This window comes from Gavia stellata, chromosome 6, assembly GCF_030936135.1.
Source record: "Gavia stellata isolate bGavSte3 chromosome 6, bGavSte3.hap2, whole genome shotgun sequence".
NCBI lineage: Eukaryota > Metazoa > Chordata > Aves > Gaviiformes > Gaviidae > Gavia > Gavia stellata.
In genome coordinates, this window is record NC_082599.1 from 30,975,093 (window position 1) to 31,119,271 (window position 144,179).

Consider the following 144,179-nt stretch of genomic DNA (forward strand, 5'->3'; position numbering starts at 1 on the left):
AACTGGGGAGGAGTGAAAGAGGAAATGCTACTTGATGCAAATAATACCCAGGGGTTGTAATGTAACGTGAAGTACTGTCCGGACACACTGACCTATTTCATTTGGTCACATACTGGATGTGACAGTCCTGTTGGACAACTGGAAAATAGCCCTTAGCTTTGTGGTTGTTGGAAGGACCTTCAAGCCTGCCCATCTGGTGAACTTGTCAGTCAAGTTCACCGTTGGAAGTGCAGGGACTGAAGGACAGGGCAGCATTGCCAGGATCTCAGTCTCCATTCACTTTCAGGTGCGCACAGCACCCATAAGGCGTGTGTTAAGATGCATCTTGCACTACTTTGTGCCTTCTCCCTGAGCGCCCGTGGCTTTTCGCACACTTCTGCCTTTCCCCAGCAGGTGCTCTGAATGTGCCTGCAGATGCTCCACGGACACGGGGTGGCAGGAGGGACACCTTGTGCACATCCCGCAGCAAAGTCCTTTGAGCCTTTCCCCGGGAGACTGCTATACACAATGTGACAAACCCCACTTGTCAGGCCCCGTCAGTTTGGGGATTTGATGTCCACAGACAGAAGTTATTTGTTTATTTAATTTTAATTCTATGCCTGCATTCAAGGCAGTGACTTTGTGCATGTGTTTACTCACTCTTATATGCACGCTCACATCCTTGTACCCTTGGGTCATTGCACATTTAGCTGGAAAAATACATGTATGTGTAATACGCTGTTAACATTTAATCAAACTCCCTAGTAAGATTTCCACCAAGCTAATGTTCAGCAAACTGAATAGATTTAAAAAAAAAGAAAAAAAAACAACTTTCATAAATGCGGTTATTTTGTAAAGCCCCAAGTGAATTAGGCTTCTGCACTATTAGATATGGTGGAGAAAATACTGTAGAGAACATATTCTTTGCCATGTATCTGCGTTTTCGTAAATGTCAAATGATAAAGTTGTGGGGGCTCATACTGCAGATGCAGTCCCACTCTGTTTTATATTGTTAAGGAACATATGCTTGGTTGAGTTAGTGTCCCATCATAAATTCAAGCCTTCAGGCAAATTCTGACAAATTGTAAATGTAATTCAATTACATGAGGGGGAGAAACAAAGACATTTCTTAGGCTAAGATTTTGCAGAGAGACATAGGTTCCACCCCCGATGGGGCTAGCTTTATGCAGTGCGCTGACTGCAGCCAGCTTACCTGAACCAAGTCTTAGAGCTGTTTGTGTACACACATGTCAATGGGCTTTTTTCCCAGTCTCTTGCTGGAAAAGTCGCTTTTCTTGCTGTTATGTTTTCAACACTATGATTGAATTGAGAATTCACATTGCAAAAGACTGTCTACAGTCTCTGGTTCCTGACTGTACAGTACTGTTTGCAGAAAGCCTCCTCTGAACTGTTGAACTGTGGAAAAGCATGTTAAATCTATCCAGCGTTCAGACAAAAAAAAAATGCTATTTTTAATTTTGTGTGAACAAACATTTTAAAGCACTTTAGTGCAGCTGACAGATGGTGAAAACAAAAGGTGAAGATTTTCTCTTGTGAACAATTTTATGTGTCATGAGAGTAACAACATTGACAGAACTTAAGATGTCCTCTTTCTTAGCTCCACCTTCAGTCTCTCAAGCCACAGATTTCTTCAGACCATCAAGCCTTAGCCATGGAGTTGAGCTCAGCATGCAAGTCAGTCTGCCACCCTTGTCAACGCTCTCCGGAGGGAGATGAGTTTGTTCTGTCTCCAGCTTCCTGGGTGTTGTGGTGGTTTCTGTACGAGTCGCACCACTGATCCTGCTTGAAGCCTGCTGCTTGGCTCGTGGGCTCAGAACGAAGCACCTTTTCTTTGCAAAAGGTCTAACAGAGAGATCAGCCCCTCCCTGGGGCCTCCCTGCGGGACCGTGCTCCTGCTCGGAGGGCTGTACCCAGCTCCTGAGTTCCTCCTCATGGGAAACCGTCTAGACAATGATGTTTATCCTTTCACAGAAAGACATTTACCTTGCAGTTCCTCCACACCCTAATGACCGTACTTCCTTCATCTTCCTCACTGCTGTGCCCCAGAATACTATACGCTCTAATGGCTAAAACAGATCATTGCAATGCTGGTCTTGGTGTTTGTACTTCAGATTAAAGGATGTGGTTTTGACAAGACATCTGCTGAGCAAACCACTTTTCTTTTTCCTTAATCAGCACGCTGTGCCCCTATCCTCTTAATTTCTTCTAACTGTCATGGCAATAATAATTGAGCCTGCAATCTCAGAAGCATAGGCTCTTATGGGATTATTTATGGCACTGACTAATTTTGGATTTATTTCTTAGAAGGATGCTGGTTTTGGAAATCTAGGCACCCCTAATTTTCCTTCCCTTAAAACTTTTATAATGCTGTCAGGAACTTTCATTTTTCCATATTTTTTTTAAGCAGTAATTACTCTGCCAGAAAAATGAGCAAATCCTTTAGATTAGATATTTAGCAATGGGACCATTTCTATGTGGATTCTTCAGTGTCCCATAAAAGTTGTATCCTTCCTACAATGGGGTATTTTTGAGATCTCTCTTTTGCAGAACCATCAATTTTTGCAGCACTTGTAAGAACCTGATATCTCAACTGACTTCATTTCTATGGTTGGTTGGTGGTGTTTAATGGGTTCAAAGGCAAGAGACAGGTTGGGGTCAGACAGACAGAGTGAGTGTATGCTTAAGCTTTGTCTCTAAAACCAAGCTGAAAGCCAAGAGCCCCTGTTTTATTAAGACTGTATTTATTAGCTGCTTCACCCACAGATTTGATTCACATGATTTTGATTTGGAGAAGCCTTGTAAAGTTCCTTTGTAAATGAGGCTCTGCATAATGCAGGAGTCAAATAAATGAGTGCCATGTGAATGTGTGAAACCTGACAATCTCTGCACCGTATTCTGCAGATGCAGGTCATGGTAATGAAGGCAGCATGAATGAACAAAGCTTATTCATGAGATACAGAGGCATCTTTCATTAGAGTTTGTGCGACTTTGATAAACTGGATTTGGATCTGGTTTCTGAAACTGGCTTCACTGTTGAGTCACTGTGTGTTGGTGGCAGAGGATGGCATAAATAAGCCCTAGCACCAAGGACCTGTGTTCTGCTCCACCAGTGACTCAAGACTAACCTCAGCAAAGTCATTTGCTCTCTCTCTATACTGTAGTCTTCCCACGCCTGAAAAAGGGAGGGGTGAAGATGAATCCGTCTTTTCTGGTGCCTGGAGGGAAGAGCCTTATGTAAATACAACATATGACTAATCTTCCTTCTCCAACGTCCTGATCAACTTGTCTCTTATGGGAACTGCTGAAACTTCTGTTCTCTAGGTGACTTTTTGGAGCTACAGAGCCCAGGTGTTAATGACATCATGTAGGCAAGCAGTCACACAAATTAGCAAAATGAAAGTTAACATCATCTGGGTTTGCCACTGCAGTGTGCAAGTATCCACGCGCTACCAATTTTAGCTCTTAGATGAGGAGGAGGCAGCTGGTGTTTTGCCAGTCTCAGGGAGGAAGGTGGAAGGCAGAGGGTCAACAACTGGCAGGAACTTACATCTGTGCCTTTGTGATGTGTTGTCAGCAGCAGAGAGGAGGGAGAAACTGCAATGGTTCCAGAAGTGTCGTTGCTGTCCTTAACAACATATTTCTCTGGGGACTGTTGCGCTCCTGGTTGGTTTCAGAAAAGCGGAGTTCCCCGACCTGCTGCGCACACCCCGCTGAGGCAGGGCGGCTGCCAGGGCACAGCACCCAGCTCGCTGGCTCACAGCGCCAGGTCTCTCAGCAGACCCTCACTGTGATGCCCTCTGCTTTTCCTCTCTTTTTCCTAGCTCAGCTTCCATTAAACATATGTCACTGCTGGCCAGTGCTGCAGCGGTTGAAGCCTCCTCTTCCATGTCGATCATCACATGAAGTGGAAGTTATACTGGTCCTGATATTGGTCATCTCTTCTGGCCTTTGTGGCAGAAATGCCAGCAGCCTGTCACCCCCCGACCCAAAGGGGAATATGTCATGGAAAAACGACTGCTTTCTCCTCCCCTGTTAGACTGCTCAGTTTACGGTATAACTCTGTAAAGGTGAATCGGAGCTGCGGGCATCACGTCAGCGTTTGGCTTCACCCGTCTTCCCGGCTCTGTGCCTATTGCCTTCCCAAGGGTGGGAAGGAAAAGGCTGTACTTACCTGGCCACTTTTCCATATTCTACAAAAGAATTAGACCTTGTGAGAGGGAGAAAATGAATGGCCCTCAACTTCTGAAGTGCTCTTACTTCTTAGAAATACTCAGATGAAATGCTCTAAATGAAAAGCTTTTGTCTACATTTCTTATCGTTTAGCCATATGTGCAACTGTTGCTGAGAGGCTTCATTTATTACTTCGCTTAAGCGTGGCGTCCTAATTCCTGGTTTCATCTGAAGACCATTTCAAACTTGGGCTCTTTGGGAAAAGGAAATGAAAGTGGGTTCAAGAGCCCTTTGTTTCCTGAAGCCCTTGTTCCGACTCAGGAAAGCGTATTCGTGCCACAAATGGATAAAAACTACAAGGGTTTATTCAGGAATGTAACATCCATTTAATTGATCTATTCACAATCACAAAATCAAAGACAGGATTTATTAGGCTTTGACATATGGATTGAGTATGCTCCTTTTGTTTCTAGATGACATTTTCCTCCTCTTAACCTTAGCTAAAAATGTAATAGCCCCTCAGTTCAACACAGATTCACAAACCTCCTTTGTCCCTTCTCGGTCAACCATTGACTCTTTGTGAAGCCCAACAAGGGATCACAGTCTCAATGGATAGTCCCACTATGCTGTGGAGTAAGAAAAAAAAAAAAGAATATCATGAATTACTTATAAAGTTCACTGAGATACAGCCACTGACAAGAAGAGTAATGACTAGCTTCTAGGCTTAACCCTTCTAGGCTTTTTTTTTTTTTAATACACACAGACTTTTATTATGAAGCCACGAAGGTGTAAATAGGTTGAAAGTGTTTCCTGTGTTCATAGAGTGATGGAAAAGCTATCAAGTAATGTGGGACACGCACATTTTTCATGGCGTCATGTTTTATTTTTAAGTTCAGGAATACCAGCTGCTTCAGAAGAACAAACCTACAGTCTCCCTTAAACATGAAAGATACTGCCTGCTTCTTTCTCACTGTGCAAGCCACAGCTGCTGGACCTGTTTTGAATCATTGAAATGAGGGATAATATCCACCAGGAGCAGGTTAATCAGGTCTTATCCTAATTTTAGTATTTAGAGGAGAAGCACTAGCTAGATTCCTTGGGACTTGTGGGTGAGATTCAAGGAAAAGTGGGCTACAGTGGCCTTAAGTCATAGCTGTGCTTTTCCAAATCTGTACTGTGCTAGGGGCTGAAGCAGTCAGCGGTCCCAACTGGAGCATAACCAGGATTCTAAAATATGCTCCGCTTGCTGTCATCCGCTGTCACTTGGACACTGCTATAGCATTACAAGGACTGTTTCTGCAGTGTCAGGATGTGCTGGTAGCCATAAACTACATCAGCCAAACCACACAACACAAACAAAAAGATTATTCATTTATTTATTTAAAATTCAACCAGACACACAAAATCCCACTGTTTCACTAATTTACATGTGTATAATTTTCTTGTACATCTTATAAGATAGCTGAGTCCCCTCAGGCTAAGACAGCTGCTTTGTGGGTTAGGTTAAGGTACAGACCTATGGGCTATAACGCTGATGAACCCTCTGCAAAACATCCTCCCACTCTGCCAGAGAGCTCTTGGAAAGGGCTCGGGGTGTTTCTCACCAGTTCTGTTCTCACCTCACAGCAGCCTCATCTGCCCCAGTGCGTTTCCCTTGCCTCCTGATAAGAGCATCACATGTAACCATGTCAAAGCCTTATCAAAGCCACAGGGGCGGTGAGTTAAAATGTTAGTGGCAGGCAATATAAATCCTGTTCTTTTGCAGTTAACTCTGGGAAACTCATTTCCCAATCTTGCTTTCATGTTTGCATGGCTCTTCCATTATGTCATACCCAAAGAGTATTAATAAGGATGAGATGTGCATTGCGGTCTGCACTGACTTGCCGATTGCATCGTATTATGTGTTGGGATACAAGAGCCCTCCCCTGCACAGGCAAGGAGCTGTAGCCATTTCACAAACACTGTCGATGTTCAGGGTTAACATCCAATTTTTGCTGGCCTCCTAGACAGCAGAGAAGTATTTTACTCATCAGTCAGGAGGCAGCTCTCAGACTCCTTCCTATTACCCTTCCATATTACCATTGGTACTGTGCACCAAAATGGTGCATTCTCCTGACTGAAACTTCACTGTATTGAAGGCTGTTCATAACAGAGCTGTGCCAGGGAGTTTCTAGTTCTTGCATATTTCGTGCCCAGCCTGAAACCTTTTGCTTAATTAACAGCATCTCTTTTAGAAACAGGAGCAATCCTTGCAGCCAGATGCCCTGACTTTAAAGGCTGCGTGTATACCACCTGTATAACTAAGTAGGGGCTTTGCCTAGGACTAGTTTCTAGGCCTATATCAACATAAATTCAGATTTTGTTCAGCTTTATTTTAGCTGCAAAAAGGACTCCAAAAGAATCTTCTCACGAGAAGATATTTAAGACCCCCAAAAATCACAGTAAAGGTAAGTTGCAAAGTTTTACCCATGATGTTAATTAATAGCAGAAATAATTTGCCAAGAGAAAAGCAGATTTTTCCATTCCTTGCAGCATTATAGAGGGGAACTTTTTAGGAAATGGGAAAACTTACCATCGTAGCTTTAAAATGATTTACCGTCTGATCCTCTTCATTTATTATGGCTTGTAATTACCTTCTCCAGCCTTCAGTTAGAGGTGTTTGTTCAGATGCACTTACCAACAACTATTCCCTTGGTACCATTACATGGAAATGATCGAAGCTCTGGGCTAAGTGGGGCCAAACCACCCACTGGACCAAAATCAGGAGAGTAAATTTTGTTCTATAGCGTGTACTTGTCACATGTGTCAAAAGTGAAGCTAAGTTTTGCTGCATTTGCTTCAGAGGAGTTACATGGCCTTATCCTGGAAAGAGTAAGGTAAGTACTGTTGATGCGAGGTTTCCTGTTGATGATGGTTGTTTTACACCGTGTCAGAGGTGACACCAGGATTTCTGTCTTTATGCTTAGCAGGACTGAACTCAAACTGAGGTCTACAACACTTTGTCTTCAGATTTTGTTGGGACAAATAAGAAAACACTTTAAAATATATCCATTTTGTTTACAGTCTACATTAAATTACAGGCTCCTAGGTAAAAGTATTAGCCTGTCATTGTTTTCTGTGAGAGTCATGCTGAGGTTTTCTGAGTTGCTAAGCAATAGAAAGTACAGTTAGAGCTTTACATTGACTTCTGTGTGAATTGGATATATTGTGTGCATCCCTCAGATGCACGCAATTTAGAGGGACATTTACTGCCTCCAGAATGTATTCAAATTGCTTTTCCCATCTATCTTGGTTATAAACAGTTGTCACAACGTTTGGTTTTGTTTTCTCATTTTTGTGCTTTTTAGCAATGCTGAACCTGCTGGAGAGACAGATTTGTTTTCTTTTTTTTAACAATTATTGTCTACACTGATGACTTCCCCCAATAAAATGCAGGACAATTGATTAATGTTGTGAGCAGTAATTTGTGTTCTTTTGTAAAGGGTGCAACTATATCTGTGTTGCTTATAAGTTAGGCTGCAGACTGTAAACTTCATTGTAGGAGCAAAGCATAAGTGGAATATGTGTTACTGTGAGGATAGACTGGAAATTAAAAAGCTGTGATAGACAGCGGTGCTTTCCTCCTGCCTCTATTCTAGCTGGTAAATCACAGGTCCCTTATTCTTCCACTAGCTTTCTTGTGGATGCCTTCTTTTTCCCAAATCACGTCAAACCATGGAGTCCCTCTCAAAGGTGTCATAGTAATAAAGAAAATGTACTTTGAATGTTTTTCTTACAATCTAGTCTGAAATAGACAGACCAGGCAGAAGTAGAATATTTTTAGCTAAAAAGGTATGAGAGGACAATACTGCCTGCAATGGTATTAAAGCAAATATCCATATGGATGCTACGCTTAATACAAATTATTCTAGACAGTTCTCTATTAATCTGTTTATCACACTTTCTCTCACACTTCTCATCATATTAACCTTTTAACTTTAATATTGTGTAAAATACTTTGCCATCTGAATGCTGAACAATTCTTCCTTGACAACATAATGTGGAGTTAGTACTTTACACATCTAACCCAATAACGTGCCTGTGTATTTAGGATAGAAATACAGTAGTATTTGACATATAATTGACATTCCACTGAATTAAAAGGCTCTTTTAGTCAGAAATGGATCACAATTGGGAATTTCCTCTGTTCCAAATCCTAATATGGTGACATACTGGATAACAGTGAATCTGCTTGGCACAGGTCATAGGGCAGATACCCCTATGGTGCATTAGGGGATGCTAGGGCTGTAGAGCTACATCTAGATTAGGATACTAAAAGTATCCAGGTCTGTTTGCTGGTAAAGAGACCAACAGGCATGATGTAGCCTGCCCATGTACACTGTCTTACCCTACAAAATGACGTGGTTGGGCACAAACTGCCTGCTGGGAACGGTCCTCGAGGAGTTCAAACTCTGTAAGTGTCCTTAGGGGTAGCCTGGGAGGGTGCTGGCTGGTGTGGCCAAGTGTCAAGGTCCATTCAGATCTCTCAAATTTACGGGACAATGTACTCTGCGATTTAAACTTTCTTTCATGAGCTCACTGAGAAATATAATAAACAAATATGACAAACAGGGGCCCAATCCCCTTTCGCCCAGACTAGTCTATCACGTTAATTCACTTACTCACCACTCAAGTCATAAGATTTCAGAACTTATAACCCATGACTCTTAATATCATGCACCTATGAGCAAAATAAAAGAATTAGTTACCTAGCCAACAGTGAGAGTGCTCACCCTTCGTCCTCTGTCATGGTGCAGGCATCCCCAGTATCACACCAGGAAGCATGAAAGCCGCAGCTGTCCAGCTGCTGTTGGATCCGCTTTGAAAGCTTTTTGGGTAAGCTGATGTTTTATACTTTCCAGCTTGGAGGTTTGGTCTATATAATTTCCATAAGTTAGTGGATTCTGATGAAACTGCCAGACAAAAGATAATGACTGCTGGAGACAGCAATTTGCAGGTGATCACGGCTGCATAGTGGCCCTTCAGCTCTTCCTGGCCACCTGTCCTGCCTACCTGGTCCTCTCGCTTTGGCCTAATGGCGCTGCTCCCAGCATACACCAGGCCTTAGCATGAGCTGGATTAGCCAAAATCCAAGCAGGAGCTGAGTGAACAGTCACACCAAGAGCAAGGCAGATCATATGAACAGCTTACCAACACAGAATTTACCAATTTCCCAGTAATAGTCCCTGGCACTGTTAAATGCAGAACTACATGTTTAGCATGATTTTCACGCTGGTTTCATATCAGTTCTTGCTGTTTAGCTGTAGACTTGGTTCACCACATTCCAAATTCATCTCATCCAACCCATTTGTGATTTGAATGATTAAAGGTGTCACTTTCCCAAGTGGAGTATGGAGGGGAAGGCTGGCTGGTCAGGGGAAATTGAGGCTGAACACCAGAGAGGTCTGGCCGTACTTTGTTGCTTGAACAGACCAGGAAATGCTAGGATACTAAACTCCCACCTATAATATATACAGGTAGCAAAAAGTGTCAGAGCATCCTCTAACTGCACAGTTTGGAAAGACAGTGTACACAAAACGGTAGAGGGAATAATGAAGTAGGCTAGATCACGGGATTGTATAGGATACACACTCTCCTGTTGCCTCCATGCTTTGATTGCCTTCTATTCTGACTTCAGCTTTTTTTCTGATTGTTTATTATTTTTCATTCCTTGCTAGAGGTTTACAATCTCCCACCAGCAGTTCATCAGCAAACTCCAGGTTAGCAATCTGTGATGCCCAGAAATGCACAAGAGACTTTTTCAGTAACCAGTATTTGATGGAGGTTGAGTAAACAAACCTACAAAATTGTGATTTTCTTCTGGCAAATGGAAATAACACAGAGAGGGGTGGGTTTCAGTGGGCTTTAGTTTTGACTGATTCCAAGCAGTTTAAATTAAACATTCATTCTTCTTCACAAAACCAAATTTAAAAACCCTGCCAACACTGTTTGCATCATTACTGTGCATATGCTAAGATGAAATTGTATTTCAGAATTAAAGACTGTAATCTAAGATGATCACCAAAATAAAAAAAATAATAATCATAAGTCCCAAGGCATTTTTCTAGGTTGTATTTTTTGTCCATGTTGGATAATATATGCTGCTTGGATCTGGTACTTTGAAAATACCTCTTGATTATACTCTAGAAATTTAATTGTGGCTAAGTAATTCTAGTACTTGTATTGCTGGATGTGAACAGAACGTAAAGAAACTGAGGAATGTACTGACAATGAAGAATAATTGTGCTTCTGGCCAGTAAATAATTTAGTACATTTGCAGGGGAAAAAACCTCAGGGGAGAAAAGGCAGCTAGTTGCCATTAGCAAATAAATGGCAGGAAGTCATACTTCACATGGAACTAGAATAACACAAATGACACAGTGAAGCACACGCTAATAACTGCAGCCATTCTGCTGGGGGCAAGTAATTGAGAGACACAGGAAGCAGTTTTAGGAATGCCAAAAAATACATCATTATTGGCTATTTGACGGGACATGTCAAAAAGCCACAGTCAGCTAAAAATTAAGACATATTTGAACAGATGTATCTGTAGCAACTTGGACAATATTCTACAGATGGAGAGCTAATGCTCAGGAATGACATACACAAGGAAGACATTAAGGTATTTACACTCCTTTTTAGCTCTGTTGTATACATAAACGGTGAACAGCTTAGATGTGAAAACTCACCAAGTCCCAGTGAGACAATGTGATGTACTATAGTGGCTGTGCAGATTGCTGGGTCATCTCCTCCTATTGCAGATCCATAATGGCCAATACTGAATGCAAGGATTGCAAAGGAGACACAAATTCTTACAGTCTCATAATAACTCCATTCACTGCACTAGACTGTATTGTGTATTGACTTCCATGTCGGCTTACAGATAGTAGTGGTAGAGGAAAAACAGCTATGAATATGGTGTTATTCCACCTAGGTGTTCTTAGCACTGAAAATAGGAAATAAAACTTTATTTTTCCAGACCACTATTAGATTATTTTTATTCTTATTATGGAACAGAAATATAACCCAATATAACCCAAGCTTCTACAATTGTAATTTTTGCAACTTCCCTTGTTTGGTACTACTTTAAAATCAGTCTTGCTTGGCTTTGACTATATACCACTTATTTTACTTCTGTGATTAGCCTCATTGCCTTTGCAGCAATGAAAGTAACTCAAAAAAATAATATCCACAAGTATACCCAGGAACAGTAGCACTGGCCTGCTATTGGCCAGTACCTAGGCAACAACATTGGTTTTGCACTGGGTAGACTCCAGTGGGATGGGTTTTGTGTAGGCAAAACGATTGCTACCTGGCTTTGACTGTGCTGCTGAAGAGGAACTTATGTCCTCCTTTTCTTCTCACAGACTGGGCTGGCCGGGAGCCACTGGTGGGATATTTTTTTATGATGGGGTATGTTTCCTCTTCGGGTTATTTGGCTTATCTAAGTTTTCACTAGGAAAATCTCATGCAGGTTTAAACAAATAAAGCTTTGGCAATGTCTTTCATATCTTTTGCTTTCTTTCTGAGGCATAACACACTTTTCTAAAGAGGCTGATGCTACGCATTAGGAGTTCTAGTTTGTGCAGGGTGTTGGTGCTGGATGGCTCAGGGCGCTAAGGAGGGGTGCAGGGACCAGATGTCCTTGCAGCCATTGGGGTGGTGCAGATTCCTATCAATCAGCCTCGTTTTCCTTCAGCAGTGTAACAATAATAACACTTTTAACGGTGAGTCAAACATTACTGATGTTTCATATTGATCACTGAGTGTAAAGGTCAGTATGAATCGCACCTGGAACGCTTGAATTCCACCCCTGAGCCAGCTAAGGAGGGAAGCGGTGGCTCTGCATTTGTGATCTTCATCTGCTCCTCTGAGTGCCATTAAAAAGGAAGTGAAATGGAGGATGTAAGATTTATAGAAAAGAGCATGACTGTTTTGTCACCTTCTTCCTTGCACATACATATTGATTTGCATTTGCAGGGCAGGCTTATTTTAAGGTGTCAGGGCAGTAGGATAGCAAGTTTATTAAGGCAAGCACCCAACTTTAGAAATTCTAGTAGACAGCAGAAACAAAAAGTTTTGTCATTTTCTTCATAAGCCATGTAGTTTGTTTTAGCCCATAAACCAATACAGTATAAAGCATGAAAAATATCATGCAAAAAAATTAAGTCAATCAACTTCTAACAATGATTTGTCTTAAAGCAGGGTCCTGCAACCTACACTAACTCTGCAATCCATGTTAACAAAGCCTTATAATAACTTTGCAGAGCAACATTTGACATCCTCTACCGAAGTTTTTTTGTTAACTTCTGTAGTCAACTAGTATAGGGTCTTAAAACAGAATCACATGCTCCAAACATGAGCAAATATATATGATAGAGGAACGTTGCACAATTGTTTATGCAGATATGACATCTTTTGAAACATTTTGCTATTAAATATTATCAGGGCTGTGTTTGTTACTAGCTGTCACTGTGGTGAAATACAATTCTTGATTAGAAATTATTTTTAGAAATTGAAACTGCTGCCACTGGGCATAGCTCTAAAGAGGGGATGGAGATACTATAATCTGAGAGTATTCATTAAATCATATTTATGCTGTTTCATTCCATCTTGCCTTAGAAAAATTGCTAAGCCACTGAATGAAGGTTTGGAACAAAAAAGATGTTAAAAAGGGGAAGGTCTATTCTGGCATTATCTAGTCGTCTTGTTTAAGGCAAAGGAGAGGATAAATAATGCAGGACTGGACTTTTTCATCACTGAAATCAGTAAAAATGAATGAATTCAACATTAATGTTAACCATTGCAGAGAGGAAGAGGCTGTCTTACAAGCTGTTTGCAGTATCGAGGCTGGTTTTCAGATTTTTTTTTTTTAAATTTTGTTATTCTTTTCTCCTAAAATATGACATAGTGCATATGTGCAGTCTACCTATAAATCTCCAACCAGCAACATTAAATTTGGAAGCAAAATCATCTTGCGCATAAGTAGTGTGAGCTGGAACTCTAAAGTGCTAAGCAGCTGGGCTTTTATTACACTCATATTCATCAAGTATACTCAGTCAAATTTATACAGTCAATGTTTTGTTTTCAGTTGTCTGAAACACTTTTGCTGAGGTTATTTCTACCACGTTTCAAGCCAGTGATGTTTGCAGCAGCTCTGTACTCCTCTGTTCAGCGTCTAAGTCCTATATATGCAGTACTACAACCATTATACAGCTATAGGTAGGATCAGCATATACGAGGTGATGTGATCATTTTGTGCCTGTGGGACACACTTTACCCAAGGACCTCCAAGTTTTAAGTCTCTCAATGGTTGACAAATAGGTGCAGAAAGGTATCTTGCTTATTTCATTTAATTGCCTGCTGTGGTGGTCAGGACACTGAAAATTCGATAACTGCCAGCTTTGTCAGTGCTGGATTTAAACCAGCTCAGAATAATTAGGTGATAAAATGAGAAAGTGTGAATGTCCTCTATCCACACTTGAGATTAAAATATAACTTGTAATTGTTGTTTTGTAACAAGGAGAAGGAAGCTTTCCAGAAGAGCCACAGCCTAAGAAATTGGATTAAAAAAATGTCAAATGTCAAAATCACCTAAGGTAATGCAAGGGATTGTGTTAGTAACACTTGCAGATGTAACGTTTAAATTAACAAATCATAGAATCATAGAATCGTTTAGGTTGGAAAAGACCTTTAAAATCATCAAGTCCAACCATTAACCTAACTCCGCCAAGTCCACCACTAAACCATGGCCTTAAGCACCTCATCCACACAGCTTTTAAATACCCCCAGGGACGGTGACTCCACCACCTCCCTGGGCAGCCTGTTCCAGTGTCTGACAACCCTTTCAGTGAAGAAGTTTTTCCTAATATCCAATCTAAACCTCCCCTGGTGCAACTTGAGGCCATTTCCTCTTGTCCTGTCACTCATCACTTGGGAGAAGAGACCAACACCCACCTCTCTGCAACCTCCTTTCAGGTAGTTGTAGAGAGCGATGAGGTCTCCTCTCAGCCTCCTCTTCTCCAGACTGAACAACCCCAGTTCCCTCAGCCGCTCCTCATAAGAATTGTGCTCCAGACCCCTCACCAGCTTCGTCGCCCTTCTCTGGACACGCTCCAGCACCTCAATGTCCTTCTTGTAGTGAGGGGCCCAAAACTGAACACAGGATTGGAGGTGCGGCCTCACCAGAGCCGAGTACAGGGGCACGATCACCTCCCTGCTCCTGCTGGCCACACTGTTTCTGATACAGGCCAGGATGCCGTTGGCCTTCTTGGCCACCTGGGCACACTGCTGGCTCATACTCAGCCGGCTGTCAATCAACACCCCCAGGTCCTTTTCTGCGGGGGAGCTTTCCAGCCACTTGTCCCCAAGCCTGTAGCATTGCATGGGGTTGTTGTGACCCACGCGTAGGACTCGGCACTTGGCCTTGTTGAACCACAAATGGAGAATCTTTTGTCTTGGATGTCTGATTTTCAGGATTTTCGGACTGGGACTGTACTAGAATGTCAAGCCACCTCAGGCTCTGTTTTCATGAACATGTGTTTAGAGGTGTGCATGTATGTACAAAGTTGCCATTTCACATTTATAAAAAGTGAAATTAAGGACAGTACTGCCAACACTAGGAACTCAAAAGACAGACACAAAAAAATACTAGTTTAAAAAAAATACTGTTTTTAAGAAGTTGGGAGAAGTTAAGAAGTTTATCTGCTTGAGTTTTCTAGGATCATAGTGTTAGCTCTTTTTCACAGCTTTTAAAATTAAGACTGAGTATTAAAACTACTCATAGGATTCCAGAATCTGAAGATCTAGGGGAGGAGAAAAAAAAAAAACACTGACTGTGAAAACCCTTCACAATTGGCAATACTGACAATACACAAATACGACAGTTACTACTAAATACAACATGAGAAGTCTTCACAGTCAGCGCAGATGAAAGCATCCATCAGAGTTAGAGTCCATCAAGGGGTTGAGCTTAAATGGGAGTAAAGCTCATAAACGGCAGAGAGAGCTGAGCTGATCCACTGGAGATTGCCTATTTAATTGGATGTTTAAAGAGAGACAGAAAACAATGAAAAGAGGCTGTTTTTTTCTACAAATGTTAAAATCTCCTGAGTATAGTAATTTCCTCCACATGTTGCCCACACATACATGAGTCAGAGGTAGATTTGAGATTTTCATTGACGCTAATGATCATTTTCACTTTTTTGGTTTGTTGGCTAACATGAATTTTAATTTGGTGTCAACCTGTTTGCTCTGTTGTCGTTAAGGATTTAAGTTAGCAACTCTTAAGTTTTTTGGACCCAAATTCCAGCTCTTTTCAATTTAGAGGTGGGATCCCTCTACATGATCATAACTATGCAATTTGGAAAGATGATGTCTACTGGTGGTTTTCAGATGAATGACAGTGTTCTTTAGAAATAAACTATTACCTGTCTTCCTTCTTTATTCATATTCATTTCCTGGCCAGACTTGGACAGATCACATGAAAACACATTTGTATTAGACATGCCATCATGATTTGAAACATGGACCGAACAAATAATACCATGTATACTCCAGCTTTGCTATTAGTTCTAAATGTGAGTTGCTTAACAACTTTCTGTTGCCTCACCATTTGTAAAGTAGTTCTGCTATTTAATTTTCCCTCAGGAGTGCTGTGAAAATTAGCACAAGCAGGCACCATTTATAATGAACTTTAAACTTTTAAAGTGCTGCTAAACTTCTAAGTACTATTTACTATTTACTTGAGCTACCACTTTCTTTGTTCAGCAGTAGATTTGAGGTAATATAACTTAACAAACATAACAATGACATGAAAAATATAGAAACATATATTAAACAAATTTTTTTAACCATCAGCTGCCAAACTAAAGTCTTCGCTGTTGGTGGACAGTAAAGAACGGATTGTACTTTTTTTTGGTTTTGATAAGGGAGCATTCAGAGTGCTGATGCTTTGAATGAATTCCAGCATGAGTAATTACATCCTACCATATCTAAATATCAATTAGATGTGGTCTTTTTTTATTCATTTCCTGTTCCACATTGCTGGGTTTTGTTGCTGTGCCCTGTTGAACAGTAGCCACATTCACCCTAAAGTTGGCAACATTTTTGTGGCAGACAAAGTGATATCTTTATGTCTCAAGGATGATTCTCTGGATGCTTCCACAGACACTGGTTTTGCTCTGGGGCAGCCTGAGTAGTGTTGTTTTGGCTTACAGCAGCATAACTGTGTGTAGGGATTATGGTAAAATAATAACTATCACATAATTAATAAAATTTGATACGGTGGGCAGTTGATGGATATAAAGCTGAATCCCGTGAGGCAGAGATTTAACTACTGAAACAATATAAAATTCACTACTTAATACTAAAAACCCCCTATCTTAGAATTAGTATTTACCCTCTTGGGTTTTTTCCTTGAGTTCATTGAGATGAATTGTGAATATGGACTTTCCACTTCAATTAATTTACAGAACATTAGGTCCCTGGTATTTATACTGTGTGCAGTGGTGTGGTATCTGAGTTATAGTCAATAGTTATAGCATGTACTATTCAATTATTCTTTTCATTGGATATTCTGCCAAATTTCTTTGAGGGCAAAATATAAGATTCAGAGACCAAAAAAAAAATCGTTTATTTATGAGGGACATGGTTGAGAGCCCACGAGTAGTGAGGAAATCAAATTCTTTTCATTTACTTGCAAGCCCACTTCAGCAACTCAGCAGAGTACAGTGCAGAAAGAAAGAGGATGGGAAGCGGACTATTTCAGTTTGACTTTGACAGCTTTGTGAGCTACTGAGCCCTTTAAACTCCAGGCCAAATAAAAATTCAAGGTAGCTGGCTCCTTGCAACATCATGCCCTTTATTTGCTAGGATGTAGGGCCTGATATCACAGTGCTGAAGAAAATAAGGAGGTTTCTAGATGGCTCTAAAGGAAGCTGGATGTGACACTTAACTGTGTCTGACAGTCTTGTTTTTTCTGGACTTTCGTCCTTAGGGGTCATTTTTGTACATGAATCACAGATTTGGTTTCCGCTGATGGGTATCTGCTCAGCATCTTTCAGATGGTGTATGTATAGAATGATGGGGCTGATCTTAAGACCTACAGCATGAGCAGAAAATTCCTTAGTTATAGTGAGACTGGCCTCAGCTTTCAAAATTAAATTGGGCAATATTTGTGTGAACATTTGGTCCCTCCTCATTGCAGCAACTAACCAAGGTGATCTGCAGTGGAAGATTAGGGCCTTGTTTTATAAAATTGCAACTTTGAAGTAATGCTTCATGTTTGTGAAATCAGATGATGAAAGGGTCACTGGCCTATCCACTTTGCAGGAATGGAAGATTTCTTAGCTTACACATCACCAAACGTTCCCGAAAGATAAAATCAGATCCAACAAGGAATTAAGGCTACAGCTGAAAGCTGAGCTGTTTGCCAGGGAATAAGACAAACCTTGATCTTTTTGCTCAGTAATCTTTTAATGGGCAAAAGAAACAGGTAATTTACATCCAGGATTCAAAAGCAGGAGTAGTGACTGGGTGACCTTGTCTTGCATAAAACAGAGCTTCAAACAGAGCTAAACTTTCTAGTGAACAAGGCTGGTCTTTTGACAATACTCCTGTATTGCTTTGGGATACTCAGAGTCCCCAGGCACAGATTTATTCTGCACTCTAACTGGAAATGCTTAGGAAAGGTGACAGTACAAGAGATTTATAACTAATTGCAATGATTAGAGTGTTAATTCTGTAATATCTCACTAACATATACCATTTCCGTGTTTCTATCTAGTAAGCAAGCTAAATCTGTGAACAAGGTCTTCAGTGCACATCAGTCTTCTTGACATCACACGTTGAGAGTTTGCCATTATGTGAAGAAAATTACTTATTAGAATAATGGTTTTGAAAGTTGCATACAAGGCTGGCATCCTTCAGATTAATATATTTGTTTCAGATAAAATAAAATAGGGCTTCATGTTATGAAATCAGGGCTAGGTGCACTAATGGTGACAATCTGTATATGCAATCCATAGAAGCCCTTAATTCTGGACACCAACAAGAGATGTGCATCGCAGTTGTGGACAAATGTTTGTACACAGCCTATACATATATAATATTTCTGCTCACCTAAGTCACACATGGGCATGTTTGAAAATAAACCCATATATCATTTTCCTTCTTCTAGCAGAATTATAGTGACTTTCATACATATTTTTCAAATGCCACCACAGCCCAATTGCACTGGAAGACAGATCAGTATTCAAACTGTCAACAAAAAAGACTGATGTTGGTCATAAGTCCCTATTATCTGAAAGATATGACGTGGACTTGAGTTGGGATACAGCTTTGATCAATGCTACTTAATTGTATCATCACCTGATGACTCATCTATACGTGATAGAATGGAGATCAAATTATGCTGAAAAGTACGTATAAATGTGCATGCTAATTGTGATGTTACATTGATAAACAAAGCGTCAGCTTTGGATGACACATTATTAGATGTAATTAAGTACAGCACCGAGTCCAGCTGTAACAGTGCAGCTATGACTGCCAGGGCTTTGAACCGCACATTACTGCACAGTGCTGGGAAAGAGGTTAGCTGTATAATACACCTCCTAACGTTACCTCCCACCCCAGCAAATCTACTTGATTAATAAGCTACTGACACTTTATTAGATTATTGTGTATCACTATTGCACAAGCACCCTCTAAAATTTCATATCCTGATTTCTAGTAGTATCATTTTCTTACAAGTCAGTACTTTTGAGAGCAGGTTGTCCTGTATTACGTCTGGCTGACCATAAAATCCCATGGCACATGAAGATCTGAGCTTATACTTGTGAGTATTTTTCACACTGTGATAAAATAAAAGTCTTTGAAAGAAGCAAAAGACACACGCGCACACTCTCATATAGCCAGAAGTGGGGTATTCCCATGGAGTTGTGGGAAAGCCCAGTCCTTGTACCCGCTCTGCATTACAACGAGCAGAATCCCAAACTCCAGGTGAGCATCCTTATTCCCACAATATATTGCCGAGTACCTTAGCTCAGATTATAATGCAGGTTTCACTTCCCAGAATCACAGAATTACAGAATCACTAAGGTCGGAAAAGACCTGTAAGATCATCAGGTCCAACCATCAACTAACACCACCATGCCCACTAAAACATGTCCCGAAGCACCATGTCCACATGTTCCTTCCTGTCCACACTTCTTCCCTGTCTTCTCAGGACTGGACAGCAGTGCCCCTCAAGAGGCTATTACATATTTGCTGTCTATGATACAGGTAGCCAGTATAGCAGCAGGATGTTGACACTCCTTCCTCCACTGTTTAAATAAGTAAAAAAATGAGCCTGTGAATGTCCTAGTCCTAAAACTGCTTTATTTTGGTTTTAGTTTGAAACTAAGTATCAAATATAACCATTAGGACATGAATGAATGAATGTGAATTCTCTTTGTCTAACTCTTTATTTAGCAACTCCATTAACTGCTGTCTTTTTTTATCAGATTGTGCTTCTAAGGCTAAAGCATGTCGGACGCCTGGAAGCATTTCTGTTTTCAGTGAGAACCTCTGTTAACATGACACAATCCCTTTAAAATGCAGACATGCACTCAGCAAATTTGATAAGCCCTGAGATGAATTTAGATGCACAAAGATGGTGAAGCAGTCTAATCCTTCCTACAGAAGATAATGTTTAAACAAATTTCTTTCATTCAGTGAAACACCTGGGCAAGATTATTTAATATAGTTTTTGCATTTAATTATCTCCGCTGAAGGGGCACTTGCCATATTTCAAAATATGATTATTTTCTTTCGTATTAATGATTTTAAGATCCTCAAAGAAAACCTGGAAAGAAATTTAAAAAAAGGGCTCTTTATTAACCTGAGCCACCAGAAGTCATCTTTTGGAATAGGGTAGCTGGGATATGGGACTGAAAATAAATAGTACTTTAAAAAACAGGCTCTCTACATGAATAATGAAGAATAGCTGTTAAAACCTGAAAAGAATTCTGTATGAATGATTTTTTGCTAGGCGTTAATATCAGAAAGGCACACTTATACAGTAAACTTGAGAAAAGACAAAAATAGCAAAATAATTCTGTGAAGAACACAATATGGTCAAAATTATTGGCAGAAGTCAAGAAAGTGTAAAGTTAAGATATACCCAGAGAACAATACAGGCCAGAGTCAGCATCTCAGTTCTTCTCTCCTTTTGCTCTTGTGGGGTTGGCATAAACAAGGCTATTCCTTTTGAGAAGAATTTATTCCCCAATATATTTCTGGCAAGCAATTTTTCCAAGAGCGCTCTCACTGCATAATCCAATTACCCTCATACTTGCGAGAGGGAATACTGTATACGAAAATAAGAGACGCTGTTCTCCCCACCACAACTGGAACTGCAATACAAACAGGGTTTGGACGGGGTTTTTCTAGATAGCAAACATAGACTACGGCAACTAATGCATGAGTGATTAGATCACTGCTTTTTTTTGCAGCATCAGTACTACATGAAAGGATATGTGCAACATGGGTTTGCACAGGATGAATGTAATTGTATGTATCACCTAAAAGTTGCTTCGGTTGCCTATATACAAGCAAGAGGATTTGTGTCCATTTTTGGCAATTATTTAGTATTGCACTTCTAGGTTTCTCTTGTTTAATCATTTAAGATGGTACTTTGCGCCTTGAAAGGCTAAATACAGTCTCGCAAAGATCACATTATATGCCTTAATCTTTGCAAGAAGCCAGGCAGTACCTCATACTATCAGTAACAGATTTGCCTTGTATTTTACTCCCTCTGGGAACTGTATGTTCCACACTCTGTAAGCGTGAAAAGGGATCAAAGCCAGTTTTCCAACAGAAGTACTTTTGCCTTTCCAAGCCAGTTTTCCAACAGAAGTACTTTTGCCTTTTATGCTATCAAGCAATTACACAAGTTTTAATTTCCAGTCAAAGTGAATTCCATTACCAGATTATATTACTGCGTCACCTAGATAACAAATTAAACTGTTTTATGCCACTCGCAAAACTAATTCAAAGTCAAATCTCACTGCTGAAGACAGACTTGTTTTTCCCTCAGTTTTTCAAAAGGCATGAGGTTTATTTCACTTTTCTGTAGATGCTTTGTGTAGGTGTTTATACTATCCTTTTATCATTATTGGTCAATCAAACTCATCTGAAAAAATTCCCTTGGGCTCAGTCTTGGCATTGAAAGTGTGTGCTTTCTCTGGGAAACATTTTACATGATAGGAAATGCTTGTGAAAGATGGGAAATAATGAGGGGAAAAAGTTTTCTGATCATCTATGTTTGTGATCTTGCAGCTGAAGATATTATCACAATTGAACTGAAATATATTGCAGTGGCTGGAAAGCTCCCCCACAGAAAAGGACCTGGGGGTCCTGGTCGACAGCCGGCTGAATATGAGCCAGCAGTGTGCCCAGGTGGCCAAGAAGGCCAACGGCATCCTGGCCTGTATCAGAAACAGTGTGGCCAGCAGGATTCAGGAAGTGGTTGTCCCCCTGTACTCAGCACTGGTGAGGCCGCACCTCCAATCCTGTGTTCAGTTTTGGGCCCCTCACTACAAGAAGGACATTGAGGTGCTGGAGAGTGTCCAGAGAAGGGCGACGAAGCTGGTGAGGGGTCTGGAGCACAAGTCTTATGAGAGTGGCTGAGGGAGCTGGGGTTGTTCAGTCTGGAGAAGAGGAGGCTGAGGGGAGACCTTATCGCTCTCTACAACTACCTGAAAGGGGGTTGCAGAGAGGTGGGTGTTGGTCTCTTCTCCCAAGTGATGAGTGACAGGACAAGAGGAAATGGCCTCAAGTTGCACCAGGGGAGGTTTAGATTGGGTATTAGGAAAAATTTCTTTACTGAGAGAGTGGTATCACAATGGAACAGGCTGCCCAGAGAGGTAGTGGAGTCACCCTCCCTGGAGGTATTCAAGGAGCGTGTGGACGTGGCATTGTGGGACGTGGCTTGATGGGCATGGTGCTGTGTGGTGTGGGTGGTTTTTTGTGTGGTTTTGTTGGTTTTTGTTGGTGGGTTGGTTTGGGTTTTTTTTTTGTAATGGTTGGACTTGATGATCTTACTCGTCTTTTCCAACCTTAGCGATTCTGTGATTCTGTGATTCTGCTATTTTACTTGTCACAGAATTATATTCAAGCCATAAGTTCCAAGAGACTGCACACTGGATGAGGCAGCAGCATGGCACTCTTTATTTCCCCAGTTTTCCCATCTGCAAAGTGGCAGTGAGTTCAGTACGTCAGTCATCCCTCTCAAATCACCCTCAAATATTGTGTCACAATATTGACATTGCATGGCGACATTTAAGATGAAAGTGAATAGAAACTGGAGTCTGGAAGGTCGCAAAGAAGGCAGGAGGTCCGTTACCTGGCAAGAGCAGCGCCATCCGGGAAATGGGTGGAAGGGCCGACAGACAGCATGGCCCCACTGCTGGCCTTCCTGCTAAGGCGGACTCCTTGACCTGCGTACAGTTTAGCCCTGATAAATTACTACCTAGTGCCTGGTCGTCTGCCTGCGGAGGGCCCTGGGCCGGGCCGCGGCCCGCAGAACCCCCGGGACCGGTTTCTTTCAGCCGCCCCAGCCGAGGCCCGTGGGCACCCCCGGCCGCCTGACAGGAGGCCGGTGCCGGCCGCCCTGGCCCTGCCCGCACACGGGTAACCCGCTGGCTCTCACGGTCACCCGGGGGGGCTTCCACCCTTCGTGACACGGCGCGGGGGGCGGTGAGGCGAGGCGGGGGGGGGGCAGGCCGGCGCTGCAGGGGGGGTGAGGAGGAGGAGTGGTAAAGAACGGAGAGGGGAAAAGCGAGGGGGGCGTGAAGGAGCGGGGGTGAAAGGGGAGTGAGCGGAGAGGAGGCGGCCGCGGGGAGCGGAGCGGGACGGCGGCGAGCTGCTCGAGCCAGCGGCTGCCGGCGGGCGAGGCACCCGGGCCATGGCGCGGCGGGACGGCGGCGGCGGCGGGACGGTGCCCCGCGCGCTGATCTGGCTGGCGCTGTGGGGGCTGTGGCGCGGTGGCGGCGAGGCTGCCGCCCTGCCCGGCCGGGGGGCAGCCCTGCCCTTCGCCGCGGGCCCGCCGGCGGCCTGCAGCCCGCGCTGCCAGCACGGCGGGCTCTGCCTCGGCAACGGCACCTGCCTCTGCTCCAAGGGCTACGAGGGCGAGCTCTGCCAGCACGGTAAAGGCCCGGCCTCGCACCGCGGGAGGGGCACTCGGGGGTGCCGTGGGGGGTGAAAGGCGGCGGGTCGCGGAGGGGTCCCTCGGCAGGGAGCCGCCGTGGGGTGGGCGCCGCTGTGGGGCGGCCGCGGGGCGATGGCGGGAGGGGAGAGGCCACTCCGCGCTTCGCGTCGCCGCGGGGAAAGGTGAGAAGCGTCGCGGGCAGGACCGCGCACGTCGCCCGGCCCCAGACCGCCCCGAAGGCCCGGCGGCGGGGCGCCCCGCCGTGCGTCGTCTGCCCGCGGCTGTGGGGACCTCGTGGTCCCTGGGGACGCATCTCAGCCTGAACAGGGCCAGGTGTGCGCGAGCTCTCGGAGCTGTCGGCCTTCCTGCAGGTAATCCCTCCGGGAAGGTCTGACGAGCTGAGGTGTGAATCGGGTACGAGACAGTGGTGGTTAGATGCCAGGGAGGGCGCAGATAAGGTGGGGTGGAAGAAGAGGGGTAGAGACACCTCTATGGCAATGATAGCAAGCTGGTAGAGCACAACCAAGAGCTGGCTCCTTTATGAAGACACTGACGTTAGGTGAGTAGACCCAGACATCAGAAATGGCCGTATTGTCAGTAGGTAGCGTTTTACCATTTGAACGTTGCGGAAATGTCCACTTACTGGGTAGGCTTCTGCATTGGCTTCCTTTTATCATTTTCTCTGTGCATGTTTAAATACTTGCCTGAGTAAGGAATGCTACTTTTGGAGGCTTGACAGCATTCTGAGCCTGACCCACAGAATCATTCATACATCCCATTTCCATGGTGGGAGGCATAAAGCTAGGGCGAGCTGAAGTCTGTTCCTGTTGGTTTCCCAGGGGAGACCAAGTGGTTTTGAAAATGTCGCCCAGTATGCAGAGGTAAGCACTGGCGAGAAGAGTTTCGGTTTAAACCCTGTTTAATGTAACGTGCCCAATTTCTAATTCCTTTCTGCAAAAGTTTAACTACAAGGCATTGTGGCTAATAATTGCTAAAAGCCACTCCATATCAGGGGAAGTTCTTTTGCCTTACATCTTGTCCTTTGTGAAGAGGTAATGTAATTTGTTCAGTATTTGTTTTAGTTCTCAATGCCCTTCATCTAAAACATGATTTTTTTTAAACTCTGAAGTAGGATGCTGAAAATTTCATTCAGCACCGTCATCATTCATGGGGTGTTGTTTTATTTAGAAGCTAAGGCTAGCAGGTGGTGACAAATGTTTTATAGCTAGTGCGCTGCGTAGTGACGATGAATAGCTATGCAGTATGTACTGTTCCAAACAACTGTTGGGTCTTAGACATTTTTGGTTTTAGAGGAGTTGAGAAAGATCATCGGAGATGCAGATCCAATTTTGAACTAGAGAGGTGAACTGTCTGGCATTGTTAAGGGAACCACTGAATGCTTGCTCTGATAAGGTCACTAATGCAGAAAAAAAATTGGATAAATGAAATTGCATCCCTTATTCTGTCAAGAAAACTCACTGAGATGAGTTAACTTTTTTCCTCCTCCCTCTCACCAAAAACATACAAATGAAGGGTGGGACATATCTGTCTGACTGGGGGGTGCGGCAGGGGTGTGTGTGTTTTTCACTTTTGCACCCTGCTTTTTACTTGAAGTGTCATGCTCTTAAAATAGTGGAGTAAAAGAAGTATTTGTGATGCATCTAGCCTTTTCTGGCTATTGAGGTGGTTCAGAGGGGAAGGAGAAAAATTGTTCTGTAATTAACAAAAGGTGAAGTGAATTTCATTCCAGTTGAAGGCAGTTTGGAAAAAGTTATATTTGCTCTTGTTTTAAGTAGGTGATCTTCAAACTTATTTGAATTTGTGGTTAGAAGCTAAATGGATCTAATTATATACACAGATGCTATGTTTATTATAGGTTTTGGAATACCCTAACCTGTGGGATTGCAAAACATGGATATAACACGGAGGGAAAAAGTCAGGCAAGACTTTTTCTAGGACTGGTTCTCTCTAGTTGAGTGGATTGCTTAGAAAAACAGTTTTTCCTGCTTAGCCTTCTTGTTCAAAGTGGGATAGCAATAACACACGAGTCAAGCATAGAGTAGTTGTGGTGGACTCAACTCTAATACCTGTGAGCAATCCTAAGAGGTCTCTGAACACAGGTGTATTGTAAAATACTTCAGGGTGATGTCAGCATAACCTTTATTCTGCCGAGACCCCAGGTAGCATGTTGTGATGTGAAGCTGCAGGTCAGATCCCTCCTATTCACTGGAGATAACAGTCTTGCTGCTTATTAGAAGTCTGAGAGGAGTTGCAGATGTTTTGGCAAAGGGTAAAACACACATAAAGAAAAGAACTACAGTTCGGAGGCTGTTGATTTCAGGACAATATTTAATTCTTTCACACAGCCCCTGCCCTTTATTGAAATCCTTGCTTTATAAAAGGTGTGTGCCTGATGGAGAGTCTTTCTTCAGCTTATGTTTTGCATGGGAAAGTATCCAGCAGTCCAAATGATAGAAGTTAGCAGATGAGAACAGTGGAATAGATCACAGTACCGCGTAACTCATGCAGCTAATCTTTTTGGGATCTCATTGCTATTCTCTTGTTTTGATTTGGGTTTTTTTCCTGTTTCATGCCAGTGCTTCCCATTTGCGATGCTTTCTTCATGCAAGTGGTATCAAATTTAAGTATTAGATCTTCATGGCAGGGCTGCTGTCTTACTCTGAGTATGGGACTTCTCAGTGACATTCAGATAACGCTGCCATATTAATATCGTTTAGCATAAAGTAAACTTTCTAAAACTATGTGAAATAACACAGAAATAGAGTTTTTCTTAAATTGAGAGCTCTTGTATGGCATTTCCAATGAACTGAAGGCATCTGGTAAAACAGTTATGCAGAGCTGAGTGCTGAATGGTTCTTTCATACATGTCTGTGTCCTTTATTTGGATGCAAATACTCATTCTGCAGAATACTTACGTGAAAAATCCTCTATTCTTCAGTTGCATTGCTTGAGAGTGCAGTAAGTATACAAGGGAAAAATCAGTGTGTTGTTGTTCACTGCTCATCTTTACACTTTTCTTCCCTCTGTTTCAGACTTCTCACACATCCAGTCAAAGGATAAATCAATGTGATATAGAGAACTCATCTCACACCTGCGGTTAATTCAGATGAGACTCTCGGAAACACATGGGTTCTAAAATCTGTGTGTGAATAAACAAATGTTTTCTCAGACACCAGGCTGATTCAGGAATGATTTATGGGTAGCGAGGAGGGCTATGTGATAGGTAATTCATTTTCAATCTGACTGGGTTTACCCAGAATTTTGCAAAATGAAGATTTTTATTTGCATCTTATCCAATTTGTCTAAGCTGTCAGCAATGAAAAAGTTGCAGAGTCTGTGATGATCATCAGAGATGCTTTTCTCCCAACAGATAATTACAGTTATGACAAAAGTTACATTTATCTCAGATGATTTCTAAACAAACACTGAACATTTCAGAAAGGTCTCTGAGAGGCCAACTGAGGCAAAAAAAAGAGGGTGAAGGAGAATGAAGTGCTGACTTGTTTCTGGAGACATTTTAGACAGTAGACATGATAAAATGAGCACATAGTTTTTCTGGAGAGGTATGTAGAACTGCAGTAAAGAGTTAAGTCTGGTATTACATGTTAAGAATCAGAAGGTGCCACTGAAGCTTCAGCATTTTTTATTAAATCATTTCTTCTCACCTCTTTTCACACCTGTCATTTCTTGCCTTCAGTTATCAAAAGCTTCTTTGGCAGTTCAGCTGTGTTCCTTTGTTCCTTTTCAACAGGTCTCTCTCTTCTGTCTGTTCTGTCTAGGGTCCAAAAGCTTCCTTTTAAAAGCTTAAAATGGTGGAGTGCTCTGTGCAGGGAACCTGTTTCACCTGATTGGCAACGTAGGACGGTAGGGCAAATGTATCTTAGGAAATATGAAGGCAAACTGAGTGCTCAGAGACTAAAATAATGCAAATTTCTTGTGTACTTAAGGAGTAATTTGGTAAGTTTCACCAATATTTATCCAAACTTTGTTTGTCGTCTGTCTTACAGCAACATGTTATCCAAAATGCAAAAATGGTGGGGCGTGCCTCAGACCAGGAAAATGCAGGTGTCCACCTGGCTATGGGGGTAGATACTGTCATAAAGGTGAGTAAACCCAAACAAGTGATAGCTTGGAAAGACAAGAAGTTTGAAAACAGACAAAATTAATTTGGGACTCCTCAAGTCAGGATCTAATGCTCTTTGAAATAATGACCATAATTCCTTAGACCTCTGACCTTACTGTCAAAAAATGCATGGCCTAGAAGATCTGCCTGCTTGCAGGAGAATGGGGTGGAGTATATGTATTGAAACTTGTGAGAATCTGAGAGTATTTTGTCCCTTGGAAAATACCTTCTTTATGTGTTATGTAAATATTCTGTTTAGCTCTATAACAGACTCTTTCTAAATACTTTAATGAGATGACTTTTATAGATACATATTTCTGCATTAGATGTGTGAAACTTTTGTGTAGTATCTGCAAGATGGTAATATTGAGGGCAAGTTGCTGAAGATCTGCATGGCGATGTATTGCTGATAGGTAATGGGAGATGACAGAGATGAGAAGTAGCACAGACCAATTTTTACGGTTTTGTGAATTCTATCAAATATATGCATGGATTGGAAAAGGCAATCCAAGAAGACATTGTTACGTTGTTATGAACTGATCAGACTACTGATCATAACCTGAGTTCTGGGATAAAAGGGGAAGCAAACTTGAAATAGTTTCAGGAGAAAATGATGTAGTAGGCAAGAAATACCCAGAGAGTGAAGCAAAAGAAAGCATTGTTTTCTTTTCAGAAGAAAAGTCTCAACCTGGCACTTAAAAAATTTCTAGAATTTCCTTTTGAACAGATGCTGGTAAATGAGTTGGGCAGTCATCCCTGGGCTGAGAACTTAATAAGCATTCTGTCTGACTGTGGTCACAGCAGCTAGCAACACCTCACAGGATTCTCTATTTATGCTTGATGTTTATTCTGCAGGCATTTTCTTTATGTCCTTCAAAAGTGAAACAGCTACAAGAGTTTACTTGAAGTGTAACCTGATGGGTACTCGGGGAAGGAACTCGGCTAGCTTCTGCAGCTCTCTGGAGTCTTGTTGTTGGGTTGTCTGGGGTGGGGCTTTTTTTGTTTTATTTTTTAATAAAGCTGTATTTGGTTTTTTATGAAGAAAGCATGACCTGAGTGTACCTAACACGTTAACATCTGTCTAAGTTTGCAGAAGCTTAAACTGTAGCTCTGGGATGTTAACTAGACTGAATAGGAATTCAGCTGCCAGTGATAATAATTTGATATCACAATTGTTAACATTATAGAGGAATAAGAAAGATGAGGAAGTGCCTTCTAATGAAGGTCTGTATAACATAGAACTATTGTGTAATGCATTGAGAAATAACTGTTCATTTTGAGTAGACATAACAGTGTTGACAGCAGTGAGGTAAACTGGGGCATGGTCAGCTTCATTTTCCAGCAAAAGGATTTTTTTTTTTTTAATTTCTTAAAAGCCAACTGAAAGTGTAGGTTTGTGGGGTCTTGGCAGGGACCCCACAAGAAGGGGGAACTTGACCTTCCTAGAAGATCCTAAATCAGAAACAAGGTGAGAAGTACTACTTAAATAGAAAAAGCAGAGTGAGGCTTCAGTTTATGCTAATACTACAGTCTAGACTTGGATTTATATCTGAATAGAAGTCCTACTTGTATTTGTTATCAAGTTATCCCTGTAAGGCAATGGATGTGCTTGTGCTTACCTTTAAGGTGGAGTACTGTGGCATATGGCGCCTGGATGTACAAACTTGTAGTGCGGCGCAACGTGCTATTACAGAATCACAGAATCTCACAGAATCACAGAGTGGTTGAGGTTGGAAGGGACCTCTGGAGGTCCCTGCTCAAGCAGAGCCAACTAGAGCCAGTTGCCAAGGACCATGTCCAGAGAGCTTTGACTGTCTCCAAGGATGGAGACTCCACAACCTCACTGGGCAACCTGTGCCAGTGCTCTGTCACCCTCACAATATCCACTGCTCTCCCCTCATCTATCAGGCCAGTCATCTCATCACAGAAGTGTATCAAGTTGGTCAAGTACAACTTCCCTTTGGTGAAGCCATGTTGACTATTCCTGATGATTTTCTTGTCCTTTATGTGCCTGGAAATGGTTTCCAGGATCAGCTGTTCCATTACTTTCCCAGGGATTGAGGTAAGGCTGACCAGCCTGTAGTTCCCTGGTTCCTCCTTGCCCTTCTTGAAGATTGGAGTGACATTTGCTTTCCTTCAGTTTTCAGGCACTTCTCCCAGTCACCACGATCGATCAAATACAATCAATATTAAACACATTAACTTATACTGTGTGACAAAGAAGTATGCAAACAAGCTTTGAAGAGCTTTTCTAGCTGTGATGGAGTTGACTTGCGTGTCCTTGCATCTTCAGCATTTGTGCCAAAAATCTGTTAGCTGAAATCATGCTCAAAACTTGTGGTAGAACAGAGATTTGAACTTTTTTCTACCAAGTATCAAGCAGACATCCCAACTGTCCATCATTATAATGAAGGATAGTTGTTTCTCTTCAATACAGTGAAAGTGGTGCATACATTTACATTCATGCTTGTGAAAGGATGCATTTGATTGTACATTAGAGTGGTTATGCTATATTTCAAAGATGGTGCATGCCACAGTTGATACAAATAATATGTCTGGCATAAATAATGCTTCATTAATGAGGCCTTCAGGCCTTTGACGTGTAGAACGATTCTGGAATGAGGAGGCTGACTTAGATAGTTGGCCTTTGGGAAGGCACCACTCAGTCATAGGTTCAGTTGTCAAAGTAATATCCCCTTCTCTTCTTCCTCTTGTTATGTGTAGGTCCTGTCAGGTAAGGAAATGTGTGAATCCTTGACTACATGTTACTAGCTTGCCAGCTGTGATTTGGCAAGATTGATAAGAATATGCATGTTAGTAGTTACTGGGGTGTAGTTGATGAACAGTTGCTTTGCAGTTGGGGAGGGAGGAGCTGTGCCATAGTGATAATCATGTTTGTTTTTTGGTACTCTTCAGGCTAAATGCTCAAAAACCTTTTAAGCATATGCTTAATTTTAAGTGCATTTTGAGTTGGCATTTGCCCGCGTGGTTCTGTCATCCTCACTCACTCCTTATAGAACTGTACCTTGCTCTGAATAGTTGAAATTTTAGCCTTTGCAGGTGTGATAAAACAAGTAGTTGATGGTAGACCAGCTGTTTAAAGATAATTACGCTGCTTCTGAAATGCATTGCATATGCTGTTCTTCCACAGTAAGCTGTGAAGGAGGCTGTCAAAATGGTGGGGAATGCATCTCTGTCAATGGAGTTGTGAAGTGCCTTTGTGCTTCTGGCTGGACAGGATCAAGATGCCAAGAAGGTGGGTATCGACATTCATGAAAATATTTGTACTGAGTAAAAATATAACTGCAGTAACAAAAACATTTTAAAAGTATTAAGAGGCTAATAACTATGGAAATGTCACTGCATTACTACAGAAATGAAGGACCTACATTATTGGAACATTCCGAGATAAAATAGTGTGAAATTATTTTGCATTAAAGTGTACATTTGTTAACATTTATACCACAATTCTTAACACAGTACCTAAGTATTTTTTTCCATTTCCATGGTCCTGGAAATGCCTGTAGAGTTATACCAGCTGAGTATGTGCCCTGGAAGAAAATGTGTTTTGCCATTTTGATTTGTATCATCCTGAATCTTTCATTCTGTCAGGATTCTTTTGTATCAGTTTTATAAATCCTGGTGACTTACCCATTCTTTTCTTCTAGCAATTTGTCCTCAAGGTTGTCGGAATAATGGAGCTTGTGTGGCTCCTGGGATTTGTAGCTGTCCAGCTGGATGGGTCGGTGGAGCATGTCACTTAGGTAAATGACTTCTGACGGTTTTCGTTCATCCTTTCCTCTACTTGTTTGATTTACCAATATAGTGTTTAAATCTTCAGTGCCTAACAAAGCTGCTAGGAAAGTATCTTAGAATAGTAAATGAGAGCTGCTTCTGCATACTGGGGATCTTACACGTATGCATAAGCAATAGATGGCTTTTCAATTTGGTCAGAAAGACAGAACTTTTCCACTTCAAGTAAATTCAGATTCAGATTTTGGTTGTCACCAAATTCATTACTTGGTATGTCTTGTCAGTATTTCTGAAATATTTTCTATAAACCGAGACCTCAGTATAAAGAACTGAAAATGGCTATTACAGAAACACTGTCACTACTGATGTGGGTTAGAAGCTTCATTAAATTTTATGGACATGGAAAGTTGAAACTTGCTACTCATTTTGAGGATAAGCCAGCAGAATCAACTCCAGGTGCTCTTAAAAGAGTAAGAGGAAGCTGGCTGTAATCTGACTGAAACTCTTGCTGAACAACCACTTGCATTTTCTGAAATTTTGATTCACAAAAGCCGGTGATGATTATAAAAACTTTAATTTACCTTTCTCTGGTAGGGCCTTCTGTGCTCATAACAGCACTGCCCTGATGCTAAAGGTGATAATCCTGAGACTGTAATAAGGAAAGTGGTTTTGTTTGCTCTCTGGGAGACTGAGAGAAAGTTCATTTAAACATTGCTTTTTAACTGGATATCGTGGGTGCAAGGTCTCTATATTAAGTCCTCTGCATTTGAAATTTTTGTGTGGCTGTGGGAATTCAAATCATCTAGTGGTAGTTCTTCTGCAATATATAGTCAAGGAAGCATTAACAAATAATACTTTAACATTCCCATTTGACCAGCAAAATGCTTATCCTTTGTATTCATCAGTGTATCGAGATAGAGGGTGATATTAAAAGATAAGTATAGGAGATGCAGAGAACTTACTTACAAAATGCTTCGCTCCATTTCCTGCACCAGCAATAATGGTGGAAGTGTTCAGGTTCTTAATGTCAAAATAATCACTGTTCCCGAACTAACCAGATCTGCATCCAGTTTGACTTCTGTTTGTGCAGATGCTCATAAGCGAATTGCAGCCCCTGGCTTGTTACCTGAACTGGTGTGTAGCTAGGGGACAACTAAAGCTGTGCCCTCTCAGTCCTCCTCTGCCCTTCTTTTGGGGGAGTGGGGGAACAGAAGGGCAGTGTGTGAGCAACAGCTAGTATGTGGCAACTCTTTCCTCATGGATGTGGATCCAAGAAGCGGCTTGAATAAGTTTCAGCAGGAATTTTTATTGTCCCCTCCCTTTCATGGAAGCATCCATCTCAAAAATAGCCTGTGCCTTAAAGAACAACAGAAATTATAGTCTTTTAAAAGGGGAATGGAGCATGAATAAGACTAGACGTACTGTGGCTGTATTCTAGAGAAGGCCACGATGCCATAAATTGAGAGGCATTGCTTTTCAGTTCTTCCATTACACTTTTATTTATACTGTCCCAGTGTGGTCACCAGGGAACAATTGTGCTAGCACAGTGAGACAAAGAAGAAAAATGATCCTGTGTTTTGCTGAAGACATACTATGTATCTGGTGTCTCATTTCAGCTGTATGTAAACTACCTTGTCAACATGGAGGAAAATGTATAGCTCCAAATGTGTGCAGATGTCGACTGCCATACTCTGGTCTACAGTGTACAAAGAAAAGGAAGGAATAAAGCAACTTCAGCAAAGATAAGCTGCATTTTCTTCATGTAACTCTTCATACAGAGATGAATTCTGCAGCAGTGGGAGACCTTAAAACAAACATGGTAACTAATTGATTTCGGATAGCTTTTTGTCATCAGTATATTAAATAAATGCTTTTCTGTATGAAAGAAAAGTCTTGCTGATTGAAAGAAAGCTGTTATAAGTATCCAAGTGTGTGTAGTGTATGGCACATGTTTTCTTCTCATTTTTCTACACAAGCAGAAGTATTCTGTCTTGGTTGATACAGCTGACCTTGAAATACAATTTACTCTTCAAATAAAATACTTCGGAATAGATCTATGCTCTTCTTTTTGATTTTTTTCCCCTTTGACTAGAATTATTGCATTGTATTAATGGTGTGTTTTTAAAAAGCACATGAAACAAAACGTCCTTAATTCAGATCATCAGAAGTGGATGTTAGTTCAAGTATAATTTACCTTCAATAAGATTACACAGTTGCAAGAGGAAACTTGCAGAGTTTGCATCTTTCTGGAACATCAGTGAACTGCAAAGCATCTTATTAAAATCCTTGTTATAGCTTTATGTATGCTTCCTGCCCCTCCCCCCCCAATCAGATTTGGATCTTGATCCGTTAAGCAGTATTAAAAAAAAAATAAAACACAGTACTTGTTCAGACAGTACCACTGTTACTTTCTAAAAGCTTAATCCGTACTGATGTTCTAAAAGAGTCCTTATCTTGACTACTTCTACAATCATATTATCTGATCATCTCTCAACTTCCCAGTTATTTATTTTCCTTATCTCATTAAGATAGGAAAATGTGTTTATCTTCCTTCTGGAGATGTAGACATTGATGATTCATTCCTATTCAAGACTGTGTCATTGCAGGAGCAATATAATGGGAGGCAACAGACTGGTAGCAAAGAAAAGCCATGTCTGTCAACAAATCAGCTGTGTGGAGGATGCTGAGGCTTGTCTTCTGGACATGTTCCAGTTTGGCCTCATTTAGGTTTTGCAGCCTTTTGAGCGGGCTGTAGATCGGACTGAGACTCCCACGTTCATTGTTCCATGTCTCATTTGTGCTGTTTTGCGAAGGCGACAGTTGAGGAAGGTTTTGCCAAAACATGCAAGCTGAGTCAGTCAACTTTCTGAATAAATCAATTTTTTTTGAGAGATAGATTGATTTTCATTGTCTTCTAGGTAAAACTGGAGTTTCTGGTGGGAGAATTTTAACTATGCATTACTTTAATCCATTTGCCTATGCATTATTTTAATCCATTTGATGGAATAACATGGTATCTGTGTATAAGATCCCTTACCAGAACATACAGCTTTCATAGGCAGTCACTTATATGGACATGTTTTTTCCAGGGATTACAAGCCACTGAGCACTGACAAGAAGCAAAAGAAATGGGGTCTTCTCAGTTACCAACCTTTTCTAAAATTTAGAGAGAACCTGCATACGGAGGGCAAATGAAAGACAATGGCATAGTTCACGTGACTCCTGTTTTCTGTTACGAGCAATTCCTGTGTTGTGTAGTTGAGAAGCCTACCTCTGCCTTTGCTTTGGAGGCTGTTGCATTTAGTTCAGATGAAACCTGCTACGGACATGTGTTGTGCAGGTTTTGTTGCCGGGGCAGAGGCCAGTGTAAGAGGAGTGTATGTTTTTTGTGCTGCTTTTGCTGTGATACACTGGGTATTTCAGACAAGCTGGTGAAAAATGTGGTTTTCACGCATGGAACAAGGTAATTTCATCGATGGTTCTGGAGTAGGCTTTATGATGATGAAATTCTGTGTCTGTGTCACAGTTGGCTATAATAATCATGCCATAATTTAGAAATTCAGGAGTTAAATTGAATACCTTAGATGACATACCTTAGGTTGCAAGGACGTGAATGGAAACAAATTAATTGCCTCAGGCCCAAGATTTCAGAGTAAATGAGCAGAAGAATCTAAATGCAAAAAGAGGTGGAATATCTCAGTATTGTTCCTGAAAAGACTGACTTCTACTAATAAAGCCAAAAGTGACAATAATGGTGATGAGAAGCCAAAAGAGATATTAGCATCGTTAGGAGCGTGAGACCAGGAGCAATCAGTGAGAGACACCTGTAATTGGTATTTCTGAACAGGCCAGTACAAATGTTAATTTAAATAGTTCCCTGTTTAGAAATGATTGAAGTAAGCAAGCGGTAATTTCAAGGCACACAGAATGGGATGGCATATTTCAGAAATACTGCTTGAAGGTAGCACCATCTACTGGCTACAGGGTTTTTCGTTGGGTTTTTTGGGTTTTTTTTAAAGAAATATAATTTAAATCTGTATTATTTTAAGTGAGTTTAAAAGTGAATTTTCTAGTAGTTATTTTAAAGTAGAACAGTCTCAGAATGTATTATTAATGACAGTCCAGGTCCCCAAATTATTATTTCCACCATTCCACATATATTTACTAAAAGAGCTGTCAGTATTCCTTGTCTTTTGTTTGTTTCCCACTCACTGGAGGATTGAACATACTAGCTACAGCATGTAATTTTTGGAGCTAGAGGTGTCTTCCTGTGAAAAGCTAGTTATGCATGCAGCTCAACGGTCAAGAAAAGTATACAGAACAGGTTACCTCCCTTATTTATTAGAGCTAACTGTAACACCTTATACAGATGCTCTGGTTTTCCCTAAAAACAACTGGAAAAATTGTAGGGGTAGTGCACTGGCTGTGTTTTTGATACTCTTGTCTTTTTAGAGCATGCGTGGAAAGGTGAGAAGTGTTTCTTCTTTTTAATTTACTTACATGCACATTTTACCATTTATATTTTCTCCTCTACTGTAAGTGGTTGTAGCAAGAATAGAGTTACTTTGTTTATCTGTAAAATATCTTTTATTGGCTAAACTGAGCTGTGGGTGGAAGTTCAGTAAAATGACCCAACATTGCCATGCAATACCTTTATACAAGAGAACCAGTGTAAACATCTTTAGTCATTAGTAACACTTTCTAACGTCCATGTTTGGCCAGGTGTTATGTTTTACTGAGAATTTAAACTTTGGATTTTCCCATTTGGGCAAGTAATGGAGTGGATATAGCCAATTTGTCAAGTAACTTAAGCTTTTATACTGATTTACTTTAGGGTTTGTGCTGATTCTTCACAGGTTTGCTTTTGGTAGATGGAAATGTTAACTCACTTTCTATCAGCAGCTATGAGAATATAAAACTAACTTTTGTAAAAAGAAAGAGTCTTTCACATGGGGCCCACATTTTTGGGGTTTTTTAAATCACAGCCAACATGGATACAAATGTAGGAAACTGAGTCCTTGCTAAGATCCGTGGTATCTTCTGTGATATGAGTCCTTTCTTCAGAAAACATTCATTATACTGCATTTTAAAGATCTTTTGAAGATTATGGGCAAAAGTCAATCTGCACTTGGGAGAATTTCTGCTGGCCTGCAGAGCAACTTTAGTGCAAGCAGATAATAAATGGATGATGTACATACGTACCTTCCAGCACTGTTTATTATTTAAAGAAATCATGCAAGACAATTCAGTGAAGATACCCGTATTCTGTATAATGTGCTAAGAATCACTGTAAGAAAGATCTTCAGTTTGGCACAAGTTGCCCTTCGTTCCATCAGACTGGAACCGTGGCAGCTCCTGAAAGTATGCAACCCTTCTCCCCCTTCCAAATCCCCAAACTCTTCTGGGCCTAATTTCAGATTGCATTTTAGAACAATTTTGTTAACATGTATTCACAAGCCCTCTATATGCTTCTGCCTTTTGTTAAACAGCAATTTTACTGCATCGTTGCAATGTGCTTTCTAATTACAGTGAATTCTGTTTCATTTGGTCAAAACAACCCCGTCCAATGCCACAGGCTTGGGTATGAGTGGCTGGAAAGCTGCCTGGCAGAAAAGAACCTGGGGGTGTTGATTGACAGCCGGCTGAATATGAGCCAGCAGTGTGCCCAGGTGGCCAAGAAGGCCAACGACATCCTGGCCTGTATCAGAAACAGTGTGGCCAGCAGGAGTAGGGAGGTGATCGTGCCTCTGTACTCAGCACTGGTGAGGGCGCACCTCGAATCCTGTGTTCAGTTTTGGGCCCCTCACTACAAGAAGGACATTGAGGTGCTGGAGCTTTGCACTGAGCATTTTTAACTAACTACTGTACAAAACTCTGGCTGTGCTTTTGTTCGCACAGCTTGCATTTGGAAAAATGTAAAAGAAATAATTTCTGCCTTTGGAAACACTGAAAATAAATGGGAAATACTAAAAGTTATGATTAAAAAAAACCCCTTCATTCAGCCTGAAATCCTAGAAAGGCATATATACATATACATTCAGTTTTGTGAATGAAGGGTTGCACAAACTGGTTAACCAAAGCACTATTAACATTGTTCCTGGCAGGTGTTACCTCTCTCTTTAGCACACCACCTCTGTAACTGACATGTGGAATGGGAGTTATTACAATATGGGATTATGTGATATTGGTGCATTTGCATTTCAAAAACATTTTCAGAACCTTGTATATTCAGAGCATCATCCTGAGCTAGTCAGGTTTTGTTCATAGAGATCTTTGTGAGATGTGAGAAAGGAAACCATTCAGTTGGAATAGGTTTTAAATAATACAATAGTTTCCAGCAGATCAGGTTACCAGCCACTTGGATGCTTGATTAAAAGAAACTATGGAAACACTGAAACTTAAAGTGCAAGTGGGAAATTGAAAACATTTTTTAAATACACCAGTGAGGGACTTGGAAATCCATCAGGTATCATTCTGGAATGACACTGAGCTCTCAAAATGCCAGCTTACTTTGCAAAATTGCTTAAGAGGACTATCAAAAGCTGAGGAGAAATCTAGGCACGTAGCTGCTAACAGCTATGATTTGGCAATCAGCATCCCACACTGGCAGTAACTGGCAAAACGAGCGCCATTTTCTTCCCATTCAGAATTAGTGTATTTTATTGTATGTATATTTATTGTATGTATATTTTAGTGTATGAATATTGCTCAGGAGAACAGAAGTCATGATGTTTATTTTTGGTTTTAAAAAAACCCAAAACAAAACAGTAAACTTCAATGACTTAGCTAAAGGGACGTTTGTATCTATTACCAGAGCTCAGTTTGTTGGGGCAGGAACTGAAATGTCTTTCACAGCTCTAGGGGAAGATGACGGTGGTCCTCTGTAGGAAACTTCAGAAAAACTGGTATTCTATTTGTTCAAAAACTATCTGGCCGCTGGTAGTTCATTGGAGCAATAGGTAATAGAAAAAACTCCTCTATGAAGTTTTTACAAATACTTTCTGATTTGATATATACATATGGCATGATGTACAGCAAATTCCTTCTCGTATTAGTTTCTGTTTTAAGATTCAGCATGGCTAAAAGCATTGTCAAGTTTCTGTAAGAGACTCAGGGACAAAATTTTCTCATATTACTGAATGCCATCTCAAAACAGGGCATAAAAGAGTCTTACAGACACCAAAATCATTCAGCAGCTGGGTATTCAACTGCCTGAGCATAAGTAATGGAGAAGTGGGGGGTAGGGGAAGTCAGTATCTGGCTCCTGACTACAAAGGTTTGCCATAGATGATAAACCAGAATTACTCTGCAGCTGGTTGACTGTTAACAAGACACATGGCCTTGCCTCTATTGTTCGTAGCCAAGTCTTGTCTTGGGTTCCCCTTCTTTCCTCACTACTAGCTAGTCATTATAACAGATGACACAAATACAAGACAAAGAAGAAAAAAAATAGTTCTGCTTTTCCATCTGTATGCAGCCAAATATGTACGTAAACAATGTTTGAAAACAGAAGGTACCATTCACAAGTGAAGAAGTGCTGCCTTCTTTCCTAGAGACACTTAGGAGCTATTACAATCTTGTTCCCACAAAGGAAATCTCATAGTCCAGTTGACTGCATCAACAAACTGCAGAATTTTGGGTTTGCCTCACTCATCAAATCTGTGAGCCCAGTGGGGTTTGTGCATGAGGTAGCAAAAAAAATTATAAAAATATACATGTTTTAATAACTACAGGATTGTTGTATCAAAGCTCACCAAAACTCATGATTGTAATATGAATCTTTTAAAATAATGCTGGATATTCCTTTCATTTAAATAAACTCTATAACTGCCTTCAGCCCTCTCGCTATTTTCAAGTCTCATACATCCGTGCAGCATTGCAATTTAATTGATACACTTCTTTTCTTCAACCATGATGCCTTTGTACCTTGGAGAGAAATAAATAAATAAATAAATGCATGTAAAAAGAAACCTTAATGACACAACCCATTTTTATGATAAAGTTTAAGAAACATTTTTAATGAATCTCTGCTTTCCTAATATGCAGAAACACAACATACTAATTTAAATTTGTGCACATAGCTTGTTAATTTGTTTAAGAAAATGTGCCATTTTGGTCAGTGTATGATACAGCACTGTCTGACTGATCAGCGATGTATTTTCTAGATTAAAAATATACTAAGGCTTTGCAGGTTATATTTATGTAAACATTTAAATCAAAATTGTTTTTTAGGTCACATTTTGGAAATCCATATTGCAAACGTTATAGTCTTATTGTCATAGGATGTGTAGTTTTATATTTTCAAAATGTGTATAAGCATTTATTAATTGTTTCACTTTGTTAAACCTATTTATTTGCCCCATCTCTAGCAAGTTATCTCTTATCTGACCACAAGTGGTATTGGCATTGTATATTGGACTTGATAAAGTAGAAAAAAGGTCTGAACTCCCTGTAGTTTCAACTGGGAGAAACTGAGGTTGGATAAAAGTTAAACCATTGCTGTCTTCCCTGTTTTTTACCCATTTCTCACTAAAAATGTCTGCACATCTAGCAGTCACATTATAGGTTTTATATTAAAAGACATAATGTGGCAAGGTACTAAAAAGAAAGAAAAGATGGGAAGGATAGAATATGCTAGTTTGATGCAGCAGGAGACCAAAGAACTAAATTGTTTTTAAAATAAAACACAGTACAGGTGTGAACGGTGGCATGTAATTAAAGATTAATGTAAAGGAACAGCACCAGCATGCAGTGCTAAAATCAGCTAGGCTGTGTCCCAGCTCCACTAAATGAATTCTGCTGGACCAGAAAAGTGTCTAAACATGATGCAATTAAAAGAAGAGAAACACCACAGATGATGCAAGAAGAGTAGAATGCCTTCTACTTCAGAAGTCACAAAAAAGTTAGTTGTAATGAAATGTTTAGTTAAATTACTTCAGTGAGTGACTGTCAGTACTCAAGGAAAGGAATACAACAGAAGATTACGTGACAAAAACAGAGAAATGGTCATCATTCACTATAATGCAAAAAAGTAAAGCTATTCCCAAAGTTACACTTGGGGATAAAGAGTGTTTGTATAAAACAGGGATGAACCAAGTATCATTGTAATTGGTTAGCTGAAAAAGATCAGGGCTTGACTTGATGCAAGCTAAGAAAGTCAGCAGTGGGATACACTTCCCCAAAACAGGGCCAGATGCTGGAAAAGGGAATAGTGGTTGTTACGAAGAGGACAGTTACCAATTCCTGCTGCAGCCACTTAGGGAATGACATGAGATAATCAGTTTAAATTTGAAACGAAATTTACTTCAGGTGTTGAGAACAATTCTGTAAGTATTACAGCCTATAAATTACTGGAATAGCTCTTAGGAATTTTATGGATTTTTCCTCACTGGAGACTGAAAGGAAGAAATTAGACAAACACATTTAGTGTATTTCGTGCTGCTTCATTGGATGAGGGTGGACTAGATAATGACTTCCAAATTGCTGTATCTGTGATGGTGTCTTGACTCTACACGTACCTGAATTTTCTTCCCACAGAGGACTCCAGTATAACCAGGACGACAAGAGCATACGTTAGGCAATACACACTTGCCTCCAAACAGACACTTCTGGTTGCACACAGCTAAAACAAGTACATATGTGGCTTTATTCATGAAAACAACTTGGTGAAGGAAAAAGCAACTACTATCTCTTTATACTTATTCTGCCTGCTTATAGGAGCTGAGAACTTGGTAGGTATTTTCCCAGGGAAACACCCCTCAGTGTAAGGACACTTCAGAGTCATGTGGAGCCAGTGATGCTTTTACACCTATCCCATCCTCCTTATGCAAAGTTGCAGATTTAATATAGGAACATGCTGAGGACAAGAATGAAACTGAGACAGGGACATGAGTAAGGTGTTTTTTTAAACACATCCTACTATTTCAAGTTATGACAATGGCCTCTCAGGGCTGTTGCAGCAACCTACAGTGTCAGAGCAAGCCACTGCATACTGCCATGGTCCCAGGCTACCATCACATTCTGGAGGGCTTCAGAACGGGCAGAGGAATCTCTACTCTTTATCCTGCCTTTGACACAGATTTGTGTTAAAGTACAACCAAGGCACAGGACTTCTAGGCATTGCTGAAGCATTCTTAACTGTGCTGGAGCAAGAGGTTTCAGGTCACATCATTCTTACGTGTTTGACACTGGATTCCTTCCCACTGTGGAGGACAATGACACGTACTCGGTCCAATACACTCCCCACCGTTCTTACATTCCTGAAGACAGATGGCTGCACAGACATCATCACAAAGTTTGGTTATATCCCAAGTGATTACTTTTACTTATTATTTACATATCAGGATGCCCACGAGATGTCAAGTGCTTTCCCTACACAAGAGTCACATCATCTTCACTGAAAATCCATTTAAGATCAACAGGGTATTAAAGACGACAGGCAACTAGAAGCAAAACACCCTAAAGCCAAAACATGCATTGAGATGTTCTGATGCATCACAGAATTCAGTATTTCAGGCTTTTGTAGCAGTAAGTCAGCACCACTAAATAGCTTTGTTTTTTTCCAAATTTAGCTTTCTAAAACCCACACCTTAGTGAGGATCTTTTGTCTATCACTCAGTTTAACATATGGTGAATCAACTCATGAACATTTGATCCGAAGTTATTTTCTATGATGACCCATTTTTCTGCACATTCATCCCTGCTTCTTAAGCCATAATCTAAACCACTATTATTTCTCATTGGTTAACTGACTAGTTGATAATCAAACGTCTCTTCCACAGCGTCCAAGAATATCTCACCCCTGTCAATACTGGTAATATTTTTTTCAATAAAACTTTCCAATAATTACAGAAAGTAATACAAGGAAAATTGTTTTTCCTCCATGCCATTAGGGAGCTCATTGGCCATATCAATATCTGAGCCTGGGGTGGGTATTATGACAGACACTAACACTTCATCTATTGGATTCCTACCACCCATCCTCATGATGATTTTCATGCAGGCTGCGCTTTTATCCATGCTGCCTCAGTTTATTTATGCGCCATCAATATCTTCATTAAGATACAATGTGACCCATAGCTGTGCTACCATCACAGTCCTATTTCTATCTTTCCTAAAGAGCTTGTGCCCTTTGCATCTTCTATTCTAATCATTGCCCACTATGTTTTCAGAGTTTTCCAATCTTTCACTGTACTACTTTTTCTATTATATCTGCTTTTATGTCCTAAAACAAAAATTGAAATTCTTTCACTTCATTGACTCAGCTCTTTGCAGAAATACAGATGTTTCTTATTTAGACAAGAATTAAGAAAGAAACAAATATTATTTGCTATACAAGAATTTAAAAGATAGGTTAAATCATGAGACCAGAATAAGAACTGCATGGTATTAGTTTTCCATCCTAAGTTTTGCTGCAAAGTTATAGCCCATTATTTTTTTCAATGTGTGCATATTCTTGAGTTCTTTGGCACTAACTTCATATTACTTGTGTGGACAGAGTTGTCGTTTAGTCATCTATTACTTTTAAGGTATGGTTCTCCTGTTAACTACAAGATACTTACGAGTGTTACATCTTTTTCCTCTCCATCCTGAAGGACAAGAGCAAATGTTTGGCCCTACGCACCTTCCTCCATTCATGCACCTTGGCTCACAGACACCTTAAAATCAAAACCATCTGCTGTTTAATACATTTAACTGATCACAGAATAATTTATTGGTTACTTTCAGATCCTGGAAGGATTTTAACACTGGCTTACTTTTTTCACATCTTCTGCCTGTGTACCCATCAGGACAAGTACAGACATTATTTCTCAAGCAATGACCACCATTCTTACAAGGCGGGCTGCAGACAGCTAAAAGATACAAACAGGAGGAAAAGGCAGTAGTTTGCATTTTGTTTTACTTACTTAGCGATATACTTTTGGAAAACAAGAGTGCAACACTAAAATTCTGACAGCTTATATAGATATGCAGCACTATCAGGCCTGTCTCGTAAAAGTCATGTTAATGTGGATTGGTTCCTACGTCAATAGTAAAGACAAAATCGGGTAAGAAGGGGTCAAGGTTGGCAACTCTATGTGTACACGAGTAACCAGACTACATAACATACAATGGAACTGGTTGAACACTGCTTAAAAGTTGAATGGAAGACAAGGCAACTTTTGAGTCTCCTTTCTCCTTGGACATTCACTGAATCAACCATAAAATCTAAAAAATAATGTAGTCTCTGTTCTGCACCACTTCTCAGGTAAGTGACTTGATTGTGAATTTTGTGTCTTAAGGATAACCATGTTTTCTCACAGATTTCCTCATAATGGCAGCTAAGAGGGGAGGGGGGAAAGAGAAAAAAAAAGATTACCATTCTGACACTGGGCACCAAAGAATCCATGTGGACAGAGGCAAACATCTGGCTTAGTACAGGAACCACCATTGAGGCACACAGGGTCACACATGGCTGCAGAAACAGGGTCAGGAAGAGTGGGAAGCATGACATCCAAATAAAGCCTATAAAATATGTGCTTCTGTTGCAAGGACAGGAATTAAACACCTAAGATTACTGCAGGTAACGCCATTCACACAGAATCTTTACCCAAAATTTTAGGATCAGTATTAGACTTTCTAGAGGTGCTGCCAGCAGCAGAACTAACACGCAGAGACGAGAGGGAGTGCAGAGGCTCTGCAGCAGTAAGCAGCTGCCCATTGCTGCTGTCTGAGCCATGTGGTTCCAAATTTCAAACTATGGGAGGTCCTATGGACACAGGAACATGGAAGTTGTAAGAGTGTTACCTGTACTGCATGTAGGTCCGTACCACCCAGGTTTACACTGGCAGATGTCTGGAGTAAGACATTCCCCGCCATTTTCACAGTGTCTGTTGCAAACCACTACCATCCAAGAAGTTGGGCAAAAACAAAGGAGAATAGGGGGGGAGGAGCCGGGGGGTTGGAGGGGGTGAAGAGCGAGAAAGAGATACGTTATTATGCTTGATTCAGTTTTCAGTTCTTTCCCAAATATTAACACTGGAAATAACATACAGTTTGACTAGTTGAAGAGGAATTGCTGAATAGATTAATCTAGTCTCAAAGCCGTAACTGCTATCACCAGACTGTAAAGGTAAATAAAATGTCTTTCCATGTAATTATCCATGGTCTGGTTATATTGGGTGTTAAGAAATCTAGAAAATTTCAAATAAATTAAAAAAATAAATGGTAAATTCAATACTAAGAGATAAATGGACCACGTTACATGATGGATTTGATGGACTCTCAAGTGTCCTCCATCACTTTAGCAAGTGCAGCTGCATGCACAGAGTGACACGAGACTAACAAGCAAAAGACATTAAAATATCATGGCTGTGTAAAACCATGAATCACTTCTTCAGGACATCTCGTTCTCTTTAACAAAAAGCAGCATTTTTTTGTGTGTCACGATTGAAGCTAGAACAAGAAAAAATGAGAATGAAGAGTCCTGGGATTCAAGGAAGAGATGAACAAAGAATTTTCTCAATTCGGGGTCAATAATGCACTGGCATATTCAGGTGAATGATATACAAACAGCATGTCTAAACTTGGACTCTCTGAATGATAAAAATTACAAGTATGAAACCTACCCCAAATTCGGAGTTGCCAAACTGCAGCATGTAGAATTCAATATGTAAAAGACAATTTATGTGAGACTAACTAATTCCAATTTTTTAGCTATGATCACAGCAAATTTTCCAAAAAAGCCCCACAATGTGGTTCTGAATTCAGTTTTCCTGTATCCCAGTTTTTCTGACCCACCATTCACTGATATAAACTTCTGAATGTACCCCAGCGCCTAACCAATTTATGATGACAGAAGTTAAAAAGCTGTAAGGACATACTGAACATCTGTGTTTGTTCTGAAGGTAGTATCACACACACAATGTGCTCAATGTTGCCATGTTCGTGAATCATAAATAATAAACTACTTGCAATTTTTATAGTACATTATGTTTGCAAAGTTACGTGCAAATGCTGTCTAAAACTAATGTTCGAAAAGCCCAAGTATGGGAGCCTTCAAAGAGACACAGGTATTATGTCATTTGCTAGCATTAGACAGAGTGCATCAAAAATTTAAACCATAATTTGCTTTGTTGCTCCTGAAGAACAGGAGGAATGGTCTGTATTCTTCCTTTATGCTTTTTTGCTTACTTGTGTCACATCTTGGTCCCACAAAACCATATGGGCAGGTGCAGAGATTTCTGGCCAAACACGTGCCTCCATTTTGACAGGGTGGTTTACAATGTGCTGCAGATATAGAATCATGTTGTTCAAGAAATCACCTCTAAAAATATGCATGGATTCATTACGCTTTAAAAAAGGGAAATGTTGATAATTGTCAGTGAGCAAAGAACTGGAAATAAAATAACACGTGTGCAATGCCTTTTTACAAGAATAACAAGAAGAACTTAATTCCAACAGAGTACACAGAGTCCCAACAGTGGTGGTCACCCTGATGAGAAGAAATCTGAGAAAATTTCCAGATGGGACTTCCCACTGTTTGGGATTCTTTAGCTTAGAGGCATCTACATTCACTGGTGAACTCCTCTACTTACCGTGAAAGCTAAATTTAGGAATACCCAATCACAAGCAACATTTACAGTATATATCAAAAAGTAAGAGTATATACCAACATGTTACTCAAAGAGTTCTGTTAAAGTAAAATGAACACACCTCTTTGCTGTCAGAATGAACAGTTATGGAAGTTATTATTCACAGCATCCTTTGGATGTTTATAGATGCAAAAGCAAAAAATAGCCTATTTACCTTCCTCACAAGCAGAGCCACTGTATCCTGGTAGACATTCACAGACATTGGGCTTAATGCACTTCCCATGGTTTTTGCAATCAGGTCTGCATAGAGCTGTGCAAAAAAACCAACAGTGATCTTCAAATCGTTGATTTGTAGATATGAGTTACCACAGGCTAAATCAAAATGCCATACTCACCGACTTGACAATTATAACCAGCATAACCAGGCTTGCATTTGCAAATATTAGGTGACACACACTCCATATTTTTGCCACATGTTTGTCTACATCTTGCTGAAACGCAATGAAGAAAACAAGGAAAAGAATAAGGAAAATGGAAGTGGCATTTCAGCACAACTGTGTCTTGCCTAACATAATGAACAGATCACATAAAATCCATTAGGTCCCTGTCTGTAAGTGGGGAGCCTGAGATACATCAAAAAAATATTTTGAAGTGCATCCATACAACTAAAAGCCTGTAGGCTCTGCCACTATTAATAACGAAAATGAAAAATTCAGTACTTTATGCATTTCACTGATCAAACAGTAACAATGTACTTTCAAGTTATAAAGATGTCACAAGATTCTTTTCTGCAAAGATTTAGTGCAGTTATTTGCAATACCTTTGCAAGTGAAGCCATCTCCATAATAACCATAAGGACAACGACCGCACTTGATGCTTCCATCCTGACTTGGCTCACACGGTACGCCAGGAAAACAGGGTAAATTGGTACAGGTTACTGCTTTAGGAATCACTATTTCAGTCAATTCTTCAGGAAGCATTTTTGGTGGGACAGTGACCTCAACAAGGACAAAAGGCAAAGGACTTGCTTTATGCTTGGCTAATAGGTGCTGAACTCTGTGAGCATTTCTACCTTTGAGTACTTTGCTTGGCAAAGAAAGCCCTTTACTTATATTTGTTCTACTGCCAGAAGTCTTCCTGCTGGTCTCAAAATAGCTGTAGGCCTCAACTTGCGCCCTTGTTTTCTTCTCAGGTGATACAGCATGGCTCCTTGGAGATGCTGTCATCACAGCATGTACTGAAGAACTCTCTTCCATGTTAGCAAGGTGACCACTGATGGTGCTGAGAGCATGAGCAATGTTTCCAGTAACAGCAGGTTGTACAGAAGCACTTCTCTGAGAATTAAGTGGCTTCCAAGCAGTGATTGTTTTTACTGTGGAGGCTGGTGGAGTGCTGCTACTGACCATTTCTGTAGAAATAAATCTCTCTGGGACATCTGTAGAATGGGGAATATAGCTTGAGATGCTTAAAACATTCTCAGAGGATGACTGTTGAAAACCTACAGCATGTTAGGAAGAAAGGGGGGAAAAAGGAGTATTATGAGACTTTTTTTTCCTTCTGGGGGTGAGGAATGTCTACTGAACGGAAGAAGGTACAGCACATCCCGTGCTTCAGGAAGTCTCTCCATGTGCTACATCAGAATATACGTATGCAGTAGAATCTAACTCCTAACGAGCAGAATTGGAGAAGATCAAGGTATTCTGGCTATGTCCTTTCCCACCCACACCCTGGCCTTTTCTTGGCTGGAAGATAAGGAGAAAGCACCATATATACATGAGGCAGACAGCAGAGATTTTTCCCATACTGGGTCAATAAACAGCTTTACTGTCAGAGCAGATTACCAGCTCCATATACTGCTTCCAACTAGATAACTGAAGCAGAGTTTAAAGAAAAGATACTGCTTATTACTAGCACTTAGACATACTGGTGGACCATAAGCCTAGAGTCTGTAAGCAGATATTTAATCACAAGTATGTTCATGCTTCGACTTGCCGATGCACCATGGGCAGTATTTTAGGTGAATAATCCACGACCGTGTAGCAAAAGTATTACCATGTTTTACTCTCCAAACTTTTTTTATCAACCTTCTCAAAGTTTCTGCATGGGTTCTATCAGAGGGATGCTTCATGTGTTTTATAAACAACCAAGACTGACTCAGCCTCCTCGTTGAAAGGAGTGCAAAGTGAATGGAAAGTTCTTCGTATTCTGCCCAGGAAAGGCAGGTGGTCTGGTGGGTTGTGGAAAGGAGTATGGCATTGTAATCCCAGAATGGCAGAATGCCGTATATGGGCTTTTAGCATTACGGGGCAGAGAAGGAATGAAACTGGATATTACCCAACCTAACTTAAACTCTGTCCCTAACACCATTTAGAATGGTACTAGAAAATGGTCTACAAAAGGTTAAACTTTACTGAATCTTATTACAGAGTGCTGTCTCCCACTGCTGAGAAGCAAACTATTTTGCAGCCAGTGAAGAAATATGCAGCACTGGCAGTGGAGTGAGAGAGTTTCCCACTAACAATTCAGAGATAAAGGGAAAAAACACATGAGAATTTCCTGAAAAGAAAGCCCCAGCAGGCACAGAGCTGGAAAGGCCAGCAACAACATTTATGGAGTTTTGGAATTAAGACATTCACTTGCCATATCCTTCACCTTTCCTTTGTGCTAACATAGGGAAAAGGCATTCAACATAATGCCATAAATTTTTGCTTATCTCATATAACAGATGTCCCTATCCCCCTGTTACCTATTTTGTGTCAGTGGTTAGTCACAAAAACAAAAGACAATGGTAAGAATGTCGTACATCACACTGTCAATAAAATCACTTGACTGATCTAAGGGATTTGTTGATATTGATATTTCAGTTTCATTTTTCAGATCAGAATACAACTCCAGTAATGAATTAAATTGAGTCAAACTGAAAAATTGAAGTGAGTAACATAAAACTGACTAGAACCTTTATTTGCTAGTTATATTCTTATCAGGATGTGAATCAGAAATTCAATTTTCTTCATTAAAAAAAAAAAAAATCACCTTTATTCCCTCCAATTTCTTCTGTGGGATTCTTTCTTTCAACATTAGTGTCTTCAAAGCTTTCTAAAAACAAAAGATGTGAAAGCACATTAGTAGTTACTTTTGTTTCAACTGCAAATAAATTACAGTTAAAGTTTTAGTACATAAAAATAACTCAAAATTCAGAAAGCAGATAAAGAGTAAAAATGTTTCTTAAAAGTTTTCAATAGAGTATTTTAAAAATACAAGTTATTCAGTAACTGCATTGTAAATAAATGTTTGGGCACCTTATTTGGCAAGTGCCTTGATTTGGGTAAATAGACATCTAATAGAAAAACATTTTATCAATAATTGCTCATATTATGAAAATAATGCCAAAAAAAATACATTTCATTTTATTCTAATTTGATATAAAAGAATTGGGGTATTTTGTATCTATTTTTTCTAGTCACCTGAAAAATTGTTTTACAACTATGTGACCCAGGGCAGTTTGATGTTGTCATCAACTGAGATTCTGTCCCAGCCATCAACAATCAGAGACACAGTCCTGTTTTGCTGACTACTGAAAAGAGTTCTAAGTTACTGTTAGAAACATGAAGCACAACCAAAAGATATTTTATCTGAATGACAATAAGATAATAGCATTCTTCTAAAAAACAAGTAATTTTACCATAACACGACTTCCCATCTCCTTGCAGATTATTTGGGCATGGACCACAATAGTAAGAACCAAAAGTATTGAAGCAAAATACTCCAGGGAAGCAAGGGCTGGAGACACATTCGTCTACATCATCTTGACAATTTTTACCTGCATTGAAATACAGATTTTTTTTTTTTTTGTAATATTGTGTTACTAGTCTTTGACAGTGTGTTTATAAAAAGACAAAAGTAGAATGTATGCAGGTGCTGAAATACAAAAAGAGCATCTATCAAGTGCAACAAAGTATTTCAGTACATTTCAGCACAGCTGACTAGGTTTGCTATTCACATTTTTTCATCTTATATCAAGTGTCTTGCTTATTGTGGAATATGGAGAAGATGGGCTGTGGGGACTACATGTTTATCTGCAGGCATAGTAGGAATCTCACTGTAACCAAACTCATCACTCCTATGTTTCACCATGTTGCCGAGTTACCTCGGCGGAGGAAAACAATGGAAATTTGCTCTCATAATAGAAATGACCACTGTATTCATGCAAGAAAAATCTTGGAGTATATCATATAACCTTATCACAAGACCATAAAATTTCTTCATACTCTAACAGTAAGCTATTTACAGTAAAAAAAATTTTTTAAAAAATTAGTACGCATAAAATTAGAAACTCCTATTTATCACTAAACGTGATAAATGTGTGTAAATAAAGTAGCAATTTACCTTGAAGTTCAGGCGGACATTCACAGTAATAGCTGTTTATTCCATCCACACATCTGCCAATACCACACTGGTTAAGTTTACAGTCATCAGTATTCACTTGACAGAGATCACCTTCAAATCCAGCTACACACACACAAAGATATCTTCCACTTCCAGGTGGGAAATTAATGTTTGTCACACATGAGCCATTATTTAGGCAATCACACGATTTTACACTGACCTACAAGACATGCCCAATAAGACTTTTTTTTTAATGAACTAGCAATGAGTTTTGTAATTAGATACCTTAAACATCTTACGACTAGGTGTCATTTTATTGTAATTAATTACCTCTATTTCTACCTTAGTCTTTGCATTGCAGTCATCTGTCAAAGAAAATGTTAATTTATGGAGATTCATTGACACAGCTTTCCACAAAAGGAGGCCTGATGGGGAAAGACTGGCACCTTCTGGACCAGAATCCAATGTGAAATGAATAGCAGAGCCCTCTGGATCTGAAGCCAAAAACTGATACACAAAATCTTCTCCATAAAAAGTCTGTAGCATACCCTGAAAAGTTTCAAGCACTGGAGGCTGGTTGTCTGTAACAAAGGAGATATTTTCCTCTTTTAAGCAAAAGTTGCAATATACTTATAAAAATTAAAAGGACCATATGTTTCTATTAAGGAAGTCACATGTAATTATTTCTCTTAAATTCTAATGTCATTTGAATGGCACCAGAAAAACACTAGATATTTTCATTATAACTGTAACATAACCAAGAAATTACTTATAGTACGCAAGAGCTTGTAAAGATGCAGTGCATCTAATACATAGAAAGAACCCAGAATTTATTTAATTTAACCACTGTATTTTAACTACACAGAGATAGTTTGCAGATGAAGGTACAGGAAGCCATAAAACTCAGAGGTGATTGGTGTTTCCTTTAACAAATGAATAGACATTATTAAGCAATACTTGGGAATGGGCTGCAGTGACTATCTTGGCAAAACTGAGCATGAGGTGATGGAATAAGTTATTCACTCATTGTTCCTAGGAAGGATTTCAACCACACAACAGCTTACTCACTGGTAAGTCTTAGTCTATTTAGATGCCTGCACTGTTGAGCTTTAACCTAATTGGCAGGAATAACTAGATTTCTAGAGACACCAGGTGAAAACAAACAAAACCCCAGCACCAGGACAGGTTCTGTGAAAGAGAGAAGCAGAAGCCCTGGGGAGAGTGTAGGTTTTGAAGTAGGGACATAAGAAGGTGATTAAGATTGCTAAGTTTTGGGTTACAGTAAAGTGACCACTCCAAGCAGGAACGCACACACTGTGGCAGAAACCGTGAAAAGAGAAGCAGCTTTAATCAGTGTCTCAGCAGTTAGATTCTGACACCCTGTTCCTAATGTCATCCACTCTGGAGAAGACGTTGTGCTCCTTGGTTTCGGGGAATTGCCTCTGGTTTACATTATTCTCCCATTTCTGACTTTGGCAATATCGAATTCTAGTCCTGTAACATGGAAATCCCTTGACTCCCTGACTGGTGGATGAGTTTCCCTTCATTCATTCCATTCACATTTCATTCTTTTGGAATAGGTATAGCTACCTTGGCTTTCAGGACAAGTTTGAACTAGGAAAAGATTCAGCAAGACAGGCACCAGAAGTCCCACTCATACAGGACCCTTCCCAACCCAGGCAAAGTCTTGCCGGCATATTCACCCATCAAAACACTGATGGAATGCTTGTATTTGAGATGTTATGGACTTGGGTTGATGGGACAGGCTGGGTGGCTGCTAGTAAAGCCCCAAGAGACATCCCATTTGGTGAAGGGACCAATATGATTTGTATATCCAAAGACTAATATCTGAGCCACAAGAGCTGCAACTTCTAGACTAGAACTTTGTACTATGGAGAAGGAAAATGAAGAATCTAGACTTGAGTCTTCTTTCATAGTGTGGTTTCTAATTGGACTGAAGTTTGACAGCCTTGGATATACTTTCAAGTATTTGTTTAGGCCATGTATTTATGCCATCCATGTGGATTATATCCAAATATTAAGTGGCTAATAAATATGACATGCCATTTAATTCAGTTTGTGTCCTCTTGTTTGGTATCAGTCATCTGTTGGAAAATATCTTTTATTCCTAAATGGTGAAGACAAACGTTTGTGGATGTAGCTGTGCCAAATATCAAAAGACTTCAAAGTGCCAATTAGACTGAGAGCTGTTAATTTTCATTAGTTATTTGTAATGGCTACTGGGGGAGCCATGGCAAGAAAAAAAAAAAAAGCCTGACTTTTGTATGTATGGTCTGGAAAACAAAGTATCATTTTCAGAAATTAGGAGAAATGTCAGATGAAAACCAAGATCAAATTACAAGCTAAAGTAATGGGTACTAAGCTTAAATGAAACACTTAACTCTTTAAACTTAAAACTTCACTATTTCCATAACTTTAAAAACTTAGTAGATTTTCAAATTCTTGCTATTAAAAAAACCAACAAACTATTTAGAACTTACTTTCAACAACTGACCAAGTTAACTTTGATATGTCAGGTCTGCAGAGTAAGCAAGGGCTGGTTGGATTTGTGTCACCTTCACCGTAACAGAGTCCATCTATGTTGCATGTTTTCTCCTTTTAGAGAAATGACAATGTGATTCATAAATTTTTGGTTATCAAACAGTAAATGTGGATGAATTTGTAAAGTGTCAAATAAAATCTAATCTATTCTGCACTTCCAGTAAACAACTAAGGTTGTTTTTAAATCTAAACAACTAACAGCATGTTTGGTTTTATTTGGTAATTATATGATGTACTTTTGGTTTGATTTTTTTAATTCAAAGTTGTCTCATCCCAGCTTCTCTTTCCATGTTTATCATTTCCGTGCATGGAAAATCCCTGTTGGAAACGAGAACAGGGTATGTTCTGCTGATTCTTCTAGATTTTTTTCTGCCTGAAAAGATGCGTATTTTCATAATAAACATAGAGAGTAATGAAATACATACCTTTAACGTACATAACCCAGATTCTTCTGGTTCACATGTCTGACAGGCTCCATCATATAATATCATTGTTTTAGAGTTGCTATAAATGAATCCATCATTAGAAATCTGCAAGATGTACAGTAAAAATGGATTAACCTAATCAGGTATCAACGTATCACCAGCATGCACTGCTAGCATGAGCTTCAACTCATTGATAGACACCTACATTTAGCTGTTTAAACTCTCATAATAGTAATCAGAAATCTAATCAATCCTGCCGATAAATCTAGACAGATATTTGACCAACCACATGTAGGTGTCTACTTCAGGGTAAATTGAATAGTGTGTAGTCTTTATTGACCTTATTGACTCAATCTGTATGAGAGCTCAGATTATCTACCTCACACAGGGATTCGTACACGTAGACTGGGCTCAACTCAATTTCCCCGTAAGTGTGTCTAATGTCACTTGAAATGCTCTAGGGTAACTATCTAGCCTTTAACTTCTACTCTTGAAGAACATGTGTCTCTATAGGTCCTAGGTTGTATCTACCAGTCCCCTTGCAGGAGAACACTCTCAAATGGCACTCAACACTTAAACTTAGGTAATGAAACCAAGACCCCAAGTTAAGCAAGCTGAGTTCCACTTTTAGTACCATTAAAAAAAAGCATAATATCTATGTAATGTATTTTCATCTTAATAGGAATATCTGTAAGCGAATATTTGAGATTTCTGTGAGTACCTTTATTTGCCACCTGGCAATGGGTTTATCATCAACCAGATCCATGACATCAGACTGCTGGCCATCATTTGGTAACTGGCAGTCGACAGTCCTGGCATTTTGGAAGGCAGCTGGCATAGTTAGAGGTTCTCCGGGAATCCATTGTCTACCACTATACTAAATATTAACACAGAAAATCTGTTTTTCAGTGAAATACATTATGAAAATATTTTATCAGAGAAAAACAACATGTATTGCACAGTGTTTGAACAAGTCTAATGTCTCTGGATTAGAATGCAGTGGGAAATATTAAATGCCGTTATTTGCACACATAGATTGCTACCTAAGCCTGCTACTCCAGAAGAAAAGGCAGAAGTCTTTCCTGCTGCATGGCCCTTTGGCACTGCATTGCCAAGGACAAACAGTTCTTCCAGCTGGAGAGTAATGGGAGGGTTAAGCAGTGGGTGATCCTCTAACAGCACTGATCTGATATATAAATGCCTCTATCCCCCTCCATCTCCGCTCCCATGAGAGGACAAGCATTAGTTGAAGGAACAGATGAGGTTTCTGGCAGGGCTCAGGTATCATTCTGGGTGCTGGGGGAATACTGGCAGTTAGCCATTAAGCCCTTGCACAAGCCAACAGATTACACCATTAACCCTGTAGACTTTTCTTCTAGAAGGCAGTGTGGACAAGTCATCCAAGGATCTATCTTGAGAGTTCAAGGTAACAGAATAGGGATGATAATACTGTTTGGCTGAAGTATTGATGTGGAAGCAGGGATAAGCATACTGAAAATAAAAAGTTAGATGGAAGTTAAGAATCCAGACAGACTAAGAATGAAAAGAACAGCAAGACCAAAATAATTTTGAGCTTGACTGGGTTTTACTGAGCTGGCACATTTTTTCAGTTACTGGAGCCAATTGAGAAATTTGTTCAATTCCAATCCTGACATGGGGAGTCTGATAAGGCCTTGCTTTTTTTTTTTTTTCAAACAGAAAAATAACAGAAAAACAAAAACTTATGCTGAAAAGACATATGAGCTATTTTTGTTCCAACCAAATGTTTTGCTTTTCTTTCACCCTATACTCAGAGAATTCACAGCAAGGGTGAGTAAAAGTGTAACAGCTAAATATTTCTAAATATGTCATTTTGAGTGCATTTAGTACCATAACCTTTGAAATGTGATGCAGTCTATTTCTCCAGAAACTTTTTGTTATTAGCTGGAGGCAAGTTCAGATAATTTTTTCAGAAACATATTAACCTTTCAAAAACCAATTAAAAATCTTCAGATTAACTAGCATTCTAACTCATTAGGTTCATAGAAAAATTTACTTCTGCAGTCCAACATAAATAAGAAGGAACTAAATGGTATTTTCATTTTGGGGAGGTTAAACACACCCTCATCCTTTCCAAAAAAGTCTTAGTAAATTTTGGATCTGTGATAGGTTCCTTGGCCACATCCTACCCAAACCTCTATCAAGATCTGTGCAGTAGTCGTGCATCTGTGAGGTACTTCAATACAGAATACTCTGAATCACCTCTTTTAGCATCATGCACGAGACCTACATCTTTCCTAACATGGTAGGACAGCCCACAGACAATGGATTTGATTTAACCTTTCAAAAGTGAAAATGTAAAAAATAAGAAATTCAGTGTGTATTAGCTCTAAATTCTGCCAAAATGCCTCTTCTATGAAAATTTGAACATTTACGTTTAATCTCAAAATACGTGGAGCTCTATACTGTTGCAAGTCCATTGACATTTGCATAAAGTCACTATTACTCTGGCCTGAAAATTAAACAAACAAAACTAAGCAAAACAAAAAACCCCCAAACATCCTTTCTTTTGTATTTTCAAGGAAAAAATTCTCAGCTTCCTCCTCAACTGCAGATAACAGCAGTAGTGTTCATTTTCTAACTTGGCTCTTGTCAGTGAGAAGATCATCAATAAAAGTGATTAAATAGAAAGGTTTTGTAGTTGGGAGCCAAATACACCACCACAAAGAGTGTTATATCACAATATCTTGCCATGAGTTAAAACTGAGACATTTCAAACTGTGGTAAGTGAACTCCCAATAATTGTCTCCCTGTGAGCTTGGTCTAAAAGTCTTTTAACCTAATGGAGTGTAAACTTACTCTTGACTTTACCATTTCAAGCCAAGTTGCAGATGAATGGATACATGTTGTGTGTAAGAGAAATCTATACCCAGCATTGCTTAGTCTGTCAAAATAATTTTAACATCTGCTGGAACTAGCTAAGGAAAGGTTTGTCCCAAGAACAAAATTTTCCTGTTGAATGGTTCCCCTTTCACCATCTCCCCACCACCACCATCATCACATCAATGAAACCCAATTTTACTTTGAAGATTTTTTTATTTTCGTGTCTAACATGACATAAAAACTTGTAATTGCCGATGTTTATTCCAGGCTAACACTTGTAAACTGCTTGTAAATTTGCCTTGAGCAAATTCTAGGTCTGAGTAACAATAGTCTCTCTATACAGTTTCCTCTTAGTTTACAGTGCAACATTTTTAATCTCCTGTTCAAACCTGCAGTATAGAGCTGACATATATCATTAAATAGCCATGGTATTCTACCCCAGGGAAATGGACAAGACATCAAAAATGCCTTTCTCTTTTCATAACAGATTTATTATGTTTATAATAGTGCTATTTCAAGCATTAGATTTGAGACAGAAATCTAGTAGTGTCTTTAACCTCGCCTTCCTTTTTCAAAAAAGTGATACTTCAATTCCTCTCCATAAGCACTTAAAAAACCCAAACAACGATGTACTGGTCGTTACTAATAGGGCTGCCCTTGCCCTTTTCTGATGGATCACTGCCGTATGCTATTATCTCCCTCTCGGCTGCTGAACATTCCCATTAAGTTTTGTATTTCTCTTATCATGGAGGAAATGGCAATCTTGCAAAGACTTGAGTGTCTGCTGCAAAGTGCTGAGTGCCTTTGCTTTTAGCTTCTACTAAAGCATTGGGTTGTACCCACATCAATGAATAATATGTTAGACATTTTTTCCCTTGTTCTCCGAGAAGTTTAAAATGTAATTGTTACTATTCAGGGAGACCTACCTGTAATTTGATAATTTCACATTTCATATTCAATGACTCCCTGAAGCCGTGTCCAAAAGCTCTCACTGATGTGCAGTCATACTGTCGAATATCACACAGCCCAGCATTCTCCAGCTCTGTAATTTCTGGAGCCTGGTCTTCAAAGTAGAGATTAGACAATAAATGTCAGTATATTAACTCATTCATGTGCATTTACATTAAGCAATATGTTTATTTCTCTATCCATCTAAGAAAATGATGTAAACAATGAAATCTGGACCCAGCTGAAGAAAGGCATAAACAGAAATATTTTTTATTGTTAAAATGAATCTTAACTTTAAAGCTAGGCTTTTGCCTTCTCTTGGAACTTGCATATTTTGAAACAGAGAAAATATTCATCCGATAACAAACACTTGTGAATATGTGCTTTGCTTTCTTATCTATGGCTCTTTACATCACACTTGCAGAATAAAATCTAAATGAAACTCAGGCCCTAGAAATAGGAACTGAGAAGGTTACAGTTATGCAATTTATAATGGCAATTTTTTGTTTAAAGACTAAACAAAAACATCTCAGGGGGAAGTTATTTCAGGAAATAAACTGACAAAGATTAGCACACTCAAAAATAGTTTTTATGAAGCAAACCCACTTTATTTGACTTCAAGAGGAATAAAATATTTCTTTTTATTATTTTCTTACCTCTTTCTCTATTTGCTTTTAAATAGGTCACTAAAACAAAACCACCATTGCAAAACAAAATATTAACAGGTTTTGTTTTGAAAAGGTTTTGACTTTTGCAGTACTTTTCGCATTTTTCCAGTGTACCTGCCTAACTGAATTTTTAGTGAGTATCTTATTTACTGAAAAAAAAAAAAAAACCAAAAACCTGCCCAGCAATATTTGCTGTACCTCTTTATTCTTCACTATCAATTCTGGTCCCACCACATCTAAGTTAGCTTACAAAGTTGTAACGTCACCAAAGAAAAAACCATCCCACTTAGAGTTAATAAACAGGATCACATAGAACATAAAAAATTATGGAATGGATGGATGTGGCAGATCTTCCCTGAAGAAGACAGCATGTGGAAACATTGCTAATCTCTTTGGGCAATACTCTGGATTGCAAACACACGGAGTGGTAAAGTTTTAAAATCTGCATACCAGAAACTAAGCCCATGTTTTGCCCTTCGGAAACAAGAAGGCTGAACCGAAAACAATTATGGCTGTATTAAACTGGAACTAAATTGCTGGATAATGAACAGGGCCACTGTAGGGAACTCGTCAGCATACAAAAATTGGAGAGAAAGACAGCAAAATAAATGTATGTTGCACAAACATTGCGAACATTATTTAAGTAAATCTCATTTTTTTCCCCCCACTTACCAGACAGTATGCTGCAGTCATATGAGCTGTAGCCTTGGAAACATGCACAGCCCCATTCTGTACATTCCCCATTACCACTGCAGAGGCTGGGACACCTTAATGCAATAAGTAGGTTCTCAACCAACCCTTCAAGTTCCTGTTGGTTGTAATTTATTTCTTCTAAAACTCTTTTCTCACATTCATTTTCTAGAAGAGCTAAGGAAGCTTCTGCCCAACTGAGGTCATCTTTCAGCAGCAAATCTTTAACACACATATTGATCGCATCCTCTATTCGCCGGCCAAGAAGGCCACCACAAGATCTTCCTATACTGGAATTAGCTATTGCCAGCTGGCATAGTAACAAAGTGCTAGACTCAGTGAGGCCAGAAGGTGTGGGCCAAGAAGGAAGAAACTTTTGGTCTGTGTCAGTGGCATGGTCCTCTGGGAAAAAATAACTGTATCCCTCTAAGTCTGTTTGGCTAAGACTTTGGAACAGAAATGCTGGATAGTATTCATAATAATTTTGGCGCTTCCCCCTACTTGTAACAGATTGACTTTTGTGAAAATGACTACTGTAACGGTGAGAATTTCTTCTAATGCCTGAGCTTGAAGTTCCTTCTCTTTCTACACTAGTATTTCCCACTGAGGTTGCAGAGACACGTGTGTTTACTAGTGATGTTTTGTGAGGTTTGGTTTGATTATCGACCCTCTGCAGAAGTAGAGATGAATCCATTTCATGTGCAGATGAACGTTTCTTTAAGCTTCTGACAAGATCAACGGGACCGAGATACTCAGCAGTGACATCCAGTCCTGGTATCAAAGAAAGAAATCTACCATTTTCAGTTTCTTTACAAGACAGAGGAAGTTCTGACTGAGAAACTGTCTCTAGTTTATTCACTGATTGATATAATCCAGCATCTTCAAGTGCACAGTCACAGAAGACTATTTTTCTAGAAGATGTTGAAGAAGCAGGTGTCTTGTCAAACAAGCTATCTCCTGGTGAAATTCTGGAGAAAAAAGAAAAAGATGAAACATATCTGAACTATTTTCATTGTTTTAGTAAAGCATTAACGTTTGTTTTGCTTTTTGTTGTTTCATACTTCTACAGCATAGACCACCGAATCTGCAGCATACAGCTATATTTAAAGACCAGTTAAATCACAAAATCATTAGAGTAACTTACAATAGAAGAATTAAAAAGAGTGGATATTTTCTGTATGCCTTGATACTTTGTTCAAAACCTACTCAAACTAATCTTACATCGTACTACTTAAATACTAATTTGGCACTTCAGTTTCAATTTTCTCTGAAATGAATTATGGAATGTAATGATGGCATTCTAACATTAACTTAAAAACTCAGGAAGATTTTTTTTATTATTTTGACAATTTTTTAAGAATGTGAAGGAAAGGTTGAACCAAAAATTATGACATTTGATTGAAACAGAAGTATTTTGTTACCTCCATTCCTTAATAAAAGAAAAAGGAACATTAGCATGGTTTGAGATTTCCGCCCCACTTGCAGTGTGATAGTCATTCTCTGCACTTCCGTCAAAGGTGCCACAGAGTCCCATTGTATGTCTGTAATCTGAACTGGGTGCCCTAAGTGTTATACTCATTCCCCATTCACTCACATCAGCACGAACAAAAGCTCCAGAAGAAAACAAAATCTAAAAAGAGATTGATGATACCATCATGAGAAACATGATTTTTATTTTACCTAATAAAACCAGGTATGTTTGTTGGCAAGGAACAATTGGAAAAGGCCAGGCATATAAGGACATCACATTAAAGTCTTGCTCTAATTATTCTGGATCAGACAAATTTCATTATTTATTCTAGTGAAGCCCTGTAAATAAATCCCCTATACATCTCAACCTTAGCAGGCAGCTAGATGGTGCACTGTATGTCCATAAACTTCATCCATCATTAGCAGGTATATTGTAGAAGGTCAATGACTGCAAAACCACAGAGAATCCAAGATCACCTGGGCTGCTCACTCTTCACATGCTACCATATGGAAAGGGAAGACTCTGGTAATATGAATAGACTCTTTGGCAGCACCAGTGACACGATTCTCTGTGTTAGTAGCTTAATATAGAGTCACTTTCTACCTGCAAAGATGATCCTAAATGTTCTAGATAGCTCAGAATAGTCTCAAATATTTACTATTTAATTTTAAGCAACTTTACAATCTCTTGAAAGAAATACTAGAGGTCTCAAGAACAAAACCCACTGCAAGTTTAAATGCTGTTTCTATTATTAACTTGCTGTACAAATCTGAGCAAGTGACTTAATTTTTCTGGTTCCTCAGTATCCCTTTCTCTATTGCCTAATGTCTTAATATTTCATATCTGAGGTCTGCAGATGAAATATTTCAAACAAAAGTTAAATATTTAAAATAGTCTTATACCAATAGCCAAACCCAAGTTGAAAACACATATCTGTTCTTAGGGCTTGCCTTCCAGACCAACAGAGTGATTAAAGAGCCATTGAGGGCTTCATTTTTACATTCGGCTTCATTTGAAGTTCAGTGGAGTACTACAGCAATTCTATCTACAAAAGAAAAGCTACAGGAAATTATAAAAGCAAACACGAATGTTTTATCTGAGGGCCACATTCTCTAGAGAAACCATCTACACTTCTAATTCTGTGGATGTCATTTGGCATACTTAATACACTTCCTATATGACGCTGGCAAAACAGAGCACACAGAGATCTTATTTTGGAACATCAGGGCTGCTAATAAGTGCATATTGAATCTGAAAACTGCCCCTTTCACACAAGGGTTGCATACTGTGATTGACAACATGGTTCCAGAAAGGTATGCATGTTGGCACATCCTTGTTTTTGAGGACAACATCCTTCACTTACAAGCAGAACACTGGCCAAAGGACTACAATTGTAAAATAAACATTATGCTATTGCTTAATTGCAGAAAATAAAGCACGTTTTAGTTCTGAAGTTGGTGTGAATTGGTAAAAACAATTGCCAATAACCATGACATCTGCAAACAATTATTTACTACTTACTGTTACTTTTCTTCCTAGGTAGGATTCAGTGATTCGGACATTGCTTCCTGTTGTGTCTCTATTTATCACAGATAAGCGTGGCTGTGACTCATGTAGCTGACCACTGCACATGTCAAATGCAATTATGTCACTTCCTTCTTTGGCAACAAAGCCACAGTTACAGGATGCTCGGTAGTGAAGACTTCCACAGTCCCACTGGCGAACATGAACTTCAAAATCTCGAGATGTACTCTTATAGAGAACAAATGTTCCTGTTTTAAAATTGTCATAGAGTCTGGAATCAAAAGAATAGCATGTGATATAGCTATTTTACAACCAAAGTGATATCACCATATATCAGCAACTTTATCTTAAAACAGATTTCTAATATTTGGTGAACTTTGATACTGCAACTCATTCTCCTGCATCAGAAAAACCAAACAGTGCAGCCCACAAAGCAACACACAACTTTGTTCAGAACAAACACCATCATTTCTTCCTCTGTGCAGCTCTAAATCAAAAAAATTAAACCTGTTTTACAGCAGAAAAATAGGGAATAAAAGAAGGATCATGTGTGGAGTATATGTAGACAATGATTGTGAATGGAAATGTAACCATGAAGCCACTGCCATTCTTTGGTTTTTGGGGTTTTTTTAACTGCTTATGACAGGGAACTGGAGGGTACTTCTCAACCTTTGTGTTTCTACAGCAGTACACCTACGCAGCGTGCATGTGGGGGGCAGCTGCTGAAAACTGCATAAGTACCCTTGAGAAAATGATTTAGAAAGTCATATACTTTTAAATAGGTCCGCTTTATTAAGATGGAGATGGGGACTGCTTATTCCCAAAGATTTGAAAATTATTTAAGATGAAAACCATAAATAGCGACTTCCTTTTTTTTTTTTTTTACTTAGGGTTAGCCATCTGTTCCCTGAAGAAAGGTTAAAATAGCCAAGTTAATGATTCAGCAGTGACAAGGCAGAAAAAAAAAAAAAAAAGGCAAAAAACCCCACCAAACTTCTGCTGCAAGTTTAACAGCCTCTTGGCTGTAAGTGGCATTTGACAGTTAATTGCAGAATGGTGATTTGCCTTGTGTGTAATGGGCCAGCAGACAAACTGCAGATGGCTACCCTGCTGGGACTGCACAGGATTACCCACGATTCCATAAGGACAGTTCCTTTTCTATTTGTTTCCTCAATTTGTAAAATGAAGTAGCAACAGACTTTATCCTTAAAAAGAAAGTTCTTTCCCCACAGCGTCATGCTTCCAGCCAGACCATATTACAGTAAATCCTTGCTTCATAAGGAAGCTTGATCACAATGCTTCGATGGTCAAAATGCCCAGTGAAGCCATCCCTATAATTTCCATTGAAGGAAGAATTGCAAGATCAGGATAACCCCAGTGACTTTATTATTAGTCACAGTGCTATCAGAGAAGTAATTACAACTTGCCTTTTCCCTTCCATTATCAAGTTCACAGGAAGAGTGGGGTTGTGGGCTGAACATCCTTATTTGGAGGCAACATATCCTCTTCCTCTCACCCTGCCACTTGAAGAAATGTGCTTCTGCTTAGCAGAGAATATAAAAGTCCCAGGTGTGGAACCTGTGTTTGTTTTGACACCTTCCATGAATTAGAAACACTTTGAAAAGACAGAAGCATACCAAAAACATGCCAGCTGTGGCCAAGGAAGCTATCTTCACTTTAGAAAGAAGGTCAGTGATATGCAAGTGACAGCAGTGAGTAAGTCACTTTCAATGCCATTAATGAACTCAGCAGAATGTTACACAGACAGCTTCTAGCAACTTGATCCTTACAAGGATTCAGATACTGACACCCAGAAATAGGGAAACTACTCTGTAGATCGGGAACACCTTTGCATTAAAATAGTTTTGCCTAATCAATCATTTTACCATTGTTTATATTTAATAACATTTCTGTCTTTCATTGACCACAGCAACCACGCCTCTCCTGGCATACTCCTCTAAAAAAGAAAATAGTCCATTTGCTTCACTCTTTTGCCACAACCCCAAAACTTGCATTTAGAAATACAAATATTAAAATATCATCATGGCTGGCAAGTTCTTACTAACCAAAGCACATTTATCCTTATTGTCCAAGAAAGAATGTAAAATTTGTTGTTGTTGTTGTTGGTTTGTTTTTTTATGGTTGGACTTGACGATCTTACAGGTCTTTTCCAACCTTAGTGATTCTGTGATACACAGTGCAGCTGAAGAAAACCACAGCTAACTTATATCACCAGCACAGATTTAAAATACATAAATAAATAAATAAAATAACTCCCCAAAAAACACCCACAAAAAATCCCAACACACTTAAAATTAAGAGCAGCAATCCAGTGATTACCTTCCATCAAATGTAATTATATGAGGGTCAGTAAACGAGTAGCAGTAGGCAGTGGGTAGATCCTTTACTGTAATCTTCAAAACAAAGAAGCACATAGTAAGGCATGTCAGATTAGGAAATAAACACTCAGGCACATTATTTATCTCATGATACTAGTTTACATTCTAATAAATATTTTTATTCAATCTGAGTAGTTATATCAATATTAAAATGTAAAAAAAAAAATTCAAATGAAAATGCAGCATTTCAAGGAAAATAAAACAATGGAAAATTGACCACTTAGAAATCTTGGTGTGAGTCAGCAAGTCACAACTGAAATAGAAGCTTCATTAACATCAGCCACATTTCAGGCCAGTTTACAGAGCTTAACATGAAGATTTTCAACCTGTGTGCTTTCTGGAACATAGCCATTCCACAGAAAATTCTCACTGGATATAGGTTCGACTGCAATTCTGGTAATTCTGTCTCCATCCTGCATAAAGTCTGTCACAGCAGTGAAATAAATTACAGCTTGACTACAGATTCCGTTATTGCAGGGTTTCTGGAGAAGATCCACACGACAAGAAGAAAGAGCCAAGTTTAAACCTAACTGCTCTTTACCTGTTTTAATGAAAACACATCATTAGTGAGTTTTCCTCTAAATAAGTCACATTTTGTATACTACCGTTAATACAGATATTAATTTATTTACAAACCTTTTCATAAATTAAAATACTCATGCATTTTTCTTGGGTTTGGTCATGCAAAACCCCCTCTCTACATCTTCATACACACACCCAAGAAAATGGTTTTGAATTTTCCAGTTTGAGAGACAAATGGAAATCACGATAGGCTTGCTAATGCAACATAAAAATTGTTGTCTGCATAGGCAAAGCTCCTCCTGGCATTCACAGGACTTGTGCTTGAGAAAGTCAAAAAAATGAGGGCTTCACAACTGCATATACAATACTTGCAACACAACAGGTCAACAAAATGAACTGAATTATAAACTTTGAACAATTACAGTATTCTGTCCATTCAAGTTAAAGAATATGGCTCCAATAGCCATAGCTGCAAAAAAAACCTGCTAACTGCAACAATTAGTGGGTTATGGACACATTCTTCCATACTTTCAGCAGCAGTATATACAGCCTGTGAATATTTTTGTTTTAACATTTTAGAAAGTATTTCACAATGGAACAGCTTCTCCAAAGAAGGAGACCAATGGGAATATTTAGAAAAACACATTAAACATACAAAACACAACAAAAATCAGGATAACACTTACCTTCATCAACAGTATTTAATGTTAGTGAGATTTTGCAGTCACTTTCAAGCTGGCTAAACTCAGGACAAGGAATAGGAATGCTACTTTCTATTACCAGTTCATATTCCTTCCCATCTTCTGATATATCATATGTTTCTGGATGTATCTAGCACAGAAGAAATTGTACTTAAAATGCAAGCTTTGTGAGTAAACAACAGGACTGATCACTAACCAGCTAGGAGTACTGTATAAAAAACTAAAGCGGTGGAATGGCACAGTGCATGGCCTGCTCCACTTCATCAGGCTTATTTAGATGGTCTGAAGAACAGTGGCATACTGGGATGAAGATGAGGACACAGCAGCAAGAGTCTTGAAGAGGTGGGAATAAGGGTCAAGGACAAGGAAAAGGCAAGAGTAAAGGCTGGCTAGAAAGGTAAGAAATTAGCAAACCACATTAACACCACAAAAATGTATCCTTTGGGTAACTTCTGGAAGCTAAAATACAAACAGTTTGGTGTATTGTCTGGGGGGGAAGGGAGGGGGAAGCTACCTACAGGCAACAATGTCCCAAAAGAATTTGGAAGCACCGTATTTCTTCTGGGATTCCTCTCTGTAAACTTACAACACAGCTCACTATAGATGCATAATCAAAAATACAACTAGAGATCAGTAACAGAGGCCTACAACTGAGCATTGCACATTGGGTGAAATCCTGAACGCAGCCTCACAGGAGAACAAAAATAATGCATTCACACTTTGCAGTGCGCATTACAGACTTGCACTTTCATGAGATAAATCAGGGCCCTGATCCTGCAGAAACATAAGCTCAGGCTTAACTTTATGAAGGGCAAATCCTTAAGTCAACACGACTATTCCCAACATGTAATGACATGCAGTATGTCCTTCTGGGATTGGGGTCCCATTCCTGGCCAGCAGATGGGTCCCTATAGCTATATCCACAGTAGGAATCAAAATGAGTTTGGAGCTTGGCCTCTGACACAGCTCATGTCCCAGTTTCCCTCTCTAAGCCCAGACCAGGTTGGCCTCACCCTTCCCTTACCCCTATGGCCAGCTGGGAAGAGGCCCTGGCCTAGGCTACCCTGTGAGCCGCGTGCTAGGACAGCCTGTTGACGTAGGCCAAAATCATGCCAGTAAAGGCAGCAGCAGTTAAACGTAGCGGACAACAGTGTGCCAGGGCTGAGATCTGAGCCATGGCGCTCCTAGTTTACAAATACAGCTTCAGAGTCGACTCTAGCTGCTGGAAATCACGGCTTCCACTACGTGTGCGAGTTGCCGATTCAGCTTTCCTGCCCCTTGAGTACATGGGGAGCAGAGACAACTTTGACTCTTCTGTTTTTTGACAAATTTAAGTTCACTACAGCCAACAACATGCTCTATTAATTCACAATTAATACATTCTGAGTGCCTTCTAGTCAGAAGACTGACTGCTGTAGCAATACTCCCTACTACGATAAGTAAAACATTATTTTCTTCAAAATTACCTTAATGCCAGCAAAAAATTCCTTGCTCTCAACAGAAGGGCTTTGTATATCCGGCTTCTCCATGAAAAAAGCAGAACTGCTACAGTAGACCTGTAGGGTAAAACCAGCACAACAGAATACAGTTTCAGTATGAAGTGGTCACATGAAGACAAAACCCAACCATCACGGGTCAGTTTGATGGATTCATCACACCCAGTCTTCTGTTTGCACCAGAACTTCCCAACTGCCAGTGGTGCTGCTTAAGGAAAACATCTGTTGACCAAGCATTCTAAGACCTTTTCCTGGCATACTCCACCAGCGGTGCCGAGACTTCTTGGCATAGGCCGCATGCAAACCATTGTCTTCAACAAGCACCTATGTCTCCACGGATTTAACAAACCCCTTCTGAAGCATTTCTGCACCCCATGACATCTTGTGGAAATGCATTCTATACTTTAATATATGTTATTTACTTCTTTTTGTCCGTTTCACATTTGTTGCCTTTTGAGTGCCCATTAGATCTTAAATTATGCAAAAGAACCATCCCCTCCTCCTCCTCTTACTATACTTTTTTCCTGGTGCTATGGGCCTGGATAATCTTTTTCAAGCTGAAGAATTTACTGTGATTTCCCTCCACTGAACCAGTTCCATGCTACTAGACACGGTGGTTTTGCTTTGGTTTTGTATTTTTTCTTTGTTTATTTTGCTGTATCCCTTTTGAGATGTGTTGACCACACATGCAATATTTCAGATCCTGAGAAAACTAAGGATTCATAGCAGCAGCAAGTAGTTTATGACTGTGCCTTTCCTTTTGACTGTCACTGAGCTAACAGTGTCAGGCAACTATTCACAAAGTCCCCAAAGGATTTTTGAGGATTAGCAACTGCTATTGCTGTCCATAACCCATCCAAGCATCCTGGCTTTGACCTGAACACACATGCACACGCACACCAACCACGTGCTTTTTTGTTTTTTATTTTGGCCAGGAAAAATTAACCTGTATTTTGGTATATACAGGTAGAAACCTTACTGATTCTCCAGTGCGTAAACTTCTCAAAGTTACTATGAAAGCCTAGGCCTTGATTCTGCTACCACAGAAGGTAATGCAGGTACTCCTACTGCTTTTGATGGCAGAGATTAAACCATTTAAATCCGATCCTAGAGACAAAACCATCAAGTAGCAGCTCACTACTGATTCAAAGAAATCTATCTAATGAATCAACAACACAGCTTCTCACAACCTCTGGCTCTTACAGCCTCTCACTTAGATGCAGCTGCATCCAGAAGCACTCTTAATTTACAGTATCAAACAAAATCACAGTAGAGGGTGAAGAAGATGCAACTTGGATAAACATTTATCTCCTGGAGGCACATTATACCATACTGAGACAGACAGTTTCAAAACCTTAATGGCAGTGATAATTACTGATATATCCTGTGGTATTTCCACAATCATACGGGCACTGTTGGTGTAAACAACAACGAGAGGCAGTATGCTTCTGCTAAGAAAAATTATACAGCAAAGTGCTAGAACTCTGTCTCTAACAACTGTTAGTGTCTACTAAGCCATATTTACAAAGATGCAAAGAGATTATAATTATGTTTGAACATACTCTGTCTCCAAGTCTGATGTTTATCCCATCTAGTTCTAGAAGTGAGAACGTATGAACTGCTGTTTCATGTTTCAGTTCTTCTTTGATACCTTCAGGAGAAAGTCTTGACCAAGTTACAATGAATCCAACTGAGCTGTTTGCAAAAGGAACGCCAAAGGTACACCTTAGGTAAATGCTGCCTCTGATCAATCCTGCTGCAACTTCAGGAATGGCTGGTAGTGGTGGTGACACAGATGGAGATGATGAAGGAGCCAGGTTACCTAGTCAAACACAAGTGTGGTTTGTGCTTTTTACTCTGTGCAAAACCAATATCGGATGAAATTATATTGGCATATATTTTGCCAATTAATAGACTAGTAATATTTACCTTTTTTCATATGTGAAAATATTACATAATTGCTTTGAGAATCAGAGAAAATGTGCATGTTCCTTTTATTAATTACTAAAAGGAGAAAAAACTCTTTATCAGCCTTTGAGTATATTCTAGCAAATAGGAAGGTGCTGAAGAGGGGGGGGGGAAAAAAAACCAAACCAAAAAAACCCCAAGGGAATAAAATACAATTAATTATTTTACTAGACAGGAGAGAGCAACATGCAAATGAATTTGCCAGATGGAAGAATATTTTCTCTACTTATGAGGAAAGGGGGAGAAAAAAAAAGAAAAAATGGTCTATGTAAAAAGGAGCAGAATGAGAAACAGTATGATTTGTAGCTTCATCTTATATTTGGCTCCCAAAGAATCAAACTGATCTGTAAATCAGCATTATTAAAATTACTTCTTAACATTTTGGTACTTATTCTGAACATTATGCTGAGAAAGTACTTTTGTAATCTAAGGTCTGAAATTACCTCCAAACTGCTCATTTTGCAACAGACTGAGCAATACTGTTGATAACATGAACATTTTTTTTATTCAAGACAGAATATGACTAAATATTGACATTATTGGGTCACAGATGCACAGAAAATCTTGAAAACAATCAAAACAAAATACTCACTGCTACAGACACCTTGAATTTACATTCCCTCAGGATCACAGGTCTGTGGTTTTACATCTGAAACAACTATAAGTTGTTCCTAAATTGTATATTCACATACATACAGAGTATGTACACCAATGCTCTTAAATTATTGCCCTATGTTAAAAATAGACCAACTATCACACTAATTGAAGTGTAAATTAGCAGAACGGAAGCAATCTTGTAATCCGATCCATAGACAATCATGGCAGCAGTCAGTACAAAGCCTTGTGTTGGAAAGCACAAGAAAATTGGCTACACCTAGGAGGAAGGGTAGAAAACATTCTACCACCTCTACATCTTTTACTGCAGATGTATCCAGCCAATACTTACAGACGCTGTTAGTGAATAAAAAGGAATTAAACTATTCTCTTGAATATACATTTTGTCTCCCCAAATCCATATCTGAATGCTTATTCATTAACTGTAACCCTGGACAGTCAAATTCAGTGCAGACCTGCTTTGAAAAAAATCATCTTTCCTACAGGGGCCTGTAGGAAGAAAAATTGCTTGTGCACTGCTATTGTTTGGTACTTTGAGTGTTATAAGAGAAAAAGTGAAACTTTGATTAAACATGAAAATACCAGTGCATTTGTAACAGGAGTAGAAAGTAGTTAGTCACTCCACCCAAACTAAGTCCAAAGGGCAGCAGCAACGCTGAAAACCCCATTCATCAAAAAGAATGAAGAGCAGATTTTGATATTCCACGCTTCAGCGATACAACGTTTGAATTCCTTAACATGTAGAGGAGACACTTTGAAAATTTGCATCAAGTGTTTACAGCTATCAGGTGTTAAAAAGAAAACACAATACACATGGTAATCTAGATACAAAAAGCAGCACATGAGTACAATGTACTTCACATGAAAACATCACCTTAAAAGAGGGCTTTTAAACTCAACATGTGTTTCAGATTTACAGTATTCAGCAGAGCCAAACCAGGGTTATGTTTCCTGCCTACTTTGTTCTGAGGCAGTAAAAATTTGCTAGCTCGCTGCCTATGGTTTTTATATCCTCTTCCCTCTTCTTGAGCCATCATCCAATGTAAATGTCCTATAGTGCAGGAGCTCTTCATTGCTTCAGTCACTTGCATGCTGAAATGTCCCATTTCTGGCATTTTTCTTCTGTCAATAAACCCTTGGAGAATGCCCTAACAATTGGACATAAAAGTATAATGATGGGCCAATAAAGCACCAGAAAACCCACTGATAGTTTTGCTATTAAGCTTTTGAAAGCAGTCAGTAATAGAGAACATGAGTTGGAGTAATACAGTATACGATGCATAAAAACATTACTAGTATTTTCACAATGGTGTGTTATACGAACTAATAATTTCCTACTACGCTAATTTGTCACTATTTCACAGTATTTATAACTGTAAGAATTTAACTGTGCCTTCCTTAAGTTATCTAAAACATCTGGCATGAATAATGAAATACTGAAGTTTTGAGCTGTGAACACCAACACACTTTTGCAGCGCAAGAGTCCAAGACAACACGAGACATTGCAAAAGGACTCCAGTTCTTTCTCACAGTATTAATAAAGTGGGTATCAATAGAGCATTTCTGTGTTGAATTTTCTTTCAGCAACAATGCATACACTCCCCAGACTGATGACAAAAAGAGTTTCAGTAAAAAAAATATTCCTAACAACGCCAAACAATAATTGATACAAATTCAGTTTGGTCAAGTTCTTAAACAAAATTTATTCTGACACACAATTCTATGCATATTCATAGAATATGGGTATTTGCAGAGTATGAGTGCCGTTGTAGGTACTCTGAATTTTGACTTCTAGATGTGTCTTATATCCTCATTATATGGAAAATTTCAATTCTTAAGCTTGTGGGCTTTGAACAATACTTGAGTGCTAAATGTGAGTTAAAAAGGGGTGGTGTGAACCCACCTTACCATACCAAATCATATTTTTATCCTATCAATACTAAAATTAAGGATTGAAAGAAATTTTAGCATGTATAACTATTTCCAGACATTTCCGCTCAGCCAAATATCAGAGAAACACACTTACTCATAAACATACACACTTCATTGATTTATAGCATGCGTTTTCTCACCTTCTGCACAATACCCCATGCATCCTTGGGTGGGCTGCAGAAAGTAAACAAAGAAATCTCCGCAGTTCCTCACACTGACAGGGATTTGGAAAAGACAGCAGTCTTTTGAAGTGCTGAAGAAAAACTGCCATGTAGCACAAGCTGTTAACTGTTTGATCTCACCAGGTTGAGGCATGGATTCTGACTCCCTCAGAGACAACCAGACAGGGGCTTGAGTACCACAGTGATTCATCTTCAGCACCAGAGAAAAACATCAGAAAATGGTTAATGCTATATCAAACTGTTGCTGTGCTTTAATGAGGTACATATGTATTCAATTAATTTCCTGCATGAGCTTTTAGCAAAGTTTAGACAGTATAATTGAGGGCTTGCTTACTTTCCTCCTCAAGTTTGAATACAAATACACACAAAAGGGACTTAAGTCCTTCTTTGAGTCTAATGAATTTGTGTTTCTAAAGACAGGCTATAATTTAGTGCCTGAAAAACTTAACCAGGCATCACACCTGAGTGTTTTGCCCAAAAAAGCTAACAGTTGTGTTATGTCTTCATGAGTTACTCTACACCCTTTAACCTACAGTAACGGTCTGTGTGAATGCTATCAGAGCACAGCAAATACAGGGTAGAACATACATACACTGAATATCAACTAAAGGTGCTAAAGTTGACACGTTTTATCTGCCCTTTGCCATGGACTGAAGGCTCAACTAACCTCCTGGATTTCATCTAAGAGACGTGGCCAGCTCATGCAAGGTTACTGACTTGCAGGCCCAGCCAAAAATGCAAGACACCTGATAAGCCCTGTCTGTCTTTCAATTCCCCACTTTTAGAAATAGGTATGCTTGTAGCACGCCCTGTAACAACCACAGTGACTTTGTAGCAACCCTAAATCCTTTGGCGTTTACAAAGCAGTGGGCTTCACAAGGTCTGTGGTTCAGATGCCGATTCAACAGGTGATTTAAGAGGGCTGTTGTTCCCTCTCTCGCAAACAAAAGCTTTGTTCAGTGTTTTTCCTCAAAGAGTGAGAATTGTGCTGTGGAATAGTCCCTCCCCTTTACCCCCCAGCACTGTGGCTGTGTGAGGTCTTCAGGTCAAGGAAGCTGCCATGCAGGTCACAACTTAACAGTAGTACCAATCACAGTAACCGAAGCCTAAGTCTGATTTAGCAGACACCAGAGTTTACCAGTGGAATACAGAAAAATGAATCCTGAGAAAAGGAGACAGAGAAGAAATCTGGTTCATGGGTTACCAGAATGAGTTAAAGATTACCCATCTTTCATGTGCTGCAGAAAGCAAACTGAAGAGAAACACCTAGAAGGACACAGTGTGTTAAAGCCAGCCTTACATGAAAACTATAAATCTGAAATTGTGTGATTTTGAGAACCTCTTCTCCTTCATGTATTGCCTCAAGTATTCCTTTCTTTGACCTGATAGTGAAACAAGGTCTCAGATCATCTTGTCTTTAGACATCTTGGTCTAAAGTCTAAAGACCACTGCAGACTCATTGAGCAATTACTCATCTCAAAAGTATACCTTTTTTTTCTTAACCTAGAATATCTGAGCCCACCATCAATCCATCAGACAGACAGAATTAATGAGATGTAGACAGAAATGGGATGGATTGTTCAACAGAGTCTGAATCTTTGACAAGGATTAAATATAACTATAATAAAAGTTCTCCTAAAGGGAAAGACAGGAGGAAACTTCTCAAACGAGACATCCATTTTAGTTTGGTTTTAATGTTTTGACTTTGAGATTTCAAAATAAATATCTCGGTTTTGTCAACAGATGCAAAGAAGCAGATGTCAGTGCATAAATTTCATTTGCTCAGTAAGTTTTTGGGAATCAGTCTCTTTCCAACTGTAGTTATCTGGACTCCTCTGTATTAGAATGGTAGCCTATTTTTACCAAATACTTACTAAGCACTGAGAACTTTGGTCAGATTTCTAAACTTTCCTAGATGATCTGAGCAGGTATCTTGTTAGTCTAAACTCTGTTCTGAAAAACACATTGTTTTTTCCTCTGGTTTATCATGCTGGTCCTTTGCGTAAAAGTATCCATTTTCAGAAAATACAACTAGTTAATTAATTTGTTTGTATTAAATCTAACTGAAAGAAAGTCCTTCAGGAATCGTACTTTTTGCTAGTTTTTTGCAGTATAAAAGCCTGGATAACAGTAGCCTCTGCAACACAGCCCTCTGAGTCCTTGAGTCAGGTGCACATTAAAGGTACTTCAGTGGCTTTATACTGCTGTAAATATTTAATAAAAAATAAACTAAATAAATAAATAAAAATAAGAGGGGCTGCTATAAACTCAGTTTAATTTTATTAGTACGTTTTGCCTGTTTTGTATTCCTTTAAAAGCATTTCGTTGTTGGGCTTTTCTTTTCTTTTTTTTAAGAGACTGTGACCAGGCAATTTCAATTCCTTAGAAAAATCACGGGTAAAATATTCTAATGACATTTTTATTTTTTTTAAACAAGGAACTGTTTTAAAATAGGAAACTACAAAGATATATCTCCTTAGAACATAACAATTACAGAGATGTTGGTACACTCCAAAATAAAGCATTACAAGTCTGAAGTATTAAATATTCCAAGTAATTCTTGAGTCTTAGGGAACTTGCAGATGACAAGGCAACTAATCTTCAGTTAGCTCTGTTAGTTCAAGTAATTTTAGGAGTAATCTAACAAGATCACTTTAAAAGCTCCACAATTATTGGATTCATGTGGCTGTATGTCTTTATACCGCTTTCACATGGCTTTCCTAACAGACTGACCATCACACAGTTGCAGCTTTACAACATGATATCCCTGCTTCGCTGCCACTGAGAAAATCTTCTTTAGCAGTGACTACAAATGACGGTTTTTGAGTGCTCTAAAAGGCATGTTATTTATTCATCCTCTGCTATTGCCCATTCGGTATAAAATTTTCAATGTTTAAGACTTAATTGTCCAGTTAACACATTTTAATATACTCAAGTATTTAGAGAGAATAGGTACTCTGTGTTCCTCCACATCAGTCTCCATAACCATATTCTTTTTTTCTACCTATCCTACTGAAAAATTCTTAAGAAAAAATACGTATTTCTCATAATCAAATGAGTTGTAACAATACCTCCACACACTTGGTCGGCATCTCAGCAGGCTTATCAAAAATCATAAAGCGATACCATCCTGGTGTTAGGGAATGGTCACATATTACATCCTGAATAGCTGATTGCTGGAGGTGGGATGAATCAAAATCAATGCTTCGGTAAGGGCTCTGCAGGATCTGATGTCCACCAGGAGAGCATTCAAGAACTGTGGAGTAAGAGTATTTTGACTATCAAGATGGAATGCATAACACGTATGTTAGAAATTATGTTTAGTATTTTTAAGGGGAAAATACGGATATATCATAATATGATGTGAAGCTACTTTTACTGAAAAACGTTGAACAACAAATGGGTATGTTAGCACTCTAAAATTTAATAGAATTCACCATGTGGCAACCTTCCCTTCTTTAAGTGGACAATAAATGCAAATTAATAACCACATTAGGCATTTACCCTAGATATAGAAACAGTGGAAAGGAATATGTTTATATTTTCTCTCTGGATTTTGACTCTCTAATTACACTGATGTTTAAGAAACCTAACAATCTGAATAAAAATGGGGTGCCAGACATATGAGAGGATCAAAATCTTACCTCAAGAGGAGTAAGGATTATCGAACAGTCTTTTGTCAATAGGCTACCACTTTACAGGGTTCCTATGCATGAAATGAAGAATTCCCTCAAATGGATGAGAGGTAGTGCATACAGTTTGCATGTATACATGCAGATCATAGCAGAAGTATGTATGGAAATGGGTAGATACTTAGTTACACCTTTTAAGTCAATTTGCATGACTGACATGCTAAATTTTAATAAAGTAAATACAACTGACAAACATAATTTTGGACATCTAAGTGACCTTGTGGCCTCAAAAAAACCTCAAAATTGCTGGGAGGTAAAATAAAGGATCAGAATCTGAAGAAGTCTTTACAACAGTTTTTTTAAAATGCAGACTCATTCAGAAATAAAGCAGAATGCCAGAATTTCTGAGTCTGATCTGGCAGCTGAGTTGACTCCTGTCAAAGACAGTGACAATAGTTCTGTCTGATGGCATATTTGCATGCAATGTACTGAACAGCCATTCTTGCTCAGGAATGTGCTTCAGAAGTGAAAGTAGGGGAAGATAAAAGTAAGAGAATGTTTATAAAGATAACATTTAAAATATACATATCTATTTACCTTGCTTTTAAAAATGGATACCAACTGATGCTGACTGTGAATGGAATTTCAGGTGATATTGAATGACACAGTTAATCTTAATTCTTGCCTCTACTATGCTACTAATGAATAAAAAAATGCAGCTGTAAGCAAAGCTCTGCATTTTAAATATTAATAGTCTGATCTCCAGTTTTCGCTACCAGTTGGTTTTTTTTATTTGTTCCATATTTTGCATGGTATAATTGTGTCGCTGGTTACAAACATATTTTGGTTCAAATTGTGCAATAATGTACTGTCTACCACATTCTTTCATATCACTGTCATACTACAATTATAAAACTGTTTCAAAATCAGGTAATTCCCCTCCTTTAAATGGAGGGGATGCCCCAATGAAAGAACAGACTTCATCTCTTTCAGGCACAGTATGAGAAGCCTACAGTCTTTCAAAGACTGAAGATTTAATCTGATATGGCTTTAGGCTACCCAAGCAGGTAACAATAGCTTTATCTTCTGTCCTCTAAGGGCAGATGGAAGTCAATGCGATTGACTGTGCCACCACTGTGCTTCTGAGTTGCTTGCAGTAGCCTGTAGGCTATTCCTGTCCATACAAGTTGACCTTACTAAGAATTTATCCCTCATTGGAATTTGAAGAGAAGCCTTTGAAGAATCACAGGTCAGTCATGTGTGTTATTGAAATGTTTTCCAAGCAAGCTTCAGGACAAGCAGTTTACGAACCATGGTGAAAGTTTCTTCCTGTCTTCTACTTTTTATTGGAATTCTCCCTTTCATACAGCACCCTCATTAGTTTTCTTTCTTGTAACTGAATCAGTCCTGAAACAATTAATGTGTGTTACCTTTTTCATTAATAAATCAAGCTAGACATGAGACAAGTCTTTATTTTCTTTTCCTCTGCAGTTTAATTAGATCATCGTTTGATAGATCTTCAAAACAGCTGACTGTACTCACTTGTAATAGGGTTATAAATCCTACTAAAGATCAAATTACACCTTTCTTATTATTATGCACATCACTTTAAAATGTCACCCAGCTCTTTGTGTATTCTTTCTTCCTTTTTAGAAGTATGCTAGTATTTCCATAGCTATTGCTTGGAAATCTCATGTTGCGTAACACTGGTTGATTTTTTCTTTTCTTTCTTTTATTTTCCTTACCCATTCTGCAAAACAAGTGAAAATAACTGTCATCATCAATAATACAAATAAAAATATTTTATTACACATCTGAGTGTCTAACTGATGTGCTGTCTAACTCTAGCAACAGCAGAAACAAGTAAAACTATCATATTTATGGACACATACACAACACTGAACATTGTGTTCTCTGTGAAAAAGTTACCTCTGCAGACCAGACCCGCTCAAATCACAGGCTTTTAAGACGGGACTTGGCTAAATTTTCCACTGAAATAATGATTTCCGTACTCTGGATTTATTAAAAAACCAAAATTTGATACAAGCATTCTTTCAAACCTCATTCTAAGAATGACAAATACCTATTTTGCTGTAATGCTGCAGAAAAGCTTTGCCTATGTCTTACACACAGCAATTTGCAACCCAGTGAGTGAAGTCTGAGAAAATAATAAGGAGCCAAAACCAGGGACTGATACTTGAAAGTGCTAAGGAAGCTCACCTAAAAGACAAGCTTACCTACCAGCTCTGCCTAGTATGGGAGGAACATTAAAGTATGGGAAGGCCTATATGCTACTGTTGACTTACAGCATCTTCATCAACAGTCACAAAATATTCTGACATGTTCTGACACAAAACGGAAAACTCATGTTAGTTTTAACAGAATTTATCATTTAAGAATTACTATTCTTGATGGAAATCTTTCCATATATACGGTAATATTATTTTTGTTTTTTTCTTTCAGGACCTTTAAATGTATTGATTTAGTAACTTAAAGTATTTGCTTTAGAACAATGAAATCAAACTTCTAATTACAAAATACACTAATGAATACTTAAGACTGAAATTCAGCCTCCTTTGTCGATTGCGCACCATTGGTTTAACTTAACCTAGTGGAAACACATGCGACAGGCTATGAGGAGAGACTTATTTCTAGGAAGTCAAACTCTCCCATTTTGTTTGGAGGTCCCAAATACTACATACTGTCTGCTAGAAAAGCAATCTGTCTTGGGAAAATATGCAGCTGTTTCCCCAGAATTTGAGTTTGTTTATCATATTCAATGCTTTTTTCCACAAACACTCTATATACTGTCTTACGGCTCTCTACTATTCTTTAACTGAGATCTCTGCAAGCCAGGAAGAATTTGATTCCATATCTACTTTTTCCTGACTGTCTTCAGGATTAATATAGTGAGCTTTGGCTGGATCCATCCCAGACCTACTTGGTCCTGCCAGATACGGAGAAATGTGACCCTAAGCCGGAAAAGAATTCAACTTTTGCAACATCTTAAGCACAAGGATAGCATTGTGCCGGAGGATGAGCAATAAGCAGCGCTTCACTGGATCACAGCTACTGCTCGCAATTGAAAGGCTGAGGCCCCATTATTAAATCCAGTCCTGAGTTTATATGATGAAAACTTCCTTGTTCAGTAAAAATGGCTCTTCTCAGGATTAATGCAGCATTTTGGATACCGTATATCTGGTCTGTTTGCTACCCAAACTTCACTGTAGGTATTGGTTACATTGGGTTATTCTGAGACCTAGTTTTTTTCCTGGCTGCTTTCTATATTGGGAAGATTTTTTTCAGTTGTCTATCTGAACAGATTAAGATGCAAAAATATATAAACTAGTACATATACATCAGGCCTTTTTGGGAGACATACAGATGAAATCTCTGAAGTGAAAATGGTACCTGTTCCTCGAGGATTGTCTTCTGAGAGGCACGGTTACTTAAGCTCTGTTTGGACTGTTTTGGGCAGACCATTGGGCCAAGTGTGAGCCAACTGCACTCTTGCACTTGGTGGCACTTACTGCCAACACACTGGGGTTTGCACCACAACTGACACAGACAGGGTCAGGTAATAGGTACTCTGAACACCAAACCGTAACCAAAAGTCAAAGAGGGTCTTGAAAGACTCAGGAGCCCGGATTCCACAAAGAGATATTTAAGTGGCTCCTGATGACTGCCTCTGAGGCAGTGGCAAATGAGTTCCACAAAGGAAGGACTTTTCAATTCCCTGTTCACATCTCTTTTCCCATCTATTTGCAGGGAGAGGCCAACACATGATTTTCCACCTGTTCTTGGGCAGGACCAGCATTACGGAGCAGTCAGGGACTGGGGATTGCTGGGTGTGAACCAGAGTAGAGACGGGAAAAGGAGCCACCCATGGTGTACAAGCAGGCAACTTGGACTGGCAACTCAGTTCCTCAGGTACAGAAAGATTATCAGTTCATATCTCCTACTGTCCAAAGGCCCGGATCTGGCAAATGACTACAGATAGACAAATACTGCCATTAGTAAGTGCCCACTCTGATCCTGAATGTTTTTTCTTGCATGTACTGACTGCAAAGGATGCAGCACATCAACGTCCCAAGGCAGAAATTAGAACTAGGACTGCATTTAACAAAAGTGCTCAGATGTATTTGTGGATTTAAACTCTTTCAAAATACTAAAATAGAAAGAAATTAAATTTTTTGAAGAAGTTTATGGTAACACTTTTAAAGTAAAATATAAAAGTGAAGGTAACTATTTACTTAAAAGATACAATTGGTTGGATGAGACATATTCAAGAACATGATCACAAATGTTGAAGCAATGACAGTATCACAATACTATGGAACAGGAATATGAATACTCCTATATGCGGAACCACGAAGAAAATAGAATCAACATGAGCACATTGGTACGTCTGTATAAATAGCACTACTTGAACGGGTGTTAAAACACTTCTCAACCACTTATGTCCACACCCTAAAGGGTGCTTTGTAAAGGAAGTAAATAGTTGCATACCCTTTAAAAAAGATGTAAAATATATGCTTATAGATTATTTTCTAGTAGTTCTCAATATAATATGCTATTGTATCTACACTTTATGTGGATTTTCTCTCATAAATTTGAAACAATACAGATACGGGTTTTGCAAAGCATTTTGCAGAGGTCCCAGGTAAGGGCGTGCCAACGCACCGCATGTGCTGCAGCACTCAGGGAAAAGAGAGCAAGGAAAAGAGAACGGGAGAATTAACATTCCTGGTCTTCGATTTTCACTTGGCAGGTTTTTCTTGCAGGTGCCCTGTGACAATGACGATTCCTATTTTGTCATTTCATAAAGTTAAGCCTCTTCCAGTGAAACTAGTTACACCTAACTACGGGGCTGGAAACCAAGCGATGTGCGGGCACAGGGGAAGGACCTGACCCCAGCCGCTCCCCGGCGCCGGGCCAGGAGAAGGCTCCCTGCCAGCGGGCAACTGCAAAACCTGCCGGGGCTGAGGGCAAGCGCTGCCCTCCCTGCGCCACCGCCCCCGGGGCAGCCGCCCGCCTCTGCGCCCTCCCGTTCACCTGCTGGCGGCGATGCCCCCGCCTGTAGCCGCTCGCCCCCTCTCGGTGCCCGGCTCGGCGCCGCTTACCTCGCCGGCGGGGCCTCGCCGCTGCCAGGCACCCCAGCACGGCCGCGCAGAGCCAGAGGCGGTGGGCTGCGGGCACGGCCCCCGGCATGGCCCCGCCGTGCCGGCCGCTCCGCTCCGCTCCCCTCCTCTCCGCCGCCCCGCTCGCCCCGCGGCCGGGAGGCTCCGCCGCCGTGCTCCCGGGCCGGGCGGTGTCTCCACGCTCTTCTGGCGGCTACGTGCGCCCACCCCGCGCCTTAGCGCGGCCCCTCCCTCGGGGGGTCCTCGGCGGGGCCCGGCCCTCCGCCCGCCTCCCTGCCGGCCCCCGGCCCGGCCCCGCCGGGGGTCGCTGTGGGGGTGTCCGCGCCCGGTGCTTGGGCGGCGGCGGGCGGCTACGGCTTGTGCCCGGGCACGGCGGGTGGGGCTTGGGCGCTGGGCGCCAGCGGTTGCCCTGTGCGCCTGGGCATGCCCTGCCGGGGTGCTCCATGGGGGGCAAGCGAGCAAACGAAACACTCAGTGATTCTTGTCAGGGGCTTTAGGAAGATGCTTTTTTGAATCCTAGAGAGACCCAAAGCTCGTTGGCGTCATGAAAAATCAATGTCCAACTGTCCTCTGAGCCATAATTGTATTTATTTTCTAATGTGCAGTAAAACGCTGAAAAGGAGCCAGTTTCAAATTGTTTGTCATGAACGCTTCGGTCATTTCCTTAGATCACCAAGAGCGGTTTATACTTCTGCTTTAGTAATAATTGCAACCTGCTGTGTTTGATACCATTAATGCAGAATGAGTTTAGCAAATATTTAACAGTTTCAAGCACCCAAGTTTCAAGGCTTGCTGGGAGACGCTCCTCTTTGGAAATGTCTAGCAGAGGACAAAGAAGAGGACAAATCTCAGTGTTTAAGTTTTGGTAATGCTGATATTTTTCTTTGTAGGCCTGAGGCTGTGCAGGTACTGAACTACTTCACACACACAAGGGTGTACAGCAGTCCACAGAAATGTTTCACGTTCTCTGTAGGATGTGTAGACCTAAATCAAACAAATGAATGTTGCTGACACTAAAACACAGCTTACAGCCATCCACTGAACATCTGCAAGGGTAAAATGTTTGGTGAGGACTTCTTCCAGGAGGAACTGACCTGGGTGGCTCTTTGCAGAGCAGGTTTCCCTGCAGAAAGAGGTATCAGGGCTTAGAGTCGAGGGGTAGATGCAGCATCGTTGTGTGGGTAACCTCAGTCTGCTTTCATACACACACCTTGAGCCTCTTCACTGGAAGAAGCAGATCAGCTCCATGACAGCAGTGAGTTTGTCAAAGCAATCACTTTATTTTTCCCAAAGTGTGTGTTTATAAAGAAGACAAAAAGAAAGAGGTATTTTACAGAACAAGTTACAAAATAAGGACCTAGAAAGAGAGACATAAGAAGCTTTCACAAAATTCAAACATTAAACTACTACTTTGACCCCTGTTAATCATGATGGAGTGGTATTTACAGAAGGAGTAACACCTTTCAACATGGATCATGCAGGAGACCAAAAGAGGTGTCAGTAACGGCTGTTGGAGTAAAGATACCTTTCATCTTTTCCGCACTGGTCTTCCTCTACCAGCTCCCTCTGCTATTATCAGCCTTGTAGCCTCTTTCAGTGACAGCAGAGCATGAACATATTGTGGTTAAAAGAGCTGACAACTTGCCAAAAGTAGTACTCAGTGCTCACAGTGACAGAGGTGTGTCAGTGACAGTGAATTTATGAAAAATGAAAGTAAATATAGGGCAGCCTCATGCCTGTAATAGGAGTATAGGTCTTTCCAGCAGGTTGCAATTTCAGAAAGTTTTAGACAGTAATTTACATAGTTTTAATTAAGTTAATCATAGGCTATGTAAAACCAGTTTGCACTACTGAAAACACCTCTTTCACTTACAATGGAACATGAAGTCAAACTACAATTTTGTATGTGCATATTGTTAAGTAGCAGGATGTTTGGGAGGAAAACCCAGGAATGTCGAAAGGAGGAGGAATTTAAGACATTATAAATGATTATGTAGTCCAAGTCATTACTGTTGTTCACAGTTTAAAGTTCGACTAAAAACACGACCCATGGAGCAATGGTATCAATGCTAGGGAGCACAGAGCAACATTACCCAGAGTGGATTTTATGAATAACAATGAAGAAAGAGAGATATAAGGTTGGTTTTGAAAATTGTTACAAGGCTAACTTCCAGTTTAGGAATCTCAGTCTGTTCAGTAAAGCTTTTCAATATATATTTAATTTAAGGTGGATTCTTAAGTTTTGTCTATAAATGAACTAAATTATTTTTCTGAAAGAAGCCTGAGTAGAAGTGCTTTTGCTGACTCAGGACTGACTTATTAGTGAGGGAAGTGCACAGTGATACATCAGAGAAGACAGACGTGTTGGATGACAAGGAGCAGGGACTTGGACAGTGCTGAAAATAGAGTCATTGCAGAAGTTTAAAAATTCAGATGAAAAAGAAGGTGGCTCTGCTGATGTTAAGTCCTTGCTGCTGCAACTAGATTGTTCTGGTTTAATGGTTATCTGCATAAGTTTCTGACTGTGCTGCTTCAGCGGTTCTTAGTTCATCTGTCACTTCTATTGCCAACATGCTTGTGTGATCTCTGTAACAGTGCACCTTAGATCATGAACTTATTATATATGAAATATGTGTCTTATATAGTATTTAACAAGATGGTGTTATCTCAAATTGCATTTGGGAGAACAGTCCAGAGTGGGCAGCAGGCCAGTGGATAGCAGGCTGATTAAAGATAAGGAGTAATATAGCCTTAAGTATTCTGGGTAACTAAGTCAGGAAGGACAATCATCAGTATTTGCCAAAATGTGTACATTCACAAATATGTGTGCATAGCTGTTCAGGTGTGAACTGGAAAGGAGAAATCACCTTTGAGTTTTAAAAGTATTTGGCTCCAGACAAAGCCACGAATGTTTTCTTGTATCTAAGCCCTAAACCCAAAGGTAAATAAGGGGATCACCTAGAACAAAGGCAGTGCTTGTGGTAGGCTACTTGGAATAAGAAGTAATTAGTGTGAATGCTGGTGCACAACAGAGGGGAAGCAGAGGTTGAGAGCTGGGGGCAGCAGCTGGGTGGGTCCTGAACAATGAATCCCCAGCTCTGACACTTAGAGGTTCTTAGTGGTATTTTGTAAACTAAGGTAAACAAGAGAAGAATCTGATTAAGTCTAAGCTAAAATTGCCCACTATATCTGATTTATTATAAGCCTTTTCTTTCAAACTGTGTAGCTAAGAGTACGGATGGAAGTCTTTCTTAAATGAATCCTTTGTGCTGCACCATTAAGCCCGTCTGTGTTGTAGGCAAGGTAAATCTGAGTAAGCCCTTTAAACCTATGTTGCTGTATTTGTTATCTGTGCAGAGACAGAACATGGATGATAACACCAAATAAAGCTGTGAGCAGAACTTGGAAGCTGGGAGAAATATCCCTGCAAAGCTTCATTGTGGTAATGCCAAGTGCTGAATGTTTGGGAAGAGCTACCTTCAGCAGATAAAACCCCTCCTGTATAGGAGCAGATGGCTGAGAGGTAGCCCACAGTTCTGGGCAGATCCAAAAGCATTGGAGAGGGATGAGTTCTCTTGCAATTGCCATTTAATGTTTTTAGTTCTTTCTGTTTGTTAAAATAATTTCTTTTCAATTGTGCCAGTTCATGTATGTGCATGGTAAGTGAAGTTGTCCTTTCTGAAACAATAAATTGTTAACACTCTTTGTCTAATCTAATCAATTCTGTCCTTAAAGTCAAACTCCAATCTTCCCTTGAAATTGTGGGTTGTGTGATTTTTAACTTAGCTAAGGTTCATTTGATTTAAAAGCATGGTTTAACAGCTCTGAAACTAATGTCCTGAAACATCACTAGGACATAGGAAGACACACTAAGACATTGCCAGTTCCAGTTCAGAATGAGGTATTTGATTCTATCCCCCATCCCTATCTTTGACATCAAATAAATAGAAACGGAGAATCAGTAATGGTCATATGCATTTATTTATTTTGGTCATTCTGTGGCTAACATTACAGCATTACAAGAGGTTGAATTTGCTCATGTTTATTTTGCTGGCGGCTTTTTCTGAAAACTGCATGGCTTTTGAGTGGCATTTGTTTTTCAAAATGCTTTTAAAATTTGTAGAGGGTATTTTTTAAACTGCCGTGTAAATGTACTCAGCGTTGACAACTTGTTTAGCTTTCAGAAGTAATGACATTTTTAGTATGTTTTAGCTCCTAATTCTCTTTCATATTTGACCTCTTGTATATACTATATTTGGCTTATGTAGTAAAGGACTTCAGTATAAAAATCTAACGTAATTTGGCTTGGATAAGCAGTACGAGGTTTAATAGAAATCATAGGAAATCTATCTCCAGGGGTTATTAAGAGCCAAATAAAATCAGTGGTAGGCTTTCCATTAACTTCAATTGTCTTTGGATCAGCACCTTACTCTTCTATGGTTCTCAAGTATTTTTATATTCTTTATTATATAGTGGCTTGAAACTTAACTCAAAGGTCTATCAGCTGTATTTACTCAGAATGTGCCAGAATATTTCGAAGTCTGGGAAGTCCCTTGGCTGGTGGAATATTAATGGAATAATCTTTGTTTTACCTGTACTGAACTGTGGCACTGACATGTAATTACATTGATCACTTGCACGTGATACAACTGTCAAGCATTATTTCTTCTCCTTCTGTCTCACATGGTTTGTTTTTGTATGTGTACAGCTTAGTAAGTTGTAATTTTAAAAAAGTAGAAAAAACATGGAATTCATTCTTTAGCCTATATAGAATAAAGATTACTTGAGTAAGGTCCAAAGCATTGATCTTGTAGGTAACCATGTACTTCACACTCTTAGTCTTACTGACTTTTGCCTGTTTGTGTTTGCACTACTATTTTTGATATTTGTCAAATAAAAATTAACACTACTGGGTAAAAGTCTTCACTAAATTATGTGCTCTACTAAAATGCAGGTGAGAAAAAATATTCTTAAAATATATAACCTATTCAGATGGTGAACAAATAATTAAATACTTTTCTCAAATTCTCGGTTACCTTTGTTAGTATCAAGGACTTTGGTTCTGTAAAGACTAAAACGTGTTTTAGTGAAATCTCTCAAGAAGAAGGGTGATTTAAAATCAAACCTCCCACATCCTAGTGCTAAGAGCTATGTTCTTTCTTTCTGGGCCTATCATTTCTCCTCCTCGCTTTTACCTTATACGTGGGACCAGCTTACCAGGTTGTGAGTCGGTAAGATCACTGAGCAGCCAAATCTGGCTGTGTCCAAATACAGACATGGCACCCCTGATAAGAGGTACATCCCATCCACACCCAGTGATTGTCTGATAACACTGAATATGCAAATAAATAAACTGTGGCTGGCTCAGCAAGGAAAAGATACATTCACCAAAGCAGAAAAAGCATGTTCTTTGGCTTTGTTTTATGAAAAGATCTGGTCCCTGACTCAAGGAGAGAGTTCACAGCTGAGGTTCATAAAAGTAAGGAAGCACATGAGTACAGTTTCCTCAGCTTTGACTACTGTGCTAAGTCAGTCTGTGTCTTTCCTTAAGCCTTTGCCTGCATTCTAGAGAAAGGCAATATTTATTTATTTAATAGAGTGGAATGGTAAGAACAGATGCGCTCTAAAGGAGCAGAAGCATAGATCATCAATTAGCTTTAGCTGGGCAGAGTTGCACTGATTTTTGCACCCAGAATTCCTGTTTTCATGTATATCTTTACACAGTAAGAGGAAACTGAGAAATAAGTCCTCACAGAGAGAAGCAGATGTGAGATTTTTTTTCCCCCTCCCAAATTTCCTCTGGGCTCTGTGAGGCTTTAAGCAAGTATTTAGAGGAATACAGATTCCCCCTGCCTCACACTAATGGAAAATATGTTTTGTGTCTGTTCCCCAGATAAAATTATGTATTCTTCTTGGATAGGAGTAAGATAATGTCAGTGCAGATAGCACTTTCTTGGCACAGCAAATTACGAAAATGTTTTTTATCATCTGTAGTTTGAAGAAACTGAAAGGACGGTCTCTGTCTGGTGCCCTGTTAACTTCCCTCTCTGATGGTTTGACCATCTGAATTTTTAGGTTAACGCCACTGGTTTTTTAAATGCTTAAAAGAACAGAGCATGACTTGATCTGACATCTATTGACACAGGAATAAAGCACAGACCTCGTTTTGAAGTAGTAATAAAAAAAATGTTCAAAAACTTTTTTACAAAATTGTGCAAGGTAGTGCTGCTAGTTGGATTTCTAAAAAATCAAACAATGTGAAAATCCACTACAATATTATTTCAGTAGTACACCAGATTTAAAAGCCTGGTGCTAAATTAATTACACTGAACTATTTTGAAGTCTATTACTTTCAAGAAGTGTTAAAAATGATACAGCTACAGTGTGTCACTCAGGAAGCCCTAAGCATCAAACTGGAGAAAATTAAGGACAGGACAAGGAATTATTTAATTTGTGTGTTCTGTTTTCTCTAAGCAATATGGTATTGGTCACTCTCTGATACTGACCTATATAGTTTGACTTTTCTTATGTTCTTAATCTTTAGCAAGGGGTGCATCTATAGAAAAAAGGGATACGCAAAATAACAAGGCAGCAACATCTGCTTAACCATTGCCAAATTTACTTGGGAAACCCTAGATGGATTGTGAATGTACCTTTTCTCTCTCTTATTGCCCCTATCTTGTAAACAAATTAATGGTTTAGTTGACAGATAAATAATTTAATTGACTTCTGGCAGACATTGAATTTAAGATTAAACATGAGTATGGATTTCCAGGACTGGACCCTTACTACTTTGGAGTTGTAAAAACGTGTCTTAAAATGGAAAGGGGGTGTAAGTGCAAGGTTGGAGAAGCTGTGATCTAAATGGGATGGGAAGAGAAGTCTGCCCAGGTAATACTAGGAAGTATTACAGGGAGAAAATGGAGAGAAGAAATTGTAAGCCAACCTCAGCTAAAGTGAGGATCAGCCTGAAATTTTCAAATTAATATTTCTGAGTCAGATCAGTCATGGGCATCTGAATGGAGAAAAAGAAAAACAAAGCCAAGCTACTAACAAAATCCCCAATCAAACGAATACAGGTTGGGATTAACATTTGTAGTTCCTAGGGCTTGTTTCAGTGCTCCTGGGAGAGGTGACAGTCTTTGCATAGGGTTTGCCCAAAACTGAAATTGATGCTAACATCCAGATCTTTCCACAGCATATACATGTGTAGATTCACACTTTTGTATCCAAGGGAGGGAGGACCATTCAATGGCTAGGCACTGAAGACACAGCAAAGCCTCCAGCATCAGGTCTGTTTATCATTTTACAAGTTTGTCAGATTTATATTTTATTTACTTGCCCACATGTTCTGACTAAACTGGATAAGTTTCCCAGTGCAAAGTGTTTCCTACCTAATTAAAAAAAAAGTTACAAGATGTAGATTCCATAAACACTCTGCACAGAAAATTTATTCACTAGAATCTCTGTTGAAACTGATGATAAAGAGGCAATATGGTACTAATGTCTCTGAGATCTGGCTTGGGGTGTTTTGCTCATACTTTCAATATTAAACAAATCACAATATTTGAGGTTAGGAAAGATTTTTCTTTGAGTCACATTGTTAATGAGCTACCGTAGGGTATAGTCATGACCCACACAGTAGAGAAATAGAGAGCAATGGTCTCAACCAATTCCCTATTGTAAGGAATCATTAACAATGCTCTTTGGTTTGGTTTGGTTTGGTTTAGTTTGGTTTAGTTTAGTTTGGTTTGGTTTGGTTTGGTTTGGTTTAGTTTGCTTTAGTTTAGTTTGGTTTGGTTTGGTTTGGTTTAGTTTGGTTTGGTTTAGTTTGGTTTGGTTTGTCTCTGTCTCTCATGCTCTCCTCTTCCCTTCCTGTGGAACATTATAGTTTTGGCTATCACTACAGATCGCAACTTTTTCAGCGAGGGTTGGAAAGCATCCCTTGAGTGTTCAATGGATCCCTCTGGACTAAAACTCTCTTACATGGATGCCCGATCTTCCTGTTGGCAGGTTTGTTCAGGGCAGTGGCTTTATTCTTTGCACACCTCTTTCAACAACTGAAGTGAGTAGATCTGAATTGTCAATGTGCATTTAACATTATGTTTCAAAAGAACCTCAAGTTTTGAAGCTAACAGTAAAAAGAAACAGAAATGTTGAGGAAGGAAAGCTCTATGGAGAAGTTCTGAAAGGGAGAGCAAAAAAAACCTAGAAAAATCTGAGGATAGAAGTGCAAAAGCCTCATTTAAGTCATTTAAATAGAGGTCTGAAACTGCAGTCAGGAATCTGGCAAAAAAGGAGACGATTATGTGGTTTCCCTCTATGAGGTAATTATTGTTAAATTTTATAACTAAAATTTTAAAAGGTAGCTTTTCTTAATGACGTGTCAACATTTGTATGGATTAACTGCCAGAAGGCAATCTGCTTTATGGGTAATGGATCAAATCTTAAACCTATGCACAATAGCACAGGTGTATTGATGAAAATATAGATATGTAAGCTTTAATTACCTACAGATGACAATTGGAAATGGAAGGGAGAAACTATTCTAATTTAATTAGATTAATTTAAAAGATTAATTCTCATTTTATTGGTAGTATAAGAAACTGTGGTAAATGCTGTACTATTTTTTTTTATTTAATGTCTTCCTGGCATAATGTTGATTTAAGTACTCTCTTCAGTTTTACTGTAATTTGAAGCTTCTTTTCCATTATCGTTCTTCATCTATGGTTAGGAATTTTGATATGAACTGTGTGAGATAATGAGATGGCTTATGGAGACAGAGATTTGAGAAAGGATAAATAAAATGTAAGTGCTGTATTCTGATGTTTAATATTGTTAATAATCTCAGTTTTGTCATTTTAGAAGTAGATTGTAAGTAGATCTGAGAATGAAAGCCAGATGGTCAGTGGGGAAAAAATAAATCCTTGTGGCATCTCTGTTTATCATACAAGTTTTGTTCCAATGATTACGTAGGTCAAGAATGAATAAAATGATAACTTCAGCAATAAAATTTAGACAGAGATAGTACTACTTAAACAACAAACCAGCTACTTCATTTCTCCAACTAAAACAAGACTAGTGTATCGGCTTCCCCTAAATTGCCTCTCCTACACGGACTATCTGTAGACGTTTGTCTCTACCTTCCCTAAAACCCATGATTATAACATAATTTCTCATTTTTTCCAGTTAAAAATGCACCCTTTCTGTATCATAGCTGTCTGGCTTCAGAGCTGCTGTGTTTACTTCGATAGTCCTGACAAAGGGAAATCATTATTGACTTGTTACATTTGGTAGGGTATTGTCTGTGTTTGAGAAAACATGTAAGCCAGTGAGTTAAGGGTGAACTCCTTCTTCACATTCCTTAAGGAAAGACTCATTATTCCATCCTGTTGGGACAACTTACCTCCTTTGCAGTAAAGAAGATATTATCTTTAATCTAACTTCATAGGTGTTATTTTTATAGTGCTCTTAATATTTTATAAAGATATATAAAACTGATTTCTATCTAGAATTAACAAAGTATTAGTTAAATAAAGCTAATTATTAAATAAATGGCTTTATTAAACAATGTACATGTGTGGTTATATAACTGATAAAGACATTGAGTGCTATTGCTAGAATTGTAATACTTTATTTTATATTATGGATGTCCTTGACATAATTACTAATGTCAAGTCCTCATCTGCTTTGTACCATATGACACTCCTTCAAACTTGAAAATGTTTAGAAGACATGTCGGCAGCTCATGCTCTTTTTGATGAAGAAATGTAGTTTTGACAAATGCCTGAAGGTTTTGATAGGTGAACAGAGCAAAGCCATGAACCTCTGTGTCTTTTCCATCAGCAGTAGAAAAGCTAGTGCTGGTAAAACACAGTCCTATTTCCTGCTGTATCTCAATTTTCAATTAAGTGAAATTCATCAGCTGGAAGAGCTTTGAGCTGCTGTGCCTTAAGGAGCTATGGAAATACTGTGTTACTGTCAGTAGTAAAGCATCCTACTGCTATTGGTATTCTAAGTGTTCTTTATGAGCCTGAGCTATGAAAATATAAAATTATATGAATGTATCTTATTATTATTAATCTCCTGTTAGGCCTATTGGTCTGTAATACTGTTCAGTTTTCAACTCAACTTTGCTGTATGGTTCAGAGACCACCCATGGGCTTGGAGAATGCTTTCAGCAGGTCATTGCTGAAACTGTCAGAGGAAATCAACATAAAAGATGCCAGAAAAAAATATAAAAAGCAGAGCCAAATTGTATTGTTATACTACAGCAATGTCTGAATGTAAGTTGAGGGAGAAAGGTTGAAAAGAATGGAAAATGTTGGGTGTTGTAATAGTCCCCGGTGTGCGACACCTAGTTACACTAGTGTGGCACCACTGAGCTACATGACTTTCTGCTGGTAAAAGTTGGTCATAGGATTTATATGATTTTAATACAGTTCCAGTAATTAGGGAGAGAAGGTTTTACATTTAAGTGAGTTTTCTTTTGGTTCTGCCTGTGTGGTTTTAGTTTTCCATTGCATATAATACTTTCCTTTTGCAGAATCTACTGTAATAAATTAAAAATACAGTCCTCAAGTATAAAATCAAAACATGAGCTGATGAAAAAACTTCTCATATCTTTAACAGTCCTCAAATACCTGTTAGAAAATTGTTTTGTAACCTACCCTGAAATGTGATGGAGATTAATGCTTATGAGTCCCTTGTGAAAATGTAAAATAACACAGTTTAAAGCTTCGTGTACATGTCAATAGATAACACGTATCTCAAACACATCTACTGTGTCCTACCAGCAATATTCCAAGCTGATGTCCCCCGCATTCGGATGAAAAGAATAATTATCCTGGCCAATGCTGTTCTTTAACTATCTGAAAGCAAATGTCATCTGATTAGTTACCAGCCTAAAGTGACTATTGCTCAGAAGTGAAGATATTTAAAAGTAAAATGATCAATACAATGAAACGTTTCCTTTCTTTCAGTCTGCTGTATTTAGACTGATCTGAGCTTACATATATTACAAAGGAAAAGGCTGTTTAATATCTGTACGTTTTTGTTTACATAGTGATATAGACTTGTTCATAGGGGAATGAAGGAATTTTCAATCAAGAAGGAAGATAATGTAGTGGGGGTAAAAAAATATTAGTCTTGTGTATAATGACAGTCTTAGAACTAAACCCATCTTTTTAAGCAAGAGATAGCCTCTGTAACGTTTTTTTCCCACTCAGTCCTTGATAACCTCCTTGGCTTCTCTTTTCAAAGTACCCCTGCATATGTAGAAGCCAGCTCATCTGTATTTTGAGGATGAACGGTCATTTTAAACTTCACAACCCATTAACAGCAGGTTTACTGAAGTTAAAACATTCAGTCTCTAAGCCCTCTGCAAAGGCAATATTATCAGTCAAACCTTATTTCACATCTTTCCTCTTTGATGAAACAGATTTAATCTAGAGATATTGCATTTGCTGATTTGTAAAACTAGGAATTCCCTTTCTATAGATCTATGACTCTCTGTGATGCTCTTACCTCTCTGTTTCCAGACTTGCTGCTCCACTAAGAACAGACATCCTGCTGTTTGTCTGGAGCCTTAGCATTGTGTATTCGAAGATAATCCCTAGACCACCAGTATTTTTTTGGCATCTGTGAACATAAAGGTTATGACAGTTGCACCTTCTGAGTGTAATCTTTGGTTTTAGAAGAATTCTGCTAAAAGATTTTCAAGCTGTGTTTATCTCTTCCTGCTTTCTGTGGTATTACTAAGGAAAAAAAAATAGTGGAGTTTTTAAAAGCAATACATTCTGCAGTGTTTTAAGACCTTCAATTTGCAACTAAATGATGTACTTAGCTTTACACACTTGACTTTGTTGGACTATTTAGCAGCTTACACTGCGGCACATGTTTAAGTGTTTGCAGGATCAAGATCCACATCCTCTCTGCACCATTAAATATTTTGCAATTGAAGAGTGGTTAGATTCCCCAAGGGGTTGTCTTTTATGTATAAATGGAGAACATCCATGGCTTGCATCTGGGATTTCTCATCTTGTTTGAATGATCTCATCTCCTTAGTGTGTATGTGTGTACTCATGCACTTAAATATGTAGACATAGTAATGACCAGAATAAGCTTGCTGGGGGGAAGAAGCAAGCAGGAAAAGTAATTGCCAAATATTCTTTAAAACATTTCCCTCCATTTTGTGGAAATTTTAAAACATTTTGTTTTCTGGCCAGCTCTATAAATTACCCGCTGCTTCTCTGTATTCTGTCTGCCTAGCAAAGCTTAGGGCAATTTTCAATATTCCAAACCATTGACTAGCATTTAGTGTTCTAACTAGAAAACAGTTAAACTCCCCAAATTTTCCTTTTGCTTTTTTTCTTCTCATATTAAATTTCATCCCACTTCTCTGGGCTTCCCTCCAATGCTGGTCTGGAGCAGCTTGTCATAACTTATATGTGTGTTTATATATATGTTTATATATGCATATGAAGAATATACATGTGTGTCTGTATATGTGTAAATACAGACACATGTGCCTTTTATGTGTAAAGGATATATAATGATATTGGTGGATATAGGAGGTATATTGTTTTGTCCTGTGGTATAAACTGTAAATCTGCCTAAAGCATCTAAGCAGAATTTTTACTGCATGATGACATGCAATTTTATGTTCAGTGTAAGTCACATTACAGATACCAAATTTTAATATATAGGGGGTTTTTTTGTGTTCATGACCTATATCACCTGATACTATGAACTCTCTGCAAAGATCTTTTAAGCCCTCCATAAGAAAATTGTAGTTCTTTCTTTGTGTGGCTTTTGTGAATCACAAAAAAATTACACTGATAGCTCTGGAAGTCTTGTCCAGCATTTCAGTCCTTGGCCTTATTGCAGAACATAGCTAACACCATGGAACGAGTTCATAAAATCATAGAATCATTTAGGTTGGAAAAGACTCTTAAGATCATCGAGTCCAACTATAAACCTAACACGTCCACCACTAAACCATGTCCCTAAGCGCCTCATCTACATGGCTTTTAAATACCTCCAGGGATGGTCACTCAACCGCTTCCCTGGGCAGCCTATTACAATGCTTGATAACCCCTTTGGTGAACAAATTTTTCCTAATATCCAATCTAAACCTCCCCTGGTGCAACTTGAGATCGTTTCCTCTCATCCTATCGTTTGTTACTTGGGAAAAGAGACTGACACCCACCTTGTTACAACCTTTTTTCAGGTAGTTGTAGAGAGCATTCAGTCTTCCTCTCCTTGTTACCTGCAATCCTGCAGGTTGCGTGCTCTGGAAAGATACCCAGATCTGTGGGAGCAAAGGAGAGAAATAGGCCTTTTAGTACTGTTTGACGACTGTCATAGTAAGATTTTTCTTACGTTTAAACAGAACTTCCTGTGTTTCAGTTTGTGCCCATTACTTCTTGTCTTTCACATGACCACCACTGAAAAGGATCAGGATCTGTCTTCTTTACTCCCCCTGCATCAGACATCTCTTCACATGGAGATCCCCCCTGAGCCTTCCCTTCTCCAGACTGAGCTGTCCCAGCCCTCTCAGCCTCTCCTCATATGTCAGATGCACCAATCCCTTAATCATCTTCCTGTCCTTTCACTGGACGCAACCCAGTATGTCCATGTCTCTGTTGCACCAGCGAGCCCAGAAATGGACCTAGCATTCTACATGAGTCTCACCAGTGCTAAGTAGCAGGAAAGGATCACCTCCCTTGACTTGCTGGTGACACGTTGCCTAATGCAGCCCAGGGGCTGTTGGCTGCCTTTGCCACAAGGGCACATTGTTGGCTCATGTCCAACTTTTTGTCCACCAGGACCCTCCAGGTCCTTTCTGCAAAGCTGCTTTTCAGCCAATTGGTCCCCACCCTGCGCCCCCTGCATGGAATTATTCTTCCCAGGGGCAGGACTTTTGCATTTCCTTTTGTTGAACACAAGATTCCTGTTTGCCCATTTTTTCCAGCCTGTTGAGGTCTCTCTGAATGGCAGCACAAATATCAAGAACCCTCCCCTGTTGCAAAGTTGCTGACAGTGCACTCTGTCCCATCATCCAGGTTAGGAATGAAGGTATTAAACAGTATTGGCCCCAGTATTGACACCCGGGATACACCACAAATCTCTGGCATCCAGCTGGACTTTGTGCCACTGATCACAACCCTTAAGCCTGGCAACCCCAACAGTTTTAAGGCCACATCACTGTCTGTTTATCTAGCTCGTACTTCATCAGTTTGTCTATGAGGAGGTAGAGGGAGACAGTGTTGAAAGCTTTGCTAAAGTTGAGATAAACAAAATTCACTGCTCTCCCTTTGTCCACTGAATTAGGCTTTTTGCTGTCCAAGGCCATCAGATTGGTCAGGGATGATTTCCCCTTCATATATCCCTGCTGACTATGCCCAACCATCTTCTTGTCCTTACTGTGTTTGGAAATGGTTTCCAGGATGGTTGGCTTCATCACCTTCCCGTGGTTTAAGGTAAGGCTGACCTGCCTGTAGTTCCTGGATTGTCCTTTTTGCACTTCTTGAAAACAGTGGCGACATTTGCTTTCTTCCCAGCCTCAGGAACTGAGGCCATCCCCTGATGGCCATGACATTTCAAAGAGAATTGAGACATTGGCCAGCTCCCTCAGCACATGTGGCTGCATCCCTCCCAGTCCCATAGATTTGTTTATGTCCAGTTTGTTTAAATGTTCCCTAACCTGATCTTCCTCTACCAAATGATTTAATTGGCTTTATTTGGTAGATTTTGAAAATTCAATGTCTTTAGTACTTTCTACAATTATTTCTGGACTTTTCAGTAGGTGAGTAAAGCACTATCAGTTATTGCAAAGCAATCTAACTAATGTTCTATGAAAATCTTCAAGTTCCTACAAAAATCTTCAAAGTTTCAAACACTGCAGTTGCATTGTCCACTGGAATAAAAACATTAAACCTGTCAATCCAGAGGCCTTTTCTTTCAACTGTAATTTCACTCTGGAGCTATTCTTTGTCCAGTAAATATTAAGGCTGCTTTTCCAATCTGTGGAAATTTGTCTAAGTAAAAATAAAATGTAGCTAAAAAGATATTGTCAGTCCAATAGGGCATATTAGTAACTTAAAATGGTGAAAAACATTGTTATGTGTAAATACAATAATCAAGCTTCATATGTGAGATCTTGTGTCTTGTTCCATGGCAAAATTCACATCTTTCAATGAACACAAGAAATTGCTTACAGTTTACTGTGAGTATAAGTGCAAATTCATTAGTTTTAACAGTATTTATACATTTGATTGATTGATTTTTCTTAAAGCTTCCAGAATAGCAATAACTGTCTAGGCATATCTCCATGAATGAAGACAAAGTACTGGAATATACCTGCAAAGTGCTTGGTTTTTAATAATCTGATCATAAATCAATAGATAGGTTTTGTAGATTTTCACTAATATAGGCACAAAGAATATACTGTTTTACTTTCTCATGAAGTTTTTGTAACTGTAATTCATGGGCTCTAGAGGAGTCAACTGATTAATAGAAATCATCAAAACTATTTAGAAAAACAGTTCCCAGCTTCTTGGGAACAGCATGTTTTGTCAGCAGTTCAGTACGAAGACATACTCTCCGACCTTGGTTCTGCATTAACCTTACGCTCTGTAGCACAACCATTTGGCACTGTGGACATGATTGAAGACGTCCCACACTGTAACTCTGCATGACTGAGAGGGCTGCATGTGTGTGTGTGTGTGTGTGTGCATGTTTGTGGTTATTTCAGTGGTAGTTCTAGAGGAAGTTTCCAGTAAAAAGAGTTCCATAAAAACTTACTGAATAAACATTAAAGCCATTTTAAAAAACCCTAGATGAGATACCTGTAAGCCACTGAGACTCATTTGCACTAGAAAATAAAAACATCTGTTTATTTTTTTAAAAGCTCTGCTATCATAGGTTTTTCAAACATACACTCCAGAAAATCAAAGCAAAACAACAGAAACCAAAAAACTGGATGTATGCCATTGCTCATAGCAGTATGGTAATGAAATAAAACCTACATTTTCGTCATTGGTAGGATAGGATTTTCCTCATATTAAAATGTTGGTCTCTTGTGTATATTCCTCTGTAAAAATGTGGAAGATATGAGAGCCTTTCAGACAGAAAGGTTAGTTGCCTGTAGAAGTAGTTGCAAACAAAATATCTTAAGGACAAATTCTGTCATGTTTTCTCAAGTAGAGAGAATGCTTTAGGCTCAAATTCTACAAAAATGTAAGAACAAACATTTTGCTTACAAACTTTCCAGTTCACGTAAATCATGTGTACAGAGCTGCAGCAGCATCCTGCCATGAAATAATTCCTCCTCCCTTCTAAACACCTTCTTCTGGAGGATCCTCAGGCTCTTTAAAGAGCTGCCACAAACCTGAAACAGTATCAACATGTTCCCCCTCTCACACCTTGGTATTTAGAGTATTTCAGGATAAGCGATTTATAAAGTATTACAATCATTTAAAGAAAGGGATATTTGGAAGAATCTTGAAGACTACAAATCCCATTAAATAAAAATCCCACATGAAATATGAGATATGAGACAACACAGTATTTTTTAAAATTTTACGGCTCAGTTTAAAGATAGTTTTTTTAAAGTCAGTTAGACAAGATCTCTTTTACTGTACGTATAGGAATAGCTCTGATTTTCTGACTTTCTAAACTGGATGTAGGTGAAAGCAATGACTGGACATGGAAGTCACCCCATACAGTGATTTCATTTTCCTAGAAAGCAAAAACATACTGTGCTGAATTGCTATTAATTGGAATGGACTTCAGTAAAAGTCTGAATACTTGGTAGATGTGAAAACCATTCCTTACATTTTACAGCATTCTTTTACTTAGGTGTCAGTATTTAACTAATTGAGGACCTTATACTTAAACAAACAAAAAAAAAATCAAAGTTCTATGACAACTTTTCACGTATGTCAAAAGTTCTTTCTAAATAGGACTAAGCAGAAATGCAGAAAGCATGAAGAATGTTGTAAGGGTTTGGAGCACAAGTAGCTTCTTGTGAAGGATGGAATTTAAAAAACAGCTTTAATGATGATCTTTCGACAATAATGATGGCTTTGAAACTGGCTTGTTTCCTTGACCAAGTCAAATGCAAAATGTTGCTCCAGGGTACATGTTTTCCTGATCCTCTTTTCTTTCGGCCGTGAGCACCAGTGGACTGAGTGGTGGTTTGCTTCCACTTTGCTTATAAACTATTACTTCTTTTCGTAATTGATTATTCTTGTAGTGTCTTGGTTGAGCCATACTGTGAATATACCACTGACTTCTCCATTACTTAAAATATACTTGTCTATGCTAAAATTAACAATAATTTTGATATTACCTTTGATGAGAGCAAGAATAGATTTTTGCCTTTTGAAAAGTATTAGTACTAAACCACACTGTTATGACTTTTTCACAAACATTATCACAAGAATTTATCTCCCCAGCAAACCCTGAGGTCATGGTCCCCTGGTTATTGTCTATAAGTCATGGCTGTCATCCCCCCATGGTTATTGTCTCTAAGTATTGTACCTATGAGATAGCACCTCTAGCAGATCCAAGAACAAAGCTCAAATCTTCTGGTGAGTATTACTGCATCTAAAGTGCAACTAGGGGCTAAAAGTGCTTCTAGGGGCTAGAAACGCTTCTAGGGGCTAGAAGAAACTGTCAGGTTTTCTGTTGTCTTTACTCAGTCAAAACTCTGATTTTGATTTGTGTGATAAAATAAAATATCTTTGTTGAAACCTGTTTGTACCTTTGTTTTGTAGATAGCTATATACTTCTCTGCCTATGGAATCTTTTGGTTATATCCCTGATTTCAACTTTGGATACACATATTTTAATTCCACTTGATCATCTTAAACATGCATCTGTTGCCATGTTCATTAGTAATGAATGCATAGTCTCATGTGCATTTCTGTTTGAAAAGGAACTTAATTGTTTCTGTATGTGATTCATGAGGAGATGCATAATGTGTAGTGACTCCTTTGATAGAACTGTTACTGCCTTTCATATCCAGAAATGTATGGAAGGGGAAAAATCAGACCACAGGACATCACTGTGTGCTCCTTCATACCTGGTGTGGGCGGGATAGCAGTGGGTTCAGGATTTTATTGGCCAAAAACCCAAACGAAATATTCTGAGGGGATGACATAAAACTCCAGTGATGTACAGATAACTATGCTGTATTCGTTCTAAGGCTCCCCAAAATATCAACATTGACAGGTCGGCAATTACGCTGTAATTAGGTCCCCAACTGTGCCTATTTTCAGCTCCTTCCTTTTCCTACCAGGAGGTCTGTGAATGCATGGCACAAGAAAAATCTAGTCCAAATTAGAGCAGGTTGGCAAAACTTCTGACAAAACAGTTTGTCCTGATGAAAAATACCTTAATTCCTGTGGAATTTCAGTGAAGCAATAATCTGTTTCTTTGCCTGGCAGGCTGCTTAGGAGACCAGGTTTCCTAAGTCCATGGTCCCTGACAGCTTCATCATGACTTCTTCTGGAGCTGAGAATCTCGAACAATAAAACAGGGAAGCTAGAAGTACAGACTTTTAGATAGGTGTGGTGGGTTGACCCCAGTTAGTAGCTAAGCCCCACCCAGTTGCTCACTCAGTCCTCCCCCAGTGGGGTGGGGGACAGATCAGAAGAGCAAAAACGAGAAAACTCATGGGTTGAGATAAAGACAGTTTAATAAGCGAAGGGAAAAAAGAGAAAAAAAGCAAGTGTGGTGCAAAAGCAACCACTCACCACCAGGGGACCAACGCCCAGCCAGTCTCTGAGCAAAGGCTACTTTGGAAAAACTCTCCCGCAAGTTTTATTGCTGAATATGACATTATATGGACCCTATGGTCAGTTGGGGTCAGCTGTCCCAGCTGTGTCCCCTCCCAACCTCTTGCCTACCCTCAGCCTACTGGCCTTTGGTGGAGCGTTTGGAGAGACAGCCTTGACACTAGGCAAGCACCGTTCAGCATTAGCCAAAACATTGGTGTGTTAACACTGTTTTGGTCACAAATCTAAAACACAGCACAATACGGGCTGCTATGAAGAAAATGGACTCCTTTCCAACAAGCCCCTGTACAATAAGATTTTTAATAAGTGTTTGGCCCTGCATTCCACAAAAAACCACTGTATCAGTTGTAACTGTTTTCTGGGGGAGACACAGTACTTCTGCTCTGTACTAACATCCTAACTCCCTAGGAAAATGCTAGGATATTAGATCAAAACTCTTTTGCCAATTTGCCCAGTTTTCACTAGGAAGTGGTGATTGCTCGCAAACAGTAAAGGCTTCATATTTGCAAATAACGTGTTTGGCAGTCATAACTTCTCCTTCTCATGCATGTTTCCTAAAGAAGGGAGAAGTTAGGAAAAGGATCCTATATTTACATCTTTTAGATTTGGAGATTGTATGCTATTCACTATTTTTCCCCTGCCTGAGTATCCAAACCCCTTTTTTGCATCTATGATGTGTACATGCATAACTTGGTAGTGTAGAAATGGAAGGAATGCAGCATGAGAGTAATTTCTGTAGAAGTCGGCATGAGGCTTGTGTATCATTAAAGTTACAGATGGATGGTTTAATAGGACTTAAGTGATGCACTAGCTTTGTACTGACTCTCACACTGTGTGGACTGTGGGCCAGACTCTTAAAATTTTGAATCTCTAGATAAATATAAATACCTAGCTGCTCACTGGAAGTTAAACAGCTTTTGGGGATGTTAGCATCTTATTTATTTTTGTACGACTTAAACATCTGGTACTGTGTGGCTGAAAGCCACCCACAAAGAACTGGGATGTTAAGATCATTGTATTCTTATCTTAAAGCAGAGTCAATCCCACTTGAAATCTGCTGAAGGCAGTGGTGGCTATCTAACTTGTAGTTAGTTGTCCTGTAGGGTCAGCCCTTAAAGATTCTTTTAGTTTCCTGAATTAGGGGTTATTGCACCCTTTTTAGGTATGTACTAATAACATCTTCTATTAGGAACAAATTCATGGATTTTTTTTAAAGATTTTTTTGTCAAAGAAATGAAGTTCATAAATGCGTCATAATACAGGTTGCAGGTGAAAAACTCTATCAGCCACAGATGCATTGCCAATTGCCCAGGTGAGCAGCCAACAACATGGGAAGAGCTGGTGGGTGGTGAAGTTAGTTTGCTTCCTCACACACCATCTTGGCTTTTCATTCTTTTTATAATTATATATGAGAACACATTATACAAGCAATCAGGCTCAGGGGAACTCCTCTTATTTATTATCTGAATAAAGTACATTGACATTAAATACCTATCATGAAGAAGTAAGTCATTGTCTCCCACAGGGAAGCTGTTCTTTTATCTTGTCTTGGAGATTGATAATTTCAGAACCCACAGACAGGTCTCATCTTCTTTTCCACGTTTTTCCATTTACATATGCTAATGGCTATTCTGTCTGTAGATGGTACCAGTTTCCTAAAGCCATTGTTACAGAAAATTAAATTTCTCAGAGTTGATTGATGACACAGTTAAAAATTTAGCTTAATTAAAAAGTATAATTAGTAGCATGTGAGCTAACTTGACAGAAAAAATACAGCATGAGGAGTAGAGTTGAACAAGTACTAGCACAAAAATAAGCTAATATAATACATAGAAAGACATTTATTATGATCCCTCACATCCTATACTGGATGATCAGAACAGCTATTTTATCAGTATAAATGGTATCAGTTGTTTTCCTCAAGGAAAATAAAATTACTTCTTGATTCTCCTGAGTGGAAACATAACTGTCTACCTCAAGTTTTGCAAGAGTATTTTAAGTCTTCTAGTGTATTAGTCACAGATGCCAGTACAGTTCATGTTGTTGAATGAGGAGGAAAGAAACATACCATGCAGAAATACCTCCTTCACTACTGTGTAATTTAATGTTACATCTATTTTCTGTAGAAAGTGCCATGCGTTAGTGTTTCACCTTCTCACATACACATCAAAGAGGGGGGAAAGAGGAAAGCAGGGCTTCAGTTTTGCAAGGAATTGCCTGTGTGTACAGTTGAATCTTCTACTGAAACTTGTATTGCACATACCTGAACTCCTAGAGTCCCAGGGAGGTGCTGGCATAGAGAAGACAAAGTGTTTCCATGGCCCCACAACTCTTCAATCTGTGATGGTTTGCTCTTTACAGTTATTATATTCAAAGCTTTCAAGTTGCCCAGCTCTACAGTTGAGCAGAACAAGGGTTCAATAAAAGATTCAGCAAAGTTTCCCTGTTGACTTTGCCCTGAGTGCCAGCTCAGTGGCAAACCACAATCTTAATTTATTTATGTACGAAAGCTGAGACTGCATTTAGAAACAAGCTACCAAATCACAAGACACAGGGAAGAAGAGACGTTCTTGGAACAACTAGATAGCACTGTGTATGATGTCTGCAGTGTGGCTAGGAGAAAGAGGGGACAGGTTTTAACTTATGCCTAGGGCTTTTACCAATCTAACATTACATCTCCATGTAAATGGCATAAACACATTTGAATTAATCAGCCCTGAAATGGAGTCTCCCAGACAAGGTTCTTAACAGGCCAGTCTTCATGTTCCAAAGGAGGATGTCTGCAGATTTTAATAAAATATCCCATATCCTCTCTTCAACTACATACATAATAGATATGACTTTATCAATTCTGGGTGTTTGAAGAAATATGAAAACATTTTTTATAGACATTAAATCTGATATGAGGATATCATTGCTTCAGCTCATGCCTCAGCCAAATACTTTTGAGTTCTTTTTGGTTGTGATTTACTGACTTGCAGTATTTAGACCATGTAGGTTTTAGTGCACAGAGAGTGGGCTCCTTTCCTTAGGGCAGAGTTCCCTTACAGTTCTAATTGCTGCAGGGAAAGTGTGGCTTAAATACTTCATTAGATTGCTAAACTAGAGATTGAAAAAATCCTTATTTAAATCGAAAACTTAGCATAATCTCTGTAATCTCCCTAGGGATTACAGTCTTGGACTTTTTATTCATTGCTGATTTATCCTAGCTCTTCAGGAGGAAAGTGAGTTCCCAGATCTTAAGGTCACCTTCCACATCTTATTAAAGACAACATTTCTAACATTTCTCCTCTGTGTCTAGGTCTGCAAGTGTATTGTGTATCTTGCTAAAAAAAGTCTGTACTTTCATTTCCTGCAGGAAGAAACTAGAGACAAAAAAGTTAACCTTCAGGAGCTGAGGTTTAGGGTTCTATCTACAAATGATGTAGAAAAGCTGTTAAATGGGACATTTGGAGGGGCCAAATTCCAATAGTACTTCTAGAGAACCTGATTTTTCTCAGCAGCTTTGCTTATGCAACCTGAGGCAATTAAAGCTCCAACACCAGTGCATGACAAATTTCCTTTTGTCTATAGTGAAGTATGGACATATCTAAGAGTGTTTTATGGTTGCTGTGTTTTTTGCCTTGATTCAGCTGTTTGGATTTCAATAATGTAGTGTTCACTCAAGCTTTCATCACTGCTGTGATTTCCTTCAAAGCAAACCTAACAAAGCAATGAATATAAAACTGTTCCTATCTAGTCTGGATCTAATTTGAGAGTAAATGCTAGACTACAGTGTCTGTTAAAGGAAAAAAGAAACTCGGGCAGGGCCCACTGAGTTACTGTTATTCCCAGATGCTGCATGTTGACAGGTAAAATTTGTCTTAGGAGCTTAAGCCACTTTTTTTCTTGGTTATGCCTTTATCTTTCTTACTGACCTATCAGCAGTTGCAGTAGGGACATTAAGGAACACTAGCTTTTAAAATAGCTTTTCACAGAGGTATTTTTGTATTGTTTTCTTTAAAACTTTTCAAAAATGTGTGTCAAAAGCCCTAAGGTTTGACAATGCAGGAATACAAGTGACATTGTTCAAAGAGATTGAGCCAAAGCACTTGACAAAATGAGTTAAAGTTGTTCATCTGCACCCTAATATACCCTGTCCTAGGACAAAAAGCGCATTGCAGGTGAAAGTATGTAAGACATAGTTTTACATCAGCATGCTAGTGTGCATATTCAAAAGTTTATACTCTTTTACAGTCTGAATTCTGCCATACTCATACCAATTGGATAACCATCTTGATATGCAACAAATAATTTCCCAGACATAAAAACTCAAAATGGCCAAGAACTTGGTTATGCCAGCTTGGGGTGACATATTTGGTAGCCACATTGAAAACTGTGTGAAATCTATGGCTCTTTTCACTGTTCAGCAGTCTTTCCCCCTTCTGGTGATGTTGGTACAACTAAAATTGAGTGCTGTTACTAAAAGAAGTTTAATCCTTTTGCTGCATTGTAGTCATACGGTAAATTTTTACAGCTATAACTACTCCTACTTTATTTGTTATCCCAGCAGGGCATGGCTGAGATATAACAATATTGCACAGCAGGGCTGTCTCTTTTCACAAAACATTTCATTGAGGCTTTTGAGCTATCTCCTACTAATCAGATTTCTCACTGAGATGCCCACCCATGCAAATCAAGTGTGGTCAGCGGACCTGGCAGGTTACCACGTTCCAAACAGTTTAATGACTATCTACCCATTTAATTTTGCTTAAGAAGAACAAGCAGGGTGGTTCATAGGGTGGGATCATTGTCTCTGCATCCTGTTGTTCTTGACTGCGGATTTAATTCCTGCTTCTGCAATATGAGTTGGTAATTGTAATCCGAGACAGTACGTTTGATCTTGCTGCTCCTGGCAATGGAATCCCATTGAGCCACCTATTCCAAAACAATGTGTGGAGGTTTCTTATAAACCTAAATATTGCCTGACATAAAGTAGCATATCTAACTGTAGAGCAACAGCTGGCATGCTGAGGATATATTCATTTGCACCCTTCTGCTCTGCCTCAAGCAGATATTGCTCTACATAAAAGAATTAGAAGATGACATTAAAAGTATTATTTGTAGATAGTATTTGTTTCCACAGCTGTTTTCAGTCCTCTTTTCTTGTTGCTAATATTTTGTAGTTTCCCTCTTACTCTTGTTTTTCCGGTGGTACCTGTGATGCAATTTTGAAACTTTAATAAAAATTCTTTGCAGAATCTTCCATGTAGAATTGTAATTTGTTTTATAACTGTTACAATATAGATCATTATTTACGTCCTAGGCATATTATCAGACAGCTTTCTGGTCCAAAGGATTAAGAAATTAAACCAAAAGCAGATGAAACCCAAATAGTAGATAACTTGGATAGGTTCTGAAATATCCATTATTTTGCTGTCTGGTTTATGCCTTACACACTACAAAGCAGCCCAGAATTCCATCTCAGCTCTGTATATAATTGCATTTTTTTTGATAGCTGTGTTTCAACTTTATCTTTAGGGACTTAATTCTGCAATTGCTTATGAACAGAATTCCCATTTAAGTCCCTGAACATGCATTCAGATTACAGAAGGGAAAAAATGGTCTGTAGAAATATGATTACAAATGCAGCTATAAACAAGTGGGTTGCTAAAAGTGTCATAAAAAAAAAGACACTTAGCCTACAGTTTTTCATCTGATCACAGATTCCTGTAATACAGTAAGAAAGATATAACTGTCTGGAAGACAGTTATGTTTTCTCTAAAATGAAGTGAGGCTCTAAGACAGAAAATGAAAGCTTAACCAGTTTCTTTGTTTCTTTCTTTCTTTCTTTTTTTCCCCAGTCTATATGGTTCAATTACATTTCTCTCCACTCTACCTCTTATTGTGGGATTTGCAGGACGTTACTTTGCAAGCACAGCTCAAAAGGCATTTCTTAACACATTGCCTTATGGAGACAGAGTTTGCTTTGTTTGTGGCTAAATGATTATATTAAATTTTTCAGTGGGACTATCCTGACCCAGGGTCTTGGACTTTTTGGAATGGAAGAGTGGCTTAAACACAGAGCAGTCAAAAAATAGAAGAAGATGTTGATGGCATACTATTTTAGAAAGTTCAGAGCTGCACTAAACATTTACCTTTTAACTGCCACAAGCAGCCCTGAAGCCCTGATGCAAGAAACATTGAAACTGCATGGAGAACAAATCTATCATCTACACACTGATAAGATCTGCCTGAGCTCCTTCTCCAGGCTAAACAGTCCCAGCTCTCAGCCTTTTCTCATATCAAGGGTGCTCCAGTCCCTTAATCATCTTCATGGCCCTTCACTGGGCTTGCTCCACTGTGTCCATATCTCTCCCGTATTGCTGAGCTCAGAAGTGGACACTGGACACTGTGTAATGTTATATCACTAATAACTAGAATGCAGATAGGAAGGATACCATAGCAGAAGCTCCAAAGCAACATTTCAAAATGATCACATGTGACCACCGGAATTAATGTACCAGAGCTGTGGGTTTCAAGGGCTGCAAAACTTAGACAAAAGTGACTGTTAGAAAACGTGAAATAACTGCTTTCTTTAAGGGAAATCAATGCAAACAAGAAATCAGCATTGGACATTTTGGATCATCTTTGCAACAGAAAGGCTTAGAAATTACACTACACTGTTGTGGTGCTGCAAAAAAATATTTTAATCAATCTTTTTACTCAGTATTTTCCCTTTTCCAGATGCAGTGGCTGGGGGGAGAAGACAATGGCTAACCTACTGTACTCCAGGAAGCAAAACCTGAGAGAGCAATAAAATGGAGTTATTGAACTAGTTAATGAGTATGCTGAAAGCATCTGTCTTTTCATTATGTTTATAATTTTTAAAAAGAATGCTAATATATTTTGACATGACAGAACGAATGAATAGGAAAAACAACAACATTAGTGCGTTGGAAAAGAGGAAACTAAAATCTCAGGAGGAATGGGAAATGAGAAATTTTCATGTTCTTCCATAAAGAGAATCACTCTTTATCTAAATTCCTAAATCCCAGGTTGAAAAGCATATAGTAATGCATTCAATTTCCTGGCTCTAGGTAGTTGCTTATGAAAGACCATTGTGGGGTATGTTTCCTGTTCATGTAAATGCTGAGCTTCTGGAATAAATCAATAATATTTTGTCCCCCCTCCCAGGACCATTTTCAAAGGACACTATTGAGAGATGCTGTCAAATTTGAATGTTTGGTTTCTCAGAACTTAAAAATGAAACTCTTTATAACCACTTATATCATCAGGGGGTTAAAAATAATGAATACCAAATTTTTTTTCTTACTTTACTTAAGAAGTAAGATTGAATCTTTCCAGTGTCTGGAAGCTTTATAGCTATACGCTGAATGTTCTGTTCAGCATCAAGGCAAATCCCAAGTTAAGCTATCAGAGACGAAGAACAACAACAATACCATTGCCTTATCTAAAGCTTTCCTTCAGAGTATTCAAAAGCATTCAGTAAACACTAAAGAATTTAAGTAATTCTCTGTGAAGCAGATAGTCAGAATTTTCAAAAGCCTGTAAGTGCCAGGAAATCCATTAACTCTCTGTTATCAAAGGGCATCCCAGAGTAAGCCAATGAAAAATAGAGTATGTTAGAAGAAAGTCAGTCACAGATTACACAGACTCTTACTGTCAAAAGAGTATAACTTGAGAAAGAGCTGATGTATGCAGTTAGTTTCCTTTCCTTTTATGCTCTGATTAAATGCTCATTAGTGTTGATAGCAATTCTCTCATTCATTTTCAGGGGACTTGGCTCTTACATTCAGAAAGTGTTCTGAAATTTGGTCTGACCATTAAATAAAAGCATCTGAAATCATGGTGTTTTTCTCAGTCTGGAACTGGAATCTCACCCTTGGCCATGTACAGTGGAGTAGTGACTGTGCGGTAGGAGCCTTCCAAAATTTTGAGGTCTCTGGGTCATGTGCCAAACCCCTGCTGAATTCTAGTCTTTACACCTTGATTAGATACTGGTTAAGAGAGAAACTCAAAGATCAAAAGTCCATTAAATCTCACTGTTTATATAAAATCAATAAACATATTTTTAGTGGCAATAAGCCTGGAAACTATACTAAGTCTCAAGTTTTATAACTTACTGTTCTTACTCCACACTTCCTTGGTGTGTGGCTGTTTAAATTCAGCATCTGAAATCTTTTGGCACAGCATAAACAACCTCTCTAGTGAGCTGTCATTAGACATATTGGTTTTACTCCCCCTCTATACCTGGTTGGTATAAAATAACACCATCAATCTTGTAAAAAGGACCCCTTGTTTTCCTCCTCCAGCCTGGTTACCACCACTGTCTCTCCATAAGTTATGAATACTCCTAGCACAGCAGGAACACATTAATGATTTATTTTTTCTAGAGAATACCCTTATTACAAATGATTTTGTTACCTTGCTGGGTACTCTCACTGCAGGACATTGTTGCTAATAGATCCCCTCGAGCATTTGCAGTCTACATTCCTCATTTAACTGGATCCCAGGTGTTATGCATGTTAAATACCTCATCTATAATCTCTTTAAGCATGAGATTTCTGTCACAAACTCTTTTGTTGGCTAGGCAATTTCTTGCAGCAACAATAAAAACAGTGCAAGGCTTTTCTAAAATTCATGGGAGAAGTTGCTAGTTGCAGTTATTCGTAGTTGCATGCAGCGATGGGATCATATTTAGGGAGAACATTAGTTCCACTAGCCCTTAAAATCCTGGATCACTCCAGACCCTCCTATTATTTTCTTATACACCTTTCAAGCTGTGGCAAAAGAAATTTTACCATAGACTGCAGCAGGGACAGGACTGAGTACCAAGACTGAATGCTTTTAAAAACCCTAATTTTCATGCCTTCTGCAAGATTTTATTAATAGATACCTGCTAACAGAGGAGGTTCTTAGTTAGCTGAGGGAAAAGTTTCAGAGATAAAAGAGCATAGAAAAGGGCTGAATGGATGGTAGGTCTTGCACTGACACAGTCCCGCAAGCGTGGGGTGTGCTGGACTATGCAAGATGGAGACTGACTCTGTGGTGTTGAGAGGAAAGACTGAAAAATAGTGAGATGTATTTGGGTTGGGAAAGAAGAATGGATCTGCCAGGAAGAGTGGCTCTGTGTCGTAGGAGGAGAGGCCAATGCCTGTCTAGTGGGCTTGGAAGTTGTTATATCTTTTGTTGGTTATATAGCTCATATGAAGAGAGTATCTAACCAGTGGTGAAGTGGTATGGAGCAAGTATATGGACCATGAAAGCCTCTTGGATTGCATCTTATATGGATTGAAAACCTAAAGGACAGCAATGTTGTGAAAGGCCTGTGCTTCATGTCATCATCTTTTAATAAATACATACAGAGCAAAGTTTATTTGGAGATGCTTGAGGACTTACTTTATCATTTTTCCTGGAGTATTTCTTTATTGTCCATTTTTTCATGCTTTTGCACGTACTCTTTTGTAACTAATTGTAGCTGATGCTTGTGTGTGATTAGTTTGCCATGAAGAGCCAAGTTCTACTAAATCTAAGAAAAAGTCTTTGAACATGACTCTATATTGTTCGATATGTGCAATGCTTTGCACTTTTTATTCCTCTTTACAAAGAATCAGAAAATATAAGATTAATTCAAAACACTTATGGGAGAGGGGTACCTGGAAACAAAGAAATACAGATTGATGCTATTTTGGCACTATTTAGAAACAGAAACTGAATGATAGGCCTTCTGTTTTTCCAAGTAAATGTTAATTCATCTAAGTGACCTATTGTAGTTTTTAAACTATGGTAACACATCTGTTCATATATGGAGAATAAAACATAAAGTACCATATTTCATTTACAGTATAAACATGAAAAGTTATAAAGAAGTCTCCTCAGCTTTGCAGTTCCCACTGAGACATTGCTTGCAAAATTGTATGGACATTTTAGTCTATTTCTGAAGTCCTTACACTCTTAGAAGTTTTGCCTTGCAAAGGGACAGGAGAAAACATCAAAAATCGAATGGATTGTGGAACTATGGAAAGCTGCCTAGGAGGAATTCTTTTTGGTTTTTTATCGTTTTTACACATTCCTTTAGAACGTATCTATAGGGTATACAGCAGATGGGCCTCATGTCCTGCTGAGCATTTTCTCTCACTTACCACTCTGAGCAGATAACGTAGGCAGGAATGGCCAGCAAGAGAATGCACTGCTGCTCAGCCTGGCAGCTTGCAACTGGGCAGCCACAGCTGATAGCAGAGCAGCTGAGAGTCAGCCACAGCTGTCTCTGCATGCTGCATGACCCGCAGACTTCAGGGCTAGGTGGCCTCCATAGATGAAGAGGTAATGAGCAGACAGGTTGCTGCTGCAGGGAAGGGAGGTAGGGGCCGTTTATTTTGTTGAAAAGAAAGGTAGGTGACAAGGTGGCAAGCAGGCACTGCAGTAAGGATGGTAGCTAGAGACATGGGAAAGAAACCCCACCAAATTACCACATCAGGTCGCTGCTGATCTGTGGACTTTTCTGACTCCAGAATAGCAGCTGATTAGGGCCTGTTACTCAATAATTGCTTGTCTGAGTCAGGAACATCTAAGCTAGAAAAATTTCCTTTATGGTTGGATTTCTGTAGCATTAATTGTTCAGCTTTCTTTTCCAACAGACAATATTTTCCTATAGTTAATTAATGTGTAATATATTTACTTGATACATGCTAATATGCAGTTTCTGAAATGCAACATAATCACATGACATCACAAGCTGTAACCACAGAGAAGCTATCATGTCATTTATGCACCATCTTTACAAACAATGAGCTACATTGTGGAGCAAGGTGTGTCACCGACTGCAGCAGCAGTGGGAATCACAGTCACTCAGAAGCAGTAGTAAGTCATGAGAGACATTTGCAGTCTTCCCCCTCCAGAGGTAAATAATATACCACTGGTCTCTTCTCAAGTGTGTTTGTCAGCAAGAATGGAGCAGCACCTGCCTCTGCACCTTCTCTGTCATTACTGAGGAAAGAAAATACAGATTTTTTTTCTTCTCACTGGGACACAAGGTCTTGGTAGGTCGAACAGATATACTGGTTTCCTCCTAGACTCACAGCATCTAATCTTTAAATCTTTTTTGCTTTGGTACTGATCTGTAAATTCTCTAAAGCTTCTGCAATATTTGTCAGTTCTCCCATATTTAAGAAAAGCCGATCTACAAATTGCATATATTACATACGAATTGCATATACTACATAAAAATTGAAGAGTTTTGATAGTGCCTCAGGTGTATAGCACAGCTTGGCTCCCCAGCTCCAACAGTTTAGTTGGAAGAGTTGTACTGAAATAAGATGCAGAATAAGTTTATTTTCTGAAATGTCAAATACACTGGCTTTATTGAAAACACTTCTGCAATTCTGCACTTACCTTACATAAGTAATATCTAATCTTTATTTAGTGAAAATAGCCATTGACACCAATGACAGGAAGGAACTTGATAGAGTAAGAATGTTTGGTTTGGATTAAGATGTTTTTTTCCTTTTGTACAACCTCTCTCCCAGAAAAAAGGCTCACTGAATGAATAGTGTTTGCTGGGACAAAATAATTCTCTTTGGTTGAAGGCGAAAGAATGAGGGATTAGCAAACTAGATGGACCCTGTGGTTCTCAGATAACGGGTCTGTTTTACCAGAACACTTTGCAAGAGGAGTCTACATCCTGTTAGACAGACTGTTTGTTCCACTGAACCAGGCTCATCCAATGCAAAATGTAAACGTTTGAAATGGAAATGTGATTTTTTTAACATTTTTTTGAACATTTAATAAAAAACAGCCCCTTGAAACTCTGACAATCTTTATTCCTCATCACTTGAGTATTGGTTTCACGTTTCAGTTAGTGTGATGCTAGCAGGAGAGCAAACTTTTGGCTGGGAATATCTCTACTTCCATCAAAACCATTTCCCTTTCTTAATGGAATACAGGTAGAAAGTATAGGCTAAACTGCTGGAAATCAACAGAGTCACATAGAGGTAACCCTGGAATACCACTGAATACTGTTACAGTGTGGACTGTGGAGCTGTGCCTGAAGTGCCTAAAAGCAAAAAAGACATGTTGACTCTTCTGCATGGGAGAAATGCATTGAGCTTAGAGACACTGAGAAACACTGAAAATGGGACTTTGTCTGAAAAATCTTATGATTCTAGGGATTAGGTCCAAGCCCGGGTTTACTGCCAATGCTTATGTGAACACTCACTTGAAAGCACCTGGTCCTTGCCCTGGACCTTGCACTATTTTTTGTCCAGTGACATACGTATAATCCACGTATTCATCAAATAAAAATAAAAGTGCGAGAATATCTTCGTCTCTTCCTTTGGCCACATGCTAAAGGGAAGTGGAAGCTGCTACTGCATTTTAAAGGGAACCATGTCATAGAAGATTATTAGGCACATGCAAGAATATCCAGCAGATAAAGCCTACCAATATCTTAGGTGTAATGGTTCTGTTGTTTCGGGACTCTGATGACATGATTTGGATGCCCAACTGTTCACTTCCAAAAGGACTGGGAAAATGCTGACATAAGTTTGTAGGCTTATAGCTGTTTGAAGTTTCTTGGGCACCTAGGAGTACGTGGCACTTGAAGCTGAGCACAGGGTTTTTGTGATTGATGTTCTGATCTTAACTCCAGATGTTCCTGAAGGAATGGAGTTTTTATGGGATAACAACTGTTTAAAAAATTTGAAAAAAAATGGGGCAGAAATTAGTAGTTATTATAAGAGGGAGAGGTTATCGGTAAGAAACACAGAAATCTGCACCTGTAGCACAGGTTTCAATATAGGCATAAATGAGCTGGGGAAAAAAGTGAATAGGAAGATGAAAATTTGCTGATGATCCAAATAATTCAGGGTAGTCAAAATGAAATGGACCATGAAGAAGTATAGGGAATGGCTGGGTGGTAAACTGGCGGATGAAATTTTGCTTTGATAAATGCAAATAATAAACATGGGAAAAAGCAATAATCTTAAGTGTACATGAAGGGCTCTTATTAATTATTGCCACTCAGAAAAGAGAACATGTTATTGCAGATGGTTCTCTGAAAACATACGTTTAATGCTCAGCTGTAGTCACAAAGCAGCAAGCAGAATGGTTAGCTTTATTGGGAAAAGAACAGAAAACATTGCTATGAGCCTGCATGAGTCTGTGGGGTGCCCACATTTCAGAGTCTATGTCCATTCATATACAGTGAAGGGTGGTAAAGACACTTATGGTAAGGAATGGCTTCCAGGTCAGGGGAGAGTCCCTGTGAAGCTAGGACTCCTCTGCTTGGAGAAAAAGTGACTCAGGTGAGGAATATGATAGGGATTTATCAAACTTGAGTGGGATGAAGAAAGCAAATAGAAAAAAAATATTTCTCAGAAAACAAGGATTAGAGAGCATTTGGTCAAATAATCAAGTTTTGAGTTTAAAAAAAGTATTTTTTCAAACTGCATAATTAAAATGAATGGTTCGCATCCCAAATATTTAAATAGTTCAAAAAATGAAGTTTAGAAATTCATCAAAGAAAGAGCTATCTGAGGCCCATTAAAGATAGAGATTTGAAAGACATCTGCAGCGCCCAATGTTAAGAATGCCAAAACTAGGAGGATATATCAAGGAAGGTGCCAGTTTAGACTCATCCCATTCTTTCACTTTTTTTTTAATACAACTTATTATTCGTGATAGAAACAAGACTTTTCTGCCTATATCCCTAATTTTGCTGAAAACTCACTTTAGATTTAACCACAATGTATGCTTCTAATTACATTGTCTCACCAAGATTCTGTGTCTCAAGTGCTTTTTTGTAAAATGTAGGCAGTTATATCCTGACTTTGGGGCACCTTATGACAATAAGGTGTAAGACAGTCAGACACTACAGATGGAAATACCGAAGAGTGAATGAGCAACCCCATATGGCTGCTGTTATGGTTTTATGCTGATAGGGATCCAGGCTTTCCTTGAGATGAGCTTTGGTGAGAAAGTGCGGATTTTAATCTCAACGACATTTGATAGTAGATGTCTTACTGAAGCATTAGAAATGTCCATGTGTTGAATATCAGAGAGAACTGAAAATGAGTGAGTCTAGTTCTGGAAACCCTGCAGTGGCATTAGCGTGATGCTCTGCTCAATCTAGTTATTTGTGCTGATAAGTCAGGCACCTGTGCTCTCTCTACAATGTGACATTTACTCTTAAAAGCCAGCAGCTGCTTTCATCTTGAAAACTAAATCTAAAATTCTCAGTTCTTTCTCAGCCTTGCTACACGAATTTGTGTTAGTCTGATCTGTATTTTTTTTACTTTACCTCCATTTATAAAGGAGGATACTAAATTTTTTAAGGCAGCTCACCTTGTAGCAAACACCAAAATTCTCTAACAGAAAATTACAAGTAGTCTAAAATAATTTTATTAACCCTTTGCTTTAATAGGTGACAAGAAAACAAGGAAGTTCTTGAAAGCTATTTATGTAACAGGTCAAATCAGAGTGGCTTCTCCTTGTGTTAAAATATATACATAGATAAATTTTGTAAACAAAGCTGGAAAAATAGCCATTAGAAAAAGCAAAGCATATTGCTACACTACATAATTAGAATAGAATTAGGGATATATCAAAGGCTATTTTTCAGTAAATTACAAATACTTTTATACAAAACTAAATATGACTATTTTATATCTGAAACCATATTTTTCTTGACATACTATTTGTCTCCAACTTTGTTAACAAATCAAAAAGTGGCCTCAGGTAGTTGAAAAAGCAAATCACAGATATATCGTTATCATCACAAACTAAGTTCATTTTCACAGGTGTTCCAGGTCAGAACAGGCAGGGGTGTTAGTTACCAAGAACTAATTTTTAAAGTGCCCTTTGCCATGGAGCTGTAAAAAGCTTTCTGATGTTCACAGGGCTTAGTTACGTGGATTTCAGCTATGTACACATATATGCAAGAACAGGAACTATTCAGCTGTGAACTGAAGTCAGTTGTAAACCAGTGCCCTGTCATAAATCTTTTAAGAAAATTAATTAATTTTAAGGGAAGCTTTGACTATTTCAGTGATCATGATACACCTAGAAAATTTCTAACTTTGAAAGGGGGATGGAGAGTTGATCTATTTCAAAATTTTCAATTAAATTCATATAGTGTAAAGCCTGTAGTGAATTTAAAAGGAACATAAAGATTGCATTGTGATTCTCAGCTTGATTAGTATATCTTTCAGGACTTGGGTTTTGCCACAGAACAATCCTACCCATCTGTATGCATGTAACTTGTCCCTATGAGTATTCAGCTGAAATACATTCTATGTGAAATTCTGGATTTTTTAGTCAATAGAATGGAAGCTGCAAGACCTGTGTGACAGGAAACAAGTTGTGCTCTTTTTTAGAGTAATTCTATTAATTCCTGACATGGTAAACTGTAATTTCATGATATGTTGACTGAAGAATTTCCTGTCTGTTCAGTTTTGTCAAGACAGCTGTTTGTAGGATCTGTTAGACTATCTTGTTTGATTCCTGTCTATCACTGAGTAATCATATGGGAAGCACATTTGACTTAGATGTAACACAAAGTCTTAAGCCTTGGGCCAGAAATAAACTGGTTTTACTTAAGCACAAATCTGTAAAGAGCTTCAGTTACCTATCCCATGTTCCTTTTACTGCACTTGCATGCCTGGTTGGGACAGACACAACAGGAAGAGCATAGGGCAAGTTGTGCCCTCTAGTGAGACTGAGTAATAGGCACAGGAAAAAGATGACTCCAATGACTCATATGGGGAAATGGTCTCTGTAAGAGGACCCACAACTCCGCCACCCAGGACAGTGACCTTCACTGAGTGATGGAGTCAGCCCGCTACTTTTTCATTCTCTGATTCCTGGTTCTTCCATTCCTGATTTGTCAGTGTCCCAGCTTCACTAGGAGAAGTAACAAAGAGCTTTCATGCTGCCTTCCCATGAAGCACTTCTGTAAGAATTAGGAACTATGGCTTCAGCTCTGCCCTTCTTCCCTCTCTTTCAAATGAAGAGGGTGCATAACAAGTTCTTTGGTGGATGCTGCATTTGCTTTTTATATGCAAGTCGGCATCATATCTGCAATTGCACTTGTGTCTTGAGCTGAACCTGGCAGAGAGCCAGGTGTGAATGAAATTAATTAAACAAGCTAAAGGGCTCTGACCTTTCCAGAGACTTAAGCAGAATTTTACAATCCTCTTCGCATATCTCAGCATCCCAATAAAATTTGTCTCCAGACCTGGGCATTCTGCAGCATACATGGAGTGGGGAAGTGAGAGAATACTCTTACCCCAAAGTGAAGTAACATTTGTTTTAATCTGTCAGTTTTGTTAGAGGTCAGAATTATGTTCTGAGACTTAGACATCAAAGCTGGAATTGGGGCAGAAAGCAGATATTTTGACTATCAACAAACAAACTGAGAAAAGAAGTGATTACAAGGCCTTTTTGGTGCCTCTCTTGAAATGGTAGCAGCTGATTTGGAAAGTCAGTCCATCTGTAGTTTGTTTTTCAGTATCTACAGATGAGGAAAAACATCTCTGTTGTTCCACATAAGGAAAATGCCAGCAGTAACTCTAGGTGACAGCTGGAGGCAGAGTGGTACCATGCAGAGCAAAGTCTCTTTTGGCCAGGCTGTCTGAAGTAGATCCTCAGGAATACTGCATTGACCAAACAGTAAAAGGAATTTTCTGAGGTGGACATGTAATCTATCTATCTGACCATAAATTAAACCAATATCAGTCATGTCAGCAAATTAATTTATTGTCACTATGAGTTATGCGGATTAAGAGACAAAAAAGATTTTCCTGTGACTTTATCCTGGCTATTCTGGGGGATCTGAATTTTTCCAGGATGGCGTCATGATGGCAGCCAATTTAGGCAGCACATTTCTTATGAATATTTATAATATTTCTATGTCCTCCAAAGTTACCATCCAAAAGAAATCTGGACCGTTCTGTATCCTTCAGATCTGTGATATATAACCTACCTCTGTACTGTCTTCCATAAAGACTGCTAATTTCTAACTTTCTGGTGCCTCTACTGTTCTTCAGTGTCAGTGCAATGCATTTTTCCTCTCAAAAAGTAAACACCATTATTCTTGGGAAAGTGAACTAAAAATAAAAATGAGGCTTTCAGGTATTAATACTCATTCTGTCAACACTTACCCACATGGCCATATTCACAGCTTTTTTTAGCCAGCTCTGTCCGCAGGCATACCGTGCAGATGAAGATTAGTTCATCCAGTTGAAGAAACACCAGCACAGAAGCCCATAAAAGAGGACTTTAATCTTTGCTAGCCTCCACTCTCTCTTTTACTTTATGAGTGATAGTGAGTGTTTCCACTCCATTTCAAGAAGGAAGCATCTATCTCTTTTTCTTCAAAGCTCTGACAATAGCTTATCCTTCTATACATGCAACTGTACTGATTCAAAGCAATTTGAACTCAGACAGGCTTTGGGCAGCATTCTCTGACATACCAATTACTGTTACAGGAGTTCTGTATAAAGCCTGTCACGAATTTCCAGATGGTTATTGATATGTAGTGACTTCATTCTTTGCTAGTTTTACTACCTATTTTTTCAAGATGCAGCACTGGGGAATATTCCAGAATATCTGCTAACTGGGGAACATAATTTGAAGCCTCCCAGAATAAGAATTGTTTGTCTTTTAAAGGGAGGGATATTTCTAGTTGATCTCTTGCTTAAAGAACCAGCAGCTCAAATTATGTCTAGTGAGGGGTATACACCGGATAAGCCTTGCCTGCCAGATGACACATCCCAGTCTGGATTTAGTGGTTTCACTCCTAAGCTTTCATTGAACACTGCTGCACTGCCCTGGCTTTTGACATCTAACCCTCTGCATCAGCTCTTATTAAAAGGAGTTTGTCTGTCAGTCAACAGTATAAGATCTCAACATTCTTGCTACAAAAGGATCTTTATTTTTATTTGATCTCCATTAGCATGAGCATGTATCACCACTTAGTTTGCAGTGGAAGATATTAACTTTACTTTTTGGACTATAAATAAGCAGTATTGTGAGTGCCAAAGATGATGGCCTGTTTTATTTGTTTTTAAAGAGCTTTCATAAAATTGTAGAAATAAAGATGCTCACTGGTTAGCTCTTCCATATGAATTTTTCACTACCTTTTGGCCAAGACAACTAAGAGTCAAGCCCTGATGCCTGTTGTTGCACTTGCATTTGAAGAGTGACATTTGGAACCAGAGCATGTGCACAGATACCATGTACAGAATGCTGTTTTCAGATTGGGCACACCACATACTGGGCACTGTTAGGTTTTAATCATGTACCACGCAGGTTCATGTTTTAGGGCAAGCAACTTGATTCAGTAAGGCTCTTGCCTGTGTAATTAAACTTACATTTATTCAGAGAATAAATGTCTTAAAAACGTGCTTACATTTCACCAAGCAACGGGGTTGACATCTCCTTTTTCAAATTAGTGACTAATTGCTGAATGAGCCTTCGATAAAACAGTGGGTAGTAACAAAGTCTTTTTGAGTGTGTTGCTGTTATAATCAAATTACAGATCACTCTAACAAGTGGTACCTCCTTTCAATGAGAACTGTGTAGCTAACATGAGGCATTTGAAAGAGCAAAGTCAGGAAGACAGAAATACAACATGAAGGTGTAGTAGATGCACAGTTTTGTGTAGAACGCAGTATGTACCAGCTCCATGTGACATCAACATCTTTGAGATGATACAAGAAAGGATCAGAATTGAACAGTTTCAGACAAAGAAAAAAGTTCACTTGGGACAATTGTAGAATCTGGGATTTTCTTTGAAAAAACGTTGTTGAATAGGAGAAAGTACAAATGTGTTATAAAGAACAGCTTTCTGAAACTCACTTTCCCTTCCTGCATCTGCAACAGTCCCTGTACAGTGGGGCATAAAGACATGCACTTGGGAGCAGTTCACTAAATAAAGCTGTACATCTAATTCCTCAACATTCAGCTCAGCCGAGAAAAAAAGTCCCCAACCACTGCAGAACCACCAACAGGTGCTACACCATCCTACCAGGCCTGTGGTGGGAGAGAATAAAGTAAAAGAAGAAAAAACCAAGGGCCTAAAACTAAGACAGAAGGAGAAAGAAAAACATAAAGAATTAATAGAGAAACATGGTATTTCAGGAAAGGATGGTAGAGGCTATCTGTTTTCACGGTTCTATCACAAGGGAACTCCAATACAAAGGTCTAGTTGGTGAGTGTGAAGGTGCTTTCACCAAACACTCTTTTCACAAGAAAGAAGACTGTGAATGTAAGGCAGAGAGATATTTAAGAGAACAGAAAGAACATCTGAGTGTTGTTAGATAAGTATTTTCTTCTAAAACTTATTTTATTGCTAAATAAATAAAGGCCAGGCTTCTTCATGCACTGATCTACCTACATCAAACTGACTCATTATTGTTTTCCATTTATTTTTTGGGGGTAAGCGTATTGAATAATGAAAGCAAACTCCATCCACCTTCATGTGAATATATTGTAAGTCCTACAATGTGACACATTATTGTAATATAGTGGTTGAATTAATTATTTCCATTTATAAATGAATCAGTGATTTAGAGCTGTACATATACACAATCTATTTGAGTTGATATTAAGCCTTTGGAAGCAATGTGTATTTATTAGGACCTTTGTAGTAATGCAAATTATACTTGATTTGGCTTCTGAAACACTGAAAAAAGAACCTTGGGTATTCAGAACTTTTAACTCCTTATTGTACAGTTTACAATTGAGTGTGTTAGAAAATGATTAGCCAATTTACCTGAAAGAGTCCCGGCTGATTGAAATAATATCCAGCTCTAATGGTAGAATTTTTTATTTAGACTATAAAGCATTCAGGATTGCAGATCTCCATTACAAAGGCAATGTTCATTTGGCTGTTTCATAAAACTATGCTTAACTAGAGGAATGTAATGGCTTAAGGTTATTCAGCAGAGCCAATATAATTATTCTCATCTGTTAGAGAAATATGGGGATTAATGGAAAATTAATTTGAAAGAGGAAAGCACTTGTTATATAATTAAAGAATTGTCTTTATTAAGCAGTTATTGAATTCTAGTAAATTTTGTCCGCTGTTTAAGAAATGAGTTTCCTACCAGGAAAAACATTTACTTACATCTGTATTTAGCAAATGAAGACAAGGTAATGATTTGAAAATGTCTTTCAAAGACAATTTGCAGAGAACATTTATTAGATCCCTACTTATTCACAGTGGACAGAACCAGTAAGTTTTCTCTTGTTCACCATGTGCAAGAAGTCTGAATGCAATGCTAATCAAGACTGGTCTCAGTTCCTCCTTCCATACCATACATCTATGCCTATGATGCTCTCTGGGACTAGCCCATTCCCTCTCCCTTCTCTTGCAACTCACTCTTTCCTCTCCCCAGTTTTACAGCCTGTTAAAGGTACTGGTAAGGACATCATTGTGTGTCCCTGTCATAGGACTTGGTATTCAGATACCCCTCCATCAAAACTGCATACCTTTGTGGATGTAGGAAAATACTATTATATATGTTTTATGAACATATTGAAGAGTCACCAGGATGGATGCAAAATAATGTTTTAGGAACCGTATCGCATACCGCACTAATGCCTCCAGGTTAGGTACCTGGCTATGAAAGTAATTCACAAGGCTGAGATAGACATATTGAATGAGGAGAGTTAGATACCCAGGATTCAATTTGCAACGATCCAGTGGGTTGCATAAACACCTAATTCAGGAAACAGGATTACCCATTTCTTCTGGTGTGTTGTTTCTTCTTATTAAAGAAATACCATCCTTGGATATATTTCCATGAGATAATGAAATTGTTCTGCATTGCTCTTGATTTGTAGATGTTGGCCTGAATCATAAAGCTCTGATACAGATATATATAACTTTACACTTCTGCAAAGTTTAAAGAAACCAAGGCCTGTAAGGAGAGGTTAGACCCTTGTATTCCTATTTACTTAAGGATATTATTTCCCACTCCTCCCCTACTTAGTTTGGGGGGGCAGGAATGGCATTATAATTTGCACTAATATACAACCCTCATAGAATAGCAGGTTTTCACAACATTTATTATGTTTTACACACAGTTCATACATTGTGCTTGAACTCGTTAAACTATTTGGTGCGTGTGAATGTTGCAATGAAGCGTGAATCCTCACCTCTCATCCATCAAGCAGTCAACTATGAACAGAAATGTGGACTTTGCAGGACCCCAAATTTATGGTACTGATTAATCTATGGCAGATATTTTCCAGTGTACAACTGAGACAGAGCATACACTTTCTATGGCTGTCTTAATGAAAAAAATTATCTGCCTGAGCTCAGTTTATGGCTTGCTAGCATTAGGCTACAAGGAAGTCTTTTGGTGTATTTTGGTGTACTGGATTACATTGTGCGTTTTACAGTTAGGCCCAAGATCATTAGACCGTGTGAGTTTTTATGTCGACAGCTGTACTGGGTGTTGGTGGCAAGGCGCTGGCAGCAGCGGGCTGCAGGGCGGCCTCTGTGAGGAGAGGCCAGGGCTGCCTGGTACTGGACACAGCCGGTTTCAGCCGGTTCCGCAACAGACCCACCTGAGCCCCTCAGCCAAGATGGTGGTGCCTCTGGGAAAACATATTTAAAAAAGGGCAGAAAAACCAGACAGGCAAAGGAGTGAGGGGAAAAAAGTGAGAAACAGCAGTATAGATTTTCCTAGGACACACTGTTAAGAACAAATTGCAATATTCTACCTCTAGTCCTCTTCTTTTCCCGAAAGAAACCATTTCCAGGGGTTTTTCCTCCTATATGTCTGTGAAACCTTCCTCAGTCAAGACCTTTTCCTAAGTGAACTCTTCCAGCACTTCTTTGATGAGAAACATAGCTTTTCTCCAGATGGTTTCCACTGATCAAGTGATTTGACTTGTTAACTTCAGATAGGTAACTTCAAATGTTTCCATTTCCTACTTCTCTGCTAGTGTGAAGTAGGTATTTGCCTATGATGTAGTAGAGCATATAAGCTGCAGTCCTGAAGCAGGATTTTGTTGGCAGGAACTGTACAAGTACAGAATAAAAAGTCATGTCCTTGTTGGGAGAATTTACGTACCCCAGCTGGAAGACTGAAATGCTTTAAAAAAGACAGCAGTAAGGAGCTAATGGTAAATGTTTATTTTTAGGTATTATTTATATGACTTTTTGACTCCAAACTACATTATCAGTGTGATAAAATGGAATTACAGCCACTCAAAATTGTCATTCATGACAGAAACAGTCTTGTACAAGTTACTTAGAAAACAATTTCTGAATCTCCTTTTTTTCCCTAGCAGACATTGGATGAGTCAGTGCCTTCAACTGAGATATTTTATTCCTCTTATATCACCTACACAGATACAAAGACCCTAGTTCTGGTGGTTATTTTCCAGTCTCTTAGGTGGATGGTTTCCAGCCTTATGTAGATCACAGAAATTTCTGAAAAAAGCTGATTTCAGAACAAGCAGGACTAAAACTAAAAAACTTAAAGAGTGGGACCAGTCAAATAAAAGCCAAATGTATGATGATAAAGTTAGCTAGCTCATAAGAAAAATGTTGAATTATTTAACCAAATAAATGTAACCTATCATAGAATCACAGAATCACAGAATCACAAAATCACTAAAGTTGGAAAAGACCTGTAAGATCATCATCAAATCCAACCATCAACCTAACACCACCATGCCCACTAAACCATGTCCTACAATGCCTCGTCCACACGTTCCTTGAATACCTCCAGTGAGGGTGACTCCACCACTTCCCTGGGCAGCTTATTCCAGTGTCTCACCACTCTCTCAGTAAAGAAATTTCTCCTAATATTTGGCCTAAACCTCCCCTGGCACAACTTGAGGCCATTTTCTCTTGTCCTGTCACTTGTCACTTGGGAGAAGAGACCAACACCCACCTCTCCGCAACCCCCTTTCAGGTAGCTGTAGAGAGCGATAAGGGATTGAGAAAAAACCTAAATATGTTAAGCCACTGTGCCTATGTGTTATAGTTTCTATATTTTGATTAATTCAAAATTCAGGGAATGCAATCCCACTGTACTCAAACTCAGAAAAGGGAACATCATTCTTTCAGTAGCAACTAACGTAATGATTCAAATCCACAGTAATGTAGGTTCCCTGTTTTAGTTTTGTCAGCAATTTGAGTAAATTAAATCCTGCTAGTGAGGGATTTAGAACTTGGTGATAAAGGCTAAAGCCATAATTTGGCTTAGACTGAGACTATGGGATGATAATTGTTTTAAGGTGTAGGAATACCAAATAATTACAAGCTGATTTTATATACATACACACACTTACATTTGTGGTTCTTACAGGAAAAGGAGACATATGAGGGGGACAAAATTGCTGTCTGGCTTAATGTTGCTTTAGAAGGTCATTGCAAATCATAAGAGAGCTTTGTGCTGTCATTTCTACTGCTGACTCCTCTTTGTTGTGTGTTTATCTTCTCTTGAGTTCTATGTGGTTTGGAAACAGCAGAATGAAAGACTGCTCTCAGAATGGATTAGAAAAGACAAAATACATTTTCGTATGATTTTAAATCATATTCAATGATTATATTAAATCAATTTCTAAATTTTCCATTAAAAAATGATTTTGTGGTAATTGTCACAGCAAAAATAGGTGAGAATTTTAGTTTTGTGTCATACAATGCCTTAAGGTAAACTATAATGGAGATGTTTGAAGGCTTAACCAGATAAAAGGAGAAATTTATAAGGACTCAGATTTGACAAGTGTGGGAGCTAGTTTTCAGGTTTGGGTTTTGGGTTTTGTTTGTTTTCTTCTTCTCAGTACCCCAGCTGTTTTTTCAGTCTATTGCATTTTTTAAAAATAGGAATTGCCCCTACCCAGCCTTTCAGACTGTTCTCTTTTTCCTTCATCTCTGTGGAATGAAAGATGATCAGGAATTATCTTCACAACCTTCACTTCCTTGTGTAGTGCAGAGAAGCCTAAAACAGCTCTGAGCTGGCTTGCATTTCTGAACTCCAGCACTTGAATGCAATAGAGTTATATTTGCATGACGCTGAATACAAAGACTAATGCGCAGCAATGGATGGGTCACCTTGATCTGGACCTGTAGGCATTGGTCCTGGAGTTAGCTGGGATATTTCAGAGTTGCACTGCGTTGGGTAGACATGCCTCTAATTCCTGGGCTTGATGAACAACTACTCAGAATAAGGGAAATGAAACAGTTATTTTAGTGTAAACCAGGATTTATTCTACTCAGTCGCTAATAAGATTTCAGAAGTAAGAAGTGGATTTATGAAATCTGTAGGCTCGTTCCTTACTTATATGAGTTATAGCAAGGGAACACTAAGCTACCATTTGCCCTCAAACACCACTCTATATCCTAGTTGAGGAAAAATGAAATATTACCCTGTTGTCACACAATGATCAGCATTTTACACAGTAATGCAAGCTTCTGTAATTTAATCTTTCTGTTGCTCCAGCAGTGGTTTAAATAGTTAATTCTGATCCACACTGCTTTTACACAGACTTCAGTGGACATACTCAGATTCTGCATGTGTGTAAGAACTAAATCAGAACTACAAACACCTAGTGACATGTTCCTGATTTTCTTGAGTTATCACTGGAGCATTGCTACAATATAACCTAAATAAGGGCCCTGAACCTTTTTGGCTTGGCTACTACAGAAGTACAGGAAAAAAGTAGGTCACTATCCCAAAAAGCTGAGAGCCTAAGGAAAGGAAAGAGTCTATTTCTAACATAGGCTGGAAACTGGTGATAAGAATTGTCTGTCTGTTTTCAAAATAAAAAGTAAATCTTTTTTCTTTTTTCTTTTTTTTTTCCCTTGACTCTTCAGAATCAATACAGCAGAGAACAATTCAAGTTTAAAAAAATCCTAAAAAACATTGAAGAACAAAACATGCTCAAAAGATCATGCTAATGGTCCTGTCAAATGATGTGTTTTTCTTATAGTCTGGGTTTTGACTGATAATGCTTTTGTATGATATGGTGATTGAAGAAAATAGTTTTCATCCCATTTTCTTTTACCACTTATAAATAGTTGATGGGCAGGTTTACTTTCTCTTTTTTTCCCTCTTTTTTTTTTTTTTCCTGAAATATCTTCTTTCAAGGTAGAAAGTATAGATACTGTTGGTTACGGTTGTCAAGGTTAAATCTGGGTATCATATTCCATCTGTGCTTGCTTGTCCCTAAGAAGATTCTGTAGCTCTGACTAGGATCCTGACTAGCTTTACTGCTTTTTCCAGCTTGTACTCTTAAGGTCTCCTTAATCTTATTTAAGTTTACAAAGGGCTTATATTTAGCTGAAAACATGAGGTGGTTTTGTGTAGGAAAATTTCAAGCCCTCTTGCTATGCTGCGGTAGAGCAAAAAGATTTACTACTTCGCTTTCCTAGGTTTTAAAGCTCCTTTACCTTGTAAAACAAGTAACATGCTGCCATCTACTGGCAATGGGGCATGATTTTAGTTCTTCAAGTGATTTTAAGGCATTTGGTTTGATGATATTTTCTCTTCAGCGAAACTGTATGTATCTCAGCAGCACAAACTTGCAAAGGATCATCCAATTATATCTTATCACTTACTTTAGGATCACTGTGAGATCTTTCTGTATTTGAACTAATACAAAGTCCTATCACAAATTTCAGCTACAATCTCCAACTTCCCTTCAGCTGAAAGCCTGAAGAAATGTTAATTGCTTAAAAATACAGAAAAATGTATTGTATCAGTGTACAGTGTACCCTCTCAAAGGGTTCTGAATGTTGTTCAAAACCAAACAAACAAAAAGCAAAGGTTTTTTTCCCAGATACTCTTTTGGCCCTGACTCTGAGCAATCGCAACAATATAAATGTTGAAGGAACTGCATGGAAGTGCTGCAAACTTGGAAAGATTTAAGTAAGAAAGTTTTTTTTCTTTTCTTTTGGAAATATCATACTGAAGAAAAAAAAAGGAGTAATGAATGTGAAAATTGTTCAGGTGGTTCTAGGTGATTTGTCGCTACTGAATTTTTCTTCCTGTTTCATCTCCAGTTAAATCCACTATGTACGCGGTCATGTCACATAGCTGTTTATAGCTCTTTATGATTTTATGATGAAACATCAAAAAAGAAAAACAAACAACTGAGCCCTGTTTACTCAGCTGAGAACTATAACTGTTGAAACTTGGCCTACTCTGCTGGAGTGCTGGCCAAAGTTTCAGCTGTGTAATGAAGTTCTGCAACCAGAGGGAACAGATTTTACAATGAAACAGCTGATTGAACCAATCAGTTGGTAGTTTCCAACAGCACATAATGACCGTTTGTTAAGGTGAAAGGGTGCTATAACATATTTATAATTTTATACATGTGCTGTGTTCTTATTTATACTTCACTTGCACATAAGCAAATACAGAAAACAGTCTGTGTGTATAGGTTAAGTAGTTGCTCCCAGTTACACAATCCATGCCATTTTAAGAGTGATCATTTCAAGGTATGTGTAGCAACTATTAAATTATTCCTTTGGCAGAGTGCTTGAAAACCTAAATACAAACTGGAAATTAATTCTGCTGTCCTGACTCTTGTGTTGTCACTTTTACTGTACAAGCGGAATATTCAGGAAATACTGGTGTAAATACTGAGGCTGCTTTGTATTCACTTGTTATAGTAAATATGAACCTGCTCAAAGCACAGGGTAGCAAAGCATCAGAGCTTACAGGTCATAAAAGTATGTTTAGTAAAAGATAGTTCCATCCCTTCGGATAATTGGTGATACAACAGCTCTGTTTTGTTTTCAAATTACTGTTTTCTTTTCCTCAGTCATATTTTCCTTCTAATACCCTTGTTTTCTAACATGTGAGAGAATCACATTGAACTTGTGGCCTTGTTGCTAGGTTTCAAGCTGCATTTATGCAGTCTACTGAGACACTATTTTCATTTTTGAATTCTGAATCAAGTCCCAAGGCAACAGGGCCCTGTTTCTTAGCAACACAGATGGGTAGACTGTATATTCCAGCTCTTTTGTACAATGGAAGAATAAACAATTCTCTGAATAAGGGTGTGCTGCAAGTTCACCCCTTTGCTTAACTTCCCCTAGAAGAGAGGAAAGAGAAGCCTGCTGTGATATGGCATATGAAGATTGTCAGGAAGTCCCTGTTTTTGCAGAGTGGTGAGTGGTATCTCTGTCTTGTCTGTTCACTGCATCTCTTTGGGGTCCTTACTCATCACTGTGCATATGGATCTGTAGGTACTTTGGATCAGTGAGTTTCAGTTTCTAGGATACAAACATATGCATGGAAAATCAACGGTAACAAAGCTGGTAGCAGTGAGATGTGTGAAAATACAGATTTTTTGCTTTGGTGAAATTAATGCAGAATCAGAATTGCATCACGTTAGAAACTTCCTCTGGATGCAAAACCTTGGTTTTATGAAAAAAAACTGGGGCTAGAGAAAACAGGTGGAGGATTAAGAGGTAAGGTGGAAGGGGGTATTCACATGATTAATAAATTAGTGGTGTGTGTTATCTAGTGTGTGAAAAGGAGAAGAGTTGCCCTTTCAACACTGTCTCTGCAAAGGGTTGCACGGCTTTGAGACTTCTTGGCAATATAGGCAAAAATCTGAATTTTGCTGTGTCCAGGCTGTGGGGCTGACACTGCCATGAGGAGGGAGGAGTGCTAGGAAGAGGAAGGGGGCAGAGAAGGACACGCAGCTCTGCAGGACTGAACATTTCTGCTCCTGACACCTGTGGAGGGGTAAGTGCATACACACCCTTTTCATGATGGCAGCAGCAACAGCAATGCAAAGCCTAGGTTATTACAGTTTTGGGACAGACTAGAAAAGCAGAAGCACCTTTGCTATTCATTCTGCTGAACTGGGCATGTCCCTGCTTTACCTGTACCTAAAGCTGGCCTGGTGACTCTGCCAGTATCTGTTTAGTTGCAAAACAAGAAAAGGCTGCTTTAAATGTATAAATTATGAGCTGTCAAATTTTCTCCCCAATTTATTAAATGATCAGATAAACACAGCAGATGTTCTTCGTGGGACAGCTGGCTTGCCTGTAGACTGCCCCACACTCATACTTGATGGGAAGCCTGGGCCACCTTAGAGGACAAAAGCAGAGTGCCCACCGAAGTCCACCCAAGCCTGCTCACCTCCTCCCAAGCAGGAACAAGGCCAGGCTGTGCTTCAGTGTTTGGATAGCCTGAGAATAATTTGTGCAGTAGGGACTGTGAATTTTGGCCCCTTCCCAGAGGCCATCCTGCAGCAGGGCTCTGCTGCAGCTGGAGCGCTCCAGCCAGTGAAGTCCTGGACTGGAAGGAGCCTGGCTTGACAACACAGCACAGCACACCACAGCGCAGCTAAGCATGGCTTGGGAACAAAAGTCATCTGAAAAGGACAGCACAGAAATATAACCTTCCGAAACCAGTTTGTGGGAACATACTTTATCTCCAGCAAGCTACCTACCCAAATCCTCGTTCAGAAACACAGTTTTGTTGGTAAGAACACATTTCCATTTGCCCTTATTCTTCAATGGACCACCATCTTCTCTTAGAAAAAAAAACATTCTGTCATCAGAACAAATAAGCATAAAGAAGAGAAAGTTGTAAGGTTATAACTTTGCTTCAGGTTTCCTAAGCATTGCATATTAAAGGAAGTGGGAAAATTAGTTTGTATTGTCTTGAGGCCTGCTGCAATATCTTTACAATCTATGTGTTTCTTCCGGACTTTGCAGGACATCCAAGAAGCTCTTTAAGGCTTCTATTACAGATATAGTGTAAGAAAGGTAACAGTGTCTGGGAGTGTCTTTAAGATCAGCAAAAGACAGAACAGAGATAACGTAGTATCCTGCTCATGCACAAAGCTAAATACTTTACTGCCTATTAGGGCCTCAATGCTGCTCCACTGGACTTTCCCTCTGCCCAGAGGCATCCTTGGGTATATGAAAGGGCCACCCTCTCCCCCTGGAGGAAAAGGTGAAGCTCGGGTGGCACCTACTGATGAGAGCCCACAGCAGGACTTAACACCTGGGCACATATTAGGATAGCAATGGGGCAGCTCTAACTGATGTGGGCCCAGGCCAACAGAGAAACAAGAAAATGCATCAGGAAGGAGGGAGACTGGAATTTCGATTCCTTAATTTGAGGTTCATTTTATCACTCCAGCTTGTGCAAAGTGAGGCTACTCTGTATCCTGCTCTGCCCAGCTAACACCAAATCCCTGCTGTGCTGCGCTGCATGTGCACAGGTTCAGTCTCCCCTCAGGGATGTACTGTTTAATAAGACAAGAATAAAAACTTGAAGGAGATGATGTATTTGTGTTGTGACCGTTATTTCAGACAAAATAAAAATCAGAGCTCCTGTTGCTACAAGCTGGTATGAACATGTAGATTCCTGAACATCCATGGTTTTGGTTTCAGATGGGCTTTCTCTAGGGTTATGAGTTTGCTTCTTCAGGTTACTTTGCAGAACTGAGAGAAAGAGGGAATCAAGCAGTAATAGTTCTTCACCTAAGCACAGGTACAAAATAATATTACAGTACAAGTACACATTCATCTTCAATGAAGGTACTAGGTTATATAGACAGGGCTAGTCAGACTGCAAGTAACAATAATAAAAGTTCTGTTGTATATGTGTGAGTGTTGGAGTTTTTTCTTTTTCTTTTTGCCAGGGATTACAATATCTGAGAAGAAAAAAATCCATCATGAGGCCATTATGTTCACCCTCTACCAAGATGAGCAATGATTTTTATTTGAAAGAAACAAAATTTTCTGCCAGCCTTGATTGACCTTTCTCCCAGCAACAAACTGCAGTGCAGCAACCCAAAGCCAATACAGATGTATGGCTAAAGCAGGGTCCTGATTTTAGCTACCGGCTCTATAGATCATCCAACCCTTCTCAGAAGCCACGAGGAAAAGGAAAAGCAGAACTGCAGACAAAAATGACCTCTGAGTCCATAGTCATTGCAACAGCTTTCCAGGCTTAGGTCCAGGATGCTCCTTCCTCTCTCAGAAAAGGGACTTGCCTTAGCTTGTCACTCGCTTTCCACGGATCAGCTCTTATGAGGCCAAAATACTGTTTGTGAAGAATGGCAAATGTAAGACTGGTGTGTATGAAGACCCCAAACTGCATGATTGCAAGCAGATAAAGTGTCTGGCTTCCACACTTTTATAAAGCAAACAGACTGAAATAGAGGATGCTTGGGGATCAGCAAATGAAGCCGCTAGATGTCAGTCTCACTAGCCAAAATAAAGAAAACCCAGCAGTTAGTACCGCAGTTGGGATCTAATTTCAACAGATAACTCTTGTAGTCAGGAGTTATTTGCCAAAAAAAGCTTCCACAAGGAAAACTGATTAATCCAGGTTTGGAGCTCTATGTTTTAATGTGCCTTGTAGCTGGCAAGAGGGTTTTCATTTTGGCAGAGCAGATTGAAATTGTGACACATCTGCCTGTACTTTCTGCTTTCCCCAGATTAATAGGTAGCCATTAAATTGCTTGACATGCTGGATGGAAGTATTTTATGGTAAATTTTCGATTTAGCAGCCTTCACTGAGACCAGCATCTCATTGTGCTAGCTGTTGTTCATAACATATAGCAAGAAACTGTCCTTTTTTCACAACAGCTGAAAATCGAATTATGTACAAAAAAGTTGCAAGGAAAACTAAAAAATCTAAGATACAACTTGGATCAGTGCATTCCCCCAAAATCAGTGCGTTTAACATTAAAACTGCTAAGGAAGAGAAATCTTCCATCTAAATGGGTTTTGTTCAGGTTTTTTTTTTTGTTGTTCTTTTGGGGACTCATTCTTTGGTGATTTGGGTTTGGTTTTTTGTTTTTTTTTTGGTAATATCTTTTAAAATCAGATGCCATAAAAACAGAGAGAAGAAGAATCTTTTATTAAGGTTCAGTATTATAACCATATTCAATTAACTTTGAACTACAAACTTTCCTAACTCCTCTCCTCTGAGCCCTTCAAAGAATCTTGCCCAAAGAGCAATTCAGCAAACTTACTATTTCTAAAATAAGAAACAAAACTGAGACAGTAAACAAAACCCCTTCTGTTCTCCAAATCAAACATTTATGCCTGGACATGTAGTTTATTGAAGAACCCCATAAATGGCATATAGCCAGTTACATTTCCATGGAAAACAGTATTTTTTTCCTCCTTCCGCCTTCATGAGAGTGTAGATCATGTCTTCATTTCTTTGCTGAGCTCCTATAGCAGGAATTTAACTTTCGTTTTTGAGTTTACCTAAGGTAATTAAAAGCAAACTTCTAGTTAGCTATTATGGCCAAAAGAAATTTGTCCAATAATACTCTGTCTCAAGGAAAATTTGCTTTATTTCAAGATGATCAAGTTTCCATAATAGTCATTAAATGCTAATTTGTCTTAAAACCTGCTAAACAAAACCTTTCTCTTTAAGTAAATGTGTCTTATTTTTTCTCAAGTCTTGACCAGTAATGTAAATTTGTAAAACCAGTGGAACAGAAAAGAAAGCATGCTTGTCCCGCAACTCTAACGTTGTGCTTTCTAAGGTCAGCACTTCAGAGTGCCTAACTATAGCAAGATAATCTATAGCATCCGTATCTTAGGAAATGTTATCAAGGTTTCAGAACCTTCCCTGTTCCGTATCAGGAGAAAACTAATGCTTTAATAATTTGAATGGCTCCAAAAGCTGATTCCAGAAAGTCCAATAACTACATGACCAAAGTATTTAGCTGTGAGTGTGAAATCAAATTTCACGTCCTTGTTACAAATCAGGTGCTTTGTTTGGGGATTCCAGTATCACCAGTCTCTAATCTCAGGAACAATGGTTTTCTTTGGTGAAATTCTACCAGAGTGAAACAAGTAATTATAAGTCAGCATGTCTGAAAAGAAATAAGGAAAAAGCAAAAAAGCAAGTTGCAACCAAAAATTCCCAATTAAGTTCCTGAAAACAACAAAACATTCTCACACTCTCTTCAGGACTTGGTCCAGAGGTAGAGGGGATCTCCACTCTGAGGTCTGGAGGAAAATAGTGCATATTGTCTAATTGCTTTGACATATCATTAACTTTTCAGCCAGCTGGAACTTCAAGCTACTTAGTTCTATAAGGCTGTAGACTGTACCGTGATGCAAATTCAGTAGCACTAAGGACTTGCCTCTACAGGGAATTTTACTCTTTCTTTTTCTCCACTGAAGTATCCCCTGGGGAGAACCCTTAATGATATATTGTCAGGAGTTTAAAAGGGAATGAGCAACCTCAGTGCAAGATCTCCAAATAAAAAATGTACCTAAGGACTAGCTGCACTGGCCCAAAATTCTTAAGTATAGACTCTATCTTACACACAAAAAAAGAAGCAATTCTGGGTTCACTTAGATGGGGAGTCCCTTTTTCACCATTCCGGGCAACGGGAAATGCTTCACTAAACAGAAATCAGAACTCAGTCAGAAAAAAAATAGAAAAAGGGGTGTATTAAGAGAAAGGCAACAAGTACGAAATGTAAATTACTAGTGTAGAGTGTTTCCTTCTCCTTGTGGAATTCTCTCCTGAGATATACTTCTGATGTGCCTCACACCCATCAATCCACAGTTAAACATTCATTACCATCAAGTTTTCAACATGTAACTTCATGCACCATTTCTGTTCCCCCCCTGATTTCACAGGGTACTCATCCTGCTCCCTAACCCCACCATTTTGATTTTATCTTGTTCAGCTAATCAAAGAAACATATCTTCCTATTCATGCAGATGATACTGATACATCCAGAACATCATGGTTATTGATTTTCTGTCTTGTAACTCACAAGAAATCAACTGTTTTATGAGATCCATTTCAACCTGTGAAGATCAGGGAAAATTGTCAGTCAAATCTGTGTACCTAGTGATGTAGTCTAATGTAAGTGATCTACACGAAGAAGCTAATTGCTTTTCAAGAATGGGCTGATAGGGTAAACTCACCCTTTTAAGATACCTTGTCTTGGAAAGATTTTAAGACCAATGTGCTGGTGTCATATCTTGTCCTACACTTATCTGACTCTGCAAAATGTGGTTTGGTGAAAAGCAACACTGCCAGCACCCAAACTCACAATTTCCTCTTGCAACTGGCAGAAAACTTCACCAGTTATTTAAAATCCTATCCATTTTGAATGCAAAATCACTTTTGTTTCTAAACAATGAGAATACATATCTAAAAATGATATGTCATTGATGTTAAATGACTCCTTGTTTCAGCCTTGCTTTTAGCTCTCTTATAAGTTCTCCAGCAACAGAAAGGTCTTAAGCTCATTGTAATGTAGATGACCACAGGGTATGTTAATGATTAATTTAATTCACTGGAAAGGTTTGAAAAATAATGCAAATAACTCCAAAGCATGCAACATATTTATTCCAATAAATTGCATCCCCTGTGGTTTTAGTATCACAGCTCCTTCCTATGGAAGGGTGTTCTGCTTCTGTTATTATTCCTCATCTGTATTGTAATAGGAGGCCACTGGCCTCATTTCAGATCGGGCCCGTGGTGATAGGAGTTGTGTAAATAAAGAACTTTAGGATAATGGAAAACCATAACTCTTGTCAGCTCAACAGCTTGACTTGTTAACAAGTTAATTAACAGTTAATTAAATCTCCTAAATCTTGCATTTTTTGAACAGAAATGTCACCAGTATGTTTTTTACCTTACCTAAATCCGACATAGAAAGTTTACTCTTCAGTTAACTTCAATGTTCCTCGTTCTAGGCATGATGGCTTATTTGATGTTACAATGTATTTTCCTCTTCAAGTGCAGTATGAAGCTTATTTCCCAAATCTTGTGACAAGTTATTCCAGAGATCCTTTAAATCTGAAGTTAAAATCACAGCCTTTGAACACAGGTAAGTCTTTGTCAACATGCACATTCATTGTGTTAAAGAAATTAGGAATCACTCTGTGTACAGTAGGGAGCAGGAGTAAGAGCGTGGAATCCCTCTACTGCCATGTAGCTGGCTGAAGTGGCCTCAGATGAAGCTTGACAACCAAACAGCAATGTTTTCCCCTAAGTTTCAGTAACAGAGAAAGTCTGCTTCCTAGCTCTAAATAAGAGACTCAGATCACAGAAAATACACTAGTTCACTCATGCAAAGACACTCACTTTTAAGGATACCTGATATAAGCAGGATTATTAGCTCAAAAATATGCTTGCCAATGTAGGTTTGCTGGTAAGACTGCAATTTCAGCCTTGTAATGGTGGTTTATTTCCAGGCAACTGAATCAAGTCCAATGTCTGCTGTCATCATGGTAGATACAGTAGTCCATATCAGCATTCCTACTGTGGTGGGTAGTCCATAATGGGATGTCTGCCCTTTAGTGTAGTTTCTATAGCTTCACCTCTTATAATGATAACTTAGTTGAAAATAATTAACTACACATTAATTAAAGTACATACATATTATGTATGTGTAGCATACATATGTAGCATAAAACTACTTTATTTTTACATTCACAGCAAGGCCATGGACAGAATATTTTTTTGCTTATAATCTTTACCATAGATGTCTGGGTGCTCCTTTTTTGGAATCCTATCTGATTAACAATAAACATAGCTTTTCAAATCCTAGAGTCCAGGCAGTTTGTTCTATAGCTTATAAATACTGTTTACTTAATATTTTCAGATCCTGGACTTGAACCACTGAAAGGAAAGCAAAAGGACTCTGATAGGAGCTTTCTCACACACAAGCCTTGTGAAAGCAAATGGGATCCATGGCTGCTACTACCAAAGAATCCCTGGCCACCTAAATATGATTCATTTACGGTTATGGTTAGTCAGATTAAAAGACAGCTTCCTGCTTTTCTCTGCATCAAAACTTTAAAAGATATTTGTATTGGGTTTGCATGGAAAGGTTTTGGTAGCAGGGGAGCTACAGGGGTGGCTTCTGTGAGAAGCTGCTAGAAGCTTCCCCTGTGTCCAATGGAGATAATGCCAGCCAGCTCCAAGACAGACCCGCCACTGGCCAAGGCCAGGCCAAGGCCAAGCCCATCAGCGACAGTGGTAGTGCCTCTGGGATAATATATTTAAGAAGGGGGAAAAAAACAAATGTGCAATGGCAGCCAGAGAAGAGAGGAGTGAGAATATGTGACTGAAACAACTCTGCAGACACCAAGGTCACAGAATAACAGAATCACAGAATCACAAAGGTTGGAAAAGACCTGTAAGATCATCAAGTCCAACCATCAACCAAAAAAACCCACCACCATGCCCATTAAGCCATGTCCCACAATGCCACGTCCACACATTCCGTGAATACCTCAATGAGAAAGGAGGGGGAGGAGGTGGCCCAGGTGCCAGAGATTCCCCTGCAGCCTGTGGTGAAGACCATGGTGAGGCAGGCTGTCCCCCTACAGCCCATGGAGGTCCATGGTGGAGCGGGTATCCACCTGCAGCCCATGGAGGACCCCACGCTGGAGCAGCTGGATGCCCAAAGAAGGCTGTGACCCTGTGGGAAGCCCATGCTGGAGCAGGCTTCTGGCAGGACCTGTGGACCCATGGAGAGAGGAGCCCACGCTGGAGCAGGTTTGCTGGCAGGACTTGTGACCCCGTGGGGGACCCATGCTGGAGCAGTCTGTTCGTGAAAGACTGCACCCTGGGGAAAGGACCCATGCTGGAGCAGGTTGTGGAGGACTGCAGCCCGTGGGAAGGACTCACATTGGAGAAGCTTGTGGAGGACTGTCTCCCATGGGAGGGACCCCACTCTGGAGCAGGGGAAGAGTGTGAGGAGTCCTCCCCCTGAGGAGGAAGGAGCAGCAGAAACAACATGTGATGAACTGACTGCAACCCCCATTCCCCGTCCCCCTGTGCCGCTGGAGGGGAGGAGGTAGAGAAAATCAGGAGTGAAGTTGAGCCTGGGAAGAAGGTAGGGGTGAGGGGAAAGTGTCTTAAGATTTCATTATTCATTATCCTACTTTGATTTGATTGGTAATAAATTAAATTGATTTTTTTCCCCAAGTCGAGTCTGTTTTGCCCATGATGGTAACTGGTGAGTGATCTCCCTGTCCTTATCTTGATGCACAAGCCTATCATTATATTTTTCTCTCCTCTGTCCAGCTGAGGAAGGGATGTGATAGACCAGCTTTGGTGGGCATCTGGCATCCAGCCAAGGTCAACCTACCACAATATTATTATTATTTTTTATTTATTATTAATGTTTTTTATTTTTAGTATTACTACTTCTGAATTACATTGATTTCCGATTGTTCTGGATCACGCAATAGCTGAACTTGAGGGGATAGCTGGCATGTCCTAAGGGAGGCATCACTGTACTGGAGATCTAGGGACATGGACCACCAATTTCCTTTAGCTTTTCAAGAATATAATTCTGTTTCCAGCTCTTGTTGACTTTGATGGAGTCTGGAAAGATAGATAATCTCTTGTGGAACATGTTCTTATTTCAGCCTTTAGGGGAAAATTATACAGCACTGCACGTAGCAATTGATTTGTAGGGATTAAGATGTCCGTATTAGACTGTTCAAAGACACAGACTGTTTCAGAATATGCAGGTACTGGGTGGATCCTTTGATGGTTTATAAATATACACCAAACACTCAAATGCAGAGATCTCCAAAAAGAGAATGTCTCTATTTTCATCATAAAATAGCTCTTATTAACATTACTGAAGATTGACAAATAGTGGGTTGAGGGCAATGTAAATTGTTTAGGGAACCAGTGTAGGTGATGATGGATTCCAAGTTGTGAACATAACTCTATTGAACAGTGGCAAGTCAATATGCACATTTGTAAAACATGTGAATTGGCTGAACACAAATGTCTCTAGGCATTTCGACATGTTGTGCTCTGATTCAAGTCTGAAACATGTTTGAGAGTGAGTTCTTTGATGAACCTGTCAAAGATTATTCTCATGATAGCCACTCCTGTTTCATTTTGTAGCTCTGATGTACTTCTGCTTCTCTGCTTACAGAGGCACAGATGGTGGCGTGGTGCTCACACTGCATTCTTGGATTTTGTGGAGGAAAAGCTGTGCCGGCTGCAGAAGGGAAAGGCAGGCAGAGATGTGAGTGTTCATTCTGCTAGCATAGGGACACTGCATCTAGTTTCATCCAGAGGGCAAACATGATTTTGCTCTCCTGTGGTCTTAGATGAGAAAGGATTGATGGGTGCTGGCAGAAGCCATAATTCCATTGGTTTGGGAGGGTCAGAAGGACACTGACACCCAATTACACTGAATAGACCCAAACCTTTCTTTGAGTCCAGAGCAAAAAATGCAGATAGCTTGGCTGGCCTTCCTCATCCTGGCTTGCACTAGTGAAAGGTTACTATTCAAGTGAGATCCTTGCAGCATCCAGGATGACCCCGGTTTACAGGGGCCCAGTGTATCCATACAGAAAATGCAGCATTGTCTCAGCATCTGTGCTACAGTGTTGATAATCTGAGTGAGATGAAGCAATGAAAGTGTGCTAGTCACAACACTGACTTTTGCTGGAATAGCTTGTGCTTCTTGGAAAAATACACTTGTCTGAGCAGTCCTCTGCTGCTATAGCCAGGATGCTCTGTATTTCCTCTTGTCAAATTTCTTGAATGAGATTATTCTTGGGGAGTAACCCCCACTCAAAGAAGGGCCATGTTGGGCGGCATCTAAGGCAGGTGGAAAGTAGGACTGCTTTTTAATGTGTTAGGAGACAATTTTTTAGCTTCCAACGCACCTCTCCTTCAATGTTCCCAGGCTGCTGACACTTTAAAGTGCCCTCCAACGCAGTCCCCACACTTAGCTGCAAGAGTCCTAGGAGGAAGAGAAAAATGTCCGTGAAATACACCATTTTCTGCTTCCTTCTTGTCTAGAACAAACTTCTCACGTCAGAAAATCTTGATCTTCTCACTGATTAAACCAGTTTGCTGTAAAACTGCATTTTCTCCCATCATGTTTGATACTAGCCCGATGTGACCTTATAGGGTGATGACTGTATTGAAATGACAATGTCTTTCCTCTCACAGAAACCCCAGCCTAAACAGCATGGTGCTGAGGAGAAAGCAATGTGATAGGGACTCCACACCATTATCCATGCTAACTTCTGTTCCCAAGAAATATGTTCACCTGCACATGTTATGGAAGACACCAGTGGTCCTGAGCTGTGTCTTGTGTATATTCTGTGAGGCCCTCTGTAAAAATGCAAGCCTAGATCCTTCAAAGAGTACAAAACCTGGCACAGAGAGCCCCCTTTATCAATGATGTTCAAATGTTTTAGCAAAATACCTGTTTTTTACTGTAAATACCAGCATGGAACAGAAACATACTAAATGCACTTTGTCTGGTTTATTAGTGAGTATTTGGCCTCTTTCCCTTAGGTCCTGATTTCTGAAATAACATGGAAGGCAGCATTATTATCTCCTTCTACTTAACAAATTCCTCTCTCTATATATATATCTCTGTATTGCTAAAACTTACTTACCGGCTCTTCCAAGTCATTAATTCTTTCCTCTAACCAGTCTCTCAGTCATCTGGAAGTAAAAGAAATGGCACAGCCCATCATACTCCTGAGACCTAGACAGGCTGAGTGCCATCATGAGCTTACTTTGGAAACTCCCTGTCCTCTCCACCCAAGAGCTAGTGATCATCAGACTGTGCCAAAATGAACTCTCCCATGCTTCCTCTTCCTTCAGTAGGAACAGCTGCTTTGCTCTTGACTCCAATTAGTACAGGATTGACTGCTGAAAGCTCAACACGGTCAGGTAGTTTCAATTCCTTTTATAAACAGTGTGTGTGGGTGTTGTTCACCTGCTTTGATGTAATTATTACATATACTACGTACATTTACCATATGCAATATATATAAGCAAGAAAAAAACAACTGTTCCATTTAAGAACACTGTGAAGAAGTATAAATTCTTCTTTTTCTCCAACACGACATCCTTGCTAGGAAGCTGCTTGAAGAGCTACTGACAGGACAGATATCTTGCTTCCAAATTCCCATAGGGGTGTGACACCCAGCTGTAGCTCTTGTGAAAGGCAGAAGTATTGCTGCCAGGCAGCTGTGCAGCTAGAAGCCCCTGTTACCCCGCCAGGCTTACCAGTACAATGCAGTGGCTTGTTCTGAAGGAGCTGGTGATGCTGCCATACAACATGGAGATTTAGGTGCTCTCCGGAGAGCAGTTCTGCCCCAGTTGCAATGTTGGCTTGGTGCACTCCAGCATTCAGCAGAGCCCAGCAGGAGTGCAGCGTCACTGGCCTTTTGCTGCGTCTCTGCACACCATTGCCCATTGCAATGGTTCATAGGTGCACAGGGAAGAAGCGCTCACCTGAGCAGAGTGCTGTGGCAGCTCTTCACGCCAGCCCCAGCTTAGCATCTCCTTGTCCCTCTGTTGCACGCTGAAGTTCTTTCAGAGCCCAAAGAGGACCTGAGATTCCCCCTCTGAGATATTTGCCATTCAGACTGATCTTCATCTCCCCTGGCATGCTTCACAAAGCTCTTAAACCTCAGAGCGGAGCATAGTTTTTGTACCAAGGACTGGCTAAAGTGGTGTTCTCATGCCTCAGCAGTTGGACATACATGCAAAATCTCTTCATCCTTTTAATTTTTGCATTCTCATTGTGGGGGTGCAAATGCACTGTAAATCTTGCTGACAGCTATGTCAGCCATTTGGGCACACACTCAACTGCAGCATGGACACCTCTTAGCCCAGTGTATGAGAAATTACCAACATCCATTACCAAAAACGTCGCTGATCTAAAATCTGTTCCAGCCAGTCAGTATTATTCCATTTACTTTGGTGTACTTTGGAACAGGCTTATTGAGGTGAATTCTTTTGTTTTAGGCAGCACGATTGGATTGTTCCTTTAGAATTGCTTTATAAAAATGTCTACAGCTTACATAAATGCAGAGAGTGAATCTGGATACTTTCTGAAGTACTAAAAGGAAGAAGCAGGCTTATAGGTTAACTGTAAATACCATGATCTCATAAATGACCAGAAAAAGCAAGTGTTACATGAAAGTATGTTCAGATCTGCCACCCCTGCATACTGACTCTATAAATACAAATCAGTAGATTCTGTAAGTTATTAATACTAATGTTTCGCGTATGTATAGAACTTACCCTACATATCTTTATTATAAAACAAACAGAAAGATTTCAAGGTCTCTGTTCAGGACATCATCTGTCCCACCAGCCCCTCCCATATACTTCAAATTCAATGTTGTTTCTAAAGCTGTTGTACTTTGGGATAGATTTAGCCATGTGTTCTGTGATTTCTTGAGCTGAGATCCTACTCATGTGCATGATTACCATGCAGATTAAAATCGGTGTTTGAATTATACACAGGACTCCTAATTCTAATCTAAGCTCTGTCAACATTTCCATAACTTCATTTATATTTTATTTGCCATGAATTTATGCCCAAGTTCAACTAAAGACACTATCTCCATATCCTCCTTCCATCACAAACCCATCACAAAAATTAAGCAGATACACATGGAGCACTCAGGTGGTCAGCAAATTTTAGGTACTGTAAATGGGCCCAGGATCACACTGGTCATGCTGAAAGTGTTAATATCCTTGTCACACTAAGCCTTTGAAATGCCAAATGTTATGCCTTTCCTGTGGAACAAAAACATAAAAAGACATGAAACAATCAACCTGACTAACAATAGACTAACAATCTAAAGTTTAAAGCATTATTATTAACTTACTAAGATCCTTCTGAGACCTGATTTACAAAAACTGTTAAACATAGCAGATTTGTTTGCAACAAAAAAATCTTGTATTGACCGCAATTAAAATTAACATACTGGAAAAAATGTAAAGAATAATTTTCTGCCAGATACCTCTCTGTCCCATTAAGCATTGCTTTGAGCATTGCATTATACCTTATCATGTTACAATGATAACAGTAGGGTGATTTTATTACCTTAATAACACAATTACAATTAGCTAACACTATACAGGCAGGTGCTGTTTAGTTCATATAAGGAAGAAAAATATTAATTTGTTTTAAATAAGGGACTTTTTAAAAAGGCACTAACTGCATCCAAAAAGACACATAGGAGAGCTGTGCAATACTAAATAAAAGAGTGAAGCCTAAATGAAAAATGTTCTGGAATGCCTCTTTTCTTTTCGATAAGAGTAATACCCTCTTTTACTTTGCCACCAACTGCTGTAACAGCTCAGGAAGTGCTGGGAATGTTCTGGCTGAATTTTGTGTGCATTGTGGCGAAGAGCAACAAGCAGAGAGGAGACTGGGGAGAAGGGAGTAGGGGGTCCATGGGGAGACGGCCTCAGAGGATGCAGCGGGGTGTACACAGCCGGAAAGAGCCAGTTTAGTTTTAGTACCATGGGATTTCCTCAAGTTACAAACCATCAGGCAGTGCGTGAAACACACAAGGTCTCTTCTGTAACTGTTTAAAACATAAAGCTTTATAAACATTGAAGTGCTACTTTTCCTCCACAGAGGCCTTTTCTTAGTTGGAAAAATAAAACAAGGAAGTGTGTGTCATGTAGGTTGTAAAAATTGTACTTAGCACAATAAACTTATCTGTAATAGCATGTTCTTTAGCTGGCTCTTTACCTATCACCTTTTATTTTGTAAAGAGAAAAAGTTTATTTTCACTTGCTTCCTACATAATTGAAGATAGTAACTGAGTAGTGGTGATATTCCTTGAATGTTCATCTCAAGAGATGGATAGGAAAACAGCAATCACCTGGCAGCCAGTGGAAAGTCAAAACACGAAGCCATAAACAGATGCGTTCCCGTATGTGTTTTCCTGAGAGAATAATCGTTCCTGTTGACGGTTTTTATGATACCTTTGAAACTAGATAACAAACAGTGTTATTAGTGAAAATAACTAGAAACAGAGAAAGTCCAAGGACAAGGATTTTTCTTTACCCAACAGAGGAAATTTTCTGGCCTTGTGCAAAAGGCAAGGAGGGAAAGGGAATATAATGGCCTGGTGTATTTTAAAATAATGTATCAATATGCACCCTTCCCTCTGGTCATGTGTCTAAAAGCTGGCTGGCATGCCCTGTGTGAAACATGAGCCCAAGCACACAGAGGCTGTGTAATAACATAATGTTGGCTACCGTGCATTGAGTAAGGAAAAAGTTTCTCTTGAATCCAGGAAGAGTTGGACAAAGCCTTAAGTGACTTTTAGATCTGGAATTTCAAGCTCACAGTCTATGCGCATAGTGCTGTGTAGCTGTGTTGCTGTGTCATTGAAGAAAAAAGAGCATGAAATTTACCAAATTTATTTATTGACTATATTGATCTTGGGGTTTTTTTTTATTATTTTATTTTTTGGTTTTTTCTAGCACCACACAGTTTATCACAGTTTCACAACATTGTAGGTCCCATAAGAGTGGGCATCCCCCGGTCTTTTGTGGTGCTATTCAGGATTTTATATTTAAAATAGAAATTTGAGACATGCATTCCCAGAACTCATATATATAAAGCAAGGAAGGGGGAATGGTTGGGATAGAGATTACATTTATGTTCATCTTCTAGACAGATCTAGTCAAGAAGGCTCAGGAGCAGAAACATGGGACAGGAGAGTGCCAGAGACCTCAGAGCATTGCACCGGGATGGTGGGAAGGGATTTACCTTAGCAGGATAAACTGGAGACCCAGAGAAAAGAGGTACCTAAACTACTGTTTTGGGGGAGAAGCTAAAGGGTGCTTTGTAGCTGTTCAACTGTTTTATTCTGGAAGGAGTGAATGTTGTAGTTCTGTTTGAGAGCACAAGTATATACAATATTATTGACATGAAGGAAATGAGGGATGATAAATACTGGAGACATCAGCTCTTTTTTTTTACAGTCAGAGGATTCATCTATTCTGGGAACTATGCCTAATGCTAGCTAGGATTGAGGGTGTGTAAATAATCTGCGCACTTCACCATCTCACATCAGTTATGCATTTTACATCACACTTTATTTTACCTGGTATCTGCTCTTTGTCAGTGGACAATCAAACTGGAAGACAATTGAGGAGAACAGGGTCTGCGAAGATAATACACTTGTGTATATGAGGATATGCCTTCTCCAGAATAATAGGCTCCTTAAAACAAGACATTAAGAAAATGTATTGATTCCTGTAAGATTAATTTTTGCCTTGGAGTCTAGGGCTGAGGGAGTTGCCTGATTTGCTAATCTGACTTGAGTGGATATGAAATGTGTGTTCTTCAGACTTTCTCATGAAAAAAACTTGTTCCTGATGAATGGCAAAAAACCCTAACAAAATATTGCTCTGTGTCTTTCTTTGTCACTTAGATTTATGAAATCAAATTTGCAATAAATGTTGTGTTGACAGTACTACTTTTAATGTTGAGGCATCTCCATGCTTTCTATGCATAGTGCTAATCAGAAAACAAAGAGAATGTGTCCTTTTCCAGTAAGTGTGTCTCAGACTCCTGAAACAGGAATCAGTCCCCAGCTTTGATTTAAAATAGAACTTTCTGTAGACCTCTTGAGCAACATCAAGACCCCATCTTGAACATGCGCTACCAAAAGATAACTATTTTAGAAGCCGCTTCCAGCAGGTTTGCAGATCTCAGCAGCTTTTTAGCAAATTAGTATACTTTCAGTATTTCAGAAAAAAGGAAGAACTTAATTTTACGTATCTGGTGACCCTGATGTAGGAACAAATTTATGGATGCCTTTGTTCTCCTTCAGGTAGCTTTGCTTTTAGATCTGATAAACTCAATGGGCAATTCCTGATAAATGTCAGTGATCTTAGAAACTACTCATGTAATTTGGGAAAGCTGATCAAGGAAACTTTCCTGCCCTCTTCAAACTGAAGCAATGCTGAGAGTATTAATTTTAAAATGCTGTGACAGGACTCTTGTTAGTGATCTTAGTGTTTTGTGCTGGTATAATTAAACTTGGCTAGCACATAAAAGCTGACACACAGTATCAAAATTCGTAATTCTCAAATGTGTTATTCTTGGAGAGTTTGAAACCGCTTTAGCCTTTCATTAGTTGAAGTATAACAATAGGCTTGTGCTTTAAGAAAACAAGTGGGAGGCATAAATACTCTCCTATATGAGCTTGGTAAGAACTGGATGTTTTGAACAAGCTAAAAAATGTTTATTTTTCCAGGTTGGGGTACCAAATTCCAGAAACCCTGAAACAGACTTTTTTCAGAAAGTCAGAAAACAGAAAGTCTTCCCCTTCTTTTCCACATTTCCCTCCCCTTCTTTTCGATTTCAGATATTTGAGTGATTTAAGTAAGTGTCCAGGGTCAGTGAATTAAAAACTGAAAAAATTGTTAGAATGTGTTTCAAATTTTATGTGAAGGTCAATGTATGTTTTGAAAAAAATAGTTTCAATACATGGTTTCCAAATCCAGAATAAGTTCATAGATGAGATTTGATGAAAAATGTAATTTTAAGTACTTAGCTCAATACTTCCAGGTATCTATTAATGAGGAGCTACTTTGTATTTAAAAAGCAGCCATACCACTACAGTGATCTGTGTTATTCTGAAAATGTAAAGAAGCTTAAATCTTATTTTTATTCGTATTTAAATTAATCTTACAACTGTTTTGCCTGGAATAGAGAATCTGGCCTATTTCATGGATATCCACCACTGAAATCAGCTACAATGAATGAGTTTATTTCTTCTCTGAGAATTCAGAGGCACTACTTGCTAAACGGGAGTAGGAGATACACATGCTTTGAGTACTCTGCTTTTCACACACACTGCCTTTAAGTGCATAAAGGCATTGACGTATTATCTTCATTCAAGAGAAAAAGCTATCTCAGAATAACTGTATTTCAAAATACACCTGCAATTAGAATCTTGGCAAAAATATCCTTTCCTTACAGTATTAGTTTGATGTCTCACAAAGATTGCTCCTTTTTATATTAAATTTGGTAACCCTTCCAGACGAATTACTGTTGAGGAATTAATGAACTAAACATTTACCATTTGAAGAATGCAATGGAATAAATTAAACTGAAATCCTACCTCAGTTTAGATAACTACCAGCAGTTTTGTTTTTTAGCACTTTTCTACAGATTTGATCGTTTCCTCTTTCCCCTTTGTGAGTAGATGTCTGAGGAGCCACTGGTTTATGCAGGTGGAGAAGGATGTTTTTCCTGGGTGCTCTCCACTCCCCTGCTTGCCATATCCAATACTTCAGGCACTCCTTCCACAGATTTAAGGATATCTTGTTGGAGACTTGATCTATGAGCTTAACAGATGTTGCATATTTAATTAATAGGTCCAGAAGATGATTGTGCTTTCTTCCAGTTGTTGATGCTTTCTTGTATTTGGGTAAACCTCTTTTTGTTGGTTTTACTTAGATGCTTTTAACTTTAATTATTGCACTGATGGTAAATGGGAATGTGGCAGTTTTCTTGTCCCTCTTTTCCAAGTATTGAAAAATAACTTAAACCATCATCAAAACCAGTATGCTGCAACATACAAATAAGAAACTTCATTTATCACTTCTTGACACT

At 39.2% G+C, this 144,179-nt stretch overlaps 2 protein-coding genes across 2 annotated transcripts; one reads left to right on the forward strand and one right to left on the reverse strand.

The window, feature by feature from the left end:
- Positions 1–23,155: 23,155 nt before the first annotated feature.
- Positions 23,156–33,021, forward strand: LOC104253954 (von Willebrand factor D and EGF domain-containing protein). Its single transcript, XM_059819125.1, has 5 exons — positions 23,156–23,396; positions 27,427–27,522; positions 30,694–30,798; positions 31,211–31,306; positions 32,912–33,021. Exons 1-5 carry the CDS (start codon positions 23,156–23,158, stop codon positions 33,019–33,021), a joined length of 648 nt encoding a protein of 215 aa, XP_059675108.1.
- Positions 33,022–39,200: 6,179 nt separating this feature from the next.
- On the reverse strand, positions 39,201–74,350 carry VWDE (von Willebrand factor D and EGF domains). Its single transcript, XM_059818970.1, is given in 30 exon segments — positions 39,201–39,221; positions 40,814–40,917; positions 41,473–41,568; positions 42,857–42,952; positions 43,052–43,147; positions 43,654–43,749; positions 44,082–44,177; positions 45,468–45,563; positions 46,083–46,182; positions 46,184–46,359; positions 46,689–47,366; positions 48,902–48,964; positions 49,551–49,688; positions 50,255–50,474; positions 50,585–50,835; positions 52,756–52,870; positions 53,242–53,346; positions 53,963–54,118; positions 57,030–57,166; positions 58,392–59,377; positions 59,831–60,039; positions 61,402–61,675; positions 63,745–63,818; positions 64,130–64,344; positions 65,012–65,156; positions 66,493–66,582; positions 68,085–68,344; positions 69,083–69,148; positions 71,178–71,409; positions 74,291–74,350. Coding segments are annotated over 30 exon segments (5,436 nt in total). The 5' UTR covers positions 74,336–74,350.
- Between the last annotated feature and the right edge of the window lie 69,829 nt (positions 74,351–144,179).

Coding starts and splice junctions, on each gene's coding strand:
- LOC104253954 (XM_059819125.1), top strand. CDS start 23,156: ATGGCGCGGCGGGACGGCGGCGGCGGCGGGACGGTGCCCCGCGCGCTG. Junction 23,397..27,426: donor GGGCGAGCTCTGCCAGCACG/GTAAAGGCCCGG, acceptor TCTGTCTTACAG/CAACATGTTATCCAAAATGC. Junction 27,523..30,693: donor GGGTAGATACTGTCATAAAG/GTGAGTAAACCC, acceptor GTTCTTCCACAG/TAAGCTGTGAAGGAGGCTGT.